The sequence below is a fragment of the Hyperoodon ampullatus genome (genome assembly GCF_949752795.1).
Source record: "Hyperoodon ampullatus genome assembly, chromosome: 14".
Taxonomy (NCBI): domain Eukaryota; kingdom Metazoa; phylum Chordata; class Mammalia; order Artiodactyla; family Ziphiidae; genus Hyperoodon; species Hyperoodon ampullatus.
Genome location: NC_136927.1, coordinates 73,148,957 through 73,275,366, shown reverse-complemented (window position 1 = coordinate 73,275,366; position 126,410 = coordinate 73,148,957). Strand labels below are relative to the sequence as shown.

Here is a 126,410-nt window from a genome sequence, read left to right as displayed (position 1 = left end):
TCCCTTCAGTCCTTCAAGGTACTGATCATTTCCTCCTTTTGTGGACTGAGGTGGCCAGGAATCGGACCGGCGCAGGCCTTTTCTTGGAAGCCTGTGTGTGTGATCTCTTAATTGAATACCCCTCCCCAGGATCTTAGAGGAAGCTTAAAGAAAGGAACCAGGTCTCCACGGGCCCCCCACTCCTGTGACTGCTCTTCCCAAGGCAGTTTTTCAAAATGCCTCACCTCTCCTCCTTCCCTTTCATTCATTCTTTTCAGCAGATATTTATTAAGCAGGCTTTATGTTTAGTGCTGGAGACACAAGACAGACAGGGCCCTGCTGTCTTGGAGTTTACAGCCTGGTAGGAGATAAAACAAAGTAAATGGCCTTTGTCAATTCTCCTTTACCTTTACTTAGCTTATTGATGACTTCTAACACATCACCCCACCCTCAGTCCTGCTCCCATCAACTGCCAAAGTGATCTTTGAAAAAGCCCATTCTGATTGTGTCCTTTTGCTTAAATCCTTTGGTGATTACTCAGACCTAGAAGACGATTGATAAGCTCCTTGAGTGTGACAGTCAAGGTTCTCCAGAAGCTGCCCTTACCCTTCAGCTTCTCCCTGCCAGTTCTTCCCCAACACAAACCCCCAGTTCAACTGGATGATTCCTTATCCTCCCAGTATGCCAGCTTTCAGTCTTTCTAAACCTTTTGTGTTAGTTGCCAACAGTTTTTAAAGACTGAGAGATTTCTTTGTGAACAGAAATTTGCAGTCTGTGCCTTGTCTGGCAACACTGTGTCCACATTTCTGTGTGGCAACTGGCTGAAACCAAGGAATGGCTGCCCACTCTAGATCAGGTCTGCACTTGTCAAAGGGCCAGGGTCCCCTCCCCACCCGACCCCCCAGGCTGCTTTCTTCATTTACATTGTCTGTCATATAGGCATCTGTGCCAGTGACCCCTTACTACACCACCTTTTAACTTGAGCAAGATTGAAAGAGAGTGTTGGGTAATGTAAACAGCATGGATTTGACATCAAAACCATAGGATCTGGACCCTGGAAAAGTTTCCCAAATGCAAAAACTTCCCTGTGGGAATCCATCTTTGGCAAACCAAAGATCCGTAATCCAGAGACTGCTCAGGTCAAAGTAAACCTTAATGTAATATGACCTTAGGCCCCCATCTAATAAATACCCTAGAGGGCCGGAGAGCTCATGATAATTACACCACAAATGACAACAGTGCATTGAGGGAACAGAATTGCCCTTTGCCAGGCATCCCTGGGTGCCTGCTAACGTTGCACAGATTAGCTGCTTTCACCACCTCTGCATTCTAGGCCAGGGGTCGGCAAACCACAGCTATTAACTAACAGAGACACAAAGAGATATTAAAATACAATGTGGCATATGCAGGCATAGGAATATATATGGCCAGGGTATTATGGGAGTCTGAGGCAAGGGCACCTAACGCATCTTGAGAGTATGGTGGGAGAGCAGGAAAGACTTCCTTGATACTGGTGATACTGGAGCCTTAGATTCCATAATGAATTTTTTTTAATTAATAGGCTTTATTTTTTTTAGAGCAGTTTTAGGTTTACAGAAAAATTAACCAGATAGTATAGAGAGCTCCCATATACCCAATTTCTCCCCACCCACAATGTCCCCTATTATTAACATCTTACATCAGTGTGGTACATTAGTTACAATTGATGAACCAATATCGATACATTTTAAAGTAAAGTCCATAGTTTACATTAGGGTTCATTATTATTGTACAGGTCTAAGGATTTCAACAAATGGATATTAGGTACCTACCATGACAGTATCATACAGAACAGTTTCACTGTCCTAAAACTCCCCTGTGCTTCATCTATTCAACTCTCACCCTCTCCTCCCACCTCAACCCTTGGCAATCACTTCTCTTTTAGTTTTGCTTTTTCCAGATCTCATACAGTTGGAATCATACTGTATGTAGCCTCCACCGACTGGATTCTTTCACTAAACACTATGATATAAGATTCCTCTATGTCTTTTTATGGCTTGATAGCTCATTTCTTTTTATCACTGAATAATATTCCACGGTATGAATGTACCGCCATTTGCCCATTCACCTACTGTTATGGATTGGCCCAAGTCCTCCAAAAAAGTATGTCGAAGTCCTAATCTCTGGTACCTGTGAATGTAACCCTATTTGGAAAAAAGTCTTTGCAGATGCAATCCAGTTATGATGAGGTCGTTAGGGTGGGCCCTAATCCAATATAGCTGATGTCCTTATAAAAAGAGGAAGCGGCCATATGGACACACACGGGGGGAATACCATTTGATGACAGAGACAGGGATTGGAGTGATGTAGCTATAAGCCAAGGAATGCTAAGGATCCGTAACCACCACCAGAAACTAGCAATAAGCAAGAAAGGATTCTACCCGAAATCTCAGAGGGAGCATGGCCCTGCTGATACCTTGATTTCGGACTTCTAGCCTCCAGAACGGTGAGAGAATAAATTTGGTTGTTTAAGCCCTCAGTTGGTAGTACTTTGCTACAGCAGCCCTATGAAACTGATACACCTCCTGAGAGACATCTTGATTCAGCTTTTGACAGTTATGAATAAGGCTGCTATCCACATCGGTGTGCAGGTTTTTGGGTGGACACAAGTTGTCAACTCATTTGGATAAACACCTGGGAGCATGACTTCTAGATCATGTGTTAAGATTATGTTTAGCTTTGTGAGAAATTGCCAAGCTGTTTTCCAAAGTGGCTGCACCATTTTGCATTTCCACCAGCAGTGAAAGAGTTCCTGATGCTCCATATTCATGACAGCATTGGGTATTGTCAAGTTTGGATTTTATTTTGTTTGTTTTTGATTTCATCTGTTCTTACAAAAATGTGTAATGTAAGATCCTGGTTTGTCGCCCCCAATGTTTCTTTTTGTTCCTAATATTCTGAATTTTTTTTTTTTTTTTTTTTTGCGGTACGCGGGCCTCTCACTGTTGTGGCCTCTCCCGTTGCGGAGCACAGGCTCCGGACGCGCAGGCCCAGCGGCCATGGCTCACGGGCCCAGCCGCTCCACGGCATGTGGGATCTTCCCGGACCGGGGCACGAACCCGTGTCCCCTGCATCGGCAGGCGGACTCTCAACCACTGCGCCACTAGGTAAGCCCTCTTAAGTCTCTTTTAATCTGTAACAGTTACTCCTACTCCTCTTATTAAAAAATGCGACTGATTTGTTGAAGAAACTGGATAAATTCTCCTATAGAGTTTCTCACAGTCTGAATTTGGCTGACTGGATCTTTGTGGTGTTTTAAAAATGTGACACTGTCCCTTGAATGTCCTGTAAACTGGTAGTTAGATCTAGAGGCTTGATTAGATTTCAGTTTTTGGCAGGAGTGTTTTATAGGTGGGACTGTGTATTTCCTATTTCACTAGATCAAGAGACATGTAATGTCTAATTGTTCCTCAATGATCTCTTTCGATCTGAAAACTCATTTCTTTCAGTTCTGAAATATTTTTGTGAATTATTTCTTCAAGGATTTCCTTCCTTCATCTCCCTGTTTTCTATTTTTTCACTTTCTGGAACTCCAATTATTTGGATATCTGAGCTCCTGGAATGACTTTCTAATTTTATTTTTTTTCTCCCTCTCTCTTACTTTTTTACCTTTTTGTGTTTGGGTCTACTTTCTGAATAGTATCCTCCAACCTGTATTTGGTTAGAGTTCTGTGCAGGAGACAGGATTAGAAACCACTCTAGGTATTTTAAGCAGAAAAGGATTTAATATAGGGAATTAGGTGCTTGCAAACTCTTTGGAAGAGCTGGGATTGCTGAAATCAGGGAGACTTTTGTTTCAAAGTCACCATAGCTGTGGTTGAGAGGTCACATTTGCTACTCTTGCTGCTGCCACCGTAACTTCCTGACCACATGAAGCTGGGGACTGGGCACTGGATCAGGGAGTCTGGCCACTGACATTTGGCTCAAAGGTAAAGTTCAAAGACAGCAAGGTTGTGGTTTGGCTTGAATAAGAAGTTAAAATTGTGGGGTAGTCTATGACATGTCAATTCACATGAGGACTTTGATATTCATCCAACTGATATTCATCCAACCAATTTTGGCCTTTCATTTTAATGAAACAGAAGCTGAACTCCTGACGGAGTGAGTTCTATAGGTGTAATCAGAAACAGAGCTCCAATAGCTTCACTAACTTTGCCAGACAAGAGTAGGCTGTGTCAAGGAGGCCAGAGTTCTCCAAACTCACTGGATTGAATTTTGGTCACATAATCACCTTGGCTCTCACATAAATGAAGTCACTGGAAAGGTAGGCATCATTAATGAAAACAAATATAAACCTGTGTTTCAGTTTCATGATAGCTGAATCAGAAATAAGTTTCACAGTGTGTTTAGGTTTTGCAAGTTTCTACCTGTTGAGGAAGTGGCAAGGCATCATCACACTCCAGTACTTCCTCTAGCCTTGGAAGGTTCACAGAACTATCCTCCTCCAGTCTCTTTCTTCAGAGTGCCAGCTGGGCAAAAAGAACCATTAATTTTTTGGGTGTTTGTGTGTGTATTTTAAGAATGATATTTTGTAGCATTTAATTTTAAGTAAGCAAACACCTGCTGTATTCATTTTAAATCATATATTTTTATTACCTGGTGATGCATGAATATATTTTCACTGTAAGAAAACTAAAATATTAAAGATAAAAGCTAAAGTCTCCTGTGATCACCACCCTCAATACCAGTTCTCCTCCCCAGAAAGTAACCAAGTATCAATTATATAGCGGCATGCATTAGTCAAGGGAGGTTAGGTTTTGCTGCAATAACAAACATCTTCAAAATCTCAGTGCCTTACAACAACAAAGGTTTATTTATTGATCCTTACATGTTTGTCATGGGTTGGCTTCAGCTGTATCTCTGGACACAGGTTGAAAAAGCAGGTAGGTTATGCTAATCTTAAGGCAGAGGAAAAAGAAACAATGGTGGAACCTCTTAAATCTTCCACTTGGAAGTCTCATGTCACTTTCACCCACAATTCCTTGGTCAAAGCAAATTATATAGCCAAACCTACTGCAGTGAGGGTGTATAATCCTTCCATAGAGAGGGACAGTGAAAAATTTCCTGTAGTTTTATGGAGTACATAAAACTATAGAAATAGGTATCATTTTAATATAATTTATTGCAATACTGAACTTTACTTTCTTCATGCAAAAATATATCTTAGAAGTCTTTCCATGTTATACAAATAGACCCATCTCCTTTTTATTTATTTATTTGTTTATTTTTGACTGTGTTGGGTCTTCGTTGCTATGCGTGGGCTTTCTCTAGTTGCATGAAGCAGGGGCTACTCTTCGTTGTGGTGCGCAGGCTTCCCACTGCAGTGGCTTCTCTTGTTGCAGAGCACGGGCTCTAGGTGCGTGGGCTTCAGTAGTTATGGCACATGGGTTCAGTAGTCATGGCACATAGGCTCAGTAGTTGTGGCTCGCAGGCTCTAGAGCGCAAGCTCAGTAGTTGTGGCACACGGGCTTAGTTGCTCTGCGGCATGTAGGATCTTCCTGGACCAGGGCTCGTACCCGTGTCCCCTGCTTTGGCAGGTGGATTCTTAACCACTGGGCCACCAGAGAAGTCCCTCCATCTCCTTTTTAAACAGCTGCATTCATATGCCGTAATATGGATGTACTATGGTTTATTTAGCTATTTCCTTATTTGAAGACATTTAAGTTGCTTCCAATTTGTTGTTACTGCAGACAAAAGTGTAGCAATATCCCTGTACTTGCCCCTTGTACATATGTGCAAGCCTTTCTCTGGGGTGGGTACAGAGAAGTGGAATAGCTCATGAATAGTTCCAAAGGAACTGCCAGTTTTCTCTCTGTGTCCTAATACGGCATATTCATTAGGAGAATTTCAAAGAGTTTAATAAAAGGACTACTGACAAAGAATAGAGTAGTATCCCAAGACTGACAGCAGTGAGGCTAGGCCTGAACGAGCAAGAGGAGGGAACAGTTAGCAGAGTCATGTGGAAAGGGATGGGTGAAGCCAATTTGGCCCTATAGTGAAGGAGTCAAGGGAATAAATGCCTCAAATCACTGTTTTCCCTCTGGTCTCCTGCTGGGCTGACCTCAAGCAGATGACAGACAGCCAAGGAGTGTATTTATCTAGCCCGTCCTGGCCTGCCTGCTGGGACACAGAGGAGGTGGAAAGAATAGAAAGCCAACCTGGAGGAGCAAATAGAAGATATCTATCCCGTTCTCTTACCCACAGAACAGGAAATGACTTAATTGTTTGCCGATATGATAAGCAAACCAAAAAAATGCTATTTAAAAGTGCACTTTTAATTTGCATTGCCCTAATTATTAGTGAGGACTTCTACTGATAATGCAGGAACCCAGACTGTCTTTTCCAGCACAGCTTAGGTTTAAATAACCTAACCCTAACTGATACAGCATCCAACTATTGACAGTTCATAGTCCTCACATTTAATTAGAAGGGAAGAGATCTTATTGTTACTGTTTGTAGAAACAATGGGGTTGATTTGGTGGTTTGTGCCATTAAGTCTTCTGGAACTTAGGCTCCTTTAGTCTTGTTGCTTCATCCTACATTAATTGCTCATTTGGACCAAGCTCACTTCATGGGTCCAAAATGTCTGCTCCAACTCCTGCCATTATATCTGCATCCAAACCAGAAGGAAAAAAGAAGAGACCAGGAGGGAAAAGGTGGAGATATTGGGTGCCACCCAGTGGTCTCTTAATGAAGGTTCTAGAATCTGCTATGTGATTACCTGATTTACACCTTGTTGGACAGAACTCAGTTACATAGCCATACTTGGCTATAAGGAAGGTTGGGAAGGTTTTAATTTTATTTGGGGAGCTAAGTGCCTAGACACAAGGGAGATGACCTATTAAAAAAGTCCAGGAATTGGACAGACACCCTTCTGTGGCAGATGAGTTGGTCCTGCTTTCTAGGAGGAGTGTACCTGTACTTTGACCTCCATGACCCCTGGCTCTTCCCTTGGGGACACTCTTCCTTGTCCAGTATCCTCATGGCCAAATTTAATAGATACTAGTGTCACCTTTTTGGGGACTGCACAAATATTATAGCCCTGTTTCCTGATAGTTTGGGGTCCCTGAAGTTTCTTATTTCTTTGTAGAAGAAATAAATGTGAAGATGTTTCTTAGGGGACATTTAGTGGTCTCTGCCACAGATGCTCAGAATAATGCCTGGCCCATTTTTTCCATGTTTAAGCTCAGGAGTCATATCCTATATGGAGACTAAGGTCTAATGACAGTTTTTAAAGAAAAATCATACACAGTCAAAATTATTATTGATATATCCATGTGTGTTATCCTCCACAACTTTGTAAATGTGTATCAATTATCTAAGGCTGCCTAACAAGCCACCTCAAAGCTCGGTGATATACCCATTCATCTGTTGATGGACATTTAGGTTTCTTCCATGTCCTGCCCATTGTAAATAGTGCTGCAAGAAGATGTGGTATATATATATAATGGAATATTACTCAGCCATAAAAAAGAATGAAATTGGGTCATTTGTAGAGATGTTGATGGACCTAGAGTCTGTCATACAGAGTGAAGTAAGTCAGAAAGAGAAAAACAAATATCGTATATTAATGCATATATGTGGAATCTAGAAAAATGGTACTGATGAACCTATTTGCAGGGCAGGAATAGAGACACAGACGTAGAGAATGGACATGTGGATACAGCGGGGGAAGGGGAGGGTGGGATGAATGGGGAGACTAGGTTTGACATAAATACGCTACCATGTATAAAATAGATAGCTAGTGGGAACCTGCTGTATAGCACAGGGAGCTCAGCTCGGTGCTCTGTGATGACCTAGATGGGTGGGATGGGCTCTGGGAGGGGGGAGGGAGGTCCAAGAGGGAGGGGATATATGTATACATATAACTGATTCACTTCATCGTACAGCAGAAACTAACACAACATTGTAAAGCAATTATACTCCAATAAAAAAGTACTCAGTGATATAAAACAACAATCATTTACTTTCATGTAAAGTAAATCTGCAGTCTGGCTGATCTAGCAGCCAGGACATGTTCTCCTGCATAGCAGAAGCACTAGAGGGCAAGGCCAACCACGCAAGCACATTTCAAGCCTCTGCTTGTGTCAGTGACTGCTAACAGCCCATTGGGAAAAAAAAGTCACGTGGCCAAGCCTAAGGTCAGTGGGTGGGGAAGTATATACATACACGACCAAGGCCAGTGTCCCCCAACATCAAATTCCACTCCTCCTATGGAGGTGGTGTGGGAGAGGGAGCGGAATGTTTTTAAACAATTTAATTTGCCATAAAATGATTTTTAAATCAATTGCTCTAATGCATTTGTCAATTTGTGGCCCTCGATTCTTCCATTTCTTATTTGAGGAGGTCAAGGAAGCCATCACCAACCACTTGCCCAGTTAGTTGAACATTGCATTTTACTTCTTTGTTAACAGCTTGAAACCATAAAATAATCTATATATTATTTCTGTATGAATTGGTCAAAACACATCAGTTATTGCAGTTGGATGGCAGATATGGCCTGGGTCACAGGTTCACCGAGTGGATGGTGGGCAGAACCATTTTCACTCTTTAAATCCCCCTCCCACTACCCATGACATTGACCTTGTCTACCTGTCAGCTGTTCCCCCATTTGAGCAGCAGTGCAGATGGGACAAGTACATGGGTTCTGTAGTGGATACTGTGGCATGCTGCCCAGACCCCCCACTCCAGGACTGAGGCACTTATATTCCCCCAGCTGCTGCTAGCATAGGCTGCTGACAGCCCTCAATCGAGTCCCTCTCGAGGATTTGCCCTTGGTTGAAGAAAGCAACCTAGTCCAAGTTCTACATCCAATGACTGGATGAAATGGGAGTCCCAAAGTCCTGCCTCCATGCCATCCTAGCTCCATCCTTACCCCTTGGCATCAACTAAGGCCTCTGCTGAGGCTGCATGCAGTTTGATTTTTCCTTTCCACGTATGATCCTGAAAGCACTCTGTAATAATCTTCCTGCATGCATACCTCCACGGAGTTTTATTCCTGGGGAACCTAACCCACAACAGGCTCTGAAGTCAGATGGAACTGGGTTTTGAGTTTTATCCCAAATACCCACAAGCTATGTGGCCTTAGATATTATACATTCTCTATAAGCCTCAATAAGCCTCAGATTTTTCATCTCTAAAGATGAAATAATGATAGCATATGCCTCTTATGGTTACAATGAGGACGAAGAGAAGTAATGCTGTAAATCATATGATATCTGGCACGTGTTAGACTTTGCTGAAATGTATTCCCTTTTTGCTCAGCCCGTTGCCTGCATTTCCAGAAGCCAGTGTCTTCATGCCTCACTGAAAGAGAAATGGTCCTGTTGTGCTAACTTCTTTCCAGCAGATGGCGCCAGTGGATTAAATCCTATCCGGCTCAGTTACAACTCTCACTATTCACAGATTTCACATGCAGTTTCACATGCATCATCTCATTTGATTCGCCTTCATCAACCATTTACCAGGTGCTGATTATTCCATCATTTATTCTTTCATCCCTTCCTCAGCTCATGCTTGCTGAGACCTTACTCCAGCCGAAGTGCAGCTTTAAATCCCTTCTAAAACATCACGGTGACTAAGACACAACAGTGAGAGGCCCGCGTACCGCAAAAAAAAAACTGGGTGACATTGATAAGGGGGCAGTACAAAAAAAAATCTGGTCCATGAAGAAAACATAATAATTCAGTTAATAAAAAACAGTTATCTTCAGGGACACTGTGTAGGAGTGCTGAGCCTCCTTCTCATGGTTCCAGCCCCAGGGACAGAGGTTGTCCAGTGTCACTGTGGGGAGAACCTTTCAAGGGAGGAGTGGGATAATGACATGAAGGGGAAGAGACAGGGAGAAAGTTCTGCTGTCCCCAGTGTGGAACAGGCAGGGATACGGGGCTGGAGGATGTGCTCGCAGAAGCCTGAGGAGGGGGTGGGGAAGCAGGGGCTTTGTCAGTTCTCTGGGTTTAGAGCCCGTGCTGAACGGGATTCCCCCTCTGTGCCCAGCTGTCTCCCACCCTGCTGTGTTGAGTCTGCGAGCCTGGGCTATGCTAACTCAGGGGTGATACAACCTGGAAGAAGAATTTGAGGCTCTCCTGGAAAGATGCAAAACCATCTCAGTTGCAAGGGGCCAAGATCACAAGGTCCTGCTGCTACCTGAGGGGTCTGAAGCTTTGAGGGCAGGGGCTGGGGAGTCACAGTCCTGTGAGGCAGGGAGAGGGAAGAGTCACAAACCCAACTCAGAGCTATTCTCCAGCCCTATAGGCGTTTCACTCCTCAGTGCCCTGGAAGTCACCAGTGGGTGTCAACTGGGAAGACAGGGACAGGAAGACAGAAATGGCCCAGGGATTTTACCCGTTTGATTTTAGGCCTGTTTCTCCTTGAAAGGATGGGGGAGGCAGGGTGGAATGAATGGATGAGTCACACCTCCAAGCAACAGCAGGAAGGAACAGCCTCCGCTGGCAATGACAGTACCCAAGGTGAGGGCCCTTGGGGCTCTGACAGGGAAAGGCAAGATTCCCCCACTCAAATGCCCTGGGTTAGGACAGGTAGGAGGGAATCCTAAAAAGCAGCTATAGGGAGTGTGGTGAGAGGGAGCAATACTAAAAGAACAAACTCCAGTACTGATGTGGACCACCTACGAGGGAGTAAGTGAAGCACTGAGACAGCAGGCCAATCCAGAGGGCTGCGGACTGACCTGGGGCTCAGTGGAGCCCAAGAACTAGGATTCCTTTAGTGCTAGAGGGCAACAAGTGAAGGGAGAGTATGCTCCAAACCTGTGGAGGGAAGGAAGGAAACTGGATTCTGTTATCAGGAAAGCCAAGATCAACTAGCTTATAGAGAGCCCCCAGGCTTGAGTTTTGGAGAAGGGGCCAAAGCTCCCAACTCCTGGGTCTCTGAAGGGCAGGATCAGTGTAGCTGGTCCCCCTGAAGACAACTTGGCCTTAGGCCCAATCCATTCAATGCACTGATTACCACTACGGGTTCTCTCTCTAATCCTATCTAGAGGTCCTATGCAGACCAGGGGAGGGTACAGGCACATGGGAACTTTGTGGGGCAAAGGGAAGCTGCGGGTAGGAAGGGATGGAGTGGGAGAAGAGGGTAACAGGTATCATGTGAGACCCTCTTCATTCTGGTGTTGTCCTAGAGCCAACAGCATCCCCTGGAAGGCCCCAAGCAAGACCAAGGCAGGTGCTATGAGGCAGGCAGCACAGGGCCCAAATAAAGAAATCGGTGCAGCCAAATCAGGGCTGTGTGAGAAGCCCTGTGTATTTCGGATTCCCAGGGCTTGCTCTAATTCCTGTCATCTCTGCTGCACCTTGGAGTAGAAGTATTGGCACACGGCCTCCTGTGCTTGGAAGTAGAACTCAGCTCAGCGCTCTCCCTCTGGGTTACCCACCACATCAGTCATGGTCTTGAGGTTCCAGCACTGGGACTGAAGTCAGTCATTGATGAAACCCTGAGGGTCTCTGGCAAAGCTCAGAATGAACTCTTGCTGGGTCTTCAGCTGATTGATAGTTTCTATTGTCTCATAGATCTTGTTGTCTAGAGTAGCAATCTCCTGCTGGCTGGCAGTAGACAGCAGAAAAGAATTCATCTGGGTCTTCAAGGTATCAACCACTTCCACATCAGTGTCATAACAAGCTGTCTTTTTCTGATCATTTGGGTCAACACTAAGGATATGATTAATGATGATGGGCTCTGGTGGCATAAGCAAGGCGTGGAGCCGCTGGGGGATCTCAGAAAAGCTTCATACGTTGAGACTCAAAGATCTGCTGGAGGTACTTGTCACAGATGACAAACTCCCGCTCAGGTGGGTCCTGGAGCTTATGCGTCTTAATATATTGCCACAGTGCTTGAATGATCACTGGACGGGTCTGGGTGTGGATGCCCAGCAGCTGAGCCAGAGGAGGGTCTAATTTAAACTGAGGAGGCTGGTAATCCAGCATCAGCAGGACAGTACACCGTACATTCACATCTCCTGGCCACTTCACTTCGAAGCCATCTGTCTCCTGGGTAGTGGCGGTCCTGTACCATTCTACCAGATGGTTGTCTGGCCCATACAGGTCCTTGTCCAGTTCGAGCACCAAGGACTTAAAAAAAGAAGAGAACTTCCTCTTTTGTTAGGTGGCATCATATTTGGACAAGGCTGACTTGATGGGATGTTTCAAGGCCTCCTGGATATCTAGCCATTCCCTCATGATAGTCTGGTCCAGTTTCCTTTCAAAAGCCAAGAGATCCATATAGGCCTGGGATTCTGGTACCAGTTCATGAATACTTTGAGGTAGAATTTTGTCAGCCATCTTCTTTTTCTTTGCACTGTGGTTCCGATTCTGGACCGCCTTCTGCTGGACCTGCTGGATCTGCTGAGGAACAGGTCTCCTGCGGGACTGGTCCATCCCTGACTGGGCCAGGCCAGGTCGGACTGAAAGGCTCCCCTCATAGCCAGGGGGTCCCATGGAAGGTCCCTAAGGTGTCGTTCGGCTGCCTGGTAGCATACCTGGTCTTGGATAGGCCGCTCCGGGCATTGGGGAGCGGTACATTCCTTGACCTGGTGCCGGGCCCATTCGTACCAGAGGCCCCGGAGTCCCACCCGGGCCCAGGGCAGCCTCCGCGCCCGCCCCTCCTGAGGCTCCAGCGCTGCTGCTCAGAGCCACAGACTGGAAACCTGCCCCGGCCTCCGTCTTTCCTGGAGCCACTGCTGTAGCTGCACAAAGAACCCCAAAAGTTCAGTTTTCTATTGTAAAAATTGTACAAGCAGGGGGACTTCCCTTACAGTCCAGTGGTTAAGACTCTGCGCTTCCAATGTAGGGGGTGTGGGATTGATCCCTGGTCGGGGAACTAAGATCCCACATGCCGAGTGGTGAGGCCAAAAAAACATAGTACATGCACATAATAAACAAGTTAGAGAAGTACAAAGAGGAGAGCAAAAATCACCTCCAACCTCACTACCTGTTTGCTGAACATTGTTTTAGCACTTCATGCAGATATACATAAATATACATACACACCCATACAAACTTACATAAAGATAAATATATGTATTGGTGTAAAGATATATACATAGTTTTAAACAAAAACAGGATCAAACTACACATTTATTATTTTATTTTTATTCTTTTACTAAGTAATACATTGCATTTATCTTCCATAGCAATAATAAGAATTGAGGCAGGTAACTGTCTTCACCATACCAGGAAGCTGAGACTTGTCCATGATCACACCTGTTGAGAGAGGAAGAAATTTCTTGGTCATCCCAGAACTACTTACTCTTCAAGGACCTCATGTCTGTGAGGGGGTAAACCCTGGAGTTCAGCTGAACTGGGAAACCTTCACCCTCTCAGCTGCATTTACTTAAAAGCTTGTAACTTATGTAACTGGAAATCTTAGAGATTTCAGGGGATGCTACCTCCGGTGTAGGTGACCCATATGCTGAGTCCCAACAGAGGTCTATTGCTGGAAAACTTCAACTCAACTGTCACACTTTGGAGGCAGGAATCTGGTGCATCCTGGGCTCCTTTCTTTATCTCGGTTCTGATTCTTCTGTGAAACAAATGGGAGCAAGGAGCCACTTGTCTCCATAACCCTCAGTGCAGCAACTCACCACTAGGTGTCTCCATGGCACCATGTGCTGTAGTCCGTGGATAGAGAGTCACGCCCACAAAGGTTGATCTCTTCATCCTGTCTGGCTTCCAGGAACGGGAGGAAAATGAGAGACGGTAGACTTCCTGAGCTCGGTCCCAGGGTTTATTTAATCTTCAGGATCCCAAAGCTCAGGATGGCTGCATCAGAGTCACCTAAGGAGCTTGCTGAAAGCAGTGATGCCAAGGTTTTGCTCCCAGAGTAGTGGATATCAACCTTGCCTACCCATTAGAATCACCAGGGAAGCTTTTTTTTTTTTTTTAACATCTTTATTGGAGTACAATTGCTTTACAGTGGTGACCAGGGAAGCTTTTAAAAAAACAAAATGTTGGAGCGTGTTAGGGGCTGAATGTTTGTGTCCTCCCCAAATTCACATGTTGAAACCTTACTCCTCTCTCCCAACATGTTATGGTATTAAGAGGTGAGATCTTTGGGAGGTAATTAGGATTAGATGCAATCATGAGGGTGGAGCTCTCATCAGTGGGATTAGTGCCCTTATGAGTCATGAGAGAGCTTGCTTCCTCTTTCTGCTTTCTGCCATGTGAGGATACAACTGAGAAGCCGAGAAGTCGGCAGTCTGCAACCCAGAAGAGGACTTTCACCAGAACCTGACCACACTGGCACCCTGATCTTGGACTTCCAAGAACTGTGAGGAATAAATTTCTGTTGTTTATAAGCCACCCAGTGTATAGTATTTCTGTTATTAGCACCCCAAACTGCTGCTGAGACAAGGGGCTCCAAGCTCCTCCATAGAAACACTGAGAAAACAAGCAGATACTGTCAGAATCAACTTTGTAAGAACTTTGGAAAACCATCAAGGTTTACAGCAACCAACTGAATGCTGAATCAAAAAAAAAAAAGGCAACTTAAAAATGGCTCAAGGGACTTCTCTTGGTGGTGCAGTGGTTAAGAACCCGCCTACCAATGCAGGGGACACGGGTTCGAGCCCTGGTCCAGGAAGATCCCACATGCTGCAGAGCAACTAAGCCCGTGCACCACAGCTGCTGAGCCCACGTGCCACAACTGCTGAGCCTGCATGCCTAGAGCCCGTGCACCACAGAAAGAGAAGCCACCGCAATGAGAAGCCCATGCACCACTACGAAGAGTAGCCCAGGCGCAGCAACGAAGACCCAACACAGCCAAAAATAAATAAATAAATAGATAGATAGATAGATAAATAAATAAATTTATTTATTAAAAAAAAAGATGGCTCAGTGCAAGCAGGGAGTATGGGCTAAAACAGAGCTGCAAACAGCCTCCACAACACAGAGCCCATCTGCAAAGCCTGAGAAGTATGTTTTGTTTTAAGTTCCAGGTGTGCCAAGAAATCTCTGTCAAGGTACTAGTTGAACATGAGCTGAAGGAACAGACTTCAGCGACTACATACGACGTGAAATACAGCCTATGTAAAATAGTTTGGGAAAAATCACTAAGCAAATGGATGACTGCAGCCTTCATCAATCTAGATCAGCAACCCCTGGGGAAGGGGGAGAATCTGATTTTCAGTTACCATATTACAATATTCAAATGTCGAATCTCAGAAAAAAAATCACAAAGCATCCAAAGAAACAGGAAAGTGTGGTCCAGTCAAAGAAACAAAATTAATTGACAGAAACTATCCCTGAGAATGCCCTGACATTGAACAGGTGAGTCAAAGACTTGAAACCAACTGTCTTGAAAATGCTCAAAGGACTGAAGGAAACCATGGACAAAGAACCAACAGAACTCAGAAAAACAGTGTATGAACAAAATGTGAATATCAATATTCTATCAAAAGAGACATGGGGAATTCCCTCGCGGTCCAGTTGTTAAGACTCCATGCTTTCACTGCCGTGGGCCGGGGTTCGATCCCTGGTTGGGGAACTAAGATCCCACAAGCTGCGTGGTGTGGCCAAAAAAAAGAGAGAGAGAGATGTGATAAAAAAGGAACTAAATAGAAATTCTAGAGCTGAAAAGTATAATAACTGAAATAAAGAATCTGATGCCCAGGCCTCACCCCAGTCTAATTACATCAAAATCTCTGGGGTTGGGCCTCCAGCATCTGTACCTTCCAAACCTGCCAACGTTGAGAACCATTATCACAGAGGTTCTGTTTTAGGAGGTGCAGGGCTAGAAATCTCAATTGTGGAGGTACATTAGTGACACCCGAAGAGCTTTAAAAAATACTGATGGCCAGCCTACTCCCCAGAATCTCTGAGAGTAGGCACAGGGTGTTGGCATTTTGAACAAACTCCCTTATAATTCTGATGACCACTCAAGGGTAAAAACCATGGAGAATCCTACGGTGTCCAACCTTCATCTCTGTGAAAGCTTTTTGTTCAACTGAAATATTATCAAGAACCCCAATAACTAAAATGTAAGTTAGTAACATTTGTTTATTCTAAAGTCCATCCATGAGGCTGTTGAGATTGGCATCGTTCATACATGCATGCATTTATTTATATTAATAAAAAATGTATTGAGGGCCCCACTATGTGCCAAGGAGGACAGCAGTGCACGAAACAGACAGCGCCTGCTGTCACTAAGCATTCATTCTAGCACGGAAGCCATAAATAAACAAAAAGTTATATGTGGGCTTCCCTGGTGACGCAGTGGTTGAGAGTCCGCCTGCTGATGCAGGGGACACGGGTTCGTGCCCTGGTCCGGGAGGATCCCACATGCCGCGGAGCGGCTGGGCCTGTGAGCCATGGCCGCTGAGCCTGCGCGTCCGGAGCCTGTGCTCCGCAGCGGGAGAGACCACAACAGTGAGAGGCCCGCGTACCGCAAAAAAAAAAAAGTTATATGTGTGTCAAGCAATAAGAGAATTAAAGTGAGACAAGAGGATAGAGGGGGATGAGAGCAGCTATTCTGGATGGAGCGGTCATAGTGACATTTGAGAAGTGGCCTGGAAGAAATGAGGAAGTGAGCTTGGCGCTAGAGAATGTCTGGAGAAGTGCTGTCAGTTGAACAGAAATCTATGAAATGTTGGTTTAAGGATGATAGTCACAGCCTCCCATCAGCCAGTTTCTTTCTTTTGTTTTGGGTGCATCTCTTAGCTGCGTCTTACTCACCTCTGCTTTCCACCAGCCATGTGGATTTCAGGCAAGCCACGTCATCCCTGAGGGTCATAGTGTCTTCATCTGTAAAATACACATCATAATCATAATCACACCCACCTCACTGTAGGGTTGCTGAGATAGGGAAGCACAGTGCTGCAGTGGTTAACAGCATGGGCACTGCAGGCAAACAGCCTGCGTTTGGAGTCTGGCTATATAACCAGACTATGTATAGCTATATAACCACAGGCAAATTAATTAGCCTCTCTGGGCTTTTGGTTTGTGTGGTGGGCACATTAATGACTCCCCCCAACCTATCCACATCCTAATCCCAAATGTGTGAATATGCCAAGTTATATGGCAAAAGGGAATTAGGTTGAAGATGGAATTCAGGTTGCTAATCGGCTGGCTTTCAGATAGTGAGAATAGCCTGTGTTTTCCAGGTGAGCCCAGTTTAATCACAAGGGCCCTTAAAATGGGAAGAGGGAGGCAGAAGAGAAGGCGGAGAGGGATGTGACCACAGAAGAACCGTCAAAATGACGTGATGTGAGAAGGACTCGGCTCACTGATGCTGGCTTTGTAGCTGAAGGAGGCCACAAGCCAAGGAAGGCAGGGGGTCCCTAAAAGCTGGAAAAATCAAGGAAATGGGTATCCCCCTAGACCGAGAGAGAGGAATGCAGCCCTGCTGATGCCTTGATTTTTAGTAAGGCCTGTGTAGGACTTCTAACCTTCAGAACTGTAAGATAATACATTTGTATTGCTTAAGCCCCTAAGTTTGTGGTAATTTGATATAGCAGCAATAGGAAACTAATACACCTTGTCATCTGGAAATCAACAAAGTAATAGTATCTGCCTCATAAGTTTGTTGGGAGAGTTACGTGAGTTCACAGCAGTGCCAGGAATATCACAAATTCTTGTGGTAGATGGAATAATGAATGGCCCACTGAGGATGAATGCATTCTAATCCCCAGAACCTGTGAATGTTACCTTCCCCCCAACCCCACACGGAAAGCAGGATCTTAGTTCCCCGACCAGGCATTAAACCAGTGCCCCTGCAGGGGAAGCACGGAGCCCTACCCACTGGACCTTCAGGGAAGTCCCTGTGAATGTTACCTTACGTGGCAAAAGGGACTTCGCACATGTGAGTAAATTAAGGATCTTGAGATGGGGAGATTAGTCTGGATTTTCCAGGTGGGCTCAATATAAGCACAAGGGGCTTGTAAGTGAAAGAGGGAGGGAAGAGGCTTAGAGTCTGAAAAGGAGATGTGACAATGAAAGCAGAGGGCAGAGAGACAGAGAGATTTGAAGACGCTGTGCTGCTGGGTTTGAAGATGGAGGAAGGGGCCGGTAGCCCAGGAATGTGGGCAGCCTTTAGAAGTTGGGAAAGGCAAGGAAAGGGATTCTCCCCTGGATTCTCCAAAAGGAGCATATTTTAGGACTTCTAACCTCCAAGACATTAAGAGAATACCTTTGTGTTTCAAGTGTTAAGTTTGTGTTAATTTGTTACAACAGTGATAGGAAACTGACACAGTTCTCAACAAATGTTAGCTCTTTCCATGAGGTATGGCCTTTGGTATTCTGTCAGACACGTGGTTAGTGTGCTCAACAAATCCCAACCACCTCCTTGCTTTTGCTTTCATTTCTGCCAGGAATGTAGGTGAGATTTCTGGAAGTAAAGCAGCCATCTTGTGACTATGAGGGTGAGAGCCACCTGCTAAGGATAACAGAGCAGGGAGATAGAAGGAACTTCAGTCCTTAATGGTTTCTTTGAGCCTCTGTACCAGCCTGGACTGCCTACCTCTAGCCTTCTTGTTACATGAGAAAAAGAAAGCTTTATGTGGGCAGATTCCTGTTACATGCAACTCCATGCAATCCTAACTGACAAGTTCTCTTGTCTCTCCTCTGCCTTGCAGTCCTTACATGTGGCCTTAATAAGCATCTGTGGTGGCCCAAAAATAAACCTGGGTGGGGAGGAGGGATTGGCCATGGGTGTGATTCTGAACTTGCTGAGTCATCAACTGTTCCAGCCATGCTCTGGAGAAGAGTGCTATTAATTATACTCTCCCCGGCCAGCCGGGCACAGGAGGCTGCGTCTGTGTGTTCTCAGGGAAGCTCAAATATAGCTCAGGCTCCTCCACTGCTTTTGCTGAGTGTGCAGCGTCTTCACGTCTGGCAGCCCCAGTGAAGAATGGGGAAGCTTCTCCTGGGAGGTTAGGGTCTGAAAAGGCACTAAAACCAGGGATGTCGGCAAGGCCTGGCTCAAGGAAACAAGATCTCTATTCCTACTGCCTCCTGCAAGGTGGGAGCCATACTGCCACCTGCTAACTTCCTAGTTAGCAGGTGACAAAATTCGCTTGAGGTCCAGAGGATGGAGTGACCATATGTTACATTATTTGGTTGCATGCAACCAACTAGACTCTATAACTGGGAAAAAAAATAATTTGGGGACTTCCCTGGTGGCGCAGTGGTTAAGAATCCGCCTGCCAATGCAGGGGACACGGGTTCGAGCCCTGGTCCGGGAAAATCCCACATGCCACGGAGCAACTAAGCCCGTGTGCCACAGCTACTGTGCCTGCACTCTACAGCCCATGAGCCACAACTACTGAAGCCCATGCACCTAGAGCCCGTGCTCCACAACAAGAAAAGTCACCGCAATGAGAAGCCCGCACACCGCAATGAAGAGTAGCCCCCGCTCGCTGCAACTAGAGAAAGCCTGCGTGCAGCAACAAGACCCAGGGCAGCCAAAAATAAATAAATAACTAAATATTTAAATGATAATGATAATTTGGGGGACGAATATAATATGGCTCACAGAATTGCAGACGAGGATGAACAACCAACTTGGACACAAAGGCAGACAGAATTCCAGGGGGTCTGGGTGGCAGAAGCAAGCATTGGGTGACAGCTTGGGTCATGAGCTCATTCCACGGTTAAAGGAGGGTTGGACGCCTTGACTGACAGTCTTTCTAAATGGTATTGGGAAGAGTGATTTTTAAAAAAATTTATTGAAGTATAGTTGATTTACAGTGCTGTGTTAATCTCTGCTGTACAGCAAAGTGATTCAGTTATACATATACATACATTCTTTTTCATATTCTTTTCCATTATGTTTTATCACAGGATATTTAATATAGTTTCCTATGCTATACAGTAGGATCTTGTTGTTTATCCATTCTCTATATAATAGTTTGCATCTGCTAATCCAAAACTCCCAATCCATCCCTCTCCCCTTCCCCTCCCCCTTGGCAACCACAAGTCTGTTCTCTATGTCTGTGAGTCTGTTTCTGTTTCATAGATAAGTTCATTTGTGTCATATTTTTGATTCTACGTATAAGTGATATCATATGGTATTTGCCTTTCTTTGACTTACTTCACTTAGTATGATAATCTCTAGGTCCATCTATGTTGCTGCAAATGGCATTATCTTATTCTTTTTTATGGCTGAGTAATATTCCATTGTATATATGTAGGGAAGAGTGGTTTTCCTGAAACACCCTGAGGGTTCAAGTACCAGAAGATTGGCAAGAGGAAGTTGGGTGGTAAAAACAAACAAACAAACAAAAATGTCCCCTGCAGGTAGTATAGAATCGGTCAAGGACATGGGTTTGGGGAGCTGGCTGACCTTAGTTCAGATCTTAGCTCTGCCCTTTACTATCTGCCTTTGGTCAAGTCAATTAACCTCTTTAAGCATCAATTTCCTCACCTGTGCGTGATGGGAGTGAGACATGTTTAAACCCAGTAGGATATAAGCTCTTGAGGGTAGAGATTTTTGTCTTTTGCCCCTGCTCTTATATCCCTAGCGCCCAGACTAGAGTATGGCTTGTAATTGATGTTCAACGCATGTTTCTTGAATGAGTGAATGAAATTTACATTTGTCCCAGAATACCTCTTAGGTAGTGAACTATTTTGTTGGAAATATAATTTCATAGAGGGACTCGGAGTGGAAAGTGAGCAGCCCCTGCTGCCTCATTGCCTCACTCTGGGGAGGGAGAAAGAGAGGGAAGGAGGAGATCGAGGCAGACACTGATGGAGTTAGAAGATGTCCACTCTGTAGACTCTTCCTGACAGGCTCCCCACCAGCATGCTGACCTGTGTGCTCCCATCAGTCACCTGCCCTCATCCTCACAAGCAAGGCTCTTCAGCTGAAAACAACAACCCCATGTTGAGGGCAGGATGGATCCGGTCCAGCTATCTCCATGACTCCAGCATGATGTTGGCATATTCAACTTGGCTCATAGGTCTGACAGGTTAAGATGTCTGAAAGTCACCACCCCCCTATATTTCACAGTGAACTGTGGCAAATAGAATAAATAACAACCCTGTGGAATGTGTGCCTTATTTTAAAAAGCACACACCACAGGACTTCCCTGGTGACCTGACGTCGACTCTCTCAGTCATGTTTTTCATCCATAGCTTGACAAGGTGAAATTCTAAGCTGTTTGATTCCCCATGGCCATGGCAGAAATACAAAGCATAAAAAAAAAGAGGCAAACCTTGAAGAAGTCAGGATTTTGGTATCTTTGATCCCTCTAATAACCAGGACCTTTGCCATATTCTTCACCACCCTCAGAAGCATCACCATCACCAAGCCCCCAATTACCACCATCACTACCATTTTCCACGACTGCTACTCCACCATTATTACCACCATCAACACTACTTCCCACCACTGTTACTCCACCATTATTACCACCACCATCACCACCACCATTTACCATTTAGCCTAGCCCACCTTCAACGTGTTCAGAACACTTACATTAACCTACAGCTGGGTAAAATCATCTAACACAAAAACTATATTATAGGAAAGTGTTGACTATCTCATGTGATTTATTGAACACTGTACTGAAAGAACAGAATGGTTGTCTGGGTACAAAATGTTGTAAGTGTTTGGTTTTTTTTTTAAGATGTTGGGGGTAGGAGTTTATTAATTAATTTATTTATTTTTGCTGTGTTGGGTCTTCGCTCCTGTGTGAGGGCTTTCTCTAGTTGTGGCAAGCGGGGGCCACTCTTCATCGTGGTGTGCGGGCCTCTCACTATCGCGGCCTCTCTTGTTGTGGAGCACAGGCTCCAGACGCGCAGGCTCAATAGTTGTGGCTCACGGGCCTAGTTGCTCCACGGCATGTGGGATCTTCCCGGACCAGGGCTCGAACCCGTGTCCCCTGCATTAGCAGGCAGACTCTCAACCACTGCACCACCAGGGAAGCCCCAGTGTATTGTTTTTTTACCCTCGTGATCTCATGGCTGACTGGAGCTGAGGCTCACTGCCACTGCCCAACATATCACTAGCCTAGGAAAAGATCAAAATTCAAAGTACAGTTTCTACTGAATGAATATCACTTTCACACCACCATCAAGTTGAAAAATCATAAGTCCAACCACTGTAAGTCAGAACTGACAATATTCGTGCTCCAAAGCTCTCTGTGGGATCAGGCTGAGGCTAGACTTCAAATGAGCCCACATGTTTGGCCTAACTTTCTCCCCTGTCCTATTCTGCTTCCTTCATTTACTAACAGCGTTCACCTGAGAAATCCCTTGATCAATCACTTGTACAAGAATCCCATTTCAGACTTTGATAAACCCCACGTAAGACACACTACTACCACTTTGGTGACTGCTCTAGTGGACACATTTTGGATTGCTTTCCCTGCCCATACCCCTCCTGGAGGGAATTCCACCTGCACGGACAGGGCTGTGCTGGAGCTGGCCAGCTCTAGCTCATGAGGGCCAATTGCCCACATTCTTCCCAACTCTGTGTTCAGGGGCATCACACTGTTAGCTTGAAATCAGCCATGGTGGCAGTACTTACACCATGGAAATTGGCAGAAACATTTTGCTGTTATTGTTTGTTTGCTTTGGAGTGCCGGTTGTTAAATATTTACCAGCATACCACCCGGCACAGGTTGGCCATACAACTGCAAACCCTGGTTGGAATTCCAACCCTAAGTTGTAACTTAAGGGGCTGAGATAGACTCCTACCCCTGGGGAGACTTACCCATAAGCTGCCAGTGACGTACGAATTATGTGGCCTGGTGAGAAAAAATGGCTTAGGCCAGCAGATGTCTCATGAAATTGGGAAATCAATAAACTGTGGCAATTAGAGTTGAATAAAGGTAATCATCATAGCTACTATTTATTGTAGGCTAAGCTAAAGTTGTGATGCACTAAGCACGTGTTATCTTGTGTAATTCTTTTTTTTTTTGGCCATGCCACACGGCTTGCGGGATCTTTGTTCCCCAACTAGGGATTGAACCTGGGTCCTCGGCAGTGAAAGCGCAGAGTCCTAACCACTGGTCCGCCAGGGAATTCCCTGTAATTCTTATAACACCCCTTACAGGAATATTATCATCCCCTTTTATCAGATTGCACAAGTTCAAGGAGGTAAAGTCCTTGCCCAAGACCACACAGCTTGGTGGAGGAGCTGGAATTCAATCCCCTGCCTTTCTGCCTTCAGAGCCTGTATTCATAACCACTCATGAAGCAGAGCTGGGGTCTTAGACAGGGAAAAAGCAGAGACACGGTGATGTTATTAGGGAGTAGAAACGAGAGTAAGTAGAAGGTACTCATCAGGATACTTGGTTTCAAGTTGCAGGAACCAATCTTGAACTAGATTCAGTGAAAGAGTTCTTCATTGGTTCAAATCTGAGGCTGAGGTATAACTGAGGCTGGCCTTAGCACTGACTCAAAGAAGAGTCTGGAATCCAAAATCAACCATTTTCCTTTCCCCACCTCTCTTTTTCCCTCTCCCTTTTCTCCATCCCTTTCTTTGTTTCTCTCTGCACACTAGCATCCTGCCTAGGAGGGGCTAAGAGAAGGCTATCCCTGCCACCCCGGGCCCTCAGCCCCATCTGATTGCAGACGAGAGTTGTTCAAGGCATCGAGAGGGTAGTGGGATCATGATCCCAGGGATTCATGCCCAGGCGATTCTCTGATCAATGAAGAGACAGAGAGATCATGAAGAGTCTGAACAATCTTATGGATTGGGAACAGTTGCCAAAGTTCATCATCTTTCCCACGATTGAAACTCTTTCACCCACAGTTCTTCCTGGGCAGCAGGTGCTGTGGGATGGAAGGGACATAGCATAGGTTTGATGTCACAGAGTCCTAGATTCAGACAGTGGCTTTCCCATGCATGCCCAGGGCACTGCCTGAGCGATATGTGATGGTTAACTGGCTTTGGGCAAGTCAATTCCCTGTTCTGAGTCTCAATTTCCCCATCCATAAAATGGACAGGACCGTGGTACTTAACCAGAAGACTTGTGAAGATTCAGCAAAGATTCAGTGAAGCACCAGGAGCACAGATGGTGCTTAGTCAACGTTCATTTCCATACCCACTCTCTTTTCCAGTGGAATCAGCTCTCCTCTGTTCTGCCATTTCCAACTGGGCTAGTGGGGTGGCCTCCACTCTTTCCCAGGGCTGTAGGGTAAAGGGAAATATATTATATTAAAAATATCTGGATGAGGCCCTAATTCTTTGCTAGCAGTTACATAAATCCCAAAGTCATCTCCATCTTTCTCTGCCCTGGCTAGCCTCCAGAGCAATTAAACATTGATGCTGTAGCTATACTTATCTCCTCTTCCCTCTTCCAGCCTTGGACATCAATTCTCTTGATTAAATAAAAAATTTAACCCTCACATTTGTGGAGGTCTTCAGTTTATGAGCACTTGCAGATTCACTGTTTTCACATACTTATTATAGGAACTAAAGCAATATGGAAAATTACAAATAAGAAAGTTTAAAGAAGTGATCAAGCTCCACATCACCAACGGTGAGTCATGTTGCAGTCGTGTGCCACTGATAAGATGTGATGAGAAGGACACGTCATTTCTGTGGCCTTCTTCCCCAAAGCCTATAACCCCAGTCTAATCATGAGAAAACATCAGACAAGCTAAAATTGAGGGTTAGTCTACCAAGTATCTGACCACTACACTCTAAAAGTGTCAAGGCTGTGAAAGACAAGGAAAGATGGAGAAACTGTCATAGGCCAGTGGAGACAAGGAGACATGACATCTAAATGCAAAATGGTAACCTGGTTTGGAAACTGGGACAGAAAAAGGACATCAGTGGAAAAATCTGAATGAAGTCTTCAGTGTAGCTAATAGTGTCATACCAATTACCAAGCTAACTTCTTAATTTTGATGAATGTACCACGCTTATGTAAGATGTTAACATTAAAGGAAGCTGGGTGAAGAGCAAATGGGAAAATACTTTCTGTACTATCTTTGCAGCTCTGCCATAAATCTACAATCATTTCAAAACTAAAAGTTAAAAAAAAAAACAAGCCTGAAATTTGCATAATTCAAATGAGATGAATATCATGCCAAACATTTTTCAATGCATGTATACAGATAGATCGTCAGAAATAATTGTATAAAAATTGCTTCACATTATAATACTCTTCTTAAATTTTGAAATATATTTTATTTATTTTACTTGGGTTTAACAGTATCTTAAAGATGAAAGAATTTCTGAACTTTAGATAGCTGTTTTTCCACACCAAAAGAGATATTAGCTCCCCAAAGGCCCCTCTGGAAAACATCAAGAGGTTGCAGCCATCATCATTTTTAACCATATATTTCAATTATAGATGGTGACTACCTGCAGTGAAACACTGGCACTGTTACACTTTTCCCCAACGTCCTGTTTTGTATTAGTTACGTTATTATTTTTACATTGTTGGGTGAATCAGTTAAAGATTGCTTTTAGTAATGAAACCTGAGCAGAAAACCTGCTGAGCAGACAGCAGCTTAAATAAACACATAGTGAAGAGCTAGGCAGTTGCTGTTACTGGTTCAGTGCCTCAAGGATGTCAGGACTGGGTTCTCTGCAATTATCCAGGGATTTTCCTCATGATTGCAAAACAGCTGCTGCAGCTCCAGCCATCATGTTTTTGTTCCACTAAGGAAGGAGAAAAGACTATCAAGAAAGGAAGGCTTTCTACAATTTCCCAGTCTATACCTCATTGGACATCACTGTGTTAAATGCCACCTCTAGCTGCAACAGAGGCTAGGAAATGTTGGATTTGTTTTACTAGGAACATTTGATGGCCCTAATAAAATTGATGTTTCTTAGGAAGGAAGAAAGGAAGAACTGCTATTTCTCAGTTATTTTTTCTTATTTTATATTTAAGCATATTTAATATTTATAATATTTATATATATATATAATATTTATTTGTGAATTGGCCCAGCTTATCTGGAGGGCAATTTGGCAGACCAAATATTTGGCAAGCCAATATAATATTTATTTATAATATTAAATATTATATTATATACCAAAGCTTCTTTATACTTAAATTCATTATTTTGATTCACCTCTTGGTTGGCAGGATTTCTTTGTCAGTGGTGATCTCAGGAAGTGCCCACCCTAATTTCTCTACTGCCCTGGAATCAAGACGTTAGATGGAAAGAAAGAGTTAAATGGCCCAAACCTGGCTCCCTTATTCAGGCAGAAGCTGTCTCTTTAAAACAGGCAGCAGAGGTGTCTCACTGCTGCCAGAAAGACTTGACTGACAGCCAGTGTGCTCCCTGGAGGCCTGATGTCATCGCCAGTGAGCAGCAAGGCACCCAACTGGCAGTGGAATGAGGAGTTATTGCTGTGACTGGGATGGGAGTGAGAGTGCAGTACCCACCTAGCAAGATTTTAAAGTTGGAGGGATTTGTCTCAAGGGCATTGCTTTTAGTCCATCCCAGCTCTTCAGGGCCTGTCACTCAGCTTTACCTGTCAAACAGGGCTGGGCACTGGGCTTCTCTCCTCCCTTCTCTCCGTCTGTGGAACCATGGCATCCTGCCTGGAAGACCAGACTTAGGAGGGTGCCCAGGACTGGAGACCCTTGAGAAGCCCTGTCCACCCCCAGAGTCCCAGGTCTGGACCACAGATGGTTCTCATGTGCATGTCCATCTCCCCTACTCCCCTCCAATAATAAACTGGGCATTTTTTTTCTGATTATAAATGTAATACAGTCTTATTATTAAAAAAAGAAAGGAAAGAATAATATAAAGAATAAAATGAGGGAATGCCCTGGTGGTCCAGTGGTTAGGACTCCGTGCTTTCACTGCCATGGGCCTGGGTTCAATCTCTGGTTAGGGAACTAAGATCCTGCAAGCTGAGTGGCGTGGCCAAGAAAAAAACAAAAAAAAAAGAATAAAATGAAAATTATACTTAGCAACAATCAGTGCTAATATTTTTCTGTTCTTTTCCTCCAGGATTTTTTCTATGCATTTATGAGTTTTTTTTCTTTTTTAGTGAGATATAAAGTTTAGTGACATGTAAAGTTTCATAAAGCACACATTTTAACTATACAACTGGGTACACCAAGTTGACCACAACCCAGATCAAGATCTAGAATATTTCCAGAGCCCCAGCATGCTTCCCAACCAATGACCACCCCCCACCCAAAATCTTGATCACCATAGGCTAGTCTTTCCTATTTTTGAATTTCATTAAAATGGCATATATGCATCTTAAAAACGAAAATGTGACATCCTTTTTTTTTCATTTAGTATATACTATGACTGTTTCCCCATATCCTTATTTTTTCACAACTTATTTTTAATGGCTATGTGTTTTATCATATGAGTCTACATGATTTATTTAAGTATCCCTCAATTCTTACACAATGAAATGATTTCCGAATTTTTGCTAATTTAAGGAGTACCATGCAGAGCATCATTTTTTTTTTTTTTTTGCAGTATGCGGGCCTCTCACTGTTGTGACCTCTCCCGTTGTGGAGCACAGGCTCCAGACGCGCAGGCTCAGCGGCCATGGCTCACGGGCCTAGCCGCTCTGTGGCATGTGGGAACCTCCCGAACCGGGGCACTAACCCGTGTCCCTTGCATCGGCAGGTGGACTCTCAACCACTGCGCCACCAGGGAAGCCCCAGAGCATCATTTTTATACACACTTTTCCAGAGGGTGGTATAGCGAGGTGGCTCAGAGCATGGCTTTTGGAGTTAGAAATCAGGGTTCGAGCCCCCAGCCTGTCACTTACCAGTTGCTTGAACTTGTGCAACTTACTACAGCTCTTTGAGCCTCAGTTTCCCCACCTGAAAATGGACACAATAGTACTCATCGTATGTTGCTGCCAAGGCTAAATGAGTAAAGTGTAAAGTTCTTAGCATATTGTCTGGCACAGAGTGAACACCCAGTAAATGCTAAGCTGCTATTATTCATCTTTGTGTTCATTTCTAATTATTTCCATAGGAAAAATTCCTAGAAAAAGAAGTGCTGGATCAAAAAGAGTGCTATCGGGCTTCCCTGGTGGCGCAGTGGTTGAGAGTCCACCTGCCGATGCAGGGGACACGGGTTCGTGCCCCGGTCTGGGAAGATCCCACATGCCACGGAGCGGCTGGGCCCGTGAGCCATGGCCGCTGTGCCTGCTCATCCGGAGCCTGTGCTTCGCAACGGGAGAGGCCACAGCAGTGAGAGGCCCGCGTACCACAAACAAACAAACAAACAAACAAACAAAAAAGAATGCTGTCCGTAGGGTTTTTAATACAGTCTGCCAAATTGCCCTCCAGATTAAGCTGGGCCAATTCACAGAACTACCAGCTGTGTGTGAGAGTGTCCTTTCCCTACTCTCTCAACAGTGAGTATCACCATTAAAAAAGAGAGTAAGAAAGAACAAAAAGCAAGAAGAAGGAAAAAGAAAACAGAAACCTTGCCAATCAGATGGGGGGGGAAAATCCCTTATTGTTGTTTTGCTTTCTAGTGAAGTTGAACATTTTCTTTTTTTATATTAGCCATTTGTTTTTCTTCATTTGGAAATTTGCCTGGTCGGGTCTTTTGCCATTTTTTTCTCTCGGGGAATATGCTGGTGTTTCAACAGCAGGGCCACTATTCAATTCAAGAGGTCTCTGTTCCATCCTGCACAGGCTGCAGTCCCTGTAAGAGGGCTTTGGCCTTGGTCCCTGTTCCTAAGTTTCCATCTGGGTGGTCTACATAATCTCCTGGTTCTTCTCTGCTTAGGCTTCTGTTTCATGCTTGCTATGATCCCAGGGTATCTGACTATTCTTTTTCCCCACCCCTTGCCAGCCTGTAATGTGTAGGTGCCCAGAGCAACTAATAATTCAGTGTCTGTTTTTTCCTTTAAAATGTTTGCTCAATGTTTGTTTAGAAGAGAGGCTGGGTGATGCATGAAGGAAGAGCTGAGAAGGAAGACTCCTTGTGGCAGCAAGCAAGTCCACTCTGTCCCAGAACTTGCACATCTGCTTAATGAAACTGGCTCCCTGCAGTTAAGCAGAACCATCTTCCTTAGAAGGCAGTTTAATAGTCCAAAGCATCTTCTCTCTCCCCCAACACCCCAAGTAGTTTTTGAAAGTATCACCTTCAAATAGGTATAGTGATACCCCTGAGAGGAATTCAGGTCATTATAATTCTCTCCGTCTCATTTCATATCTAGAGTTGTTTTAGAGCCCCAAGGATGCTTAGCACCTTCTGTAGATTGATACTCTTGGCAACTTCCCATTTCACTAGTGCGTTACTGGTTTTGCTTGGTTCTCGCAGGGCCCTGGGTTTCTGAGATCTTTCACCTTGCCAACGAGGTGATCTAGGAAACACGGTCATAAAGGGAAGTATATAGAAAAACATGGCTGTCCTGAAGGAAGATACCATTCCCATCTATTAAACTGGAGAATTTTTTTTAGAAAAAGAAAAGCAGAAAAAAAGAAAATGAATTATCTAGAAATTAACTTGGCCAAGCATGCCAGAGAGATTGTACTAAAGGAGATTTTTACCTCCTGGATAAATGGAGAAATATACTATGTTTGTGGAAGGAAAGGCATAGCATTGTAATGGTAATTTATGTAATTAAATTATGTAATTTATGTAATTCTCACTAACATTTGGGGGAGAGGAATTGGATAAGCCAATTCGAAAGTTTGCGTGGAAGAATAAGTTTCCACAAGTAGCTAAGACAAGCCATCTCAAAAATAAAAGCAAAGGTGGGAAGCTTACCCTACCAGACATTAAAACATAAAGTCTAATTTTTCAAAGTGTGCTATTAATGCTAGACCAATGGAACAGAAGAAAAGAATCCAGAAACAGACTCATGTATATGGATATTTGGTATGATAGAGGTGGCAACAGAAATCAGTGGGGAAAGGGTGGATTATTTTAATGGTGTTGGGGAAAGTGAATCCACTGTATGGAATAAATAAAATTATGTACTATCTCACACCACATAAGGACAAACCTTAGATGGTTTAAGCAGCTATAAAAAATTGAAAGGTAGGGCTTCCCTGGTGGTGCAGTGGTTGAGAGTCCACCTGCCGATGCAGGGGACACGGGTTTGTGCCCCGGTCTGGGAAGATCCCACATGCTGCGGAGCGGCTGGGCCCATGAGCCATGGCCGCTGAGCCTGTGCATCCAGAGCCTGTGCTCCACAACGGGAGAGGCCACAACAGTGAGAGGCCCGCATACCGCAAAAAAAAAGAAAAAAAAAAAATTGAAAGGTAAATCATTATGATATGGAGAGAAGAAAGCATTTCTTAAATAAAACACCATCAAGAAAATGATTGATAGATTTCTGTTCAATAAATGACATCACAGACAAAGTTAACAAATGATTAACAGATTGGGAAAAGGTATTTGTAACATACTTGCAACAAAATCGGTAAAGAATTAAAATCTAAGTTGTACAAGAAACTCAGTAGTAAGTCAGCAAGAAAAAAAGTCTAGCAACCCGGAGACTTCCCTGGTGGTGCAGTGGTTAAGAATCCACCTGCCAATGCAGGGGACACGGGTTCAATCCCTGGTCTGGGAAGATCCCACATGCTCCAGGGAAACTAAGCCCGTGTGCCACAACTACTGAGCCCACATGCTTCAACTACTGAAGCCTGTGTGCCTAGAGCCTGTGCTCTGCAACAAGAGTAGCCCCCACTCGCCCCAACTAGAGAAAGCCTGCTCGCAGCAACGAAGACGCAACGCAGCCAAAAGAAAAAAAATCTAGCAACCCAAGAAAAAAATAGGCAAACTCACTTTCTGAGGAAGTTATATAGTAAATAAACATATGAAGAGAAACTCAATTTATTAGTAACCAGAGAAAGAAAAATTAAAACAGCAATGACACACTGCTTTACATTCATCAGACTGGCCCCCCAAAAAGAAAAAATAGATAATTTCAAGTGTTGAGTAGGATATAGAGAAAAAAGAACCGAATGCCTTGTAAATTAGCATAGTCATCCTGAAGAGTAATTTCAAAGTATGTAGTGGAACCAAATACATTTTAATCTATTATTTTTCAAATTGTGAGTCATGGCCCATTAATATGTTAAATAATCTGTTTAGTAGGTTGTGATTAACATTAAAAAAAGAAAGTTGACTTAAATAGAATAAAACACATCAGAATGCTTTTGTCATGACATGGATAAGGATTATTTCATGAAACTTTCATTTTACTTGTATGTGTGTGAGGGGAACCTTACCAGATTATGATATAAAATGTATCTCTTATCATGGCCCACAGTCAAGTAAATTTGAAAGACACTGCCAGCCCTACCATCCAGCAATCCCTCCTCTGCTTAGGCACTCCAGCAAAGACAAAGAGATAGGTATAAAGATATCCACCACAGCATTGCTTGTAATAGCAAAGTGATGGCAGCCACATCAGTCTGAAAATGAATTTATAAAAAATGAAGACAGGGGCTTCCCTGGTGGCACAGTGGTTGAGAGTCCACCTGCCGATGCAGGGCACACGGGTTCGTGCCCCGGTCTGGGAAGATCCCACATGCCATGGGGCGGCTGGGCCCGTGAGCCATGGCCGCTGAGCCTGCGCGTCCGGAGCCTGTGCTCCGCAATGGGAGAGGCCACAACAGTGAGAGGCCCGCGTACCGCAAAAAAAAAAAAAAAAAAAAAAAAAAAAAAATGAAGACAAAAATTAAACAGTAGTTACATAACATAGAGTTAACAGTAATCTCAGAAACAGTATTGGTTGAACAAAAAGGGACAATAGAATAAAATACATAACACAATAGAATTTACATGAGGTTTTAAAAATGCCCTCCCAAATCAATGTTATATATTGCTTGTGGATACACATACATGTAAATAATGTTTTGAGGGTGGAATGTCTAAGTTTATACATGTGACACATCCGAGTGACTGGGTGTCTGGTGGTGGTGGTAGGAGCTGTGAAATTATGGCATTGTGATGGCAAACAACAAAAAAATCACAGGAGCTAGTTTTAGAGAATGGGGAATAGTGTATAGGCTCCTGGAGAGAGTAAAGAGTGTTCCAAAATTGTTAGGGGAGATTTGTCAATAGTTATTAAAGGCCTTGAAAAAATGCATCCTTTTGACCCAGTGATTTCACTTCTAGTGAACCCACTATGGATGTGTCAGCAATTTAACTGGGAGAGTATTTCTTTCTTTCTTTCTTTCTTCTTGGCCACGCTGCGCAGCTTGTGGGATCGAACCCAAACCCGGGGCCCCTGGCAGTGAGGGCACAGAGTTCTACCTACTGGACCACCAGGGAATTCCTGGGAGAGTATTTCTTTAAATATTAACATGAGTGTAAAAACAGTTAGGATGAGTTAAATAATATGGAATGTTATTCAATAATTTAAAATAGTGACATAGAGGTACTTATTGCTGTGGGAAAATGTTTATGATAGAAAGCTAAGTGGGAATAAAACAAAACACAGGCCATGAAACTACTTAGGGTGTGAGACCTTTGAAATGCACTTACATGAAAAAGAAGAAGAAAACATGTCAGGTTTAAAAATGGCAGTCTCTGGGTGGTTTGATTAAGAAGATTTTCCATTTTTGCTTTGTGCTTAGTTTTTCCCTAAATTTCCTAAAATGTGCAAAAATTATTTCATAAGAAAATTTACTTATTTTGATTTGAAAAGTGAGCAGGCTATCCAGATGATCTGTTAAATGGAAGGAACTAGTGCGAGAAGAGAACCAGGCACAAAACTATCAGGATGGGACACCAGGAGATGGGCAAGAAGGTCAGAAGCAGGGAGGGTGAGAAGAAAGGTCTAGAGAACAGAGGGCCTTGCGGTGGTGACTTATCCAGACTCTACAGTGTGGGGGCTTGGCTGGAAGGGAGGGGTTCAAGATGCAGAGTCTTGGCCCCAACTCCAGCCCAGCGGCTGGAACGTTACCTCCTGCAGGCTCCAGACTCCCAGTGGCTGGACCCCAACAACTCCAGGCCTTGATTTCTCATCACTCTCCTGTTGGCCAGGCTGGAAGCAATGATTCCCCAAGTGTGGATATTGAACTCTGTCCACCAAGTGGACCCTGAGCCACTGTCAGCCTCAGCTGGGTGAAGCCAGAGGGAAGTAGGGCAGGGTTCCTTGAGGGTCAGATGCCATAGCCTCAAGTCTACCAGGTGCATACATGAGCCAAGAAAATGGTCAGCACTGGGATGGAAAGAATGTCTTAGTATGTACAGTTGTTCCCCCTTATCCGTGGGGGATACATTCCAAGACCCCCAACGGATGCCTAAAATTGCACAGGTACCAAACCCTGTATATAATTTTTCCTATACGACATACATACGATAAAGTTTCATTTATAAATCAGGCACAGTAAGAGATTAACAACAATAACTAATCATAAAATCGAACAATTACAACAGTATACTGTAATAAAAGTTATGTGAATGTGGTCTCTCTCTCTCTCAAAATATTGTAGAAATTTCATGTCTTTTCCATCATAATGAAGCACTTATCATGCACTGTGGCCACAAATTGCAGTTTGAGATGTGACAGCAAAACTAGCACACGTTTCTTCCCTGTGGCATGCAGGATCTTAGTTCCCCGACCAGGGATCAAACCTGTTCCCCCGGCAGTGGAAGTACGGAGTCTTAGCCACTGGACCGCCAGGGAAGTCCCTAGCATACATTTCTTTTTCCTTCTTCACAATTTCATGGATAGAAGATTCATTCTTACTGTAGATCTTAGCAACTTCAATATGTTTTTTTCCTTTCCTTATAAAGTCAAGACCTTTCACCTTTCCATTAAAGGAAGCACTTTATGGCATCTCTTTGGTATATCCGAATTGCCAGCATCACTACTCTTGCGCTTTGGGGCCATTATTAAGTAAAATAAGCATCACTTGCACACAAGTACTACAACATTGTGACAGTCAATCTGATAACCAGGACAGGTGGCATAAACTGGACAAAGGGATGATTCATGTCCAGAGTGGGACAGCATGAGATTTCATCACACTACTCAGAATGGCATGCAATTAAAAACGTATGAATGGTTTATTTCTGGAATTTTCCATTTAATATTCTTGGACCTACAGTTGACTACAGGTAACTGAATTTGCAGATAAGGGAGGAACTTCTGTATTGTTAAATATCAAATTACCACAAACAGTCTTGAAAATGTGCATGCATACATTTCTTGTCTCACAGTTTCTGTGGGTCAGGAGTCAGGACAGGGCTCACTGCATCCTCTGATTCAGGGTCTCTCACGAGGCTGCAGTCAAGGTGTCAGCCAGGGCTGGGGTCTCATCCGAACGCTCAAAAGGGGAAGAATCTGCCTCTGAGATCACATGGTTTTTGGCAACATTAGGTTCCTCTGGGCTTTTGGACTGAAGGTCCTAGTTCCTAGCTGGCTGTCGGCCAGAGCTTCCCTTGGGCCTCCCCAGCATGGCCACTTGCTTCAAGCATGCAAGCTGAGAAGGCAAGAGAGAGCGTATGTCGGGGATGTGGAAGTCACCATCTTACATAATCTAATTACAGGAGTGATGGGCCATCACTTTGGCCAATTTTTACTGGTTAGAAGCAAGTCACAGGTTGCACCCTCTCTCAAGGGTATTCATGGGTGCCCTGTGTCTGGGTATGAATCCAGGAGGCAATGGTCATCTTAGAGCCAACCCACTACAAAGGACAACCTAGAGAAACCAAGCCTAAGCCAGATGGTCTGAGACTAAAGAGTGGGATGGGGACGCCCAGTGGTAGGATGACCAATCATCCCGGTTTATCCAGAACTGTCCCAATTATGAAAGTACATCCTGGGAAACCCCTTAATCCTAGGGAAACCAGAACTGTTGGTCACCCTACCTAGAGGAACAGATGATTTTCGATCATCTCCATTGCACTGAGAAAGTCTTCATTCAATGCTACTGTGTCTTATCACTTCTCTAGAGTGTCAATCAGCCTTTTATCAGAGAGACTGCTGACTTCAGACTCAAGCCTTCTGCAAGCCGCAGTATCTCCCTATAATTTAATATTGTTTCAGTTTTGTCCTATTTATTTATTCGGTCACCTTCTATTTATGGTAAGTGATACTGGTGCTTCATCTATAGTAGTAGTATAAAATTTTCATCTCAAATAAATGTATCTAAACAAGAAGTCAATTTAAGGAATAGTAACAAAATAGTAATATTTGTGGCTTATGACTACTGCACAAACCAAGAAGGCCTATACCATCTTCCCACTCCTCTCCATTATTGCCTCTCTGATTGCATGTTGTACCACCTTCCCCCTTCATTCAGCCACACCAGCCACACTGGCCTCCTTTCCTTTTTCCCAACACACCAGGCATACTCCCACCTCAGGGCCTTTGCACTTGCTGTTTCCTCTGCCTCTAACACTCTCTGGTTATCTGCATGAGTTACCCCTTCAGATCTTTGCTCAAATGTCACCTTCTCATGAAGCTTCCCTGGCCATCCTGCATAACGTTATAAATCCTTCTCCAGACACTCTCAATTCTCCTTCTCTACTTTATATACATTTTTTTAAACATCACTTCCGACCATCTAAACACTATACACAGTTTTTTTACTTATTTCTCTTCTTCATTTTCTGTTTCTCCCCACCAGAATATCATCTTCATGAGGACAGAAATTTTTTGTCTGTTTGGGCATTGTTTTCTGCTCTTCCTGGGACCTAGAGCAGTGCCTGACTCAAAGGAAGTGTGCAGTAAATATTTACTATCCAAGGGCTCTGTGATGTGTGAGTGAGTCATCCCAGTTCAGAGGTACAGGGCTGGGGAGATGGCTACCATTACCTTCCTCATCCCCCCCATGTTTCTTCCACAGTCCAGGAGGAACCTGCATCCACTTTCCTCCCTCCTTCCTGCACCTTTCTTCCCTGAATCAGAAACAAAGACACCTGCCATTAAAATCCACATTTAGAGGTGTCCTGGAGAAGCTCTGGCTGAGTCTGGGGTTACTTGGTTTCAAGAAATAAGACAAGGAATGGGTTTTATTGAAGGGATGCCGGGCAATGTCAAAGACTCATTGGCACAAAATATAGTCAGGTGAGTGTACCCATTGGGATGCTTTTTGGTGACTGAAAACAAAATCAGAAAGCTCAAAGCAGTATGTATTAAACAGTAATGAAATGTACATGCTAACAATTACACTAAGCCACCTAAGTAGGGCAGCTCCAAGGTTGGTTAATTCAGTGGCTCAATGACATCATTAAGGATCTGGGTTCTTTCTTTTACCTGCTCTGCCATCCAATTTTTTAGGTTTGTCCTAATTTAGCTTCCCTCCTGGTTGCAATAACTATATGCCCAGCAATGGAAAAGGCAGTGTTTCTCTCTAATGTGTTTATTTTTTAACTGTGAGGGAAGCTTTCCAAGGAGCTGCTTGTCCCCAAAGTTTCACTTGCATCACGTTGGTCGGAATTGAGTCATATGCATAAACTAAAGGCTGGCAGGAGGAATGGCTGTGGAGTGGAGGGTGAATTACCCAGATACAAACAGAGGAAGGGGCAGGAAGATGGATTTGGGTAGGCAACCCAACATGTATGTTTCAGACAATCTCATGAAGAAATGAAATTGAGAACTGAAAAAACCAAGGCACCAAGTTTGTCCTTTCCCTGTTTCCACAGCTTGATTTTCTCTGTTCATCTCTACAGAGCTTTTTTTCACCCTCTTGCTTCTCTGGGAAATCTGGCTTTCCTCGCCCCACATGGCCCCGACAAGGCTCCTTTGGCCCCAACTTAATTTCTCCTCGCAACTCAAGTACAAGACTCAGTAGTGAATATATTAGCCAGGATAGACTAATGGCTGCAACACAGAAGTCTAAAATCTCAGTGACTTCAGACAATAAAGTTTTATTTCTTGCTGATAGTGCAGTCTAATTTGCATGTGGTGTGTCCATGCTCTGCTCTATGTAGTCATTTAGTCACCCAGTTAACTTCTGTTGCCTCTGCCCTCCTCTAAGTTTTGGAGCACTCTCCATTCAGCTGGGAGATGGGGAAAGCTCCAGGGTTTTATGGGACAGGCTTGTAAGTGACATCTATCACTTCTATATTCCATTATTCAGATCTGTCACATGGGCTCCTTCTAATTACAAAGGAGGCTGGGAAGCACAGTCTAGCAGTGCCTATAAGAAAAAGTTACAGAAATCGTATGGACTCTATGAACCCTGAGAAGACTTTGCCTCAATTAGTTACTCTGTTTTATCAAGATGGTAACCTGAGCTAAGAGGGGGGGAAAACGTAGTCTTGGGAAGGTCAGGGTCTGGGGGATGAGATACTTTTTAATTCTGCCGTGAAATCTTTTTTTTTTTTTATTGAAGTATAGTTGATTTACAGTGTTGTTTCTCATGTACAGCAAAATGATTCAGATAGGTAAATAGATAGGTGGATTCTTTTTCATATTCTTTTCCGTCATGGTTTATCACAGGATATGGAATATAGTTCCCTGTGCTATACAGTAGGACCTTGTTGTTTATCAATTTTATATATAGTAATTTATACCTGCTAATTCCAAATTCCTAATTTATCCCTCCCCCCTTCCCCTTTGGTAACCATAAATTTGTTTTCTATGTCTACGAGTCTGGTTCTGCTTTGTAAATAAGTTCATTTGTATCATATTTTAGATTCCACGTATAAGTGATATCATATGATATTTGTCTTTCTGTTTCTGATTTACTTCACTTAGTATGATAGTCTTTAGGTCCATCCGTGTTACTGCAACTTCTACCATTAAATCTTTTTTTAAAATATTTATTTATTTGGCTGTGCGGGGTCTTAGTTGCGGCACACAGGATCTTCGTTGTGGCGTGTGGAATCTTTTAGTTGCAGCATGAGAACAGTTAGTTGCGGCATGTGGGATCTAGTTCCCTGACCAGAGATTGAACCCAGACCCCCTGCACTGGGGGAGAGTCTTAGCCACTGGACCACCAGGGAAGTCCCTGCCATGGTATCTTACACACTAGTGGAGGATACAACATTTCAGATGGGCAGTCTTAGTAAGTGTCAATATGTAACACACATATACTCCTTGAATTTACTTTGCCACTTCTAGAAATAGATTCTAAGGAATTAATAGGCCAACAGCGCAGTGAGATATATGTGGGGATGCACTTCACAGAATTGTTTATAATACTCTAAGTTAGATACAGCCTAATTGTCATTAACAAAGGAATGATTAAATTATAGGGACATAGAGACATCCCCCTGATGGAGCACTATGCATATTTGTTGATACTAAAATATATCCATGTAATAATGAATATTTTATAAAAGGTGACAAAACCTGATCTTGTTTACTTAAAAGCGAATGAAATTTTCTGCATGATGAGAGGTCTGGAAAGAAGTTCATCAAAATGTTAGTCATTTATATCCAAAAAACACACCCATATAATCCATGATTGATGACAAAGGGGCCACAGTGGGGAAAGATGGTATTTTCAATAAATGGTATTAGATCAGTTGGATCTTTATGTAGAAAAAAAATAAACCTTGACTCTTTACCTTGCATTATACATTAAAACAATTTAAAATGCATCATAGATGTAAATATGAAAACTAAAACTCACTACAAAGCCACAAGAATAAGTAATATTTAAAAAGATGAATAATACAAAGTGTTGGTAAGGATATAGAGCCACTGGAACTCATCTATTGCTGATAAGAGTGTAAATTGGTATAACTACTTTGGAAACGGTTTGGAAGTACCCATTAAAAATAAACACATGAGGGCTTCCTTGGTGGCGCAGTGGTTGAGAGTCCACCTGCCGATGCAGGGGACACAGGTTCGTGCCCCGGTCAGGGAAGATCCCACATGCTGCGGAGCGGCTGGGCCCGTGAGCCATGGCCGCTGAGCCTGCGCGTCCGGAGCCTGTGCTCCGCAACGGGAGAGGCCACAACAGTGAGAGACCTGCATACCGCAAAATAAATAAATAAAATAAAATAAAATAAAATAAAATAAACACATGACCACACTATATCTCAGTAATTTGAGTTGTAGGTATATATCCAAGAGAGATGAGTGCATATATTATTCACCAAAAAATGTTCATCATAGTAGTTCATATATTAGTTCATTTATAATACAGTCATTTCTTGGTATTCAAGGGGGATTGGTTCCTGGACCCCTGTGGATACCAAAATCCATGGATGCTCAAGTCCCTTATTTAAACGATGTAGTACAGTCATTCCTCCACATCCGCGGGTTCCACACAATGTAGAAATCTGCTGTATCTAACTTAGAATATTATAAACAACTCCGTGAAGAACAGCCACAAGTGATGCAGAAACTGTGGAAACAGAGGGCCGACTGTAGTCATAAACTGGAATCAACCCAAATATCCATCAATTAGTAGAATAAACAAATAAATGGTGGTGTAGTCATATAATGGAGTACTATATAGCAATAAAAGAGAATGAATTAGAATTATGTGCAACAATATGGATGAATCTCACATCCACGATGATGAGAAAAATTAATTAGAAACAAAATTAAATAATATATGATTCCATTAACACCAATGTCCAAGAACATGGGAAATGTTGCAAACAGAGGAGGAGAGAACACTTTCCAACTCATGCTATGGAGCCAATGTTACTCTGATCCCAAGTGAATGGACTCTCACTCCTGCTATGCTTCATGTACTTATTTTCTTTTAATAAACTGGTTTTTAAATTTATTTTTTGACTGTGTTGGGTCTTCTTTGCTGTGCATGGGCTTTCTCTAGTTGCCGCGAGCAGGGCTACTCTTCGTTGTAGGGCGCGGGCTTCTCATTGCGGTGGCTTCTCTTGCTGCAGAGCACGGGCTCTAGGCGCACAGGCTTCAGTACTTGTGGCGCATGAGCTCAGTAGTTGTGGCACACGGGCTTAGTTGCTCTGTGGCATGTGGGATCATCCCGGACCAGGGCTCGAACCCATGTCCCCTGCATTGGCAGGCAGATTCTTAACCACTGTGCCACCATGAAATTCCCCCTTATGTTCTTATTTATTCAGTAATAACTGCTACAAGGATGAAGTAAAATCATGGATGGGAAAGCAGTTTGGAAACTGCCCCTTTTTTGAAGATGGGGAAGTAGAGGACCAAGAGGACATGAATGCCATGGTTAAGGAAGGGCACATGGCACAACAGTGGGAGAGAGGCCACTCTCCTGGTACCAGGATAGGATGGGTATGGGAGGATGGAGGAATATCCAGCTACTTCTCAGTGGGGACCATTGGACATGGAGGTGAAATCAGAGCTGACCCACGTAGCATAATTTGTTTGGCACCAAAAGTTTTCTTTATGCCCACTTTCCCTTAATCTTAAGAGCTTGTTACAGCATCTTGAAGGAAGAGACCACTCTTGGAAAATATATTGCAAATGAAGCTCAGATGAATTCCAAGAAGCCCCATCCCCAAAGCTTTTCTGTCCACCTGCCTTTGCTGACCATCTTGGATGCTCAGCCTTTGTTAGTTATAATAATACTCATGGGTGATTTGGACAGGGGCCACGCATTAACCCGTGATTTCACATGAATTCAGCAGCAAGTGCTAGGTTTTATGCTGACTGATTGTTTTCTGGCTCAGGAGAGCTGTTGGGTACAGAGTGGGAGGCAAGGTGGGAAAGGCCCTTAACTGGGGCTACTTCTGACAGGGACAAGTCTAAGTGAGACTGGTGAAGAAGAAGGAGAATAAAGGGAAGAAGGAGAAGAAAATTGATGATGGCTAATATTTTTTTATTAAAGTAAAGTGGATTTACAATGTTGGGTTAAGTTCTGCTGTGGAGCAAAGTGATTCAGTTATACATATACATACATTCTTTTTTATATTCTTTTCCATTATGGTTTATCACAGGATATTGAATATAGTTCCCTGTGCTATACAGTAGGACCTTGTTGTTTATCCATTCTATATATAATAGTTTGCATCTACCAACCCCAAACTCCCACTCCATCCCTCCTGCATCCATCCTCCCTCTTGGCAACCACAAGTCTGTTCTCTATGTCTCTGTGTGAGTCTGTTTCTGTTTCACAGATAAGTTCATTTGTGTCATATTTTAGATTCCACATATAAGTGACATCATATGGTATTTGTCTTTCTCCTTCTGACTTACTTCACTTAGTATGATAATCTCTAGATCCATCCATGTTGCTGCAAATGTCATTATCTCATTCTTTTTTATGGCTGAGTAATATTTCATTGTATATATGTACCACATCTTCTTTAGATGATGGCTAATATTTATTGAGCTACTACTATTTGCCAACTATCCTATGAGGTATATTATTAGTTTCCCTGATTTACAGATGAGCAAACTAAAGCTCAGAGAGGTGAAACAACTTGCTCAATATTACACAGCTAGTGACTTTCAGAGGCTAGTTCCTTCCAGAGCTCAGTTTTGAACTCCTGACTATCCAACCCGAGGGAGTTACTCACAGAAGTGGAAAGAACATCCAAACCAACTTGGACTCAAAAAGATGTCAGAGCTGGGAGGGCATTTAGTGGTCGTCCTATGCCACTCCCCTTTTGACACTTGAGGCCCGGAGAGAGAGACTGTCTTCCCCAGGGTGACACCAGGAACTTTTGAAAGAGCAAATCTTAACCTTGCTCTAGGCTGCTAGATCCCAGCTGGCTCCTCCTTTTGATCTGGGTGACATCAAAGGAGAGCTTCAGATGTCAAGGTTGCCTGGTGGGAGAAGGGGTACAGTAGGAAAAGGTTCTGGGTCCTGGAAAGAAGAGTCCACTGTTTACACCCAGACAGGGCCTCCCTTGGCTTGGGAGAGCAGATGATGGCTTGTGAAATGGCAGATGGTTGCTCTGGGCAGCTTAGGCTACTTCCTCACTCCCAGGAGACTGGATATTGACACATGCTCCCACTTAATCCATGTTGCTGGACTCAGAGTTATCAAGGAGTTAGTGTGTAACCCTGGCCCAAGTGACACACTGACACTTCAACTATTTACGAATTGTTGATACTCACACCTTATTAGGTGAAAAGTGTATTTAAATTTTTTTATTCAGAAAAATACATGCTCATGGTAAAAAAAAAACCTACGCCATAGAGAAGGGCGTAAAGCAAAATATACTGACTCCCACCTGAAAGTTTTCTTATTTCCCAGAGGAAACCATAGTTAATAGCTTCTTGTATATTGCTCCTGAAATTTGCATGTCTATTAAAGATAAATATTTAAATATGAATATATATGTATATGCATATATACATATATATACATATGTATATAAACACATACACACAGATGGGATCATATTATATATACTATTCAGATTTTGCTTTTTTATTTAATTGTATATCTAGGATATCAGTGCATATGGAGACCTACATTGTTCTTTAAAATGACTGTAGAATTCCCTGTATGGATGTACCATAATTTATTTAATGGACCTATAGGTTGTTTCCAGTCTCTTGCTGTTATAACAATGCTACTACAAACATTCTTATACATATTATACATGTGCATATATGCAGGTAAATCTGTAGAATAAATTCATAGAAGTGGAATTGCTGAGTAAAATGGTAAATTTCTAAATTAAATGATTTGTAGATGTGAATATTCGATAGATACCAACAAATTAATCTCCAAAGAGTTTCCATCAATTAATATATACTCCTACCGACGGTGTGTGTCTGTGTCTATTTCCCTGCTCCCACTTCCATACAGTTTATTGTTAAGCAATTTCTTCTTTGTTAGACTGAAAAGTCAAAAATGATGGTTCACTTTTATTTTAATTGACATTTCCTTAATTGTGAGAGATACTGAATAACATTTTGCTATTTATGTCAGTGAACTGTCTGTTCAAGTCCTTTCTCCATTTCCTATTGGAGCAATGGTCTGTCCATATTGTTTTGTAAGAGCTCTTTATATATTGAGGAAATACATCTTTTTTTTTTTTAGCCTTTAAAAACTTACTGTAGTTTTATAATGTTTTACTATCTGATAGAGCTTATTGTCTCTCATTGTTCTTTCTTACTCTCCCCAACTCCACATTTCCTGACAATTTTTACATGTTTATTTTTCCTTATGAACTGTAAAAATCAGCTTGTCTAGTTCCAAAGGTTCTTTTCCATTTTTTTCTCCATTATTTCTAAAACTCTTTTACAGGATTATCCCATTTAGCCTTGAAGCCACTGAATGAGGTTTGTGGGCTCATTTGCCAAATGAGAAAACTGAGACCCAAATTGTGTTTTAGCCTTGCCTAAGGTCACACAGGAGGTTTCTTATGGCAAGAATCTGCCCCACCTCAAGACCCCTGCCTCCTCCTCCACCCCCTGCTTTGTGTGTGTGTGTATGTGTGTGTGTGTGTGTGTGTGTGTGTGTGTGTGTGTGTGGGTTGAGGATGACTCAGGAAGTATAGCAGCCCTTGAAAGAGAGGCGGCCCAAACCAGGTGTGCAATAAAGCCTGACTTAATTCCTTCTGTCTTCCTATCTCTAACGATCTCTCTCCCTCTCTTTTGTTCTCTGCCTCTTGTGTCTCTCTGTTATTATGTCCCTCTTTTCTAGTCTCTGACTCTTTCTACCCTTTGTTTCCTTCTTTCTCTGTCTCTTGTCCAAAGGGGTGGTTTATTGGGGGCAGAAATCACCTCTCTTACCCAGTTCCTTTAGTTATTTTTATTTTTCTTTTAAGCATAAGGTCCCTCACCAAATAGTATGTGAAGATGCTCTTGGTGGACAAGAGGAAGGTATGTTCCTGCCCCACTTCGCTCCCTGTTCCCTCACATGCTTGTTTCCTGCCACGAGAGCACATCAGGTTCTTACCTAGAGGGAAAACAGAGGCTGGTAGTGATAGGAAGGAAGTGACAGGAAGCAGTGGATTGAGCCCTGCAGTGACAGTGGGTCCTGGCTTTGTGTCAGCTCTGCCTGACCCTCCAGATGACCCAGGACTGGGCCTTGCCATTCTGTGGCTTTAGGGGATCCCCTGTCATGCTCCATAACTGTGCATAGCTCTTTGCAGGTTTTTTTTTTTTTTTTTTTTTTTTGTGGTACATGGGCCTCTCACTGTTGTGGCCTCACCCGTTGCGGAGCACAGGCTCCGGACGCGCAGGCTCAGCAGCCATAGCTCACGGGTCCAGCCGCTCCGCGGCATGTGGGATCTTCCCAGACCGGGACACGAACCCGTGTCCCCTGCATCAGCAGGCGGACTCTCAACCACTGCGCCACCAGGGAAGCCCATCTTTGCAGTTTTTAAAGGAATCTCCATAAGGGAGGTGGGGCAAGGGTGCTTTATCCATTCTATGGGTCCAGAGCAGGCATAGGCTTTATCCAAGGTTACACAAGAAAGTGGTGGCAGAGGCACTTAATGGCCTCTGCTATACTAGGACCCTCCCACCCAGCTTCTAGCTGAGGCCTGGCCCTTAGTAAAGTGCTGATGAGAATTTGCTGAAATATACTGTCTGCCACAATGATGATGATAATAGTTAATATAGAAAGCACTTACTATGCACTATGCAGTGTGCTAAGTGTTTTATATGCAGTATCTCACTTAACTCCCCCACTTCCCCACTCCCAGCCCCATCAGGTGTCATCCGCATTTTATAGATGAGAGAACAAAGACACAGAGAAACTAAGTAATTTGTCTAAGAGAGATAACTATATAGCTAGTAAACGTTAGTACAATTGAGATGAGTGGGTGGGTGGGTGGATAGTTGGATGGATGGATGGATGAATGGTTGAATGGATGGATGGATGGTTGAATGGATGGACGGAAGCATAAAGTAATGGTTAGGATGGTTAGGTAGTAGGCTAGGGGACTTGGAGTTACTAAAAGATCTTTATATGTCTATCCCCATCAGCTCAGTCATGTATTAGCTACTTAAAGGCAAAGATTAACCCAAGAAAATAAACCCGAGAAAATTTCAGTCTGTCAGTCCACATAGAGAAGCCCACACCCAGCAGCATTCACACACAGTCAAGGATAAATTCACACTGACCAGGATGTAGGGAGCCAGATACACACACATGTGGACAAGAACAGAAATCTGACACTGATACCTAAATATAACCAACACAGCCCAGTTACATACACACACATGTAGACACTGATACACTAAGAGGTAAGGCAGACACTGAGAAGGACACACTATTAATAGGAGACACCAGCACATACCCACTCAAGCAGATACAGACCCACACAAAGATTGGGACACATGGCTCATGCACACAGAGAATGGATAAGCGCTCTCTTGTGTCTCTGTCTCTGTCTTTCTCTGTCTCTCTGTCTCTCTGTCTCTCTCTCACACATGCACACACACACCAGTGCATACAAAGACCAGGAGGCATGTTGTATTTAAAGCCAGTCTGGATTCACTTAACACAAGGATATGCATCTTGCAAGGACATGTTTAGAGACAAGGTCATTCACAGACAAGGACACAGATATGCAGAAGTGCCCATCTATTCAGAGACATACACACAGAGATGTTTTACACACACACACACACACACATACATACACACACACACACTCACACATCCCTACCCCAACAGGCAGAACAATAACAGGATCAGTCTTTTTCTCGCTGACAAAGCAGCAACCAGGGCCCTCTTGGGTTTAGCTACATTCCAGCACCTTTTACTTTTAGAAAGGTACTCACCTGGGTCTTGCTACACATGCAAAGTTTTGGGGCCACTTCCCTCCATGCTTCATCTTAGAGGAGAGATGCTGAAGAGGAGGAGTTCCATCCATATGTGCTGTTTTCTCTTGATGCGGCAAACCTTGGCAGTGCCTCTGTTCCCCTTTTCCTTCCTGGTCCCCACCCATCCAGCCTGTCTCTTAATCCTGCCTAAGTTATCTTAGGAACTTTCTCAGGCTCAGCCCTTCCTGCCCTCTCCTCAGCCTTGGCCCTTGTTGCCTTCCCCCCAAGGCCCACAGCCTTCCATCTGGCCTTGGTTCCCCCTCCTCCTCCACTTCACCTTCCCACGGGACATTCTTTCTCAGCCTCCCCTGCCATTCACATTTTAAAAACAATCAGTGTCTTTTGGTTCAAATCAGAATTTATCTGAAGAGAAGGAGGGAAGCAACCCTCTAAATCACTCCAATCCATTCCTCGCAGAGCAGCCCCAGAGATGATTTAAAAATGCAAATGTGGGCTTCCCTGGTGGCGCGGTGGTTGAGAGTCCGCCTGCCGATGCAGGGGACACGGGTTCATGCCCCGGTCCGGGAAGATCCCACATGCCGTGGAGCGGCTGGGCCAGTGAGCCATGGCTGCTGAGCCTGCATGTCCGGAGCCTGTGCTCCGCAACGGGAGAGGCCACAACAGTGAGAGGCCCGCGTACCGCAAAAAAAAAAAAAAAAAAAAATGCAAATGTGAGGGCAGTGACTTTGTTTCATTTGCTGGTATATATATATATCCCCAGGGCCAAGAAGAGTGCCAGGCACATAGCAGGTGCCATTTTCAGCTAAAATGTCACCTCTCCAAAGAAGTCTTCCTAGATCCCCTCGGTTTGGGTAAGATACACACACACACTTGCAGGTGCACACACATGAACACACATGCACTATAAAGTACATATACATATATATCTTGTAAATGATATATATATGATATATACATGATATGTCGTATATGTATATATATATCTCTTATAAGTGTCAAGCTATATATATATATATATATATATATATATATATATATATGTATGTATGTATGTATGTATATTTTCATGTAGACTTAATCTAATCACATGAGCACTTTAAAATCAGAGAGTTTTCTCAGTCCAGTAAGCAGAAGGGAAGTTAGAGGGATTCTAAGGATGAGAAGTGTCTGACATCCTAATAATGACCTCAAAGATGGAGGAGGCCATGTGCAAGGACCAGAGAGCCGCTTCTAGGAACTGAGAGTGACTTCGGGCCAATGGCCAGAAAGGAAATAGCCACAAGGAACTGAATACTGCCAACAGCCTGAATGAGCTTGGAATCTGGCCGATATCTCGCGAGGGCCTAAGCAAAGAACCCAGTTGAGCCTGTTCAGACTTCTGACCTAGAGAATGTTAAACTAATAAATGTTTGATTTTTTTTAAGCCTCTTTGTTACACAACAACTGAAAGCTAACACACGTGTTATCTTACTTAATCCTCACAACCATCCAAAAGGGAGGGTTTGCATCCCTCTTGTACAGATGAGGAAACTGGCAGGTGAGGTAAAGGACTTTGCCTTAGACCACATGCAAGGATAGCGCCACAGTCTGGATCAAAACTCTTGCTTGCCATCTCAGCAGGCTGCTTCAGGAAGCAGATGTGGAAGCAGCTGGGAGAAATTAGACATCTGACTAATAATGGGCCTGACTAGGTGGGGACTGAGGTCTTGGGTCAAGGCCAGGGAATGGAGTGCGGGTTTCCGATTGTGATTTTGTTCACCTACGGGGCTCTGCATGTCTGAGCCTCTGTGTGTGTGTGTGTGTGTGTGTGTGTGTGTGTGTGTGAGTCCTTGGGGGTTTATATGTGGGAGTGTCTGGGTGAATGTGTGAGTCTGGTGGAGTGTATCTGTGTCCGTGTATGAGTCTGAGGGTGTCTGTGCATCAGAATGTATCCATCACCAGGAATGACTAAGTCTGTGGGGCTGTGTCTGGGTGTGAACATGTGTGTGCCCACTGAGGTGTGTCTGAGTGTCTCTCTTTGAGGGTCTGGGTCTGAGGGTGACTGTGTGTGAGTCTGACAGGATTTGTCAGGGTATTTCTGGGTGTATGTGAATGGGTGCTGAGGGGGTCAACGTTAGGAGGGGCACTGGTGTCTCTGTGTGCAGGTCTGAGAGTGTATCATTGAGTATGAGTGTCTGTGTGTGAATTCTGTGAGGAGTGTGGGTTCATGGGGGTGTGTGTGCCCACCTGAACTTCTCTGTGGGTTCGTGTGGGATCTGAGGGTCTCCCTGTGTGGTTAAGGGTGTCCCTGTTTGTCGCTCTGAGTGTGTCTGCAGGTCTCTGGTTGTGAGTCTGTGTGTCTCCGGTTGTGAGTCTGTGTGTCTCCGTGGATGTACCTACCTGTGTGTGTCTCGGATGTCTGGAGTCTAAGGGGGTCTGTGGATTGGTTACCCCAAGGGTCCCTATGAGTGAGTGAGTCTGGGTGAATCTCTCTGGGTGTGTAAGAGTCTGAGGGTGTCCGTGGTGTACATTGCAGAGTGAATGCACTCTTGTGGGTGCCTGTTTGTGCTCCTCTGCGGGTTCATGTGTGAATCTGAGGATCTCGAGTGCCGGTCACTGTTAACTGTGTCGCTTTCCAGCGCGTCTGTGTCCTGGGGGGAGGCCGGTCTCAGTCGGGGACTGGACGTCTGGATTCGGGGCGAGTACGGGGGAGGGGACAACGTGGGGGTCGCGGTCCCTGGACTGAGAGCGCAGCAGCCCTGCGCTCTCCTCCCTTGGGGCGCGCACACCTGGCGGCCTGGGCGGCGAGCAGGGGCCCCGCCCGCGCCCTCCGGCTCCCACGCCCCGCGCGCGGCGCCCCCTCCCTCGGGCGGTGCCGATTGGCTGCGGCGGCGCCTCGAGCCCGCCCCTCGCGTCCGGCGATGGGCGCCGCGGGCCAGAGTGAGCTGCGCCGCCACAGCTGCTGCTGCCGCCGCCGCCGCCACCGCCGTTACCGCAGCCGCCGGGAGCACAGCGCGCCTCGGGTCCGCGGGCCGCCAGCTCCCGGCCCGCCTTCCGGCCCAGCCGCGCCCGCCAGCCCCGCCGCGGAGCCCCGGCCCGGCCTCGGGCCGCCGCCACCACGCCGCGCGCCGTACTCCGCGTCAAGAATGGGGCGGCCAAGCTGCCCAAGCCGGCCGCCGCCGCCGCCGCGGCCGAGGCGTCCGGCGCCGGTGCGGGCATGGAGCGCTCGCAGAGCCGCCTCAGCCTGTCCGCCTCCTTCGAGGCGCTCGCCATCTACTTCCCGTGCATGAACTCCTTCGACGACGAGGACGCGGGTAAGCGCGTGGCCCGCCCCCGACCCCTGGGGGGCGTCCCGGGAGCCAGATCCCGAGGCCCCCTCCCCGACCCGGTGCGCCCTAAGAGGTGGCCACTCTTTCCTCCCCACCCCCAATCCCAAGCACGCTCGGGGATGCGCCCCCAGGGTCTTCTTTCCCACCCACAGGACCTCAGATCTCTAGGATGTGGGGTCTCCTCGCCTCCCGCCGCCCCCAGGGACCCCTAGATCATCTGCATTCACCCCTTTTCCGCAAGTGGGCCCTTTGGGTCGCCTGGACTTAGCTCTCCCTACTCACCTGCGCCTACTGAATTCTCCCGGTCTTGTCCCTGGATCCGACCCGCCACCCTGCCCGAGCCTCTTGTATGTGCCCACTCCTCAAACCCCGGGGCTTTGGCCGCCTCACCCCCGGGGCTCCGACGCGCGCCCCCCCCCCCCATTGGAGGTCGCACGCAACCTTACCCCTCCATCTTTGTCTTGGCTGCATTCAGAGACTCCCTGCCCAAGACCCCCGCCCTGCGCCCAAGGCCTTGAGCGCCCCTGTTTGTCTCTCCTCCTCTTCCCCCAGTCCTTTAAGGACTGGGGCGGACCGCGAGGGGACCGGTCGGGTGACGGCCTTTCCTCTCGGTTCTTCCCGGCGGTTCCCCCAGGGAGGCGTAGGGCGGCACCGACTCTACACCTGCGCGCCCTCCGGAGTGTGCCCCTGACCCCGGGTGCTCTTGTGCCTGGAGTAGCCCTTCTAGGTGGGCTGAACCGGGCCACCATACAGAGGCCCGAACCTCAGGCTCCCAGGCCTGCGCGCAACCCCAGCCAGAGCCCAAGGGGCGGGGAAATGTAGGGAAAACAGCTCTTGGGGGCCCTGGGACCAGGCAGAGGAAACAGAAGGGCTTCAGATCTGGTTCTGCGGTGAGGAAGCGAAGCCACCAACAGGTGGGGTACCTAGAGGGCTTGGGTGAGAGTTCCCCAAAGAGTGCCAGATTGGGAGTTGGAATGAGGTTCCAGTCTTGCTTCTCTCCGTATTAGCCATGACCTTGAGCAAGTCATGCCACCCCTAGCCTCCATATCCCGATCTGTAAAATGGGATGACAGTACCTCAGACATAAAGGTAAAGTTAAAAGTGTTTTGTAAGCTGAAAATCTGAGAGTATTTTAATTCAATGAGGGGATGAAAGGGAGAGGGGTGTGTGTGGTGGGGAGGAGTAAAATGGTTTCATGGACGCTTTTGAGAACTTGATGAAAATATGGACAAGTTCTCCAAAAAATACACATAGGCACCATCCAAAAATTTTTGTCCACAGTTTTAGGGAGTTCATGGGCCCTGCTTAAGACTCTCTGCCTGCAGGGACCCTTATCTGGTCAGCCTGTTATCTGATAAGCCTTGGATGGAACGGTGGGTGATGGGTGCTCATGTCTTTCTGCTGGAGCAGGAGGCAGGTGGGGAGAAAGGGAGAAGGTTCTCCAGAAGAAAGTGTTGGCTGAGTGAATGAATGGGGCTATGTGAGGCTGACCCCTGACAGACCGGTCTTGCTGTTGACCTGGAGATGGAGGTGGAGTAAAGATGGTTACCGCAGAGCCATTTTACAGAATCCCCATTTTACAGAAAAAATAACTGAGGTTCAGAGGCTTAACTTCCCCCGTGATGCAGCTGAGGGTGGATGTATTATTATTCTGGACAAGGCAAGGTGAGGAGGGGTGGAGGGGTTCTCCTAACCCAGTGGCCTCCTCTGGAGCAAAATCCGGGAGAGGAAGTCCCGGCTAGCGTGGGGGCTTGGGGAGGGAGCCCCACCTGCCTCGGTGAGCTGGCTCCCCCACGCCTCACTTGACGTTCAAGGACGCTCCTGAAGTTCCAGCAGGCCACTTGGGTCTCGAGAGGCAAGGTGCATCAGTGGCAGGGACAGTTGGGTTTTTCTTCAAAGTCATGCTCCATGTCATGGTTCAGATGCCTTGGTTATTATTGTTGGTTGCTGGTGACTTGCTTTGGTTTCACGTGAGTCAGAATAGATAACTTCATGGAATATTAGAGATTTTTAAAGGTCACTATTTTTTTTTTCCAGCGGGTTTCTTCAAATTCTTAAGTTTTTCACTTGGAGCACCTAGAAATCATCTTGTCCGACCCTTTTTCGCCCCCAAATTGTTGTGTGTGTGTATTTGTGTGAATGTATGCATGTGTGTGAGATTGAAGCCCCAGTGTGTGTGTGTGTGTGTGTGTGTGTGTGTGTGTGTGTGTGTGTGTGTAACCCAAGGTCACCCAGTGAGGCAGGCACTCAGCCAAGACAAAAATCAGGTTTCTGGTTCTCTTTCCAGTAAAACACTAGCCCTCTCTCTGAAAGAGGATTTTTTAAAAAGTCAAATCTCACTGTGTAGAAAATGGTTCCCAGGTGAAGAGGTCCCAGGGAGCGGCTGTCAGCCAAGAGTTTGGTTTGGGCATCTCATGCTCACTGTCTGTTCATCTTCAGGGATGCTTCGAGTTTGGGAGCGGCGGGGAGAAAGTGAAGTTTCCTTTAGGGAAGGCTAATGAGTGTCTGGTGAAAATCGGAAGTAGGGAACGTTGTCTTGGTGCTTAATTTCTCTTGTTCTTCTCAAAGTCATTAATTTTCTCCTAAAAAAAAAGAAGCTCCTTGGATTTATTCTTTTAGAACGGCACCACCCTGAACTAATTTCGAAAAGCAGTTTGAACATATCTCAGATACTGGACAGAGACTGCTCCGGTTGCAGGGCTGTCAGAATTGGCGTTGCTTTACCTTTCTCTTCTTTGCTCCCTCCCTCACCAGTTTTGTGCCCCTCTGTCCCCGATGACTCAGAAGCGTCCCTGATGGGCCTCTGGCTCATCTGGGTGCCTCCCCTTTGTTGCTGCTTCTGACTCCTGTCCAATGCACCTTTTTCATCAACCGGATTGACTCAGAGCCATCTTCAGGGCTTACATGCCACCCTTCAGCTGGTTTCCTGAGAAGCTGTATGAGGAGGAGACTTTCATTAGCCTTAACTGGGCCACAGCACTTTCCTGCCTCCGGCTTGGGAGCCTTGGACATTTTGTCAGCAAAGGAAGCGGCCCCTTCCACCCCTTTCTAGCCACCCTGCGGTTCAGGAAGCTGGTCATGGCAGATTCCTAGAATTCCTCCCAAGGAGCATCTTCCATTGTGCACTCTGAACCCATTACTTCCACTGCTTTTGCCCCTTTGCACAAAGATGCTGAGGCTTTAGAGAGGCATGCTCTCGGGAGGCATTTTTTGTGTCTGTGTCTTCATGGCTCAGCCTTGCTGGTGCTGGCTTTATCATTGAGGAGGGGTGGGGCAGGGAGGAGTTAGACACGTGACCTCTGCTCTTCCACATCTATGTTGTTGGTTGCTGGTGACTTGGAGGAAGAAAATAATAGCATGGACTCCAGAGGGTCAACATTTTTTAAATGATTACCTTTCTCTAAGTATCCTCCTAGGCAGGCACTTTCAATATTGTTTTCTTTCCTCACAGCAATTCTATACAATTAACATTTAACATTCCCCATTTTCAGATGAGAAAACTGAGGCACAGAGAGAATATTCTTCAAGGTCACTGAGCCGGGAAATGAGGGTGGTAGGATTTGAACTTGAGCAGTCTGACTCAGGCATCTATGCTGTTGATTATTATGCTGTTTGTGCTACGAAAAGGGCTTAGTACAGTACCTGGCACTAGATAGGCTCTCAATACCTGTTAGCTCTTATCTTTCTTATTACCAAGTAAGACTTATTTCTGAGCATGACTGTAAAAAAGAATCTGTGGGTTTGAGGAGGGGGGGTAGCCTGGTTCTCAAAATGTTGGCTTTTATAATTTTAATAAGCTGATTTTATTGCACTGTTGTAGCTATTAAGGCAGAGTTGGGCCCTTCTTCTTGGAGGGGGTTTAAAGATGGGATCTGGGGGACTTGCGTGTGGAACAAGAGGGTGAGGAGCACCTAGCTCCCCATTTCCCTGTTCTCTTTAACAGTTAATTTTCATGACATCTACAGTCCCAGTCCTGACACTCTGCCTTGGGGCACAGCTGGGGAGCAAGAGTGTCTTCAGTATCCAGCAAATGCCAAAGGGCGTTGTTATATCAGGGTCTGGAATTGAGGATGGTGTCCCTGAGTCTGACCAAGTGGTTTTGGCGTCCAGTTCTCCCCCACCCGCCCGGGAGAGGGGCGGAGAAGCTGGAGCAGCCAGCTCCGATTTGCCCATAGGATGCTTCGATCCAGCGCAAGGAGGAAGTTGCCATGGCAACACGGGCCGGCTACCGGTCCCTCTCCTAGCAGTTCGGGCCACATTTCTGGGCTGGAAAGCCCTTCGTGGTACTGCCTTCTTCCGCTCAGACCAAATCTGGTGGGTGGGCTGGCATGGTGGATGGGTCCCACAGACTAGTGCTAAAGCCCACTCCCCTTGTTTTTGGACGGAGGGGAAATGGAGGGGGCTGTCTGAGTTACTTCTCCTGGCTCGTGGGGTGGAGATACTCCTGTCTTGCCAGACAGATCTCAACAGGGGTCATGAGAGCTCCAAATCCCGCCCCACCCCAGGCACCTGGAATGACCCCGCTGGAATCCCCCCTCCCTTCCCCAATTTCCTCCTTTGGGCAAGGTTTTCTTTCCCAGACCAAGTGCTAACTTTCGTCCTTGAAATTTGACCTGAGCTTTTTCTGGGAAACAAAATGTCCTGCTCTCCCATCCCTTCCCCCTGAGATGGTGGGAACAGAGTACTTCAGCCCTAAAGGGGGGCTGGGGCTGGGTGGATAAGGGGGAGTGGTGAGGGGGAAGGCCTTAAAATACCCTTCAGGATTAGGGCCACTTGAGGGCATGAGGTGGAGGCTTTGGAGCCTCCACTCCCACCCTCGTCCCTAGGGCAGGCCACTTCCTGTCCCCCCTCTGCCCCTCTCCCTAATTTACCACCAAGCACTGTAATCTCCTCTCTGGGCTGGGAATTGGGCAGAACTCTGCAGATAACCGAGGCATAGTAAAGAATCGAACCAGTTGTTCCCATCGTTCAAGTTGTGGGTGTGTGAGTGTGGACCCAAAGTACTTTATCTTAAATTACTCTGAAAGAAGTATTTCAGAAAAATTGGGTGACGGGGAGTCATCCCTTCCCCCATTACACAGATCACTGGCCTGTGGATCTGCTCTGATGCAGTTTGAGCTCTTTCCTAAAATTCTCTCTCTCTCTGGCACCCTCTCTTCCTTGTCCCCAAGCCGCCAGACTCATGGCTTCAGCTTCCTTGGCTTTTGCAGCTGCCAGAGGCCCACCTGGTTCTGTTTGGTGGGAAGGGGAAAGGAGGGGCCCATTCCCCTCCTCTCCCTTGGAGAACTAGGCTCTGCCTTCCTCCCCGCCCACCTCCATCCCAGAGGCCGAGCCTGCTCTTAACTAACGGAAGGCGGAGTGAGGGCAGGGCGGGCAGGGCGGGGGAGAGCAGACCGCAGGCCAGCTGACCCTCCCTCCCACCTCAGGGCCTTTCTTTAACGTTGCCTCTTCTGACATCTCTTCATTGTGGCCTTAACAACCATCGCTTCAGCCTTTCTTTTAAGAATTGTTGGAAAGGCACCAGTTTGGGAGGACGTGCTCAGAAGGGTGCAGACATCTCCCCCACTGTAATCTGTGTACCGCCCCCCACCCCCCCAACCCCGACGATGTTTTCCAGTCAAGCCCACTGTCTTACTGTCAGAGCTCCAGTTCCAAACCCCACACCCAGTCCCTTGGAATGACCGACTGGAATTCTCTCCTTCTCACACCCAGTTCACTCCATGGGGCTTGGATTCGACTCCACTTTGGTGCTAGGGCCTCAGGCAAGTCCTGGGCCTCAGTTTCCCCATCTTGAAAAGGATTAATTATCCTTGTCTGAGCATCTCTTGGGGTTGTAAGAATAAAATGATCAGGAGGCTTGTTTGGCTGTGCTCAGTGCTTTCCATAATCTTAGTGAATCTTATAGCAGCCAAAAGGAGTAGCAGCTGTTGCCGATGTACCCATTTTGCAGATGAGGAAAAGCCAGGCAGCTTGGTGTCTGTTTAGTGACTTTTTTGGGTTTCATGGTGGTGATTCAAACCCAGGCGTGTTTGACTCCAGAGACCACCCTCTGCCTCGTGGCCTGAAATGAGATTCCTGGTGGGAACGGGCAGTGTAAGCCCCAGGGGCTGTGCTTGGGCTGTCAAAACAGCCACTGACAAAGGCCAGGGTGTGAGGGCCTGTTCACATCCAGATGCATCCCTCCAGGGTCTGCCATCCCACTGCATTCCACCCCAGCCCACTGGAGTGCCTTCCTGGCCATCAGTTCCTGGATGATCCCCATCAGAGGGCTGTCTGGCCTCCTTGAAGAATCCAGTTGTCTGCCCTGGCCCTGGGGGCTGAGCCATCACCTGCCTCTCCAGACCGATGTAGGCCAGTGCTGGATTATATTTAACGCTGTGCTATTTCCACTTGACAGCTCCAGAGAGCCGTCCCCCCTCCCCTTTTCTCCTTCCTTCCCCCTCCCCTTCTGATTCACTCGGAAACTGACAAGGCTGATGTCAGCGCCTTATTCTTAGCCCCCGTAATTGTAACTGCATTTAGCAGTGCGCACTTCATTAACAGTTTCTGCGAGGGGGCAGTGAGATGACTGCGTGGCTGGGCAGGGACACGGGTTGGGGTGGGGAGGGGGCAGCTGCTGCAGGGACCCTGGCCAGCTGCCTCTTCTGAATGGACCAGCTGGGCAGGTTCCAGGCCTGGCTTTCCAAGACTAGCAGTCTTGGAAGGCCCCTTGGAGAGCATCTAGTCCACTCTCCTCATTAGGCAGGGAGGGAAACTGAGGCTCAGTGAGGCAAAGCAGCTTGCCAAGGTCACGTGTTAAGGATCCAGGGCTCTGGCCTTTGAGTCTAGGTTTTCTTCTTTGGTATTATTCATTCAGCTAATATTTAATTAGCTGCTCAGTGCCAAACAGCATTCTAGGTGCTGGGGCTATATCGGGCGAACAAGGCAGACACAGTTTCTGCGCTCACGGAGTTATGTTCTGAGGTGGAGGAGACAGACAGTAAGCAGGAAAGCAATTAAACAATAAATAATTTCAGATTGTGTTAAGTGAAATGAAAATAAGACAGGTTGATGGGATAGGAGATAACATTAAGTAAGACAGTCAGGAAAGGCTCACTGGGGAGGTGACATTTGAGTTGTGACCTAAATGACAGAGCCAGTAATGGGAGTATGAGGGGATCTAGGCAGAGGCAACAGCTGGTGCAAAGGCCCTGAGGTCAGCGCGGAGTTTGGGTGTTTAGGGAAGAGAAAGCAGACCAGCGTGGTTAGACTGCATGAGGGGAAACGAGGTCAGAGAAGTAAGCTGGGGGCAGATCACTCAGCCTGGTGGACGATGATAAGGAATATCAGGTGGGGAAACTGAAGTTCAGATTGGGAATGGAAAAGACCCCCAGCTGGGTAAAGACAGAGGCCGAGAACTCCCGAATCCCTGTCTTTTTAGTCCCTTAGACACAGGTGGCTGTGCCTTTAAGTGCATCACGTGGCTTCCTTTCACATTGTAGCTGGTAGTGTGGAGTCTGGGAAGGGCTTTTTCTGCCCCCCCTGCCTGCCCCTCTCTCCTCGACTCTCACCCGACCCAGCTGTATAGCTTCTCAGGGTGACGTAGCTGTGAGACTCTGGGGAGCTTTCGTGGTGGGACAGAAAGAACATGGCTTTGGAATCCAACACACCTGAATTTTTATCCTGCCTCTGCTGCTTCTAAATTGTGTGACCTTGGGCAAGTGGCTTCAACTCTTCCGGGGCTCAATTTCCTCATCTGTAAAAGGGGGGCATAATAATAACAAGTTCTTCAAAGGGTTATTGTGAGTAATAAATTGATATAATGCACAAAACACACCTACCCCAGAGCCGGGCATGTGGAACTAAGATTTCCTCAGTTATAAGGACTAATGAGATCGTGGGTTTAATGCTGGGCACGTAGTAGATGCTCAGTTAGAGGTTACTGCTGCAATTGTGGTTGTTACTGTTGGTTTTAATGGGTCAGAATCATCGAGGGGGCTTGTTAAAACATAAATTGCTGGGCCTCACCCCAGAGTTTCTCATTCCATCTGGGGCGGGGTCTGAAAATCTCATTTCTTTTTTTTTTTCCCCAAATATTTATTTATTTGGTTGCACCAAGTCTTAGTTGTGGCTCACTGGCTCCTTAGTTGCAAGCACATGGCCTCCTTAGTTGTGGCATGCGAACTCTTAGTTGCAGCGTGCGTGTGGGATCTAGTTCCCTGACCAGGGATTGAACCTGGGTCCCCTGCGTTGGGAGCACAGAGTCCTATCCACTGCGCCACTAGGGAGGTCCCCTGGAAATCTCATTTCTAACAAGTTCCCAGGTGATGCTGATACTGGTCCAGGGAGCCTACTTTGAGAATCACTGGGTTAGAGAAAAAGCTGGAGAGAAATGAAGGGTTCTTCTCAACTTGGGATGCCTCCTGGCTACCTGTGTTTTAGATGCTGGGGACATTGGGTACCAAATTCAGGACCCGGGTTTAGTCTTCAGGCACTCATGTTTCCATCACATGGTCTCGGATCAAATGAGCCTCAGCTGCTGCCCTGCTTTGCACTGGGTTTAATGTGAAGGACCCCATCAATCCTTTTGGACATCATCTGTATAAATGATAAATGAGTTGACATGAATAACACATCAGACCATAATATCCTTTTGTGGAATATTGAGGGGCTCAGGTCTAGCACCTTCTACCGAAGGGAACAGGACGCGGTCCTTTTCCTGCATTGGGGAAAGGCAGGACTATGTGTTAAAACCAGGAGGTTCATTTGAGGACAGGTCTCTGCTGGGAAAAAGTAAATCAAAGGGACCATCAATGTTAAGGGGCAAAATGCTGGGAAATGCTACCAAGAGACTTTACTGAGTCAGTTTATTTAGATGTTTCTAAGAAAGGGGTTGCTGGTAATTTTCTAGGGAAGGTTGAGATTTTGCTTAGATTGGAGGCGTGGGGGACAAACCATATGATGTGATAAGATTCCCATCCAGTCCCTTAAAATTCAGAGTCTGAAGATACAGGCATTTACAAATACATTCCCGGTGGGACTTGTCCTCAACTGATGGGAAACACTTCTCCAAGAGGGTTGGCTCAGGATAGCAAAAGAGCACAGACTTTGGAGGGCCCCAAACCTGGGTTGAATCTCTGCCACCTACTAGCTGTGTCTCTTGATTATGATACGTAACTATTCTGGGCCTCAGCCTCGTGCTTCGTAAAATGGAGTGAATAACTCTACCCTGTGAGAAGTAGAGATAATGCATGTGTGAGGCATAGAAGGCGTCCAGGACATGGCAGCGCTGCCTTTCCTGCTATTGTAGACTTCCTGGGTGCAGGAAGTGTGGGATGGTGGGAGCGCATTGCCTGCGTTTGGGACTCCTGGCTCGGGTCTGGACAGCTGGTGCTTGCTCTGTGCCCAGTGGGGCCTGAGAGCCTGCATTAGGAGTCAGGAGAAGAGGTCTCCGTTCAGCTGCCAAATCTCAGCATCTCCTCCGGCCGCTTCCCTTTGTCTTTTGGGCCTCAGGATCCCCATTTACACAGTGAGGTGTCTAGTGGGCTTGGTTTAGATACAACCAGAGTCTCCCAGAAAACAGGGGGCACTTGTCCAAGCCCCCATCTCCTCCTTTGGATTTGTCCCCTGCTCCTCTGCCTCTATGGTCGTTTTCATCCCCAGAGCATCCCCTCCTGCCAAAGTTTCTAGCTGATCCTTGGCTGATTGGTCATTGAACACTTTTTAAAAGAATAAGTATTATTTGGATTAAGTAAATATATGCAGTTGGTACCACTTTTTGTGTGTGTGTGTGTGTGTGTGTGTGTGTGTGTGTGTGTGTGTGTGTGGTACGCAGGCCTTTCACTGTTGTGGCCTCTCCCGTTGTGGAGCACAGGCTCCGGATGCGCAGGCTCAGTGGCCATGGCTCAGGGGCCCAGCCGCTCTGCGGCATGTGGGATCTTCCCGGACCGGGACACGAACCCGTGTCCCCTCATCAGCAGGCAGACTCTCAACCACTGCGCTACCAGGGAAGCCCCATGGTACAACATTTTAGAAGCATGAAAAATATCCAATTAAAAGGGCCCCAGACACCTCCGTCTTCTGGGTCTCCTGTCCCCTCTCCAGGACAAACACTGTTTCTAGCTCTCACAACCCTTTATGCTGCTGTTACTGACAGTAACATGTTCTGTGGTGAAAAGCCAAACAGCACAAAGGACACCCAAGAAAACATCAGTCTCCCTCACACCTCAGCCACCTAATCCCACTCCCACAAACCACCAGTATGGTCTTTTAGGCTACCAGTTTTTTCTTTATTTTCCAGTTAGTAAATTCTTATTAAGCACTTATGGTGGTGCCCAGTCCTGTGAGGATTCAAGAGTAGTCAGATTATACCAGGCGGTATAGCACAGTGGTGGTTATGATACGCACTCCACAGCTAGATGGCCTGGGTTTGAATCCTGGCTTTGCCACTCATTGGCTGTGTGACCTTGAGCAAGTGACTTAACTTCTCTGAGCCTCAGTCTCCTCAACTGTGAAATGGGCCCATAATAGCCCCTCCCTGCCTTGAAGGTGTCAGGAGGATTAAATGAGTAAGTATTTGTGACATGCTTTGTAGAGAGCCCGAATACAGTAGAAGTGTGTTCAGAGTATTAGCTATTACTGTCTCAGAGCGCTTAAGCCAGAAGTCTCTCTGAAGTCCTCTAGCATCTTTAGCGGAGGCCCAGAGAGGGATCTCATGGTTTGCTCAAAGCTTCACAGCAGGTCTCTGGTAAAACCAGGAGTAGAACTGATGTTTCTGGACTCCCAGTCAGGGCCTCTTCCTCTCCCAGGTGACCCAAGTGGCTACTTTGCACCCTATTGGCACCTGAGGCTTCAATTCCATACCCTGCATTTCCAGTACTTGGTGTCCCTGAGAAATGCCGCTTGGAGTCGCCTTGGGAGTGGGTGGGAGGATATGTCACTAATTGGGGCCTGTAATGGAAATTAATTAGTTCCTCAGCAAGTGTCGAGAAACATCTCTCATCTGCCTGGGCCCAACACCGAGACTGGACCAGGTGCCTTGGGGGCCCACCCAGACCCAGGCCAACCCACCCCCGAACCATCTGGCCCCTGGAAGCTGCAGCCACTTCTCTCTAGCTTCTGTTGGGTATGCTGGGTCCTGGGAGAGGGACCCCCAAACTGGGAAGCCTGGCCCTGATGGGAATTGGGTGGGTGCTAAGAGGGAGGGAGAAATTAACATGTGTAGTATTCTTAGACTCCTCCCAGCGGTCTTCAACTTGAAAAGAATATAGAAGATGGGAGAATTCTCTCCTGTTCCCACTGTCTTAGTTTGAGATGTGGATTCTTGTGCAGGTGATATGCTATGCAGTGCTGTCAGGTGAGACTGGGATGCAGGATGGGCAGGAAAAGAAGCAGCTAACGATGGGCACTCAGCCACGGGCTAGCCTCAGCCTGACCCATGGGAAACTCTAGAGGGCGGATGGTGTCACAGAGTTGACTGGCCTTCTGGACTCCCGTATCAGTCAGTCATGGGCTGTGGACAGTCCCCCCGGGGCGGCGGGGGAGCGGAGACATAACTTTTGGGGCAAGGCAGCTCCCATCAGCTAAGAGCAGCTCTCCAAAGAAGGGGCAGCTGTGAGCTGGAATTGCAGAAACTCGCAGCAGCTGTGAGATGGGTGTCCTGCTTGGTAAAGGGGCTCTGGCTGGGCTGGGTCCACCCACCTGCTGTCTGGGAACTTCTGGCGACAGAGTTAGGAGAGCAGGTGTGGCCAGCTCTGTGCTGGGTAGTGCCCACCCCTATTACAGGTCACCCTCTCCATGGTCCCACAAGGTGTGCGTGGTCATTACGTTAGGTGGGGCTGGAGGAATCGAGTGTCCAGAGGGACTCCTGGCTTGGCCAAGGTCAAATTGGTGAAAGGTAGGTCAGGGCTGCAAACCCGAGCCTGCCTCCAACACTTGTGGTCTTTCCAGCATTCTGTGCTGCATTTAATTTTTTTCATGAATATATGTGTGTATTTCATGCTTCCTGGTGGGTTTCTTTCCAGGTACCTCTTTTTTTTAAAAAATTTATTTATTTTTGGCTGCGTTGGGTCTTCGTTGCTGCACGTGGGCTTTCTCTAGTTGCAGCGAGCGGGGGGCTACTTCTCGTTGCGGTGGCTTCTCGTTGCAGAGCACGGGCTCTAGAGCACAGGCTAGTAGTTGTGGCACACGGGCTTAGTTGTTCCGCGGCATGTGGGATCTTCCGGGACCAGGGCTTGAACCTGTGTCGCCTGCATTGGCAGGCGGATTCTTAACCACTGCGCCACCAGGGAAGTCCCCTAGGTACCTTTGGAAGGTGTCTATCTTGGTTTTCTGTTTTGTACCTTGCAAACATAAAGACCTTTGGGCCTGACAGGTGTTTGCCTATTTGAGCTCACCTGATCCTCATGGAAAATTGGCTTTGTTTCCAGAGAGATGGGCAGGGGACCTGACTGACAGACTCCTTGAGGTGAAAAGTTAAGGGGTAGCTGCTTTGTCATGGCATGAGCCCTGAATTTGTCATAAGAAAACCTGGATTTGAGACCCCATTTCTGCCCATTTGTCAGCTGAGTGACCCTGGGCAGGTCTCTTCGAGCCTTGCTTTTCTTCTTTAGGTGAACAAGTCCACAGCTATAAGCCTCGGGTAGCCTGGCAGGTGTGCTAATGATACTGCATATAGCAAGGACCTGGCAAGGCTTTGACTGGGTTGGGGTGGGGAGTCCAAAACCAGACCTGAGGGACTTCCCTGGCGGTCCAGTGGTCAGGACTCCGTGCTTCCACTGCTGGGGGCCCGGGTTCCATACCTGGTCAGGGAACTAATATCCTGCAAGCCGCGTGGCGTGGCAAAAAACAACAACAACAAAACAAAAAAAAACCCAGAGCTGACCTCTGTAGCGTGTGCGTGGGAACCGTGTCAGATCAGGGCCCATCTGTGAAATGGGAACAGTGACGTTTGTCTTCCTGTCCTAGCTTGGGCTCCCCACGAAACAAGGATTTGAGTACAAGTATTAGGTTGAACCACAGGAAACTGCCATTTTTAGGAGTCAAAGCAGTCAGATAGCAGTTGTACGTGGTTCATATGGTTTCCGAAGGTGATGGATGAAACTCCAGGAGGGGAATGAGAAGGTCACTTGGGGAAACAGTGTGTTATCAGCCAAGTTATTATCGGTGTGTTATCACCCCGGACCGAGGGCAACCGCGTTGAGTCTTCCTGGGGGCTCTGGGAGACTGTAGAACAGGGCTTGGCAAACTTCTGTAAAGGGCCAGACCCTGGATGTTTTAGTCTTTATGGGTCATAAGGTCACTTTCCCAACCGCTGGATTACACAGTTGGAGGGCAGCCACCGACAATGTATAAATGGATGGGTGGTGCTGTGTTCTAACAAAACTTTATTGACAAAAATAGGCAGTGAGCTGGGTTTAGCCCATGGGCCCTAGTTTGCAGACCCCCTGAGTAGAACATGTACCTCCGTTATCCTACCCAGGAGTGAGGGAGCTGGGGTGCTTATACACCCGCTCCCATCAGTCACTGGTTGAAGGCCAAGGGTGGGGATGGGGATGGAGTGGGGGCAGGGAGTTGTCTGTTGCCCTTGGCCAAGAGAAACAGGCGCTGGCCGCAGGAGGTCAGGCCATCAGTCACTGAAATGCTAAAGGGATGTGGGACAGGGGATGGCTCCTGCCAGCTCAGAGGCCTGACTGTGTGTGGAGAGTGTACCTGAGAGGAAAGTGACAGGATGAACAGGAAAATGAGTTTGGGGTAGGGCCAGATGATCTAATTTCGCATTTCTAGCCTTTTCAGCCAGTTGTTACTTCCAGGCAAAACCCGGCTCCTCCATTCTTGGCAGGCTTGTTCGAATTTTCTGCTTCCTGTACCTCTGCTTGGGCAATTTCATCTTCTGGGATGCCCCCACCTTCCCCCTCAGGGCTCCGATGCCACTTCCTCCAGGAAGCACACCTCTCTTCTCTCAGGCAGAGTTGATTGTTCCTCCTGGGCATTCACATGGCACTCTGAGCTTCTCTCCTCTCTCTCTAGCAGTTGCAAAGTCTGGCTGACATCACTTTTCACTGCCACACTGAGAGCCCCTCCAGGCCAGGGACTGTGATTCTCTGCTGCATCCCACCCAGGGGAGCACTGATTTGGGAAAGGTGAAGCCGAACCCCAAAGCTTCCCAGACTCTCTCCCTCCCCCTTCTTTCCTCCCTCTCTCTCTTTCTTCTCCAGTAGCTGCTGATGACCCGAGACAAGCCCAGTCTTTGCCCTCATGGAGCTTACAGTCTGGTGGGAGGGGTTAGACATTCGACAACCCAAAGGAACAACTAATAATTTGAATATTACTGTGCTTAGTGCCACACAAGTCAAGTGCAGGGTGCCGGGGGAGGCTGGAGCTGGAAGAACTGACCTGGGGGAGAGGAGGGGAGGAGACAGCGAAGCTGAGACTTAAGGGATGAGTGGAGTTGGCCAAATGAAGGCGGGGGAGTGGCGGAGTGAGACAGGATGCCATGGCTCTGAGAGCACGGACTTGGGGTCAGTTATGGGAGTTGGGGGGTGGAAATCTTGGATTCTCTCAAGTCTTTGTGGCCGTCTCCCCCTCCCCTCATCTGTCTGTCTTCTTCCTCTCTCTCTCATTCTCTCTCTCGCACATACACACATACACGCATGCACACGGATGGAAATATTGACCATAATTACTTCTGCGGGGCAGAATTCTGGGTAGTTTTTGTTTTCTAGTTTGCACTCCTTTGGTATTTTCCAAATTTTCTACAGTGGACAAGTCATGGCAAAAATTGAAGTCTTCAGCATCCGGAGACCACACTCCCACTGGTAGTTGTGTGACCTTGACCACGTTGTTTAATCACTCCTGCTTCTGTCTCTCTCTATAAGATGAGGACAGGGATGGTTAACACACGGTACCCATCACATTCTGACACTTCACCTCCCTTAACTCATCAGAGCTTCACAACTACTCCGTGGGGCAGGTGCTGTCACTATCCCTGTTTTATAGATGGGGAAACAGGCATGGAGAGGTTAAGTACATTGCTCAAGGTCACACAGTAAGAGACAGAAGTAGGATTGAAACCCAGATGTCTGACTCCAGAGTCTGAGCTTACCCACTTGGCTCTACTGCCTGCCTCCCAGGGTCAGGATGATAATCAGAAGACACCTGTCAAGCCCTTAGCACAGTGCCTGGCACACAGTTAGTGCTCTGTAGATATTAGTTCTTGTTATTATTAGCAGCTGTGCAAAGGCCCTGGGGTAGGAAAGGCACATGGTGTTTTGAAGGCACATGTGGTTAGTGAAGCAGCAGGACTGGGTCATACTAGGTCTTTAAAGTCAAGAATCTTGGATTTGAGCTTAAGGACAGTTGAGTTGGACCCTGTTGGGTTTTTAGCAGGGAAGTGACAGACTCAGATCTGGGGTTTACAAAGACCTCTCTGGTTGTGGATGAGAAGAATGGGACCAGGAGGCCCAGGGATGGCTCCCTTTGTTATAGTGACTCTTCCCAAATGGGTCGGACCATCCCAACATTGACTCCTCAGACCCTGGCAGGGATGGTGTTTTGCTGTCTAGGCTGGCTGTGTGGGCTAGAGCACAAGACACGGAAGTCAGGAGTGTGTCACCAGGCAGGTCTGCTGGTGCGGCGAGGCTGGGAAGTGCCAGTTTGAAGGCAGGAACAAATTACTCTCCAGGAGATGAGGCCGGGCCAGTTCCTGTCATGTTACGTTATTAAATTTGTAATCTTCATTCTAATACTTCCCAGCAGTGAATAAGAACCAAATTTAAAATGGTGACTTTACATTTCTGGAATGAAGCTCTTTGTCAGGAACTCTTGAAACCCATAATTTTTCTCCAGAGGTGAATGTCTACATCCTTTAAAAATAATTAAAATAAAAAAATAATAAAACCACTCTTTAGTTAAAGGTTGGGTTTGAAGGTTTGTCTGCAGCCCAATCCTGGCAAGAATTGAGAGTGGGGTCTGTATGTCTCCAGCCCCAGAAAAGGCTCAAAGTAGGGCTGGGCCTGCAGATGCCCTGCGCCTCCCAAGGTCCCACGTACCTGGACCCCCCTTTCTAGGCCATGTTCCGGGTACGTGGGACCCTCCCAGACATCTGCGTTTCAATCCTACTTCTGTCTCTTACTGTGTGATCTTGAGCAATGCACTTAACCTCTCCATGCCTGTTTCCCCATCTATAATAAACCCCTAAATCTGGGCCTTGCTAGGGAAGAAAGGTGGGAGAAGCCGCATGCCCACCTCACCCGCAAGTCTGTTGATTTGTAGGTTTTTTCTTTTTTATCGTTTTTGGCCGCGCCAGACAGCAGGCGGGATTTTAGTTCCCCGAACAGGGATCAGACCTGTGCCCCCTGCAGTGGAAGCGCAGAGTCTTAACCACTGGACTGCCAGGGAAGTCCAGAATCTGATGATTTGTGAAAGGGTTTGGTAAAAAATTAGACCGCAGTCTTTAGGAGGATTGCCCCGTGTCAGGCTGTGATGAGTTTTCTCATGACCCATTTGGTGGGCAGTAGACCCGGCTGCTGGTGGAACCATGGGCTGTGTCATTCCTGCCTTTACACTTAGCAAGAAGGGCCCTGATCTGGGGTCACCAGCACTACTGGGCTGATCTCCAGCCCTCCTCACTGGGTGAGGAATCTATGGGGCAGTGGGGACATGCCCACCTGGACCCCCCTTTCTAGGCCATGTTCCGGGTACATGGGACCCTGGAATTCCCTGTTCAAACGGCCCTGAGTCAGCATCTGGGGTCTGTCCAGACCCCTTCTCTAGGCCCCTCCTCCATCACGGGTGTCCTGATACGTGGCCCCAAAGTAGCTGTTTGTGGAGGTGAGAACAGAACACACATGTACAGAGTGGGCCCCTGGATTTGCGGGGGTGGGGAGGAAGGGAAGGGATGGGCTACAGCTGAGGGCCTGTATTCAGAGCCTCTCTCCATATTCAGCCGTGGAACTCAGAGGATTCTAAATTTGAACCTGTCCTGGCCTTCAAGGTCATTATGAAGGCATATTTGTCAGAATGGAAGAATAGAACATGTTTTATGTAAGAGCCTGATTTATAACTTTTAAACATTTAGAATAAGTATGACGGCCTCCATTGTACTTTTGCCCTGGGCCCTCCACTGTTGGGTGGGGACTTTGCATCATCCTTTGAACTGAGAGTGAGAGCCGCCCAGGGATGGCTCTTCCCCTCGTGATCCCACATGTGGGCTCTGGTGCACATGGCTCGTATGGCATGTTTGTGCTAGCCTCACCCCCACCCCAGGTGACTGAATTTAAATGGTACCTCCTGTAAAAGGATGAATTAGAAAAAGACCCATGGGGTGTACCGCCTGGCCAGTGAAAACAGGCTATGTTTCCACCCACCTCAATTGGGCACCTTTGTGCAGGTAGCAACCTGTCCAATAGTTCACAGGGTCCCATGGACCTGAACCAGAGAGGGGCCTTGAGCAAGACCACCAGGGAAAGTGCTGATACTCTGGTGTCCCAAGATGATCATTAAAGTCATTTCACATTTTCAATAATCATCCTTATCATGACAGCAAATGTTTATTTTGTGTTTCTCACATGCCGGGTACTCTGAGCACTTTATCTGGATTATCCTATCAAAACATCAGAATACGAAGGGGGTACAACTGTCATGCCCATTGCACACGTTAGGAAACTGAGGCTCAGAGAAGAGACGCTCGCCTTTGCCTCAGGGTCATTCAGCAGTAAGGTCAAATGCAGGTCTGCCTGAGCCCATGAATCTATGGGCCTAACCACTGCTCTGCACTGCCCTTCCTCATTTTAAAGTGTTATTTATGCAGTCAGCGTATTTACTGACCCCCTACTCCAATGTGCTGGATGCTGAGGTAGGTGTGGAGTAAGACGGGGGCCTCCCGCAGCCAAGGAGGAGAGACAAACAGAGCAGATAACTGGGTGACCCCATTGAGCCGGGGGTGCTGAGTACAGCCTTGAAGGGTGAGAAGCTGTTTACGAGGCTGGAGTGGAAGGGGGGAGGGAGGTGCTTCAGACCCCTGGGGGTTCTGTGTGGTCAAGGAAGAGTGTCCTGAGGTTTATGGATGCCTTGTGGGTAGGTGCATTAAGAGATGGGTGTGGGTCTACAAAACAGAAATAAGAGTCACAGATGTAGAGAACAAATTTATGGTTACCAGGGGGTAAGGGAGGGAGGGATAAATTGGAAGATTGGGGTTGACATATACACGCTACTACATATAACATAGTGAACTAATAAGGACCTACTGTATAGCACAGGGAGCTCTATTCAGTACTCTGTAATGACCTATATGGGAACAGAATCTAAAAAAGAGTGGATGTATGTATATGTATAACTGATTCACTTTGCTGTACACCTGAAACTAACACAACACTGTAAATCAACTATCCTCCAGTAAAAATTAAAAAAAAAAACCAGATGGGTGTGGGGAGGAGGTGGGGTCAGGAACGGGGGGTGGCAGGTTGGGAAAGGCTCTGGAGCTGTGGCCAGGACCTGGCCCTTCTTGAAGGCCAGAGCTGCGTCATCCTCTTCAGGCATCTGCTGCGACGAGTGGTACTTAACCAGTCTACCCACCAGCACCATCCTTTTCAGAGTCGGAAAAGCGAGATTGCAAGGGGAGTGAAGGGTCCTTTGGTGCATTTCTGGCCGGGTTGGGTTTGGAACCCAGGCCTCTGAGCCCTCCCAGGCTGTAGTCTAGTCCCTTCACGAGCCGGGAGAGTGGGAGAGTTAGAGAGTCACTCCTGATCATTTTAGTTTCTTAAAACAATCTTGTGCTTTCACAAGTTTCAAACGCTTGTACAGTTATTCTAGCTTGCATTTTCTGAGCATATGCCGCGTTCCCGGTGCTGTGCTCAGATTTCGTGTGTGTTACCTTGGCTAGTCCTCAGAGTGAGCCTCTGGGGGGGGGGGTCCTGTTGTTGCTGTTCCCATTTTACAGATGAAGAAATGAAGGACCTCTCCCAAGGTCGCCCACACAGCAAATGGCAGAGCCAGTTTCCTTGAGCCTAACCTTCTCAGGCTATGCTCTGCGTACCCAAACTTTGGGAAAATGCAGAGAAAGCACACAGAAAGAAAATTAAAATGACTCCAATTCTATATAATCCAAGAGCAGAATGTTTAACCATTGGGGCTGTTTCTCTCCAGTTGTGTGTGTCTGTATGTGTGCAGGAATGCGTGTTTAAACCAAGGCAGGGTCACGCTGTGATACTGTTTTGTAAACCAAAGCCACTATTTAAGAATCACCTTAAAAGGACCTTCACCGCCTGGTCTCTACAGGGACACTGATTTCTAGGATCAGGTCTAGAATTGCATCAGACTTGCCAAGGCAGGACCAGGGACAGCACCAGGCAGCTCCCTGGAATAGCCACGGTTCATTTTTTCCCCCTGCTTTCCGCTCCTGTTCTTGTAAAAAAAAATAATAAAATAAATTTAAAAACTGACAGACCTACCCAGGATTTTATTCCATGCCTGGCCCGGCATTTAAATGCAAGAAGCAGAAGGCTTGCGAACTATAAATAGACCCGGCTGCTTCTGAACAGTGGCAGGGAGAATTTGTAGGTCCTGTTTCCTCCGAACCTGGTGACCTGGATTACTTCCTTCCTGCAGCGGTTGCTTTCCTCTCTGTCTCGTCTGCCCGTCCTTTGTGGAGCTGAGCAAGTCCCTCTCTGCAAATGCTTGGTGACTGTCTACACTGGGCCTAGGTCCTGAGCGAGCCACCACCAGCCCCATCACAGCCTGGGGTAGCAGGGGTGGACGTGGACACACATGTCCACAAGTGAAAATCTCGTCATTGGAGAAGCCCACAGAGGGGTCCCTAGTTCTGGGAGTCAGGAGAGGCTTCCCGGAGGAGAGGATGCTGAAGCTGGAAAAGGGAAAGAGGACACAGGGAACCCTGGGAAGGGGTGGCCTGGGAGAAGGAGTCTATGGGGCCGTGGGTGTAATGCTTGGCACAGAGCAAGTTTTTGTGGTTACTAAGCGATCATACGTTTCTTGAGGGCATATCCTGGGTTCCTTTGGTGGCTCCCATGGCTTCTAGGATCCAGCAATGCTGAGTACAGAGGCTACTCAGCATTTCACTAGCCCAGTGATTCTTCACCTGCTCTGCCCATGCTCTTCCATCTGCAACCAGGATCCTGAGCGACTCAATTAAAAACCTCAGCTGGGGGCTTCCCTGGTGGTGCAGTGGTTGGGAGTCCGCCTGCCGATGCAGGGGACACGGGTTCATGCCCCGGTCTGGGAGGATCCCACATGCCGCGGAGCGGCTGGGCCCGTGAGCCATGGCTGCTGAGCCTGCGCATCCGGAGCCTGTGCTCCACAGCAGGAGAGGCCACAACAGTGAGAGGCCCGCGTACCGCAAAAAAAAAAAAAAAAAAAAAAACCTTAGCTGGAACCTGGAAATCTACTTCTTCACTAGCTCCCCAGTTGATTCTGATGTTCCACCTCATTTGGGATTCGCGGTGCTGACCCAGGCTCCCATCTGGGGACCATGCCTCAGACCCCCAGTCCAGTGGGGGTCCACCCTCGGATGACAGTGAAGGGAGCTCATACCCTCTCGGGGCAGTTCCTTCCATTGACAGAGAAGCTCGACTGCAGAAAGGCCTCCTCCCCTTGTGCCGAGTCACCATCACCATTAATCCTAACACAGCAATGATATGGAAAATGTAATTCGTACAGTCCTTTGTTGTCTACAAAGTACTTATATAATTCGAGAGGCGATAGATTTTAAATTCAGACAGACCTGCATTTAAACCCTGCCCCCCCCTTTTTTTGTCCTACCCTGTTGGCTGTGTCCTTAAACAAATGACTTCTCCGTGTCTCAGTGCTTGTATCTTAAATGGGAATAATAATAGTACTTACCTCTCAGGTCATTGGGAGAATTGAGTAACATGCATGCTACAGGCTCAGTACAGTAGTCAAGCACTTACTCCATAATAGTTTATTATTATCATTATTACTGCTACTACTGTTACATAAAATATTTACATGGTAAATTCAACATCCAAGAGGTTTTTATTGAGCGCTGAATGTGTACCCTATAGATGATGAGCTACATCGTCAAAAAGTTCTCACTAAATGACAGTCATTATTGTCAGTATTATTAGGATGATTTGAGCCTTGCAGAGTTGGAGTGGGTGGTAAAATCACCCACCTTTTACGGATAGGAAGATGAAACTTAGAGAGTTAAGGGGTTTCTAAAGCCTCCTCAGCTGATAAGAGATGGGATGGGAATTTAATCCATGTCTTCCGTCTAATCCTCTTCTTTTCTCCCACCTTCAGTAGGCTTTTGGAACAGTCAATTGTGAAGGAAGGAAGGAAGGAAGGATGGGAAGGAGGGAGACATATTACAGGGTTAAGGGGCTCCTCCAGCCTTAGCCCCCGTGGTTTTCTCCACGGCTGGCAGGTCCGCGAGGTCCTTTCTCTTCTCTCCCTCCACGATGTTCCACCTGGGAAATCCAGCTTTGTTGCATTTGAGCATCTTGCAGGCATAAAAGAGTCCTCGGGGAGCACTGTGTGGCCGGGCAGCTCAGCACGCTTCCCCCAGACTGGTTTTGCAGCCGGAGTGCGGTTTAGGTCTTCTGATCTGCTCTGGCAGCTGCGGGTGTCATTGACACCTTGTCCACTGTCTGCAGCCCCCACTCCACCCTGAGTCACTGCCCGGTACCCACACCAACAGATTTGTTGGGTCCAGGGCTTGCCCTGGCTGGCTGCAGAATGCCCCCTGCTTTCAGTCTCCTTCCTGTCCCAGGAGAGCGAGCAGGTGCTTCAGCCACTGAGTTCTCTCTCCCAGGGAACTGGCCGTTCAGCTGGATCTCTCTCCACTGGATAGAAGGCCCCGTCCCCGTTAGAGAAACTGCAGACTTCAACAAGGCAATGGGAATTGTTGTAGCTAGCAGAGGGTTCCTGTAACCAGACATACGGGCGGGTTCCTTGCTGGCAAGGCGGGTCCCAAGCCAATGGCTCTCATGTCTTTTATTCTGTACAAGATGTCGACTTAAGCTTCCCTCTTACAAGCCTTTCTGAGCTTGCTCTCTCCCTTGCACAACTTCATCTGCCCTATTTCCGTCTCCCTTTCCATTCACTTCAGTAATCAGGCAAATCTCATTTCTAATAGCCTCTGACGGTAGGAAAATGCTAGGTTGAGGGTCAAGAGACCAAATTCAAGACCACTGCTGTCTGATAGAAATTTCTGCGATGGAATGTTCTGTTTCTGCGCTGTCCAAAATGGCAGGCACTAGCCACATGTGGCTGTTCAGCACTTTAACGTGGTTAGTGCAACAGTGGAACCAAATTCTGAATTTTTAAAAATTGTAATTAATTTAAGTGGTCGCATGTGGCTCGTGGCTACTATATTGGGCAATACAGCTCTAGACCCTGCTCTAAATATACTGAGCTCTGAGACCTTGAGCACGTTTCTTGTCCTCTCTGGGAAGATGAGGGGTGCAATTCGGGAATCCAGAAGGAGGCTGTCTGGAATAGAGACTGAGGTCAGGGGTCAGCTACAACTGGAGTAGCTTCCAGTTCTGCCAGATACCAACATGTGATCTTGGGCAAGTCACTTAACCTCTCTGTGCTTCAGCGTCCCCATTTGTAAATGGGGCATAGTAACAATCACCTCACAGTGTTAAATGAAATACCACGAATCTCTTAAGTGCCTCACTCCCAGCAGGCTCTTGACAAATTGTAGAAGTAGGAACACATGTTCTCCTCCTGCCTCTTTGGACAACTCTGACAATTCTTGCTTTAGCTACAAATGTATATAACATGCTTCCTTTTGGGACCAGAAGTCATCACCTTGACCTCTTGAAATTATATACAAGTTGTGTCATTGTGCATCTATTTTTTTTTTTCTGGAGAAAACCAGAATTTTTTAAAAAGAGAGATAAACAGCTTTCAAAAGATTTGTAGAAGAGTCCAAAAGGTTTAAAAACTCAGAGAAGGAAGGAAACTGGTACTCACTCACAGGCCCTGGGCAACAGGGCTGGTAAGATCAGAAGACATCAGACTCTGGCCCCAGACTGCCAGCATTCCGGTTCAAGCCCTGTCACCTCCAAGATGCATAAACCTTGTTGAACTTCAGCTTCCCCATCTGTAAAATGGGGGTAACATAGGAGCTATTTCATGGGTTGTTGTGGGGATCAAATAAATGAGTCCATGTTAATTGTGTAGCATAGCACACAGCACACAGCCAGTGCCCGGTGCATGCTAGCTGCTTTATCAGCAGCAGCATCGTCGTCATCACCATCATTTCCATCCACCGTGTGCCAGGCTTGATGCAAAGTGTGTTCGTCTCCCCAGGTCTGTGCTTTCTCACCTGCCGCGTCATCTCAGACTTCATCTCAGACCGCTCCCCTTGCACATTCTGCTCCAGCGGCTCTGGCCTCCTTGTTAGTCAGACATACCAGATGTAAATCCGCTTGGGGTCTGTATGTTTGTGTCCTCAGTGTTGGGAGCACTTTCCCCCCAGATATCCAGGTGGCTCATTTCTTTACCTCCTTCACGCAGCATGGTGACACCTTCCTGACCTCGGTCTAAGACCAAAACACCCACCCCTGCACCCATCACCTTCTAACACCTGCTGTGTCTTCACGTATTTGTGCACTTTGGTGTTTGCTTGCCTCCCCTGGATCGGAGCTTCAGGAGGACAGATGGTTTCCCTTATTTTTGTTCCCTGCTTTAGCTCCAGTGCTTAGAGCAGTACTTGACATATAGAAGGTGCTCAGAAAAATGCTTGGCGAATGAGTGAATGAGCGAATGAATCTCTTTCTGCCTGAGGTAGGCTCCTGTGGGATCCTCACACCCCAGGCGATGTCTCCTGGGTAATATGTCCAATCAATAAATATTCCCTGTGCGAACCCTCCTCCGTGCCAGCTTATTCTCTGTGCCAGGGATAGAAGGATGCAGAACACCCCAGCTCTTGAAGAAGAACTCATAGGCCTGAGGGTGGGGGCGGGGTGACCACAGCCATGTCCTCTTCCAAGCGCTTACTGCAGGTGTAACTACCAAACTGCCCTGCCATCCTGTCTGTGGTCTGTCTTCCACCCTAGACTGGAAAGGCTCAGTGGACAAGGACCCCCATCTGCCTTGCTCGATGCTGTGTCCTCAGCAGTAGTACCAGGCCCAGCACGTGTATGTGGACTGGATGCATGACTGAACAGGATACAGGGTGTGGTGGGATAGGAACTGGCAGAGGGTCTGTGGTTGTACCAAGGAAGGGCGGAGCTGTGGAGGGGCTCACATGGGAGGTGAGGAACTTTCCCCGGTCCCTTGGCAGCTTGCCTTGACCTTCACTTGGCTAATGATGGAGCATCTTGGGAGGATGGGAGGGTGGTGGCTTCCCCTCCCTCAGGAGGCTGGGTGGCCCGCCGCAGCCCTTCTGTATTTCAGCTTCTGCCTGCGCCTCTGTCCTTGGAGTTAAAAATAACCAAAGATGAGAGTGCAAGGACACACTGTCCTTCTTTGCTGTGAAGCAGGGATTCTGCTACCTCGTCTCAAAGGGGGCTGCAGGGTGGCAGGTTTGAGAAGCCAGCGGCTTAAAGAATTATCCCTTTCTGCTCCCTTGAGGACAAGCACAGACCTCACTTTCCCCAATCTGGGATGACTCTAAATGAATTATGGAATGTCACAGCTAGAAGGGCTCTCCAGCCTCCAGGTAGGCTGGTTACCTGGCAGGAATCCCATAGCCCTCCAGACCTGGGACCTTGGCAGACATTACCAATCAATTAAGCACCCCCCCCCTTGCCTGGGACCATGGCAGGCATCACCAATCAATCACAGCACCCTTTTCTGCCAAATCCAGACATAATCTAAGAATTCTTAACACGGGATATTTTAGGCAACAGCTACCAGAGTTGGCATAAAAAGAGAAAACCTGTTTATCATCGTAATCTAGTCCAGTCCCCTCATGGTGGGGAAACGGAAGCTCAGAGAGGTGCAGACACTTGTCTGATTTTACACTGCAGGTCCATAGTGGAGCTAGGACCAGACCCAGGAGTCCTAACTCCGCTGGGACTTTTTTCCCTCTGTCCCCTGCTGCATCCTCTTTTCCATGAGAACTAAGGTTTGTCCAAAGGAAGGGTTTTTTAACCCATGGACTGCAAGCCTCAAAATTTTATACAACGTACTGTGTGACAGGTACTTTTCTAAGGAAGTGAGAATAGCTTCCATCAGCTGCCCAAGAGTATCCTTGCACAACCAAGAAAGGCAAAGAAATCAGAAAAGAGAGTGAGTGGAATGGGTTAGCGTCTTGCCACTCAGAGTGTGGGCTGCAGACCGGCAGCATCAACCTCACCTAGGAGTTGTTAGAAATACAGACTCTCAGGCCCCACCCAGACCTACTGAATCATAATCTGCATTTTAACCAGATCCCCAGGTGATTCATTTGCATATTAAAGTTTGAGGAGCACAGGGCTGGAATTGGGAAGTGTAGCCTTTGGTTTCCTGAAAGTGTATGGAGTACTTGCTGAGTGCCAGGCACCCTTGCCAGTCTACAAGAGGACCATGGTCCTTGCTCTTATTTGAGGGAGCAGAAAGAAACCTAGGCTTCTTAGCCACGATGGGGCCCAGCTGCTCTGCAGCTCAGCTAAGGCCAGATCAAAGGAGGGATTTGTTTAAACTGTTCGAAGGTAAAGGATGGAACTTCCATCCAGCGAATATGAGACCCCAGCGTGCATTAAGCGAGTGTGTGGGGAGGTTCTCGCCTGGAAAGCGTTAGGTGGGTGCTGGGGTAGCTGGTCTCCTGTGCAGTGGTGCTGAGAGGGACTGGTTTTTGAGCAGTCATGGGATTTGGATGAGTTGAGTGGCAACCGAGAAGGTATGCTGCTTGAGGCCAGCTTCACCAGCAGCCTCTGGTGCCGAGAGCTACTCATCTAAGGTAGGTTTGCTCTCATCAGGAATGGTGCCAGGTGGCTCCAGCTGGTACCAATGGGTCTCAGGTGATCCTGGCTAGTTCTTCTGGGTCTGATAGGCTCTGAAGGAAGCTGACCACGTGTAGACCGGGGAAGGTGATATTGCCGGGGGCGGGTGTAGGCGGCGTGCCCAGGGGCACAGAGGAAAGTTTGCCCTGGTGGGACTGTCATTAAGGAATTCGACCCCTGTGCTCCATGTAACCACCGCATATTTCATCCGTATGCCATTGTGGGGATCCGAGCGCATGTGGGTGCTTTGAAGATGGCACACCTGGGGTCCAAACCGCCGAGCCCAGGCCTCATCTGGCCTTCGCAACAGGCTTTGTGCGCTGGCCTCTTGCTCAGCTGGAGCCCTTTGCTGCCCCTGGCAGAGGCCAGTGCTGACCTGAAAAGCCTACTCACCCGACACTACTGCGTCCTTGATTCTGTGAGGGTCAGTGTAGAATAAGGGTTAACAGCAGGGCCTGGGAAATGATACGCACACACACACGCACACACGCAGAGCTTTACTGAGATAATTCACACACCATACAATTCACCTATTTAAAGTGTACAATTCAGTGGGTTTTACTATATTCTCAGAGTTAGGCTGTCATCACCACAATCAATTGTAGAACATTCCCCCCTCCAGACCCCCAAAAGAAACCTGTACCCATTAGTTGTCACACTCCAGTCCCCCCTCAGCCCAGCCCCTAGCAACTACTACTCTGTTTTTTCTACCTCTGTGGATTTGCCTCTTCTGGATATTTCATATAAATAGTCATGTAAATAGAATATGTGGTATTTCATGACTGGCTTCTTTCATTTTGCATATTTTCAAGGTTCATCTCTGTTGAAGCATTTATCAGTAGTTCATTCTTTTTTATGGCTGAATAATATTTCAATAGATGGATATACTACTACATTTTGCTTACGGAGTCATCGGCTGATGGACATTTGGGTTGTTTCCAGTTTTTGACTGTTATGAATAATGCTGCTGTGAACATATGTGTTCAACTCTTTGTGTGGATAGGATGGGTTTGTTTTGCATTGTCTCTCCACCACTCACTTGCTGTGGGACCTGGAGCAAACTGCTTCAGTTCTCAGAGGCTCAGTTTTCTGAGAATTTCTGGGAGTTAGGGATGCTGCTGTCTATCTGAGTATTATTGATAATAGTGGCTATAATTTACTGAGTGCCTTTATCTTTTTTAAAAATTTTTTTCTTTTTTTTGGCCATGCCACGTGGCTTGTGGGATCATAGTTCCCTGACCAGGGATCGAACCTGGGCTTCTGGCAGTGAGAGCGCTGAGTCCTAACCACTGGACCGCCTTTATCATGATAAAATAAAAGCACCCTGAGTGCCTTTATCTTATCATGACAGTCACTGTCCATATGCTGTGTTCTTGAGTTCAGCCCCACAAGGGGCATGAGAAGGTTTATTTCACGTTAATGTGGACTTGTGCTATAATAGGCTAACATGCTGCCTTGTTACAGCAAATCATTTTGGTAGCTTGATGAGTTCTCTTTCCAATGTATGTGCCTAGGGAGAGAACTTCCTTACCTCGCCTACACCTTTGGCCTTTTTACATTATTAGGGGCATATTTTTATCTTTACTTTTGTATATTAAAAAAAAATTTTTTTTTTTTTTTTTGAAATATACGTAGAGAAAAGTGCAGTAATTAGAAGAGCTATCCCATGAGATAGCTGCCACGAGACTAGCACGTCCTAGATAGGGCTTGCTCCTCATCCTGGATTCCAGAAGAATCCATGGGGTAGAGCTGTAGCTAACTAACTCACAAGGGACACTTAATATGAGCAGGAACTAAACCATGGTTCTATAAGCCACTGAGATTTGCGGGTCACTTGTTAGTGCAGCACAGCCTAGTGAGAGCTAACCAATACATTTAATCCTTATAACAAAGTAAGGTGGGTTTTATTACTGTTTCTGTTTTTTGAGGGAACCGAGGCTCAGAGAAGTTCAGTAACTTTCTTTAGTTTGCTCAGATAGTCTCAGAGGGCTGCTTCTAGCCCCAAACCCAGTTATTCAGACTCCAGAACCTCTGCTCTTAAGAAGATGGAAGTACATGGGCTGTTTGGTGAATGATGAGTAATCCAGTGTGAATGGAACACCTGGTATGTGCATGATGTCAGACTTGTAGTATAGGTTTGGGGCAGATCCTGGAAGCCTTGAAAGCTGTGTGGATTATGAAGCTTCCTAGTGCCAGATGGGACCACAGACTGTACCTTTTGCTCACAACCCAACTTCTCCCAACGCTTGCTCAGCTTGTCCCAAGAGCTGGTGGGAATGGCTTCCTGGGGAAACTGGTGGGAATTGTAAATTGTCTTCCTTCCAGTGATTGCTGAGATACCCCTTCTCCAGAAAGTCTTCCCACTCTGGAGTCTTCCCATGCTTTCGGTAGGCTGGGAGCTGGAATTGAGTGAATGACGCTCCCCTGGCCATCCCTGCTAAGTGTAGGACCTCCCCCTGCCCCACGTGCATTTACTCTGCATTCAGAACTCTTTGTCCTCAGTTTATATTTTGGTTCCACATTTTTGCCCTCTCTCTACATGTTTTCCATTTGTCAATATAGCCTTTGGTTGTGGTCACCCAAAATGTAGCACTTCCATCTACAATAAAATCTTACGATTTTATTTGTAGTCAAGTATAACTCAGCATTGAAATTATTCTCCCTACAACCCAGACCCTGCCTCTACTTCCAGTGCTGTATTAATTATCTTCTCTTCGGCTCTCATAATATTGTGTATATCTTTGCCCTTGAACTATACTATCTTGTAATTATAACACCTTGTGTTAATATTGTCCCTTTACTTGGCTGACTCCTGGTAGACTGGGAGTTTCAGCCAGGTCTGGGTTTAATTCATCTGTGTTACGAGTCTCCAGCACAGGCCCTGGCTCTGAATAGGCACTTAGTAAGAGTTTTTTGAATAAAGGATAATTATTTATCTGTTTCATCTCCTCTCCCCATCTGTTAACTGTAAGTTCCTTAAGGACAAGGACTGTGTCTTATCTGCAAGATCAAGAAAAGCATGGTATAGGAAATGAGCTCAATAAATATATACTTCACTGGATAAGTGAGAATAACATTTCCTTCCAGGAGCAGAACCCTTTAGAGTCGCAAAGCACATTTATATACCTCACCCAGTTGATCTTCTAAAATCTTCAAATTCTCCCTGTCTAGTGTTCTCAAATCCCTGTCATGTGCTCTTTGCCTCCCTTGTGCCTACCTATTTCATCTGTGCGTCTTCATGATTTCTCCCTCTTCCTCCTTCAGATCCTCTTGGATAAAGGTCTTCAGGACCCTGCCCCCCGCCACTCCCAGTGAAAAGCAGCCTAAAGGGCAAAAATTACACTCGGGTCTGCACTGAACCAAGATCATGCTCCCATTTAAAGCTTTACCATCTTGGGCAGGTTCACTAACCTCCCTGAGTCAGCTTTCTCTTCTGAAAATGGAGACACAAGTGGTTGTGAGGCTTGGATGAAGTAATGTCTGCTGAGCACCTATCATAGGTTCTGGCTGAGCCCAGTAAGTGGGAGTTCCTGTTTTTACATGGAAGGGTGGAATTTGAGACATCAGCAAGCCCATGGGAAAGAACTGTGGTTTTAAAACAAACGGGGATAGGGTTGCTTTGTTCTGAGATCTCTGCTCCCTGTGAGGTGCCACCTCTGTTTCAGGCAAGCCCAGACCCCGGATCTGGTCAGCACCACGGACAGTTCCTGCTGCGTCTGGATGTCCAGCTGATTGCAAGTCGCAATGTTATTTTATATGCCACCAAGAGAGATAAAAACATGTCAGGATTTAACTATGACATGCTCTCAGTTGTCACTCACATCTTGATTTCAGAGATGTTGAAAAGTGTGTCTTAGAATCAATGAAATAATGACAATTTTGTGAGAGATGGTATCAGTGAGCTGTTGATCCCTGACCCTTGAAGAGATTCATTATAATCGCCAACACTTTTTGAATGCCTACTGTGCTCCAGGCCTTTTTCGCTCCTCCCTCTCCTGTCCTGGGTGCTGTCTGCCCTCTATACATTGACTTAACAAATACTACATTTGGGGAATATAAATGTAAGCCAAATAGACAGTTAATCAACAGTTTTCTCAGTCTCCTGCCCAAAATATTCCAGTCCTGAGCCTCCTTGTTTCAGAGTATTGCTTCCTGCCGAAGGATAACCTAAGTCTGACTTCCCAGTCCGCATCTTGCTTAACCCATTTAAAGAGCATGTCAAATGCATATCCTGTGACCCAGTAATTTCATTCCTAGGTACGTGCCCAGAAGAGATGTACACAGATGGTCACCAAAAGACGTGCACAAGATTGTATCTGGCAGAGCTATGTGTAATATCTCCAAACTGGAAACTACCCAAATGCTCATCAACGGTAGAAAGAATAAAGATAATTTTGATATATGCACACAATGTAAGACAATAAAGCCACAAGAATGAGTGAACTGCAATGAAACAATCAACATGGGTAAATCTCACAAACATAATGTTGAGTGAAAGAAGTCAGACACTAAAGAGTATATACTAGACGATTCTATGTATATAGAAGTACAAAAGAGGCAAAACCAATTTGGGCTGTTAGAAGCCAGGCTAATGCTACTGTTGGAGGGGAAGTAACTGCTACTCATGAGGGGCTGACTTTTTTTTTTTGCGGTACGCGGGACTCTCACTGTTGTGGCCTCTCCCATTGCGGAGCACAGGCTCCGGACGCGCAGGCTCAGCGGCCATGGCTCACGGGCCCAGCCGCTCTGCGGCATGTGGGATCTTCCCAGACCGGGGCACGAACCCGTGTCCCCTGCATCGGCAGGTGGACTCTCAACCACTGCGCCACCAGGGAAGCCCGAGGGGCTGACTTTTGGGGACATTGGTAATGCTCCGTTTCTTGATCTGGGTGCTGGTTCTGTAAATGAGTGCAGTTTGTAATATTCATCAAGCTATATACTTAAGAGTTGTATACTATGTAATTGTACACTTTGTATATTATGCTTCAACAAACAGTTGTTTTTAAAAGCATCTTTCTCCAGAGAAGAGAATGCTGAGAATTTCCTATGCAGGATGATAGGTAAGACATTTGGAATAGCCAGTCACGTGGAATATTTGGAATTACCTGAATTATTCAGTGTGAATGGAACGTAGAGCACATTGGGGATGGGGGGAAAGAAACAAGACTGGAAATGGAACTCGGGACCAGGTCAGAAAGGCAGTGTGTGTTAAGGCCATTGGAATTCATTCTGCAAGCAATGGGGTACCGCAGTGGAGGTTTTGTGCAGGCCACAGAGTGGAGAACTGATAGAAGAGGACACCAGTTAGAGTAGAGGCTGACCACGTGACCGAGTGCTTGAATTACCAGAGGATTTTCTAAAACTACAGATTCATGAGCCCTACCCTAGACCTACTGAACCAGAATCCCCAGGAGAGAAGACCAAGGCATCTGTATTTTAACTGCGTTCCCAGCATATTCCAAACCATCAGACTCGCACTGGCCTCGGAGCAGGTGCTTGGGAGCCTCTGAGTTAATTGACTTTTACAGTCATCCAGGCAAGAGTAGGTGGGGATGTGAGCTGTGAACTTGGTGATGCAGAGCAGGCTCACATTTGTGTCCCCAAAGGAGGCATGGAGACAGTTTACTTAATTAATTAACAAATATTTATATGTCATGTACTAAATAGTGCTTATTACTATGTACCAGGCCCTATTCTAAGTACTTTTAAAAAAAAGTATTAACTAATTTAATCCTCACAGACATCCTATGAGGCACATAAATTACATTCTCCATTTTTTTTTTTTTTTCTGAAGAAGAGGAAAGTGAGACACGGAGAGGTTAAGTAACTTGCCCAAGATTGCACTACTAGTAATGTGACTGGGGCCAGCTTTACAACCCAGGCTATCAGACTCCGTCATCCATGCTTTTAACCACTAGGCTTTGTTGCTTCCTGAATATGCTTCACAAATAGTCGTGAGTGGCTGTTTCCTGTGAAATGGAGCTGAGAGGTTGGCAGTGGGGAGACCTGAATCCTAATGCCAACATGATCATTACCTCATGTCCCTCTTGTCTCAGTTGCCATTCTATACAAGGAAGGCCTTGGTTTAGATGACCGCTAAGTTCCCTCCAAAAGGAATTTTCTCTGATTTTAAGGGAAGGCAGGTATTGACAGCTCTGGAGAAAAGAGGGGAAAGGTAAAGGGTTCTCACTCAGGGTTTGTGCTTCCTTGGCCTGTCCTTGGAGATACAGCCAAAGGCAGCATCAGGGCTGTGGAGGCCTGAGTGCCTGCATGTCAACTCAGCCCTTGGTTTTCAGATGAGTTTTAAGACCTGGGCAGGGGAGACATGTGATGCTTGAAGTCATTGGGAATAGCTAGGCCAGGAAGAGGCTGACCATGGAGGAAGAAGAGGCAGTAGCCTCCAGGGTATTTATCTTGGAGGGACAAGAAGGGCAGTGGCCGTGGGAAGGGAAGGCAGTGAGCCCCAGGGGATCACCCTGGTTTGAAGTAGCCCACTGACCCAGAGCTCTTGTGTCTGGAGGGCTTCACAGGCTGTGAGATGGACCTGGAGGAGGCCACTCACAGAAACGAGATTATACTCCGGCCCGTGACGTGGTTAGGGATTTGAGAGCCTGGGGACCTGCAGCACGGCATATAACCTCTCTCAGCTTTGGGCTCCTCATCTAGAAAACAGAGCTGTAAAGACCCATTTTGGATGAAGTGTCGAAGTGGAGAGTGGTAGTGTTCTTTCCCTCCTCTCCCTTCCACCACCACGTTACTGAGATCTCTAGTGGTTAAGAGTGTAAGATCTGTTTTTACAAAGATCTGGATTTAAAACCTAGCACTCTCTTGTCTGGTGTAACCTTGGGCAAGTTGCTGAACTGCGTTGAGTCTGGTTCCTTTTCGTAAAATTAGGGTAATGGTACTTGACTCTCAGAGTTATGGCTAAATTTTATATATGCATAAACATACATAAAACATGTAAACAAATATATATTTATAAAGTTATAATTTACATATAATTTATATTAATACATAATGTATATGAAATACTATATATAAAAATATTATATGTATATAATAGTGTCTGGTAAAGGGTAAGTGCTAAAAGTAATGTCATCTAATAATTTATTATCATTTTATCCTGTTCCTTTATGAATACTTGCTTTGGGGAGAAGGTACATTAAACACATTCGTATTCAGTTATGGACAGCTGAATAAGACTTACTTGTTTTCTTCACTGGAGAATTTGCACTTTTCTTGAAGACACATCCTAAAAATAAAAGCAATTCAATTAAACACCGTTAGTGGGATGGGCAATGCTGGGTGCTGTCCGTGGTGCGGAAGGGAAATGACAGCTGAATGAGCTTACACAGTAGACAGGGAAATCAGTAGGTCGACCAAGGACTGTGTTTCAGGGTGCAGTGGAATAGATACCCTAATAAAGGTGAAGATAAAGTGCCCCTGGGACTCAAGGAGTCTGATCAGAGAAGGGTTTGTGGAAGAGATGGCATTCAAATTCTGTGATAGAGTGCAGTGAGTTTAGTTTAGTGGTTCATTAAAAACATGGTTACTGGAGTCAGAAGGACATAGGCTTGAATTCGAGTTCTGCCGTTAGTAGCTTTGTGTGTCCTTGGGAAAGTTACTTAACCCTCTTTATCCTCATTTTCTTACCTTATAAAATGGGGTAGTAACTATCTCACAACTTATTGTGAGAATTAAAATGAGAAGATGCCTATGTAGAACACCTGGCATAGCATCTGGCACAATGGTAATATTATAATAATAGCCACCTTAGTGAGTGCTTACTGTGTGCCACAGGCCACCTAGGATGTCCTGAGGATTAAATGTCATTATATTATTACGTTACCTTATTATATTTAACCCTCATAACAGCCCTAAGAGTTTGGCGAGTTTCTGATAAACTTGTTATTTAAAACTTAACTCTGGAGTATGGTCAGAATTTTGATAGGGAAGGTTAGGAAGGCAGGAAAGTAAAGGAGAGAAAATGGGGATGAGGCAGTTACTGAGGATGTACATGGAGCAGAGAGGTGCCTGGCTGGGCTGGAGTGCAGAGACTGAGGGGGGAACCAGGAGCAGATGGGGAGGGAATCAGATAATGGAGAGTCGTGAATGCCTGAGTGTGAAGCGGGGTAGCTCATTTGATGGGCAGTGGAGAGCTATTCTAAGGTTTTAAATAGGATCATGGCATGAAGTCATGATTTATTTATAAATTTATATTTTACCTTCACTTACGTTCTAGAATTAATACATTTAGCTCTAAAACATTCAGAAGACACAGCAGCCTACAAAAGAGAAATCAAATCTCCCCAATGGGCTGATTGGAGTGTAAATTGGTACAACTACTTTGGAAAATCATTTGGTAGCATCTGCTAAAGCTGAACAGATGCCTGCCCTATGACCCAGCCGTTAGGTATATTTCCTCCCTTAGGTATATCTCCGAGAGACACAGGTACAAATGTTCACCAAAGGCCATGCACTAAAGCAGCATTATTCCTAATAGCCCCAACCTGGAAAAAAATGAAATGCCCATCAACAGTACAGTGGATAAGTAGATTGTGGAACAGTGTATTCATACAATGGAATACTTTATAGCAGTGATAATAAGCAGTCTGCAACTACACACAACAATATGGATGGATCTCATACAGTCAACATAATACTGAGCAGAGGAAGCCAGCACCCCACCCCCGCCAAAGGCCATGCTCTGTATATAAAGTTTTAAAACAGGCAAAATATTTGATGTTTGAGATCAGGATAGTGGCTACCCTTGTGGAGCGAGATAGAGCCTGGAAGACTGGGCACAAGTGGGCTTTGGGGATCCTAGTAATGCTGTTTCTTCATTTGGCTGCTGGTTACATGGGTGTGTTTACTTTGTGAAAATCCATCAAGCTGTACACTAAAGGTTTATGCACATTTCTGTATATATCTTACACTTAGATTAAAGTTATAAAAATAATCTTCCACACACACCCTCTAGCAATCTTTCCCCCTACAGTTATTCCCCATTACTGGTTCAGGTCATATCCTCCCAGATTTTTCTATGTCTATGCATGAAGAGAAAGATAAAGCTACATTATCTATAGCTTTACAAAAATGGTCTTATGTTTTACATGGTGTCCTGCAACATGCTTTTTTAACTTCACAGTATGTTGAAGCCATCTTTTATGTCACTGTAGTTGTAGGTCTAGATGATTCTTTTTAACACTTGCACAGTATTTTATTACGGGGATGTGTCACTTAGTAAACCCATCTCCTATTGACAGACAGTTAATTTCAGCATTTCATTGGTGTAAATGATGCTGTGGGGAGCCTCTTCATGCATAGCTTGGTGTACTTTTCTGACTATTTGTGAATTTATAAATTACTAGGAAGGGAATATCTTGGTCTGAAGTGGTATTTTAATATAGTTAATCTGTAAATGACTTGCTGAGTGGGTGGGTTGGAAGCAGGGAGACCAGTTAGGAGGCTATTAAAATAGTTTAGACTTGGGGTAATTAGGGTAGTTGGCTGTGAAAATGGACAGAAAGGGAGAGAGATAAGAGACGTTAAGGGCAAAGACTTTATACGACCTGGCATCTAATGAGAAAGGGGGAAAAGTCAGAGAGGTCCTCGGGGGTTCTGAGTCTGTGGCTGGGCAGAGTGGGAACATAAGTCAAGAGGATTTGACTGGGGGGAGTGGGATGGGTTTAGTTTTGGCCAGCTCCTCATCCAGGTAGCGACGTCCAGAGTGCAGCTGGAAGTATTGGTCTTGACAGAGTTAAGGGCTATAGATTGAGGTGTAGGATTCCTTTGCTTAGGGTGGTCCTCATGTTGTGGGAGGGGAATGAAATCAGCGATGGGAAGGCTCTAGAGAGAGAGGAAGAACCGAAGGAGTGGAGAGCGAGGGCTCAATGTGTAGGGATGGTGGCAGTGGTCAGAGATGGGAGGGGATCTACTAGAATTCACTATCACAGAGGCCAAGGGAGGGATCTGAAGTGACTGTCATTCAAAGGACGAAGTAGTCGATAGCCTACATTAGTCTCCCTCCCACTGGGCCGCCAGTGGGTGCTGTCATTACATCTTTTACTTACTCCTCAAAGCCCTTAACACACTTGTGATTAATCAGTGTGGTCATCTGTTTAATGTCTGCCTCCACCTCTGAACTGTGAGCTCCATGGAGGCAGGGATCACCCCACTCTTGCTCCCTCTTCTGTACTCTCCATCAGGTGTGTGCTTGGCACACACTGGTGTTGGTATCCCAAGTTGTTGCTGTGTTTTGGTGGGACACCAGTTGTCCACACACCTTTTGCCTGATGCCTACCCACCCCCTGACACACACACACACACACACACACACACACACACACACACACACACACACACACACACACACACACACACACACACACACACACACACACACACACACACACACACACACACACACACACACACACACACACACCCTCTCTCTCTCTCTCTCTCTCTCAGCACAGGTTGAGAGAGGAGGGACTTAGAACCCACAGGGTACAGCCAGTGGGAGTGGGTAGCCAAAAGTAGGTCATCCACACTCCATTTACTTGTACATCACAGTGGCCAGCCTTGAGGGCAGTCTCACAATTGGTACCCAAAGTTTACAGGACTCAAACTCCAGGCCTCTCCAATGGAGCCTTAGGATAACCACGGACAAAGGAGCCTCTTGTTTGATCCTTAACTATCCCTTCGGAAAGGGTGCCCCCTTCCATGCCTGCGTTGTTGTGCAGCTGATCTTTTTATCACCACACTTCTTGAAGGAATGGTATTTTCACTGTGATGCTGGAGCCCACCTGTGCAACTTTTTTTGAACCTTGACTTCCTTAGGATGCCAGCTAAGCCAGGTGTCTTAGGTCAGGTTTCCCCAAAAGGGCCCAGAGATGAGATTCGTGTGCAGGTGACGTACAAAGGAAGTGCTCCCCGAGGAGGCTGGGCACCCAGGAAACTAGCAGGGATGTACTGTCGGGCAGATCCCACAGGGGGTGGCTTCAGCCCCTCCTACAGGCTTCCTTGTGAGCCTGGGTTATGCCCCAGAGTTGTTCTGACCTGAGGCAAAGGACCCGAGGATTCATTCTCTTGTTCCATTTAGGCTTTGATTAAGGGGCTTGGGGGCCACAATTTCCCAGGCACTTCTGCCTCTGCCTGTGTGGGGACAAAGTGGGCTCAGTAGCCCAAAGGAAGATCTAAAAACAGACCCCAAAAAAGTTGGCTTGTAGTGGCTTTCAGAAGCCAGTGTGGTGGGACCTCATGAAAAGTGGGAAGAAGGGAGATGTGTGGGGATGTGGGCGGAGCATCAACATTGTCCAGTGCGGTGGGTCACACCGGGACCTATTTCTGGGCTCCTGTGGACCGGAAGCAGGGTCTCCCATCCACGTGTGTATTGTCAGTGGAGACCAGCACTTGGGAGCGTGTTTAACATCTCAGGAGGGCTCCCCACCAGACGTGAAGGCACTCAGTAAATGCTTGTTGAGTAAGCAGAAGGGCCATACTCTGGGGTTGGAAGCTGAGATGAGGCCCTTGTGCGTGGTCATGAGCCGCCATCGGAGACTGGTGTAGTCAGTCCTGCGGTTGGGCATATGGTGCCAGGGCTGTTCTCTGAAGGAGTGTGTTTATTGAAGGGAGTGGGGAAGGAAGTGAAGCCTTGTGCAGGCTTGCAGGAGGGGTGGAAGGAGCCAGAAGATGGAGAGGCGGTAGATTCAAGGCCCAGAGAGGACAGATGGTGGGAGGAGGTCCCAGTGAGGGTGGGAGAAGGTGGGATGGGGAGGACAGGGCAGATCAGGCTGGGCCAGGTCAAGGATCGCTCCTTCCTCTCAGAGAGGGAGGGAGGGTCAAGGGGCAGCTGGAAAGGTCTCAGGATGGTGAAATTTGGAAGCAAGAAAGAGCAAGTCCAAGAGACACATCTTTTCAGCTAAGTGGGAGAAAGGTCATTTGTTAGGATGGATGGGATTATGAGGTGGGGAGTGGGAAAACATTGGGACAGTCACTCTGGGGACATCACTGAGTCAGCAAGAGATGACAAAATGAAGAATTGGACCATGACCGAGTCAGCAAGAGATGACAAAAGGAAGGGTTGGATGGGCAAGGTTAGGTGGTGGCACTGTGTGGTATGGTTGGGTACAACGGTGGTCCCCAGACTGGGGACTCTCGAGGTGGGGAAGGTGGCATGTCACGGTGCCGCCTGACTTGCCCGAGGTCCCACAGCTACTGGCTGCAGAGCTGGGACTCTGCCTGGGCCACCTGATTGCAAAGCCAGGCTCACCTGCGTGCTGAGCTAGGGCTGTTCTGAGGCCCACGGCGGGTACTGGATGTGAAATGCTTTGGGGCTGTCGAGTGCTACACAGACGTGAACCATACTTCTCCAAACCTCCCCCCGCCCAGTCCCCTTAGGGACTGAGTTGTTTGTCATGCTTTGGCCCTCCCTCTTCCTGGAGAAATGTGTCAGACCTTGCTGAGTGAGGATGAGCCAGTGTGGGGCTCCAGAACAGGGCTCAGTGGGGAAGTGAAGGTCCCAGGCAAGGTATCTGCAGCCTGCCTACAGGGTAACTGGGTTGTGGGTCTGTATCCCCACTGTAAGGAGGGGGTTGTCCTTGGAGGTGACTGTGCTTGTGTGTGTGTGTGTGTGTGTGTGTGTGTGTGTGTGTGTGTGTTGGAGGGATGTCTCTCTGTGCCTGTGAGTCTGTGTTTCTGAGTGAGCATGTGTGTGTTTCTGAGACTTGCTGTGCCTCTGACCCTGCTATACACAGAGAAACAGCAATGTTGGGAGGGGGACTTCAGATACAAATTAGGGAAAGAACAAAGTGTGGAATGACGGGAAACAGACACAGAGACACACATTCCCCCATGAGTTCAGAAATAACCCAGGGTGACACACACACATATACACACACATACACGCACGCTGTGTCGGTTTCTCTATGTGCTTTCTTGAGTGGGTTGGTGTACACTTCTTACGGCCACGTGTCTGCATGTGACTGGCACATGCCCAGACACACATGCCCATTTAGCCTCAGAAACACAGAATGACAGCTGTGTGGAGACCCATGGCAACACACAAATTTAGACACTTAGACATACATTAACATACTGTGTCTTTTCACATTTTCCTGTGTATGTGTGTGTGTGTGTGTGTGTGTGTGATTTTCTGAGTATGTGGACATCTGTGTCTGAATTACGCAGATATATGTAGGAGAGAAACATGTGGGCACACACTCTGAGAAGCACACACAGCGCACCTGTATCTCTGCCTGTGTGTGCACGTGTCTGTCTGTCTGCCGGCAAGTCAGGGAGGAAGGGGACACCATCGTTGAGTTGGGAGGAGGGAAGCCAGGAGAAGACCAGTAGGAGGCGTCCTGGCCTCGCCCTGTTTCCTGGCACACAGACCCAGCCCCCCATCCTCTTGCTGAGCAGGATCGCGGGGTTTGGGTGGCACTGCTGTCCCCTGATGGGTCAGTCAGTGAGCACTGGTGAAGGCCCTGGGGTCTGTCAGCTCATCCCGGACTCTGTGGGGAGACAGGGAAGGTCCCACTAAAGATCGGCCTCCACCTCTAGCAAACCCACAGCCCCTCCAGGGCGGTGGGAGACAGAAAGCTTGCCGTGATCACAAGGATGTGGGGCACAGAGCCAAGAGACCACCCCAGGGTCAAAGGGCACCCCGCGTCCCCAGCCCCGCCTTCTGACTCCACGAGCAGGCCAGTCCCTTACTCTCGTGCCTTAATCCCACGTGCTCGGTGCGAAAGCTGGGGAAGCAGGAGCCGCCACTTCCTGGGCGGCTGAGGATTAAGACCAGTCTCAGGGCAGACACCCATTCATCGAGCAGTTATTAATTAAGCACCTACAATGGCTGGACTGTGTTCTCAGCCCTGGGGCTTCAACATGCTACACGGTGAAATGCATTGTCCTCACGGAGTTTACCTTCTGCGTGGAGGAAGCTAGTCAATAGACCAGTGGTGCAGAACATGTCAGGGGTGGTAAGTGTCAGGAAGAAAGCCAAAGCAGGGCGCTGGGTGGAGAAGGGCCGGGGGTGGGAGGGGCCAGGAGATGATCAGGGAGAGCTTGGATAAGATAACATTTGATCACAGAGTGGAAGCGAAGGTGTGAGCTGCTGACGGGAGAGGATGATCAGAGGGAGGGAATAGAAGGGCAGAGGGCCGTCGTCCTCATAATAACCCTGCTCTCCCATTTTACAGTCGAGGAAATGGAGGCACAGGGAGACTAGTGATTTGCCCAAGGTCTCACAGCCAGTAGAAAGAGATCCAGGATTTAAACCTGGGCAGGGTGCCAGTGGTCTAAATCGGTGGTCCTCAATCAGGGGTGATTTTTGCCTCCCCCCTAGAGGATATTTGGCAGTGTCTCGAGACATTTTTGACTGCCATGACTGAACTGGAGGGAGGGTGCTACTAGCATCTAGTGGGTAGAGGCCAGGGATACTGTTGGACCTTCTACAGTGCACAGGACAGTGCCTGACAGCTAAGCAATAATGCATCCACATTGCCAATTGTGCTGAGGTGGAGAAACCCTGGTCTAAATCCATGAAAAGCACTTGACAGAGAATATGACACATAGTAGGTGCTTGGTAAATAGTAGCTGAAGAGGAGGGAAATCATTTGGAGAAGACTGCAGGGAAGAAGTGAATTCAGGAAACAGTACATGTTGGATGGACCTAGAGAATATTATACTTAAGTAAGTCAGACAGAAAGACAAATACTACATGATATCACTTATATGTGGAATCTAGAAATAATACAAATGAATCTACATACAAAACAGAAACAGATTCACAGACATAGACTTATGGTTACCAAATTGGAGAGGGAGGGAAGGAGGGACAAATTAGGAGGATAGGATTAACAGATAGATACAAGCTCCAGTACATAAAATAGATTAGCAACAAAGATTTACTGTAGAGCACAGGGAATTATATTCAGTATCTTGTAACAACCTATAGTGGAATATAATCTGGAAAAAAAAAAACTGAATCACTTTGCTGTACACCTGAAACTAACACAGTATTTTAAATCAATTATACTTCAAGTTAAAAAAAAGTACATGTAAATGAATCTGCCAGCTAAGAGAACTCATGTGATTTCTGTTTGTTGGGTGGGTGTAAAGGGCAGAGTTGTCCCAGGGAGGGTGGGTGCAGGTGAGGCCGGTGGTGGGAGGAGGTTGATGGACTGGGGATGGGGATGGTAGAGGCCGAAGCTGGGCCGCCACCAGCCTTTGAAACACTAACCAGAGGACTGGTCTCTCTGTCCCCTGCCACCCCATGTCTCTCCCCCCATCTCTCTTGGCCACTCTGCCCAGAAGGGGACAGCCGGAGGTTGAAGGGGGCCATCCAGAGGAGCACGGAGACGGGCCTGGCGGTGGAGATGCCCAGCAGGACGCTGCGCCAGGCCAGCCACGAGTCCATCGAGGACAGCATGAACAGCTACGGCTCTGAGGGCAAGTGAGTGTGGGGCCCGCAGTTGTCTTGGGCGTGGGATGGGGCGGGAGGGGCAGAGCAGAGCCCTCCAGGATCCCTGGGTCAGCCTCAGGCTGGGAGGGCTGCTAACTCAGGGCTCCTGGGTCATCCTCATCCTCAGAAGGAAGTGATGAAGCAAGGATGCTCTGAGGGAGTGTGATGGAGCATGGACTCTGGTACCCAACTGTCTAGATCTCAGTCCTGGCTCCACTGCTCACTGGCTGTGTGATCCTGGGCAAGTCACCTGTCTGTGCCTCAGTTTCCTCGCCTGTAAAATGGGGACAGTACTACCAACCTCATAGGGGGTGTTATGAGGATTAAATGGGTTAATATTTATAAAGCACATGGCACAGTGGCTGGCAAAGCAGTGTCAGTAAATGAAGGGGGTTGGAAGAGGTTTTGTTACGATCGTTGTTATTTCCTCTTTACTCTCTTAGTTCCTTAAATCCCAATTGGTTTTTAAAAATATGTACTACTGCTTGATGAGGAGTTTCACACACATCAAGTCATAAAACATTAGGTCCAACTGGCTCCTTGCCTGTGTTTCTCTCCCCCAGCTGTACATCAGAATCGCTGGGAACTTGCTACAAATACAGATCTCAGGGCCCCAAGTCCAAGCTGCTGAATCACACTCCTTGACAGTGGAGCCTGGGAATTCCATTTTTAAAAGGCCCCCTGGGAGAAGACCAATCTAGACTGGGGCTCTCATTGTTGGAACAATCATGGACCCCTCTGAGAATTTTGGGAAAGCTTTGAGCCTGCTTTCCCCTGATAAATATACACATATGCACCCGAACACAAACAAACACTCACTTTTTTTTTAATTTTTAAAATTTCATTTACTTATTTTTTGGCTGCATCGGGTCTTAGTTGTGGCACGCGGATCTTCGTTGCAGCATACGGGACCTTTTGCTGCTGCATGTGAGCTCTGTAGTTTGCGGCATGTGGACTCTCTAGTTGAGGTGCTCGGGCTCGGTAGTTGTGGTGCGCGGGTTTAGTTGCCCTGAGGCATGTGGGATCTTAGTTCCCTGACCAGTGATCAGACCTGCGTCTCCCGCATAGGAAGGCAGATTCTCAACCACTGGGCCACCAGGGAAGCGCCCACAGGCACTCATTCTTACATGCACAGTCATACAGACACACTTCGTGTAACTGTAGCGGGTTCCTACATTCTCCTAAGCCCCATCCCTGGCAAGGAAACTTTGATCCAAAGTGACTTCTTCATTGTACAGATGACCAGGGCACTCAGAGAGGTTGTGGGGCTTGGCCTGGATCACACAGCACGTTAATAGGTCTGGAACCCAGGAGTCCCGACTCTCAGCCGGGGCTTGTACCACAGCACCCCATCGCTTCATTGTCTCAGCTGTCCTTGGCCAAGGAGGACAGGGTTATCACCATCCTTGTCAAGCACAAGAGGAGACTGGGGCTTGGAAAAGTTAAGTGCCCTGCTGTCCAGTATGATAGACCCTGGACGAATGTGGCTATTTAAATGTAAATGAATTAAAATTAAATATTATTTTCCTCTGTTGCATTCGTCATATTTCAAGTGCTCAGTAGCAGCATGTGTCCAGCACCAACTGTATCGGACTGTGCAGACGTCGACCATTTCCGTCATCATAGGAAGTTCCATTGGACAGTCCTGGCTGAGTGGCTTGTCCAAGGCCAGACACCCAGCCAGGCCACTGGGAGGTGGGGCTGGGGCTCAGCTGCCACCTTCTGCTCCCGTCCTGTTTCTGGCCCTGCCTCGCAGCTAGGGGCTCTGCCGCCTGAAAGCCTTTTCTCCCTCAGCCCGTCCTAAACTGGGCATCTCAGGTCTCTGAATGGTCTTGCCTTGGCAGATGCTGCCGGTCCACCCACCTCCTAGGGAGACTTTCCGGAGGGCGAGAAGAGAAGGAGGACAGGCGGGAGGGAGAGGGAGAGGAGGAGGACGAAGAAGAAGGGAACAAATGTTTTCTTTAACCTAAGAAACTTGGTAAGGCAGCAAAACTTGGAGGAGGATATTCTAGGCATCTGGGTAGCAGTGGGTCCCTGCTGAGTTTCAGGGGGTCAGGAGATCTGGGTACTAGTCCTGGCTTGGCCACTGACCCCCTGAATGGCCTTGGGCATGTCTGTATTCCTCTAAGCTTTAGGGAGGTGGATAAACGTCTCGTCTGTTGGCCTTGCAGACAGGTCAGAAGACCAGGTCACGGGGGCGGCAACATGGTGCAATGGACAACAGCAGGGGGTCAAACCCATATTCCCATTTTACAGAAGAGGAGCTGAAGGCTCGGAGAGACCACATGACCTGTCCTAGGGGAGCAGCATAGGAGGGTGTCGTGAAGAAGAAGTGAGATGATGCCTGCACATGACAGGTGCTTAGGAGGTGCCTCTTGTCATTTGCTGTCATGTGATTTAAGGGACCAGAGAGTATGCTGTATTACAGATGTGTTCAAAGCCAGGACTCTGGAGTCGGACAACCCTGGTTTTAGCCTCACTTCTGCTTCTTAAGAGCTGTGTAGCCTTACGGAAGTTACTTTACCTCTCTGGTCCCAGTTTCTTCATCTATAGAAAGGGGTCCATAATAATACAGACCACTAATAGAGTTGTTGTGAGGATTCAATGTGTTAATATATGTAAAACATTTAGAACAGTGGCTGGCACATAGCAAGCATTATTATTATTAGCTATTGTTATTGTTGTTTGTTGATTCAGCCACTGTAAGCTGAGTATTTTGCTCCTTGTGTCCAGTTGCATCCTAGTAGATAGAGTGAGCCACCTCCATTGTAATTGTGTCTAGAATGTGCTTAGCACAGGATAAGCACGGGATAAATGCTGGCTGTGATGATTATGGTTATTAAAAGGTTTGCGGTGGGTGTCTTGAGACAGTTGAGGAAGGATCAGGTGGTTTGGAGGGTGATTTGTCCAGGAGAGGGGAGAGTCTTGCCCTCGCAAGAGGGGCTGAGTCTTGGTGGAGCCCAACCAGGTGCTACCCCCTTCCTCCAACACCTGGGTGAGGAAGGGAAGTCGAAGGGACAGGTGGGGACATTGAGCTGTGGTCAGCCTCCTCTTTGTTCTGGAGGTATTTTGGGCACTGGCAGGACCCAGATGCCAGGCTCTGAAACAGGAAGGGGTGTAACCGTCCTCCCCCTGGGCTCCTGCCAGCCCAGCTGAGGCTTATACGGAGCCGGCATGTTTGAGGAGCCCCTGCCAGCCTGCAGCCCCTGGTGCTGCCGGGTGTGTTTATTCTTGCAAGTGGGCACAGGGGTTTTCACTTAGCACCTACAGTGGATTTTCATTTAGTACCTACAGTGTGCCAGACAATTGGGCCGGGCATCTTAGAGACCCTGCCTTCCACTGACCACGCAACTAGCAGTGTGGTGAGAGATGCAGAGGGCAGGCACAGAGAACTTTGGAAATTCTGCATGCAGCCAGATCTCAGGGCTGGGAAACAAGGGCTCCCCACAAGAGTTGGGCCATTCTGCCATTGACAGTGCTTGGGCTCCAGGCTACCCGATACCAGTTACAATGGCTTTAGCCCTTGCTATTCAAAGTGTGGTCCACAGCCCAGCAGCATCCCCCGGGAGCTTGTTAGAAATGCAGCATCTCTTGGGACTTCCCTGGCAGTCCAGTGGTTAAGAATCCACCCTTCCACTGCAGGGGGCACAGGTTTGATCCCTGGTCGGGGAACTAAGATTCTGCATGCCATGTGGCATGGCCAAAAAAAAGAATAAAAAGAAATGCATCATCTCAGGTTTCTTTTTTTTTCTATTTAGTAAGGTAGTATTTTTATTTATTTATTTTTAAACAAGTTTCAAAAGATTTTTTTTTTAATTGGGGTATAGTTGTTTTACAGTGTTGTGTTAGTTTCTACTATACAGCGAAGTGGAGTTCCCTGTGCTGTACAGCAGATTCTTACTAGTTACCTATTTTATACATATTAGTATATATATATATATCAATCCAATCTCCCAATTCATCCCCCACCCACTTTCCCCTCTTGGTGTCCATACGTTTGTTCCCTACATCTGTGTCTCTATTTCTGCCTTGCAAACCGGTTCATCTACTATTTTTCTTGATTCCACATATATGCCTTAATATACAATATTTATTTTTCTCTTTCTGTCTTACTTCACTCTGTATGACAGTCTCTAGGTCCATCCATGTCGCTACAAATGACCCAATTTTGTTCCTTTTTATGGCTGAGTAATATTGCATTGTATACATGTACCACATCTTCATTATCCATTTGTCTTTCGATGGGCATTTAGGTTGCTTCCATGACCTTGCTATTGTAAATAGTGCTGCAGTGAACATTGGGGTAAATGTGTCTTTTTGAATTACGGTTTTCTCTGGGTATATGCCCAGTAGTGGGATTGCTGGGTCACATGGTAATTCTGTTTTTAGTTTTTTAAGGAACCTCCATACTGTTCTCCATAGTGGTTGTATCAGTTTACATTCCCACCAACAGTGCGAGAGGGTTCCCTTTTCTCCACACCCTCTCCAGCATTTGTTGTTTGTAGATTTTCTGATGATGCCCATTCTGACTGGTGTGAGGTGATACCTCATTGTAGTTTTGATTTGCATTTCTCTAATAATGAGTGATGTTGAGCATCTTTTCATGTGCCTCTTGGCCATCTGTATGTCTTCTTTGGAGAAATGTTTATTTAGGTCTTCTGCCCATTTTTTGATTGGGTTGTTTGTTTTTTTGATATTGAGCTGCATGAGCTGTTTATATATTTTGGAGATTGATCCTTTGTCCGTTGATTCGTTTGCAAATGTTTTCTCCCATTCTGAGGGTTGTCTTTTTGTCTTGTTTGTAGTTTCCTTTGCTGTGCAAAGGCTTTTAAGTTTCATTAGGCCCCATTTGTTTATTTTTGTTTTTATTTCCATTACTCTAGGAGGTGGGTCATAAAAGATCTTGCTGTGATTTATGTCAAAGAGTGTTTTTCCTATGTTTTCCTCTAAGAGTTTTATAGTGTCCAGTCTTACATTTAGGTCTCTAATCCATTTTGAGTTTATTTTTGTGTATGGTGTTAGGGAGTGTTCTAATTTCATTCTTTTACATGTAGCTGTCCAGTTTTCCCACCATCACTTATTGAAGAGACTGTCTTTTCTCCATTGTATATCCATGCCTCCTTTGTCCTAAATTAGTTGACCACAGGTGCGTGGGTTTACCTCTGGGCTTTCTATCCTGTTCCATTGATCTATATTTCTGTTTTTGTGCCAGTACCATATAGTCTTGATTATTGTAGCTTTGTAGTATAGTCTGAGGTCAGGGAGTCTGATTCCTCCAACTGTTTTTTTTTTTTTTTCAAGATTGCTTTGGCTTCATCTCAGGCTTCTAACAAGATCCCCAGATGGTTTGTGGGTTAAGGTTGAGAAGCTCTGGCTTAACGGTAGTAATGTTCTAGAGCTAACACTATACAGAGTACTTGCTACGACGTGCGGGCATTGTGGTAAGTGTTTTCACACGTATTGACTCATTTAATTCTCCCAGTAACCTGATAACCCTGGAACTGTTAATATCCTCATGTTACAGGTGAGGAAATGAAAGCCAAAAGAGGTTAATTAATTTGCCCAAGGTCACACAGCCAGTAAGTGACTTCAATTTGGGGGATTCAAATCTAGCATTTGGAGTCTGCCCTTACCCATTCTACTCAACTCTTTCCCTCCTTTAATGGCTGCGTCTGTCAAGATTTCTGGAGGTGGATGCTTCCAGGATGGTTTGGTGGCTCAATGAGTCTGTCTTTTCCCTCCGCAGGCCTCAGTGTGGTGGACCAATCCTGATTTATCCCCTGGGACTGGGGAAGGGTTTTCTCTTCAGCGCCCCTTTCTGCCTGATTGAAAATTTGGTTCTGTATGTTAAGGGTGGAAGGGAACAGTTATGGGTTGGGCAACCATCCAAGCTCCCACTCCCACCCCGGCCCCAAGCAGGCCCGTCTCCCCTAGATAAAGGGCAAGGATTCAAGCCCCCTGAGAAAGGACCATGAGAACAGTACCTCCCCAGACCCCTCATCAATCCTGAGATACTCCCAGGTGACCATCTGCTTCAGTTTGGGTTCCCCAGAACCAGACCCAAGACATGGATTTGAGTGCAAGCAGTTTACTTGGAAGGTGATTCTGGAAAACCATGGTGGAGGGGCCCATAAGAGAGATAGGGCAGGGGAGGCATCCAGTAACGTGTGTTGAGAAGCCAGCTGCCACTGTGGGCATCCGGAGCTTAATCGTGATGGGGACTCTAGGAGTCAGTGTGGAACAGGTGCCTGAGAGTCATTTCCTGGGAGGCCAGGGAGCTGGAGTATTTATACTCCCACTCTCATCGGTTACTGGTTGATGGATGTTCACGTTTAACTCTCCTGCCCTTCCTGTGGCAGCGAGGGCTCTGGAGACCAGAGAAATTTCTTAGGGGCCAGAGAAACATAGCCAGAGGAATGAGGGTGCCAACAGTTAGAAGTCACTGAGCACTGACATGGTGAGGGTCAGGGCATGTAGGGGACAGCAGCAGCGCCTGCTGTGCTTTCTGAGTGCACAGCGCCACCATCTCCCAGCTGCCCGAACCAGACGCCTCTCCCAGACACCTCCTGCTCTCTCGCACTCCGTATCCAGTCCATGCTTGGGCTCTACCATTTCACTCCTAACTGTCTTTGACTCCATCCACTCCCCTCCCCTCCCCTTCCCGAGCCGTGAGGCCACTCATCACTCTTGCCTGGATACCTGCAAGTCTCCTTTTTGGTCTAAACTGCACAGTCTGTCACTCAGCACCTATTTCCTCTGGATTCTGCCAGCTTCCCCCCGTCCGCAGCTGTGTGCCCCCTGCTCCACCACTGAACCTCTTACACTTCCCTCCGTCTCACCTCCAGATCTTTGCACACATTGCTCCCTCTACCTGGCACTCCCTTTCCTACCCCAGCTCCCTCTTTGCCCTCTCACTCATTCTTCCTCCAGATCTCAGCTAAGAACATAAGCTATATCTCATGTGCCAACTTCAGCTAATTGATAGTGGCTCCCTGGAGTGCTGTGTTGAGAAGGATTCTGAAGTGCGGTCCGGGCCTGGCGGGAGTGTTGAGGTTGATTGGCAATGTCTGTCCTGGGAGTGGGCAGGGGAAGTGGAACGGCACAGGTCTGCCATTCCTCTGGCTGCATCAGCAGCTTCCACAGCCTGTTCTTCCCCCACCACAGCACCCAGCAGTCTGCCTTACTTCTCACATGTGTGTCTTGTCTGTCCTACTAGACACTGAGTTTGGTGCCTGCTCAGCACAGGGCCTGGCCCACAGGAGATGCCCCACAAATCTGGATGAGTGATAGGTGGAGACTACGTGCAGAAGTACATGCACACACTTGCCTCTCCTTCCCGCCCCTCCCCAGCCTCCTTCATCACAGACCCAGGGTCTCAGCATCCTCCGCATAAACCCGAAGCTCTCCAGGCTGGCTGCTGGTGCCCCTCCTCCTCCTTCCCTCTCTGCCCCTTGTTGTCCTGTGGTGTCTGGGTCATCAGCATCCTGCTCCCCGGGTGTCTGGGTCACGGTGCCCACAGCTTTGGAGAGCAGAGTGTGAGCCGATGGCAGGGCCACTGCACCCGGCCTCAGGGTGGCTTCCTGTCAGGGCTGTTTCAGTCATCACTGAAGGCCCAGGAGGATGGGTGGGTGGTCAGAACCCCTTTCCCCTTTCCCACCTCTGCTACTTAGCAGTCATCGTGCCTGAAGGACAAGCAGGAGAGATGTGGTCATGGGCTAGGAGATGGGGATTTGTTTGCTTCTGTTTTAAAAGCACCAGTATTTGTTGAGCACTTGACTGCACCAAATTCTGTTCTAAGGCGTTCATCTCATTTAATACTTACAGCAGCACCCAGGGTGGCCCTACCACTGTTCATTCCTATTTCACCGAAAAGGAAACCCAGGCTCTGAGTGGTGAAGACTGTGTCTCTACATCCAGTGAGTGGGGGAAATCAGGATTCAAATCCAGGCCTGCCTGACCCCAAAGCGTGGACTGCAAATCCCTGTGCTCTGCCCTGGGCAAGGCTAAGGTCCCCTCGGGACACAGAGACAGTGTAGCAGAGAGGTAGAGTAGATGAACCCCGGAACCAGACTCCCAGGTTCAAATCCCAGGTCTGCCGCTTACCAGCAGCATCATCTTGGTCGGGTTACTTAACTTTTCTGTGCCTTGGTTTCCCCTTCTGGAAAGTGGGTATTAATAATACGTACCTAGCTTGCACAGCATTGTTAAATGAGGTTTAAATGAGTTAATATGGATAACTTAGTACTATCAGTGCTTGGCTCATGGCAAGGTTTTTTTATTTTTTTGCGGTACGCGGGCCTCTCACTGTTGTGGCCTCTCCCATTGCGGAGCACAGGCTCCGGACGCGCAGGCTCAGCGGCCATGGCCCACGGGCCCAGCCGCTCCGCGGCATGTGGGATCTTCCCGGACCGGGGCACGAACCCGTGTCCCCTGCATCGGCAGGCGGACTCTCAACCACTGCGCCACCAGGGAAGCCCTCATGGCAAGCTTTTGATCAATAAAAAATAAATCAAATCCCTGGCTTCACGCCTAGGAGCTACGCTCTCGTGGCCCGGGGTGGGGGGAGGGGTAGGTTTGGGAATGTCTTGAATACTTGAGAAGCTGGAGTCAGGACTGTGTGATGCTGTGTATCCTGGCATACGGTCAATTCTGCTGCAGTGCTTGTTTTGAAAACGCAAATTTGTTCCAACACGATTGAAGTATTGTGGAATAATCTGAGCATAATATAAATTTCGCCTTTGCTCAGGTGTGATTTCATCCACGTGAAACACGAGGTGAACTCGGGAAACTGCACCCATGTAGGAATGCACAAAACATACTCCTCGCTTCCTCCTCCCCGCCCCCCACACACCTGGTGTTACAGCTTCCCACCCATCCGTTTCAGACAGCCCTCCGTCACCACACTGCAGTAACTCACACTGCAGACCTGCTGACACTCATTTCCAAAAGCAAGCGTCAGGCTGTCTTCAAGGTAAAGCACCATATTTATTGTAGTATCTATGCGTTTCTTAACCATTTTACAGGTAAAGACGGTGCTACCATTTTTATTATGTCCCTGTCCTTTTTTTTTTTTGATACACTTTTTGGGTGTTGTGCCCCTAGCCATATTTTCCCCTGTGTTCAGCTCTGTGTTTGACTGCAGGACTTTGCACTGCACTGTGGATTTTAGGAATGTATGTTTTGCGTTACAGCAGAACCGACTGTATTGCAGGCTCAGCGAGTCTGTGGGAGGGTGGATGGATGGACGATGGACATGTAGGGGCGGGTGGTGAATGGATGGACAGAGAGCCCGTGAACCTTTCAGAACCACATAACCCATACTCACCACGAGGGCTGGGCCGCCTTTTAATTTCTGATGAGTTGAGACAGGCGATCCATCTGGAGAAGAGAGTAGAAGTCAAACCCCCGAATAACCCAATTATTTCTTTAACCATTGAGAACACGGGAAAACCAGAGGCCAAACTGAGCTCAAAGGTTAATAATAAAAGACAAATGGGTTTCAGCTCCACAAACAACACTAACAGGATTTGAAAGGCAGGAAATCTCATTTCACCAATAACACAAAATAAAAGGCCAGCAGAACAGAGGTTTTAATCCTGTTTCAGGTCTCTGCCTCCGCCTGGTGGCATGTGTCCCTTGGAAGAATCAGCTGCTGTGGCCACCCTGCTCCCCACCCCGCCCCAGATGACCTGGGCTCTTTGTCTCAGGCATCCAGATGCTGCACTTCCTAATAGGTCTGGAATTGGAAGTGCCATGAAAACACCACAGAGAGGGAGAAGAGACTCCCGGGCCAGGCAGCAGGAACCCGCTGGCCACGGCATCTCAGTCCTTTACTCATTCAGCAGATGCTGTGTGCTACGCCCTTTGCCAAGCACCTTGCCTGCGTCATCCTGTTGACTCTCCCCAACAGCTCAGCCAGGTGACTATAATTTATTTCCATTTTATACATGCAGCTCAGAGAGATTACCAAACTTACCTCAGGTTGCACAGCCCTGGAACCCAAGGTCTGTATTATGCCGAGTTCAGTCTCAACCAGTATATTTTCCCAGTTTGGGGCCAGCCCAAGGGTTTGGCAGTAAACACCTATTGAGTTCCTACTGAATAAGGCATGGTCTAAGTAGCAACAAGTTTGTGGCATTTACTAATTCAGCACACTCTTCCTACCCCTTTGGGAATGGATCCTATAAGCAGAGATTTTCAAAACATTTAAAACTGGTACAGCACAGGCATCCACCAGTGGAAGGGCTGCACTCTGTCTCTAGGGTAGGTGTGGGCTCGTTTGCAGGTAAGAAAATTCAAGTGCAGAGCCACCAGCAGCTGACCAGAGGTCACACAGCAGGCACTTGACCAGCGAGGAGTAGGATCACCTCTGACTTTGTATCCTCTGCCTTCCGTCCTTCTCCAGGGGAGTCCCCGAGGTGGAGCGGGGTCTCTGATGCAGTTGGTCCCCTGGCCAGCAGGGACCTACCTCCATTTTATTCTTCCTCCCTCCAGCCCCATAGAGGATGGGACGACCCGTGCAGGGTTTCTGGGGAGTCAGCCTGGTTCCTTGGCAGCCAGCGAGGCACCCTGGGATGGGGAAATCAGGCCGCCACCCAGATATTATAAACAATCACCGCTGGTCACCAGGCCTGCCAGTTCCCCATTGTCTGCTCAGAATCCCACCAGGAACTGAGGGGCAGACAATGACGATGTTGGAGGAACCTTTCAGTTTCAGGCTGCAGAAGGTCTTGCTCTGCCTTGGGGGGCTGGGCCCCTTCAGTGCCTTAGATCCCACGAGGTACCGCCATTTCTTGAGCTTTTAGAGCCCAGACCCTCCTAAGAGAATGGATTCTGGACCCTCAGGAGGCTGGGGTGGAAAACAAACGGGTGTGGAGGAAAGGCCAGGTCACCAGCTGTGAGCGAGTCTAGGTCTTAGCTTTCGTGCTGTTAATTCAGGTTCTTTGGGTTTGCAAGCATAGCGGGTATCCATTTCTGTCCCCGGGTAATTAAGTTATTTTTTCCGTACTTTCTCTATAACACCGTTGCATAATTGTAGAGATAATAGGTTCGGAAGCTTGACTGCCTGGGTTCCAATACTACTCTGCCGTATCTTAGTTTGGCCCTCTCTCAGGTGCAGTGGGAACATGTGCCCCTCTTCAGGGCGTGGAGGGACACACAGAGCCTCAGAGATGCTCCAGAGTCATTTGACAAGACACTAGACAACATTTCTGCAAAGCATCGCGCCATTTTCTCACCTCCACCCAATAAGAAGCATGGGCACGAGTCCCCTCTGCTTTCAGAGTCCCCAAACCTCTGTGGAGTTTCCCATCATCCCTTAGCACTGCCGGCCCAGCCTGGGGACCCAGACCTTCCTCAGTTCTCTTCCCTCCCTGCCTGACTCCCTCTGCTCTCCCAGGCTGGGGCTTTGGGGTTGGTTTGTTTACTCAGGGGCAGGACAGCCAGGTTTTGCACCTCTCCTTCCAGGACCGCTGCTGCTTAGATTTGCAGCTCAAAAGCTAAGAATCTGACTGTCTTGTTCTCTGCATCCTACAGGGTCGTCCCTTCTCTGAGGCAGTAGACCTAGGATACCATGGCTCCTGCCTGAATGGGGAAAGGGTGGCAGCAGGTAGTAGGAAGTCATGAAACTGAAAAAGTACTCAGGCTAAACTCTCAAATTATTATCCTTTCATTGACTCTGCCAATAACTTAAGTCAAAACAGAATTTGTTGGAATGATTCTGGGACATCTCACGTGCTTGAGGAAAGAACTGGGTGGACAGGACTGGGTGGCTAGTAGTTTGGGGCTCTTTTCGAGGACAGGCCATTCACACGGCTCAGTTCTCATGACTGTTGGTCTCCGGGCTTCTCTTTTATTTCCCAGAGAGAGTCTTTGCTTGACTGAGCTTGGGTCAGCTGTCTGACCCTGGGTCCATCAGCTCTGGCCAGGGGACAGGGTCACTGCATTCATTAGTCAAACCAGTTGCTGTAACTAGCCTCTTCAATCAGTGACTTATGGCTTAATGACAGTGACTTAATACAGACGTTTGTATTTTGCTCATGCAGACTTCAGTGCAGGTGTTTCTGGTCATTGCACCCAGCCAGGCTCCTTTATGCTCGTCTTTTTTTTTTTTTTTTTAATCCAATACGTGTTTATAATTCCTTTACTGTCAGATATTTAGGTTGTTTCCATTTTTACTATTATAAGTCATCCGTGGCTAAATACAGTCCTTTTCTCCTCAATGTCCAAAAGCTTAAAACAGTTGATTTCCCTCTTTCCTTCCTGGATCTCTGTCCTTTCCTGTCTTCTGGGACATTGTGTACACCTGCAACATAGACCTTCTCCAAGGTCCTGAACTAGCCTCTCTTGCCCCTGCCTGGTCTCAGTCACCCTCCTGGGCGAGAGAGAAGTACTTACTCTCTCCTGCTCCTCACTAGGCTCCTTTACTCTTGTGGTTTCACCATCCTGAGGACCTCAGGACCCTCTGCTGGTGACTCTGGTCAGAACAGAGAGAAGATAGTATGTGGGAGGTGACCTTCCTTCCTCTCCCCTTGTTGCTGGACCCTGTGTATCCTTTGGCCCCCAGTTCAAATTCTCCTCTCCTGGTCTATTCTGGGCCCCTGCAGCCAGCAGTGATTCCTCTCTTCTCATGACCTCTGGGCTCCCACAACCCGAGGTGGGCGGGTGGAGGACTGGTTGTGCCTCATAAGAAGACAGTAGTCTGTTTTAGTTGTTTCTTTGGGGGGCAATATGTTTGCTCAGCAGAATGGTAAGTTGTTTGTGCACGTAGTCTTGTTTCTTCCCCCAGCTTGCTTGGAATTTTATACATAAAGGTCACATAGTCTTGGGTGACATGAATTGGGCCGTGGCCTCGTATAGTAGCAGACACTGCCATGCTATAGCCCTCGGACAGGTGTCTTTCTCACTCCTGGCCTCAGTCTTCCAATCTATGAAATAGGGAGTCTGCTGGCTTGGAGGACACCTTCCTGTAACTGTTTGCAGAGCCAGCAGGTATATCCTTTGCCAACTGTGAGGTTTTGTGAATTAGCAAGGAGGTGTAAAGGCAGGCAGCTGCGGTTCAAGCACCAAGGATCATGTCTAGGGTGTGAAGAGCTGGGTACAGGCAGAGAAGACCATGAGTGAATTGTTCTCTCTGAAGAACTGGGGCAAAGGTAGACTAACAGAGTGGTTTGGAAGCAGAAGGGGGCACCCTCGGAGTGGAACCAGAGACCCCAGAGGCCGAGAGCCCAGCAGGTTCCCTGAGAAGGGAGCTGGGGGCAGGGTGGCAGCTGCTCTCAGGCTGGGGAGCAAAGTGTACAATGCCCTTGAGGCCCAAGGCAGGCTCCCCTTCCTGTTCAAAAAGCCCCTGGCTGCTGCTGTGAAACCCAGCTCACAGTACATGCTTATGGAGATGCATGAGGGAAGGGATGTGGGAACAGATGTATATGTATGACTGATTCACTTTGTTATAAAGCAGAAACTAATAAAAAAAAAAAGTCAAAAAAAAAAAAAAAAAGTTAGCTGTTACTCTTGGAACATGCCCAGGTGGAAAGTCACCTGAGGTTGGCCTTAGAAGTGTTGTGTCCAAGTGCTGAGTCTGCCCTGTGAGTTCTGGCTTTAGGTTGGCCTGAACCTGCTTCCTCATCTGAATAATGCTGATAAAGTCAAAACAAAACAAAACAAAACCGACCTCCTTTGTTTGTGTCAAGGTTCCTATGAGAATGCTTTGCTCCTACAGGTAATAGGGGCACATCAGGCATGGTACTTAGTGCGTGATCTCATTAAATACACCAGACCTAGGAGATGGGAAAGAAAAAACTAAAATTGGTTTCAGCAAAATAATAATAATTGTTGTTGTTGACTTACGTAACAACAACAACAACAACAAAGTATCTCTTGCTTCAGGCAGAGTTTGATCCAGGAGGTCACGCAGTGCCACCTGTGTGATGTCTTCCTTCATGGGCTCCAGACGGCAGCAAGAGAGCTGCCAGAGGCTCCAGTTTTCTGTCTCAGGTTCAAATCTGATGGGAAGAGAGAGCTTCTCACTTCCTACAGTTCGAAGATATCTTCCCCGGCAGATTCTTGTGAGCTGCATTGGGCCACACGCCCAACTCTGAGCCAGTCACTGGCTAAGGAAGGAGCGGCTTGATTGGCTAGGCTGAGCCTACGCCAGCCTCTGGAACCAGGTCTGCTCTACACCATGGGAATCAATGCCCTGGGGGAAGGGGCTCCCCAAAGGAGATTTGAGGTCTTGTTCCCAAAGGAAGGCGAGTGGACATTGGGCAGCTCTATGGCAAGAGCAAGTGCGAACCTTGCAGGCTGAGCCACTGGCACGTGCATCTCAAACTGTCCAGTGCAAACACGTCTTCTGGGGCTTGTGTTAAAAGCCAGTTGCTGATTCAGCAGCTGGGGAGTGGAGTGGGCCTCAGTTCCCTTTCTAATTAGCTCCCGGGTGATGCTGCTGGTGTCTGGACCACACTTTGAGTATCGCAGCTCTCACCCATAGAGCCAGGCATTGACAAACATCATCTCCCGTGAGTCCTACAGCCACCCCGAGAGGCGGGTGTCACCATACCCATTTCATGGAGCGGGAACCTGAGGCTCGGCGAGGAGAGGTAGGACAGGGAACGGTACAGGACACAGAAACTAAGCCCTGGAATTTTGGAGTCCGAGCTGAGATTTTAGGGCCATTAAAGTAGAAAGGAGGCAGAGATAGGAGAGCAGTCTGCCTGAGGCTGGGTGATGGATGTGGACAGAATCGCTGTGGAATGAGGGCCATTCTGGAGCTGATTGCCTGAGTCATCGGAGTCCTCAGTCGGCCCCTGGGAACGTCTGCTTTTGTCTCATTCTTTCTTCCTGCAGCCTTAACTATGGGGGAGTTTGCCTGGCATCAGACGCCCAGTTCAGTGACTTCCTGGGCAGCATGGGACCAGCACAGTTTGTGGGCCGCCAGACCCTGGCCACCACGCCGATGGGTGAGTGTCCCAAGACCTGTTGCAAATGTTGGGGGGTGGTCCCCACCAGAAGCCCCGTGTCCCTGCCTCCTTCCCCTCTGCCTTGACTCCATCTGCTGAGCACCCAGCCTGGAGCCCAGCTCACACCTGCCAGGCTCTCCGCAGAGCCCGGGCGCTTGGTGTGGGAGTTGTTCTGGTCTTGTTTGGGGCTGGGAGCAGGGGGAAGGGATCTCATCCCTCAGCGGAGAGGAGGAGCTGAGTCCCTGATGGAGCTCCTAAGCCACTTCCCAGTCTCAGCTCTTGTGGCCTGCTGCAGGGGATGTGGAGATCGGCTTGCAGGAGCGGAACGGTCAGCTCGAAGTGGACATCATCCAGGCTCGGGGACTGACGGCCAAGCCAGGCTCCAAGACACTGCCAGGTGTGGAGGCTGCCCTCCCGTCTGCAAGGTGGTGGGGTGGAGGCCGGGGGGATGTCCTGAGTGCTGTCTGGGTCTAGAAGAGAGAAAATTGGGTCCAGCTCTGGGGGATCCCTCAGTCCCAAAGCGAGTGACCCTTGTGTAACTGGTGATTGAGGATTTTTTCTGGAGACCCAGTTGAAATTGTCCGTTGACCTTGTCAGCTTTCCCGACTGGACTGAGCTCCTGTGGGCCAGGGACTGTCTTTCCTGTTTATGATTCTACCCTAGCGCCTGGTAGGGCTCATGGAATACCGTGGGTGCTCAGCAAACATCTGAGTGAATGGATCAACCATGAATATATAAGCCCGGGAAGGGTGAGCAAGCCAGGGACGGAGAGAGGGAAAGGGTGAGCAAAGGAAGGGGGAGGCAGGCAGGACCACCCAAGGGGGCCGAGTAGGCCCCAGCTAACCCTGGCTGCACCCCACCACCTACCCCCACCCGCCCCTGTTGCCTCTTCTGCAGACCCCCTGGGGGGACTCTGATCCCCAGCAGCGGGTCCCTCTGCTGCGCCCTTCGCCCACCATTTGGGGCTCAGGCTAGAACTCATCCTGCTGGCCTCTGTCCCCAGCGGCCTACATCAAAGCCTACCTGCTAGAGAACGGCATCTGCATTGCCAAGAAGAAGACCAAAGTCGCTCGCAAGTCGCTGGACCCGCTGTATAACCAGGTGCTGCTGTTTCCCGAGAGTCCCCAGGGCAAAGTCCTGCAGGTGAGGGGCTCGGGGGTGGGGCGGGGTGCAGTATCAGAGGGAGAAGGAGGCACTTCTTGGGGGTGGGGGGCTCCCTGCAGGGCCTCACCTGGAGGAAGTAGAGCACAGTGGTTAATCTGAGCGCCACAACTTGCTGTGCGACTTTGAACAAGTTCCTTTCTGAGCCTCAGCTGCTTCATCTGTAAAATGCGGATACTAATAGTGCCCACTGATAATGGTACTGTGAGAGTGGAATGTGTGCTTTGTGCGAGAAGAGTATTTGCAAGGTTGGCTCTACAAGTGGCTGCTGTTATCATCATCATCATCATCATCATCACCATCACCACCACCACCACCACCACCAACAACAACAACAACAACAACAACCTCTGGAGGCCAGGGGCTTGGCATGGAGCACAATGGCAATAGACTGAGAGCCTTTGGAGGATCCAGAGAGGTCTTTGGCTCCGTGGCTTTTAGGAGGATCCTGGAGCTAGAAATAGCTGCCCATCATGGGGTCGGCAAGGCCTGGGTTGGATGCCTGCAGGAGCCATATGCCTGCTTTCTCAGAGCTGCTATTTGGACACCTCTAGCTTATACCTCAATTTCTTGCTCCTAACCTGGGCAGGCAGAGCAAATAAGGGTAGGGCCAAGGTGTTACAAGTCGCCAAGACAGTGGGACTTTTGCCACACTGGGAAGCCTAGGTCCTGTCTAGGGCATAGTCTTTGAACTTGTGGGTTGCGACCCATCAGTGAGTTGTGAAATCAATTTAGTGGGTCTCAACAAGTATTTTTTTTTTAGTGGAATGGAATAGGAAATAGGAAAGAAATAGGAGGTAGGACTAGGAAAGGTAAGTCTTAGTAAGATAAGTCTTATTTGGTGGAGCACTTGCTTCAATTATGAATCCCATGTGTTTACTGGGTGATGATATAAATGTCTGTCTTGCTGTATACACTGGTCAAAAAAGTTTGGAAAAACCCTTCTGGTCTAAAGACATTCAGAGACAACTTAAAACAACCAGAAGACCATCTGGGGCCCACATCTGGTCCACTGGACAGAGGTTTGTGCATTTTGGCCTGAGCATCTTTGGAGAAGCTCCAGAGCACATCCCTATCTGGGATGCGGAGGGAGTGAGGAAACAGAAATCTGACATGGGGTCCTTGCTACTGAGCCTTCTGACTAATGTCAGGGCAGGACAGACCCACTGCAATTGAGGAATGCCAGTTGTATTAGTCTGCTAAGGCTGTCATAACAAAGTACCATAGACTGGGGGGCTTAAACAACAGAAATGTATTTCTTACAGCTCTGGAGGCCAGAAGTCCGAGATCAAGGTGTCACAGGTTATGTTTCCTGAGGCCTCCTTGGGCTGCAGACGGCCACCTTCTTGCTGTGTGCTCACATGGTCTTTTTTCTACATACAGACATTCCTGGTGTCTAGCTGTGTGTCCTAATCTCCTGTTCTTATAACAACACCAGTTAAAACCACAACCACCCTAACGGCCTCATTTTAATGTAATCACCTTCTTAAAGGACCAGTCTCCAAATACAGTCACATTATGGGGTTAGGGCTTCAACATGAATTTGAGGGAACACAGTTCAGCCCATAACACCAGTGAAAACAGACCCATCCACACAGCAGACATGAGCTTCTGATCAGCTGCCTAAGGGGTGTTGAAGACTTATTAGTTGAGTGACCTCGGGCAAATGATTTAACCTCCCTGAGCCCCAGTTTAAACAGCTGTGAAATTGGAATCCTTTTTTGTAGGGTTGTTGGGAAGGTTGAATCTAAGGCTGGTTTAGCCTTAGAACGGTTCCTGACATGCAGTAACCAATAGCAGTGGCCCATGTTGTTTGCATATTACCCTGCATGCTTGAAGAACGTCTTACAGCTTACAGCGAGCTTTCACATCCATTATCTCCTGTGATCCTCACTTGCCAGGTAAGCTGAGTGCGGGTGATTCCATTTACAAACAAGAACTCTGAGACTCTGTGAGGCTAAACAAACAACTTTGCCCAAAACCACCCAGCCAGCACTGGGATTAGAACCTGCACATGTCTGACCCTAAAGCATGTGCATTAAGACAACAGGCTCTATGCGTGATAAGCCAGCCCACCTTTGGAGAGGGTCAGAGTTAGAACCTGAGGTGCCGGAGAGCAAATGAGGGTCCTGTAGCCACAGACCATCCATCTGGCCACCCTAAGAGAGGAGGTTGACCAAGAAATGAGGAAGGCACTGCAGAAAAGAATCTGTTGGAAAAAAGGAAGGAGACTACCATGTACACTATACACGTAGCAGCCACTTTTTTTTAAATTGAAGTAGAGTTGACTTACAATATTGTGTTAATTTCAAGTGTATAGCAAAGTGATTCAGTTATTTTTTTCAGATTATATTCTACTATAGGTTATGATATGATATTGAGTATTCTTGTTGCTTATCTATTTTATATATAGTAGTTTGTATCTGTTAATCCCACACTCCTAATTTATCCCTCCCTCCCTCCATCTCCCCTTTGGTAACCATAAATTTGTTTTCTGTGTCTGTGAGTCCATTTCTGTTTTGTAGATAAGTTCATTTGTGTCATATTTTAGATTCCCCATATAAGTGATATCATAGTATTCATCTTTGATTCACTTCACTAAGTATAATATTCTCTAGGTCCATCCATGTTGCTGCAAATGGCAATATTTCATTCTTTTTTATGGCTGAGTAACATTCCATTGTGTGTGTGTGTGTGTGTGTGTGTGTGTGTGTGTGTGTGTGTGTACACCACATCTTCTTTAGCCAATTGTCTGTTGATCGGCACTTGGGTTGTTTCCATGTCTTGACCATCGTAAATAGAGCTTCTATGAACATTGGGGGTGCATGTGTCTTTTCAGATTAGAGTTTTCATCTTTTCTGGATATATACACCCAAGAGTGGGATTGCTAGATCGTATGGTAGCTCTATTTTTAGTTTTTTAAGGAACCTCCGTACTGTTCTCCATAGTGGCTGCACCAATTTACATTCCCACCAACAGTGTAGGAGGGTTCCCTTTTCTCCACACCCTCTCTCGCATTTATTATTATTTATATATATATATAAAATTTATTTTTTAAATTATTTTTGGCTGCATTGGGTCTTCGTTGCTGCGCGCGGGCTTCTCTCTGGTTGCGGCGAGTGGGGGCTACTCTTCGTTGCGGTGCACGGGCTCCTCATTGCGGTGGCTTCTCTTGTTGCAGAGCACGGGCTCTAGGCGCGCAGGCTTCAGTAGTTGTGGCTCACAGGCTCTAGAGCACAGGCTCAGTAGTTGTGGCTCATGGGCTTAGTTGCTCCGCGGCATGTGGGATCTTCCCGGACCAGGGCTCAAACCCGTGTCCCCTGCATTGGCAGTCGGATTCTTAACCACTGCGCCACCAGGGAAGCCCGCATTTATTATTTGTAGACTTTTTGATGATAGCCATTCTGACCAGTGTAAGGTAATAGCTCATTGTAGTTTTGAATTTTTCCAATAATTAGGGATGAGCATATTTTCATGTGCCTATTGGCCATCTGTATGTCTTCTTTGTTTTTTTTTTTGTTTTTTGTTTTTTTTTTGCGGTACGCGGGCCTCTCACTGTTGTGGCCTCTCCTGTTGCGGAGCACAGGCTCCGGAAGCGCAGGCTCAGCGGCCATGGCTCACGGGCCCAGCCACTCCGCAGCATGTGGGATCTTCCCGGACTGGGGCACGAACCCGCGTCCCCTGCATCAGCAGGCGGACTCTCAACCACTGCGCCACCAGGGAAGCCCCTGTATGTCTTCTTTGGAAAAAAAAAATAGTCTATTTGGGTCTTCTGCCCATTTTTTGATTGGGTTGTTTTTTTCAATATTGAGTTGTATGAGCTGTTTATGTATTTTGGATATTAACCCCTTCTCAGTCATGTCATTTGCAAGTATTTTCTAGATTTTTGTAGATTGCCTTTTTGGTTTTTTTTGATGGTTTCCTTTGCTGTACAAAAGCTTTTATGTTTGATTAGGTCCCATTTGTTTATTTTTGCTTTTATTTCTCTTGCCTTGAGAGACTGATCTAAGAAAATATCGCTACAATTTATGTCAGAGAATGTTTTACCTAAGTTCTTTTCTAGGAGTTTTGTGGTGTCATGTCTTACATTTAGGTCTTTAAACCATTTTGAGTTTATTTTTGTTTGTGGTGTGAGAGAGTGTTCTAATTTCATTGATTTACATGGAGCTGTCCTACTAGCCACTTTTTAAAACTTTGTTTCCAAGGATCTGGAAGCAGAGGGCCTTTTGGGGGCTGAGGTGGCAGGTAGGACACTCATAATATAGGGTCAGCCCTCAAGGCTTGGGCTCAGAGATGGGGCGTGTGGAGGATGGAAAGAAATGGCAGGACCAGAGGCAGGAAGCCAGTCATCCAGGGACCAATAATGGTGGCACTGGAGCCAGGAGAATGTGGTGGGACTCTAGCCATTTTAGGCAGTAGAATTCCCTGGACTCGGAGACGAATGGGGCGTGGGGTGACCCCAGGTTCTGGTTCTGGGCCCGTGAGCAGCACTGGCAGGATTTGAACCACTGTGTCTCTTGCCCCGCAGGTGATCGTGTGGGGGAACTACGGGCGGATGGAGCGGAAGCAGTTCATGGGTGTGGCCCGCGTACTGCTGGAGGAGCTGGACTTGACCACCCTGGCCGTGGGCTGGTACAAGCTCTTCCCCACCTCCTCCATGGTGGACCCAGCTACGGGCCCCCTGCTCCGGCAGGCATCCCAGCTGTCCCTTGAGAGCACCGTGGGGCCCTGCGGCGAGCGATCTTAGTGCCAGGGAGGGGGAGGGGCTCCCCAAGATGGTCTGGAGACCGCCCAGCCCCGACCTGGGACCCCAGGCCCAGGGGCATATTGAACAGAGGAGGATGGGGTTCTCCCCCCCCAACAGCGGGGAAGCAGAACGGGGAGACCTGCCCCCTCAGGGCCCCTCCTCACCCCTTCTTTGCCTCCTAACCCCTGAGACCTTCCCTCTCCCGGTGGGATTGGCTGCACTTTTGACTTGGCTGGTTCTTGACCTGGTGGATGTGGCTGCAATCCGGAGAAAGGAGAGACCGAGGTGGCAGAGCAAACCATCCTCCTGCCCCAGACACTGTCCGACCGCTCCCCCTTTTTGCCTCCTTGGAAGCTCGCTGCCCGGAGCCAAGTCCAGAACCCAGCGGCCATCTCCATGGTGCCAATTACCAGCAAGTGTCTTTCCTGCGGCACCGGGTTCAGGCAGCTACTCCTGCCCCAAAGCCTATGGGGCAGCTTTGCAAGGATCCGGAGCCAGCTCCGGGGGGCCCCAAGCCCCCGACTTGAAGAGGAGCTCAGGCCTCCCTCCACCTGCCCGTGGAAGGAGCTTTGCCGCAGCCTGTTTGAGTCCATCTGTCCGTCCCCTGCCTGCCCCTCTTATGGTGGCTCTAGGACTTGGGGTCCTTCAGGGACCAGTGGATAGGAGGGGTGCCCTGGGCCTGGCACAGACCCCCAGGGTACCTGCCTGCCTCTGTGGGATTGCAACAACCTAGCTTGAAAACCGTTAGTGGGCTGGACAGAGCTCTTGTCGCCTGTGTTTTAGCAGAGGAGCTGTGAGACCCCGATTTTTGAGAACCCTAGCTCCAGAGAGCTCACCGTCTCTGAATTTTGGGGATGTGGGATTGGAGAGGGAGTCTGAGGAAAGCTGGGCTTGGGACTGGTGGTGCCCAGGCGAGGGTTTCCCAAGTAGGAGAATCCCTCCTTGCTGGATGAGGTCCAAGGTTATCTTGTCTGGCCCTCTGCCTCCAGGCTAAGGGTCTGGGGAGGCAACAGAGCTCCCCAATTTTAGTCTTTTTAAACAAACCATCCTGTACTAAGGGCAGAACCCACTGCCCCGGCCTCAGTGACCTTGGCTCAAGGAGAGAAAGAGTGAGGAGAGGCATGAGTGTGAGAATTGGGAGATTCCTTCTCGAGCAGGCCTGGGGCCCTCCCCGGGGCCTTCACAAGCCCTTTTGCATGCTGGGGAGGACGCAGGCTGGCCCCCCTCTCTAGAAGCACATTTCTGCCACCTTCGCCCAGCCGCCCACTCCCCATACCCCCCTCATTACCCAGTCCTGCTGTGTAGGGCATAGTCCTGGTTAGCCGGGTAGGATTAGTGTTCCAGGCCCTGTGCCTGGTCTTAGCTCACATAGAGTCCTTACAGAGTCCCCAGACGGGGCGAGAGGAGATGGAGTGCATTCCAGGAGACAGCCTTTCCCTCCTCGATGGCCTGGCCTGGGCCTGGATCTGGAGCCTTGTTCACACGGGAGGCTGCCCTCCCCCACCCCGCCCCCCTCCCCTCTTCTCCCTCCTCCTCCCCTCCCCCTTCACCCCCTCCTTCCTCCCCCTTCACCCCCTCCTTCCTCCCCCTCCCCATGTAGGGTTGTAGCCAGAGCTGCCCATGATACTCAGATGTTCTGATTTATTACCCTTGGTACTGATTTTATTTAGGAAGCACTCCTGAGGCTGTGAGCCTTGGCAGAGGGGGCCTGGGCTCCACCAGAGGAGGTGGTTTTCCACTGGGGATGCCCGGCTGTGTTGAGTTCCACCTTGTTCCCAGTCCCCCTCTAGGCTATTGACCAGGTGATTCCTTCCACCTGGAGCCCCCCCTCCCCTCAGCCTGTTTGAGCCCTGGGCACCCTTTAAAGTTCTGGAGGAGGTATAGTGCCCCCATGCTCTGGGAAGGGGAGATGGAGGTGCCCCTTTGATCCAGGAGGCCTTCAGACCTTCCTAGGATTGTCGTGGCTGGAATCCCAAGGCTGGGGCAGGAGGCAGCGGGGCTCTGGAGGCCCAGAATCAGCGCCTCCCCCGTGTGTTTTTTTAAAAACAGTGTGATTTTTCTGCCGTTCGTTTATTACTCACCATTCGTAATATTTTGAGCCAGGAGAGCGCCTTCTCTCTCCAGCTGTCACTGCTCTGGTAGTTCAGGGGTAGCTTTTCAAAGACAGGGCGGAGCCTGGCTGTTTCAACCAGAGAGGGGGGTGTGTGTGGTCTGTGCACCCCAGCGTGAGCCTGCCCTCCGGTGTCTGCACAGCCTTTATAAAGAGAGCATGCTCCAAAGCAATAACATCCAGAGGGTGGTCACCGAGGGCCCCCCTCAATGACTTTCTTGTTTGTTCTGTGAATTCTCAGCTCACCTCCTGGAGGGGTGGGCTGGGGTGAGGGCTGGAGCCCTCTTTCTTTGTATCATCGTTGTGAGCACATGGCCACCTTCCAAGGGGCCCCGACCATTTGGCGTGGGAACCACCGTCTGTCCTCACCAAGGGATGGGGGTTTGGGGAGGGGTGACTATTCTCATCATTAGCTTTGGGGAACCTTCAAGCCTGCTCCTGTTTGATCCTTTGCCAGCTCAAACTCCCCCATTTGGAGAAGAGCAGAGAGGGTGGAGTTGGGGGGATTAGGAGTCGGGGGGCTGAGGTCTCTAGGAGACAATTCTTTTTTCAATCCCTGGGCCAAAGGTCACATGCAGGGGTACGGTGGGAGGGAGTCATCTCCACTTTCCTTCTCCAGAATCTGCCTGTCGCACTAAAGCGAAAGGGGCTTTGGGACCATTGGTGAAATCATTTCCATTTTACAAAGAGATCACAGGCCTCTGGGGTCACCTGTGAGTTTATGGCACCCCCAGCCTGGGCCTCCTCCTCCCATCAAAGGCTGAGCTGGAGCCAGGACAGGACCAGCTGGGGCCACCATTTCCCACAATATTTCCTCCACCCTTCTCTCTGTGTCCTTCTCCCAGGGGCCTTGGAAAGATGGGCAGTGCCAACTGTAGCCCGTCTGAGAGGGGAGGAAACTGAGGCTCAGAATCAGTAAGTGACTTGCCCAAGATGAGACCCCTCAGCAAGTGAGCCACAACGAGGGCTCCACTGTCCCTCCTTTATGGGACAGACGACCGTCGCTCCAGGGCACATCTGCCATGATAAATATTTTGACCTTTAAGCCCTGGGCCACCCAGCCCTGCTTGGTTCCATCTTGATGGGCCAATAACTTTTCTGGCCACGGGTTCGGAGGAAAGGGTTGCCATAGAGACCTCGCTCTCCTGGGGTTCTGGCCTAACTGAGGCTGTGCAGGATTTGGTCCAGGCCTTGATGTCTAAGTGGGGACTCCCGCCAAGGGGCCACAACCCCTCCGAGACCAACCTGAGGGAGGCAAGACACTGGTTCCTCCCTGGGGCTGTGCGGGAGTGAGCTGGCTGTGGTACTCCTCATCTTAAGGAAATCCTCACCAGACCTGCAGATATAATAACAGCTGATCTTCCTGTAGTGCTTTTCAAACTTTTTTTGTTTTCAAAGTGCTTTTACCTTGCGTGTAACCTCACAAGAGCCCCTGGGCAGTCGGTGGGCACCTGTGTTATCAGCCCCATTTTACAGAAGAGGAAGCTGAGGCCCTGGGGGAGGGGGAGGCACCTGCTAAGGTCCCACTGTGAGCTGGTGGCTGAGCCTGGATGAGAACTCAGTTCTCCAACAGTTCAGAGCTCTTTCTTCAACGCGGGGTGAAGCAGAGAGTTGAGGTCATGCACTTCACAAGCTGATCTGCCATCCGGCTCCTTATATCAGGAGCTCATGGGCACACCTCAGTGTTCAGAGGCACCTCTGAACCCTTCTGCCCTTGGAGCACGGCTGTTGCGTCAGGCAAGGCCACCTGCATTTATTTATTGAGCAGCAGCCCTGTGCCAGGCCCAGGGGACTGGGGTGCCCCACCTCCATCCCCCGTTGCCCTGTAATGACTCCTTCGGGCTCGTGGAGGCCCTGTGTCTGTATAGCAGCATCTCCGAGTGGACGGGAAATGTTCATGTCCATGAGCTCACCTGACTCACAAACCCTGACTGGGAGGCACTGACTGTGCCCGTTTGACGCATAGCTTTTGTGAGGGCAAAGCGGAGACTTGAACACGGGGCCTCAGGCATCACCTCTGGAGCCCATTCACTCTACCACTGCCTCCTGAGGGGTGGCAGGAAGGCAGGACCCCTGGTCCTCAGGCCCACTCTCCACTCACTCACCTTTCCCCCACTTCCCTCTTTGGCAGCAGGAGCCCCTCAGGCTTTTGGGGGAGGGAGGGTTTCCTGGGCCCCTGGGTTGGAGCGGGTCACGTTGCATTGTGTTCATGACCATGTAGCTCATGTTGAAAATTAAAAGTTTTTGGCTTTTCTAACGTGGCTTGCTCTGCTGTGTGTTGACGCACTTCTCTCTGGGACACTAAAGGCCCTTAGTTTTAAGGATCTGAGTGCTCCTGGATGTCAGCTTTGTTAACGTCTCCTTATGGGGCTGGGGCCTGGCCCAGGAACCCTCCCAGAGATGCACAGGAGGGAACGGGGTACTGGGTGAACCCAGTCATTTTACAGATGTGGAAACTGAGGCCCAGGGAGGGGATGAGACTTCCCGAGGTCACATTGTGGGTGATCGGCAGTACCCAGATCTCACAGTTCCCAGAAGAGACTGTGGTCCAGGTGTCCCCGTGACATGGGTGTCAGCAAGGCCCCCTCTTATCCCAAAGTGGGGCTGGCCAAGGACAAAGAGCATCAGATTTGGGGGTGCGACCAATTCCACTCTGCGCGCCGAGTAAGAGAATGAGTAATCATTTAGTGCAGAGATTTGCCCACTGGTCCACGCTGGGCCGTAAATGTTTCCCTTCAGTCCGTCCGATCCCTGTGCTGCTCGTAGTGGGAGCAGCTGGCCTCACTGGTAGGATTCCAGTGTTGGAAGTCATGCATTTCCCCACAGCACGGAAAGCCCACCTGTTCACACAACAGAAAAGTGGGCACCTGCTTCCGTTCCGCAGGGCTAGCTAGGGACGGGCCTGTGGCGAGCCTCTTCTCAGTGCCGGGTGTGGCCACGCCTAAAACAATTTGGACCACAAGTGGTTTGCACCTACAGGGCGAGTTTAGAGTCATGCTTGTGCTTATGATGCGACTTTAATACATTTTTGGAGAGGAGAGAGGGGCTTGCCACAGAAGGAAATGAGAAACTACTCGTGGCAGAGGACGGCATTGAGGCCACTGCCCCTCACCCCTCTCCGAGGTCTGGGGAGGGTGTACTGACAGGTGAATCCAGACCCTCCGGCTCTAGGATCGACCCCCAGCCAGGGTAGGGCTGTCAGATGGACTTCCGCCGGGCCAGGGGCCTGCCTGCTCTGCCGCCGCCGCCGCCTCCAGCCCCAGGGCTCGCGGGGGGCGAGAAGCCCAGATTGTCGCGGGCCCGCAACTCCAGCTGGTGGATGCGGTAGGAGATGGAGGTGGAGCCGGCGGGGTGGGCGGGGCGGCGGGGCAGGGCGGGGCCGCTGCTCTCGGGCGCCCCCCGGCGGAGCGGGCGGGCAACACGCTCGGGCGCGTCCGCGCTGGCCGCCAGGAAGCGTAGGACCACCAGGTTGAGGAAAGCGCCGATGACCGTGAGCCCCAGGAGGATGTAGAGGAAGCTGAAGGCCACGTAGGGCGGCTTCCTCTGCAGCGCCTCGTCGTTCTGTAGCGCCACGAAGTCGCCGAAGCCGATGGTGGTGAGGGTGATGAAACAGTAGTAGTAGGCGTGGAAGAAGGTCCAGCCCTCGAAATGCGCGAAGGCGGCGGCCCCGAGGGCCAAGGTGGCCGCGCACACCAGCAGCTCAGCCACCACCATATTCTCGGTGGACACGTGCGGCCGCCGCAGGCCCAGGCAGCGCTTGGCCGCCAGCAGGAGGCGCCGCATCAGCGCGTTCAGCCGCTCACCCAGGCTCTGGAAGGTGACCAGCGTCAGGGGGATGCCCAGGAGCGCGTAGAACATGCAGAAGACCTTGCCCGAGTCCGTGCCCGGCGCGGCGTGACCGTACCCTGAAGGTAGAGAGGAGGGGAGGGTTGATGAGGGTCCAGCTCCATCTCACACTCTCACTCGCCTCCTTCCTGCCGGGTCTCTCTCCCCATCCCCCATAGCCGGCAGAGCATCTTGAAATGCTAATTCGAACTAGGTCGTTCCCCGGCTTTAAAACCTTGCATGGTTACTCATAATCGACCCAAATTGTAAACAATCCAAACGTCCCTCAACTGGGGAATGCATAAACAACTGTGGTACATCCATACAGTGGAATTCTTTTCAGCAATACGAAGGAATGAACTACTGTTTCCTCAGCAACAAAGGATGGGTTTCAAGTGTATTATGCTGAATCAAAGGAGCCAAGCTCGGAAGGCTACCTGTTGCATGGTTCCATTTAAATGACATTCTGGAAACATTCTGGTAAAACTATAGGGACAGAGAACAGATCTGTGGTTGCCAGTCCTCGGAGTTGGAGGTAGGGTTAACTAACTACAAACGTGCATGACAGGGGACTTCCCTGGCGGTCCAGTGGTGAAGACTCTGCCCTTCCAATGCAGGCGGCGTGGGATTGATCCCTGGTCAGGGAACTAAGATGCACATGCTGTGCAGCCAAAAAAAAAAAAAAAAAAGCCATGACAGAATTTTGGGGAACGATGGAAATGTTCTATGTCTTAATCGTGGCTGCAGTTACAAGACAGGTTTTCATTTGGCAAAACCCACAGAAGTGTACACTGAAAAACAGTGAATTTTTTTTTTTTTTTTTTTTTTTTTTTTGCGGTACGCGGGCCTCTCACTGTTGTGGCCTCTCCTGTTGCGGAGCACAGGCTCCGGACGCACAGGCTCAGCGGCCATGGCTCACGGGCCTAGCCGCTCCGCGGCATGTGGGATCTTCCCGGACCAGGGCACGAACCCATGTCCCCTGCATCGGCAGGCGGACTCTCAACCACTGCGCCACTAGGGAAGCCCCAAAACAGTGAATTTTAATGTCTGTAAGTTGTGCCTTGAAAGAAAAAAAAAAGCAAAATCTTTTGTGTCTCCCCAGTCCCCGCAGGGTAAAGTCCCAGTTCTCAGGTGATGTCCAAGCTCCCTCATGATCAGGACCCCCCTCAGCTCTCCAGCCTCGCCCCATTTTGTTTCCCCAACCAGTATGTCCTTTTCTCATGGTTCCCCTCCCCACCACGATCTTCTCCCCCGTCCCAGTCCACGTTTCCCTTCCCAGATCCTGCTCCAAGCCAGCTCTCACAAAACACCTCTTCAGTCGGGTGGAGTTCCTCATTGAGTCCCCTCAGCTGTTGTAGGGGACGTAAACATGAATGGGCTTCCCTGAGTCTTGGCACACCGTGCCATCACCGTGGAATTAGTGGATATGTGTGTCTTCCAGGATTGAGAAGCGAAAGCTTTCATGGTATTCTCAAAGGGTCCCATAACCCAGGAAAAGTCAGGTGGCCCTTCCCCAACAGAATATGCCTCCTGTAGCAAATTAGCTCCATCTGCCAAAATGGAAATACACCTCTGGCCTGTGCAGTTCCACACTGAGGAAGGTAGTCTTCCAAAATACATACACGTGCAAAGTGATGTATGCATGTGAGTTGTCGTTGCAGCACTGTTGGTCACAGTGAAATCTGAGAAACAGCTAAGTGTCCATCAAAAGCAGCCTGGTTAAATAAGCCACGGTGCCATTCAAACGATGGCTGTGGTTCCCACTGGGGGCAATTTTGCCCCCGAGGGCACAACTGGCAATGTCTGGAGACATTTTTGGTTGCCACAGCTGGGAGGTGGTGGCTGTGTGCTACCGGCATCTAGTGGGTACAGGCCAGGGTCCTGCTTAGCATCCTTTGATGCACAGGACAGTCCCCACAACAAGAATAGCCAGCTCAAAATGTCGCTGGTGCTGAGGCTGAGGGGCCCTGCTAGTCCGCCATGAAAAAGAGGACACAATTCTTCAGGGACTGATGTAAAAACATCACCAAAATATATGAAGTGAGAAAAGCAAGAGGCAACATAGCATGTATAATATAATGTATTATAACATGTTTGTGTGTGTGTTAAAGGAATATATAGAGAAGATATTTGGAAGGATCCTCAAAAAACTGATAACTGCATTTGATCCAGGGAAGGGATCCAAGGGCTGAGGGATAGGTAGAGAGGGAGACTTCCTTTTCATCCTATACCTTTTGTACCCTGTGTGCATATATAACATTTGAAATATCAACCATATATATATATCTGTGTGTGTATATATATATAATAAATATTATATATATATATATATATATATATATCTTTTTAAAGATCTGTGGCTCCACTTCCATGTTTTCACTTTATGGCCCTATCAGTCTGCCTCTATCTATTTGGGGGGCGGCGGGGGTGGGGGACTCTGCTGCCACTAGACAACCGTGAGGTCCGTGAGGCCAGAGACCATGCTGGTCATTTCTCTGTGTCCCTGGTCACCAGTGAATGCCCTGCACAGAGCTGACACAGACTAAGGGCTCAATGAAAGTTTAATAATCAATGATAGGGACTTCCCTCGTGGTGCAGTGGTTAAGAATCTGCCTGCCAATGCAGGGGACACAGGTTCGAGCTCTGGTCCGGGAAGATCCCACATGCCGCGTAGCAACTAAGCCCGTGCGCCACAACTACTGAGCCTGCGCTTTAGAGCCCGCGAGCCACAACTACTGAGCCTGCACGCCACAACTACTGAAGCCCACGCACTCTGGAGCCCACATGCCGCAACTACAGAGCCCGCGTGCGGCAACTACTGAAGCCCACGCACCTAGAGCCCGTGCTCCACAACAAGAGAAGCCACCGCAATGAGAAGCCCACACACCGCAACAAAGAGTAGCCCCCGCTCGCCGCAACTAGAGAAAGCCCACACGCAGCAACGAAGACCCAACGCAAACAAAAATGAATAAAATTATTTTAAAAAAGGAATGAAAGAAATAATCAATGATAATAATAATAGGCCAGATTGAAGGAGGTGCTAAGTATGAGACAGAGGAGCCACTTTAGGAATAAGAGGCCGGGCGGTACTGTTTCTAGCTGTTTGGGGGTATGTCAGGTTTTGACAGAAAGAAAAATGAATAATGGTAATAACTAAACATGCTAGGTACTCTACATGGATTATTTTATTTAATCGTCCAATGACTGTGTGAGATGATATTATTATCCCCATTTTACAGATAAGGAAACTAGGCTGAGAAGGAGGAAGCTGCCCAAAGGTCACAGGGCTGAGCTATTAACCACTATCCTCCATAGCTTCTCGGTGCCTCTCTTCTGTCCTTACAGAGCTCAACTCCTAGATTCTGGCGCCTGGCTCTCTGCAAGGCTGGCTTATGCAGCCTGGACCACACAGCCAGTGCTGGCGCCCCCAGGTGGCCAAAAGAGGCAAAACTGCTGTTTCCACAGTCCCTTCCTCCCACCCTCCCAGATGCAGGTCAGAGGGGAGCAGTCAGAAGAGGAGGCCAAATCCAGCTGGGAGGCCTCCAAAAAATGTGGGGGAAGGCAGAGAAGGTGGATAGGGTCCCACACCACTGGGCACAGTAACAGGGAGGGTCTTAGGCTAGGCCAAGATAGGCAAGCAGGGGTGCCCACTTTGACAGGAGGGGTTCAAAAGGGCTGAACGGGAGCTGGGCCCACAGTTGGCAAATAACGAATTGTTATTATTGCTAATTAATAGTCCCTATCTAGCCTCAGGCCTGTGCTATGCATTTTACACACTTGACCTCACTTAAACCTGGTAATCACTCAGTGAGGTAGCAACAATTGCACTTTGTAGTTGAGGAAACCAGGGCTCAGAAAGGTACAATCAATTGTCAGAGAAGGCAGGAGGCAATAGAGATGAGAACAGAACTCTGGTCGATGTAATTGCAGAACTCAGGCTTCTAACTGCACTGCTAAACCCACAAACTCACATTGGCCTGCAAGAGCATTACGGAGGAACTTTCTCCACGGCACTGCAGGGTGGTGGTCTAAGCCCAAAGGGACACCTGGACATCCACAGCTGGGGCCTGGGGAGTGGCTGGCACCCAGTGTGGAGCCCTGCAGAGCCTGCTTCTCTCCTTTTCTGCTTCCCCAGGCTTAGGCTCAGCAGGTACCAGCCAGACAGTAGCCATGGCAACGGCTGGCGGTCCAGATACTGCAGAGAAAGTGCTCTGGATCCCCGAGGGTGAGGTTCAAAGCTGGTGGTAATCAGTCATTCCTTCAACAAATATTTATTGAGTGTCTACTACCGGCTAGGCACTGGCCATACTGCAGGGACTAAGATAGAGTAGGTGCCCATTCTCTTTTGTGTCATAATACAAAAATCAATCTTTTTTTTAGTGCTTTCTATGTGTCAGGTCCTGTGCTAAAACTTTCTGCATATATTATCTCCTTAATGATAACTACAGCCTTGAGATAGGGCCTATTAGCACCCCTATTTTATAGAGGAGAAAACTGAGGCTCAGAGAGGTTAAGCAACTGGTCTGAGGTCACACAGCCAGCGTGATGCAGCCAGGCAAGGAAGCAACTCCAGCCATTTGGGCTTCCGGCCCCATTCCATCCGTCTGCCAGCCCCTGGGGCGTTTTCTGACACTCCTGCGGGCCAAGCCTCTTGGCAAACGGGACCTACTGGCTCCTCCCAGCCTTGCCTGCGTGGAACGACAGACAGCCCATTCGACAGAGGGAGGCGAGTGAGACTCGGCGAGCTGAAAGGACTGGTCCAAAGTCACCCAGCTGGACAGGGGCAGAAGTGGGATTCAAACCCAGGGACGCCGCGGGCAGCTGGGGATGGAGCGAGCGCTGAGGGGAGGCGCCGGGGCCGCTCACCGATGGTGGTGATGACGGTGATGGCGAAGTAGAAGGAGCCGGCGAACTTCCACTGGCGGCCGGCGCGGTGCGGCTCGGCTTGCCGCGCCAGGCGCTCCAGCTCGCGGTAATCCTCGGTTGAGAAGCCGTACTTCCTCCGCAACTCGCTCCGCTTCTGGGCCAGCAGCCGCTTGCGGCCGCTCTCCGCCTCGGACTCGAGCGCGTCGAAGACGGCGGCGCCCACCAGCAGGTAAGACAGGATGCACAGGATGAGGGCGGCGGTGCGCACGCTCTGCTTCCTCATCGCTGAGCCCCGGGCCCCGCTCGCCGGCCCGGCACCGTGCCCGCCGCCGCCCCGTCCATGCGCCCCGACGGCCGGCCCGCGCCCCAGGCGGCAGGAGCCAGGGCTGCTTGCGGCTGGGGTGCGGTACCCAGGGGCGGGGCCTCGGCGGGGCGGGGCGAGGGGGCGAGGGGGCGCGGAGGGCCGAGAGGGCTCCTGCAGCTGCCCCTTCCCTGCCGCCTCCCGCACACCTGCCTTTGTTTACCCGGTGGGGCCCCGGGGCTAAGGTGTCTGCAAATAGCGACAGTGGGAGCAAAGCGCCCAAAGCCCAGGTCTGCAGGAGCCCTGTCTCCACCACTATCTCGTCCTGTGACCTTGGGCAAGTCATTCATTTCTCCGTTTGGTCAGTCATCCAACAAATATTTACCAAAGCACCTACTGGTGCAAACAAGATTCCTGGTGTAAATAGAGCTGATATCCTAGGATGGAGGGTTGGCTAAAAAGCAAACACACAAAGAGATAATTTAAGAAAAGTGTGAGAAAGAAGGGAAACTTCTTTTCTTGCGGGGGTGGGGGGGATCGCCAGCTAAGGTTGGGGGGAGAAAGCCTCCCTGGGGAGGGACTGGGGCGGAAGCGTCCAGGCAGCAAGTGCGGGTCCTTTAAGCAGAGAAGCCAGTGTGTCTGGAGCCACAATAATTGGGGTACTGGGGGAGTAAGGGTGGGAGTGGGGATTGGAAGGAAGACAGAGAGTCCACTTCACACAGGGTTTTACAGGCCCTCCCGAAGGTTTATTCTTCAGTACAATGGAAAACCCTAGAGGGACTTCCCTGGAGGTCCAGTGGTTAAGACTCCGCGCTTCCACTGCCAGGGAACTAAGATCCCGCGTGCCACGGGACTCGGTGGAGAAAAATAGAAAAAGAAAACCGTGGAAAGGTTGTAAGCAGGAAAACAAACAGCAACAATCTGATTGACATTTTTTAAAAAAAGCATTCTGGCTGTCATGTGGGAAAGGGATGGTGGCCCAGAGTGAAGGTCAGTTAGGAGACTTTTTTTTTTTTTTTTTTTTTGGCCACGCTGCCAGGCATAAAGGACCTCAGTTCCCGAACCAGAGATCTGAACCAGGACCCCCTGCAGTGGAAGCGTGGAGTCTTAACCGCTGGACCGCCCGGGAAGTCCCCAGTTTGGAGACTCTTGTCGTCCAGATGCGTGCTTAGGGTGGCCTGGAATCAGGGGCATCGCCCTGGAGATGAAGACAAGCCGGTGGATCTGAGATGCTGGGGCCGGGGGTGGAGCCAGGCACACACGGCCAGCCACATTTCCCAGCCTCCCTCGCACTTAGGGGTGTCCATGTGACAATGGAATGAGGGCAGAAGTGACCTGTGCCACCTCCAGGCCTGGCCCATAAAGCCCTCCCACACGCCATGCCCCCACCTGTCTTCCCCAACTGCAGACTGAATGTGGACACCTAGTCTTTAGGAGAGCGCAGAGCCACGGGGTGGGAGGAGCTGGGGCGCAAGGACACACTGCACAGGGTCTCCCAAAGGAACACCTAATTTGAACTTCTGTGGCATTAAGCCCCTGACATCTGGGGTCCATCTGTTACCACAGCTAGCGTTACCCAGATGCCTGCAGCAACAGGACTTGCTGAGGGGTTGGGTGTGGAGGGCGAAGGGGAGGACGACTCAAGGATGATCCCGGGGTCCTTGGCCTGAACAGCTGGGCGCTTGGGGCACCTTCCATTGGCCTCACTCCCTGAGGAATCTACCCCTGCGCCCCTAGCACCAAGGCGACACTCGATTCAGAGTCCTGGGTGAGCCTTCATGGAGAGTCTGGGCAGAGCACAGGCAGCCTCTCCTGCAGCTCTCTGGGGCACCCACCTTCCCAGGTCTCTGCTGCAGCCTTGACATGCATCACTTGTCCCCCTGTGACCATTCCAGCCCCTCTTCCTGCAGCCCCTTTGCATTTTTCTGCTCCAGCTCCATTAAACTTTCAGCTCCTTGTGCAAACTCTTGCTTTGCTTGGAACAGTCCTCTCCCCAGCGCATTCAACAGCCAACATTTATTGAATGCCTGCTAGAGGCTAGGCGTTGGTCGAAGCACTTTACATGTACTCATGCATTTAATCCCCACAACCTCCTTACGTGATGGGGGCTGCTGGCTAACGCCGTATTCATCCTTCAGCTCTCCCTTAGTTGGACATCTTCCCTGACTCCTAAGCTGTCCCTCCTCTGTGCTCCTCGAAGACTTCCCGTGCTCCTGCCATCTCTCATCCCTCCCACTGCTTTGTAATTCTCGCGTTCCATCTATGTGTCCCCCTGAGGACAGGGATCCCATCTTGGTCCCCAGCCTGTCCCCAGCAACCGGATCTAGCACAGAGCACACATCCAGTGATCGTTTGTGGATGAACAAGCAGCAGCAGCAGCAGCACGTAGTGCACCTCCACTGCCCGGGATCGTATCCTACTTTCACTTACCAGTCGTGTGAACGTGGGATGCCTCAGTTTCCCCAGTTTAAAATGGGGTTAGGAAAGTTCCTGTCTCATAAGGTGCTGTGGTCAGCAGAATAATGGCCTCCCTGAAGATGCCCACATCCTATCCCTGAGACCTATGAATATGTTAGGTTATGTGGCAAAGGGGAATTAAGGTTGCAGATGGAATTAAGTTTGCTAATCAACTGACCTTGAGCTGGGAGATTATCCTGATGATCTGGGTGGGCCCAATGTGATCCCAAGCATTCTTATAATTGGAAGAGGGAAGCAGAAGAGGGGGAACCAGAGAGATGCAAGGTGAGCAGGACTTGGCCTGACCTTGCTGACTTTGAAAATGGAGAAAGGGAGCCACATGCCAAGGACCACAGGTGACTTCTAGAATCTGGAAAAGGCCAGGAAACAAATTCCTCCCTAGAGCCTCCAGAAAGGAACGCATTTCTCCCAATGCCTTGATTTTAGCCCAGCGTGACCCGTGTAGACCTCCATCCCACAGACCTGGAAGGTAATACGTTTGTGTTGTTCAAGCCGCTAGGTTTGTGATAAACTTGTTATAGCAGCAACAGGGCACTACTACAGTGGTTGTGAGGATTAAATAAGCTGGTAGATGTGCAGCCCTGAGAGCGTCGTCTGGCCCTGATGACTCATCTAGAAGTGTTAGCCAGTGTTGCAACTATCACAACAGAGCAAAGGCCCGGGTCCACAGGGATGTTAGACTCAGTTCCTGCTCTGACTCAGTTCTTGGGCAGAATTGGGGCCCCGTGCCTGGTAGAGGGGGCCTTGGACCTCTTCTTCCCCTGAGAAGCTAGAGGGGGGCAGCTCAGCAGCTCAGAAGCAAGGGTGCTGGTGCTACTGCCTCAGCTTTATTTTTAGCAATGGTGTCAGCAAGTTTGATTTTCGGATTCCTGCTCAGACTTCAGAGGAACAGAAACCTGGGCTACAGTCTCAGAGTGGGCCCGGCGGGGCACCAAGGACCTATAGCCCAAGAAGGGCCTGAGCAGAGCTTATGGGGCCAGTAGGTGTGGAGGGAGCTTGCTCTCAGGGGAAGGGCTGGGTGCACCCCGGGGACAGTTAATGAGTCCTGGTCCTGAGCACAGCTGGGTCAGTGAGGCCTGGGTTTAAATTCCAGCTCATCCACTTTCTACCTGGGTATCTGTGGATAGAAGCCTTCCGCTTCTCTGCACCTTAGTTTTCCCATGTGAGAAATGGGGGTGATGGTCAGGCCCACCTCCTGCATTATAAAAGACACCGTATGTCACTTTCCAGGTGCCCAGGAGCCACTTTCCCTCCCTTTTTTACAACTGACTGCCTGCTGATGTCAGGAATTCTTTTTCCAGAAGCAGGGGCAAGACTAAGACTGTGGAGCGCTGTCCGCACTAGGAACCTTCACAGACATTGCTAAGGGAGCCCTCACTCCCCAGTGCAGGAAGCCGGGGTGCAGAGGAGAAGAGACCCCGCTTGCCAAGTCCTCACAGCCAGGCAGCGGCTGAGTCAGAACTTGAACTCAGGGCTGTCTGGCCCCCCAGGGTCACGATCCTTCGAATACACGGTGCCGCCTCATCAGGCAAGATGCTGGGGGCTTTATCACCCTCCAGTGGCCTCTCGGATCTCACTTTCCTAATCTCTAAGGTGGGTTTGAGGAGCGCTGGCTTCCCGCCCCCACTGTTGTGAGCATCTCATGAGACGAAGCTGAGAGGTGCTTTGTCAGATGGGTCGGCTGGCGGGGGAGGTGTTACTAGGGCCACGAGGAGCTGTCTGGCCCTGCCAGGCAGGTGACTCTGCCCTGTGCTCGGCATTTTCGGTGCCGCAGCTCTATTTTAAGCCAGAGGAGGTTAGAGTTTGTTATGTGTGTTTCTCAGCTTGGAGAACCGTCAGCTGAGCAGTGACCAAAAACAGC

General features: G+C 48.1%; 2 protein-coding genes and 1 pseudogene across 4 annotated transcripts; 1 reads left to right on the top strand and 2 right to left on the bottom strand.

Annotated features, from left to right (window-relative positions):
* Positions 1-10,712: 10,712 nt before the first annotated feature.
* LOC307063122 (SWI/SNF-related matrix-associated actin-dependent regulator of chromatin subfamily D member 1-like) lies at positions 10,713-16,758 on the bottom strand (annotated as a pseudogene). The gene is made up of 3 exons: positions 16,701-16,758; positions 11,327-12,715; positions 10,713-10,784 (listed from the first exon to the last, which is right to left on the bottom strand). The product of its transcript is annotated as an SWI/SNF-related matrix-associated actin-dependent regulator of chromatin subfamily D member 1-like (transcript).
* Positions 16,759-48,637: 31,879 nt separating this feature from the next.
* RIMS4 (regulating synaptic membrane exocytosis 4) lies at positions 48,638-110,969 on the top strand (the record flags this gene model as incomplete). Of its 2 annotated transcripts, none has more annotated exons than XM_079720189.1 (6): positions 48,638-48,734; positions 89,960-90,098; positions 104,949-105,061; positions 105,357-105,458; positions 106,065-106,204; positions 110,751-110,969. In XM_079720189.1, 6 exons carry the CDS (start codon positions 48,638-48,640, stop codon positions 110,967-110,969), a joined length of 810 nt encoding a protein of 269 aa, XP_079576315.1. The 2 variants fall into 2 exon arrangements, with proteins under 2 accessions (XP_079576315.1, XP_079576314.1); XM_079720188.1 differs by having other exon boundaries at positions 89,957-90,098.
* Positions 110,970-116,277: 5,308 nt separating this feature from the next.
* Positions 116,278-122,053, bottom strand: KCNK15 (potassium two pore domain channel subfamily K member 15; the record flags this gene model as incomplete). The annotated part of the gene is made up of 2 exons (XM_079719827.1): positions 116,278-116,984; positions 121,771-122,053. 2 exons carry the CDS (start codon positions 122,051-122,053, stop codon positions 116,278-116,280), a joined length of 990 nt encoding a protein of 329 aa, XP_079575953.1.
* Between the last annotated feature and the right edge of the window lie 4,357 nt (positions 122,054-126,410).